This window comes from Loxodonta africana, chromosome Y, assembly GCF_030014295.1.
Source record: "Loxodonta africana isolate mLoxAfr1 chromosome Y, mLoxAfr1.hap2, whole genome shotgun sequence".
Lineage (NCBI taxonomy): Eukaryota > Metazoa > Chordata > Mammalia > Proboscidea > Elephantidae > Loxodonta > Loxodonta africana.
The window spans coordinates 16,610,748-16,754,926 of record NC_087370.1 but is presented as its reverse complement, the minus strand read 5'-3'; the positions used below and the strand labels follow the sequence as shown (position 1 = coordinate 16,754,926).

General features: G+C 38.7%; 1 protein-coding gene across 1 annotated transcript; it reads right to left on the bottom strand.

Moving 5' to 3' along the window:
- Positions 1-31,542: 31,542 nt before the first annotated feature.
- On the bottom strand, positions 31,543-123,703 carry LOC135229035 (glycine receptor subunit alpha-3-like). The gene is made up of 6 exons (XM_064278770.1): positions 123,647-123,703; positions 120,830-121,053; positions 108,780-108,862; positions 65,647-65,784; positions 47,587-47,801; positions 31,543-31,677 (listed from the first exon to the last, which is right to left on the bottom strand). Exons 1-6 carry the CDS (start codon positions 123,701-123,703, stop codon positions 31,543-31,545), a joined length of 852 nt encoding a protein of 283 aa, XP_064134840.1.
- Between the last annotated feature and the right edge of the window lie 20,476 nt (positions 123,704-144,179).

Sequence of the window (144,179 nt, the reverse complement as noted above, 5' to 3'; positions counted from 1 at the left end):
CCCATGTTTATTGCAGCACTGTTTACAATAGCAAAAAGCTGGAAGCAACCAAGGTGTCCATCAACGGATGAATGGTTAAATAAATTATGGTATATTCACACAATGGAAGACTACGCATCGATAAAGAACAGTGACGAATCTGTGAAACATTTCATAACATGGAGGAACCTGGAAGGCATTATGCTGAGTGAAATTAGTCAAATGCAAAAGGACAAATATTGTACATGACCATTATTATAAGATCTTGAGAAATAGTATAAACGGAGAAGAACACATTCTTTTGTGGTTACGAGAGGGGGGAGGGAGGGAGGGTGGGAGAGGGTTATTTACTGATGAGTTAGTAGATGAGAACTACTTTAGGTGAAGGGAAGGACAATACTGAATACATGGAAGGTCAGCTCAACTGGACTGGACCAAAAGCAAAGAAGCTTCTGGGATAAACTGAATGCTTCGGAGGTCAGCAGAGCAAGGGCGGGGGTTTGGGGACTATGGCTTAAGGGGACTTCTAAGTCAATTGGCAAAATAAATTACATTATGAAAATATTCTGCATCCAACTCTGAAGTGTGGTGTCTGGGGCCTTAAATGCTAACAAGCGGCCATCTAAGATGCATCAAATGGTCTCAAGCCACCTGGATCAAAGGAGAATGAAGAACACCAAGGACACAGGTGATTACAAGCCCAAGAGATAGAAAGTGCCACATGAACTAGAGACTTACATCATCTTGAGACCAGAAGAACTAGATGGTGACCGGCCACAACCGATGACTCCTCTGACAGGGAGCACAACAGAGAACTCCTGAGGGAGCAGGAAAACAGTGGGATGCAGACCCCAAGTTCTCGTAAAAAGACCATACTTAATGGTCTGACTGAGACTAGAAGAATACTGGCGGTCATGGTCCCCAAACCTTTTGTTGGCCCAAGACAGGAACCATTCCCGAAGACAACTCATCCAATATGGAAGGGACTGGACAATGGGCTGGAGAGAGATGCCGATGAAGAGTGAGCTACTTGTATCAGGTGGACACTTGAGACTGTGTTGGCATTACCTGTCTGGAGGGGAGATGGGAGGGTAGAGAGGGTTAGAAACTGGCAAAATGGTCATGAAAGGAAAGACTGGAGGGAGGGAGCAGGCTGACTCATTAGGGGGAGGGTAAATGGGAGTATGTAGTAAGGTGTATATAGGCTTATGTGTGACAGACTGACTTGATTTGTAAACTTTCACTTAAAGCACAATAAAAATTATTAAAAAAAAAAAGAAAAGCCAAAAAAAAAAAATTATTGATCTATCTATAAGGATCTACCTTTATAAGGATTTAGTTATATCAGGAATTTCTTAGGTATGCCAGTGTAAAATTTCTGATAACATACTCTTTCTCTCTCTCTCAATCTGATATGAAGCATTTAGCCGTGCCCCAGACTATAAGCCATAATCTGCCCCCTTGCTTTTGCAAATGCTCACGGGAACGCCTTTCTATTTTTAGTAAATTCAAGTCCCCTTTTCTGGGACCCTTCTTAACTATCACAGAAAGACTTAGTTCTGCAGCAGCGAAGGAAACAAACTCCCTTCCCTAGAGGGATCTGGCATCTGAAGGGCATTTCCCTGATGCCACAGTTCAGGCAAGAAGCCCTGGCGGCACGATGGTTAAGCGCTCGGTTGCTAACCAAACGGTTCGCGGTTTTCTCTGAGTGGGAGAAAGGACTTGACAATGTGCTTCCGTAAAGATCACAGCCAAGAAAGCCCTATGGGGGCAGTTCTACTCTGTCACACGGGGTTGCTATTAATCAAAAATCAACTTGACCTAACAACATGGCATAGGCAAGGGTCTCTATAATAGAACTCATCACAATATGTGGATTTTCTTTTTTTTTTTTAATGGCTGCTTTCCTCATTCGAGTAGGGGACTGTGAGGACAAGAACAAAGTTTTCATATTGACTCACCAGTGCCTTCTGAGCAAACTGGTTGATGAATGTTAGAGGAACGAAAGAATGCATTACTGAGACTGTCCCCATAAGCGGATTTTCTATGGACACGGAGTAAAATATCTTTTTTAGTAGTCCAATTTAGACTGCTGTCTAGACATCATTTGGGCTGAGAGGAAATAGCTGCTTTCATATAAATTTTGGTCAGTGAGCCAGAATGTTGGTGAAATGAGGCGGTTCCTGGCACACAGAGAGAACTTCCAACAAGGCTTCTGCGATCAAGGGATAAGACACTGTTCTCCAAGCCATGAAGGCCACATGATTCTGCGAGTGGCCTGTAATGGTAAAACATTCACCAGGAAGTAGGGAAAAGTACAGGCAAGTGCATACAGCAAGAAGGCAGTAACCATGCCACGAGCTGAAAAAAGATTCCGAGTCGGCAAGCTAAGGAAGGTCCCAGCTCAGGCACCTATAGCTATGTGAACATTGGCAAGGCATGTAATCTCTTTAGGTTTTTTTTTTTTTAGTATTTAAGTTTATTTTTGGTGAAAATGTGCACCACAAAATCTGCTGCTATTCCAGAGTTTCAAACATAATGATCAGTGACATTGACTACGTTCTTCATATTGTGTCAACATTCTTGTTATTTCTGTTTTAGTTTTTTTGCTTCCATTGACTTCCATCTTCCTGCCCCCCAACCTTCTTATCTATACATTAAAAATAGCTGTTGACCCTTTGGATATATATATTAAGTTTAATTCTCAAGGGTAACAATCTTTTCTCTTTGGGCTAAATTGTTACTTAGTTTAAAAGTGACTTCAGCGGATAGTTTCAATTCAAGATTTGAAGGGCAATTTAGGGCCATGGTCTCAGAGATTTCTATAGTCTCATTAGGTTCAGTAAGTTTGACTTCTTTAAGAAGTCAAAGTATATTCCACATGTACCCCCCTTTTTATCAGGATTCATTTATTGTGTTCTTGATCAGAACATTCAGTAGTGGTAGCTGGGGACCATCTAGTTCTTCTGGTCTCAAGATGGAGGAGGCAGTGGTTCATTGGAAACAGTGTGTAACCTTATGTTTTCTATAAAATGAGGAGAAAAGTGCCCAAGGTTGTTGGGAAGATGAAATAAGAAAGAAAGAGCTTTGTCTGTGGTTATCCTATACCTAAATTCTTAGTTTTGTTCCTGATGTCATCCCACAACTCATCTGGTCTTTGATCATTAGTGCTCAATGCATGAAATCTATTCTTGAAATAGTCTCTAAATTCAGGTGGGATATACTCAAGGTTGTACTTTAGCTCCCTGGGACTTGTTTCAATTTTCTTTAGCTTCAACTTGAACTTGCATATGAACAATTTCTGATCTGTTCTGCAGTTGGTCCGTAGCCTTGTTCTAACTGATGATGTTAAGCTTCTCCATCGTCTCTTTCCACAGATGTAGTCGACTTGATTCCTGTGTATTCCATCTCGTGAGGTCCATGTGTATAGTCACCATTCATGTCATTGAAAAAAGGTATTTGCAATGAAGAAGTCATTGGTCTTTCAAAATTCTATCACGAGATCGCCAGCATCATTTCTTTCACCAAGGCCGTATTTTCCAACTACCGATTTTTCTTTGTTTCCAACTTTTGCATTATAATCACCAGTAATTATCAATGCATCTTGATCACATGTTTGATCAATTTCAGGCTGCAGAAGTTTGGTAAAAAAAAATCTTCAATTTCTTCATCTTTGGCATTCATAGTTGGTGCATAAATGTAAATAACATTAACTGGTCTTCCTTGTATGTATATGGATATCATCCTATCACTGACAGCATTGAACTTTAGGATAGACCTGGAAACATTCTTTTTGATGATGGATAAGACTCACAGCAACCCTGTAAAATAGAGTAGAACTCTCCCATAGGGTTTCCCAGCCAAGTACTTCCTATATTATTTGTTCCTCTTTCACAAAATACCATACAATTTCTTAGGGCACATAGAAAACCTGAGTATTGATCTAAATATCAGCATTTACTCTGATAAATAAATGCTTCTTTCCAAATATCTATGGTTTACAATTTCAACAGCCAGCAAAGCAATTTTATTTTCCTGAAAACTGCATGGGACTTGTTTTGTATTCACAAAATGTGCTTGTAAGAGAAAAGGTGAAATTAAGATAATAGTATGTATTGAAAAGAAACACTCTACAAGGTCTCGGTTAACTGAATTCACCTTAGAAAGAAAATTAGCTCTTTGACTAAAAACATATAATTGTACTTATTTAAATTGTTATGTACTAATTTGGTTGAACGAAGGTATAAGGTCAAATTCAGTGGGAATACCAAAGAGGGTTATGAAAACTCATTGCTTCAAATGTTTTCTCAGGTCTTTCCCTTCCTTCTCAGAGGGCACACGGTGGAGAGCTGAGAAATCTTAACTGCATGAACGCACACCTTGTATACCAAAAGAACTGACGTAAGAGGAAACAAAACCGGTCTCATTTTCTTGAAAAGTTTTGGAAAATAAATGGGGTGAATGATTTTTTCAGTGACAAATGTTATCACTTTTCATGTATTTAAGATTCATACATTTTTCTTTATAGAGCGACTTGCTGTGAAACCCCTCATTGACAATGTGAGTATTCTCCAGGGTCTTTGTTTTCTAATTGTGCTATGTCAGAAATAACACAAGGGGATGGCTCTAGAGAACAGAACATTATTTTCACATGGTTCTGGAGGCTGAAAGTCCAATCCTTCCTTTTCCGTACCCCCCTAGGCTTTCCTTAGTTCCTTCACTTGTAGACAGTCCTCACATGGCTTCTGTCTTCTCCAGTATGTGCTTCTCTATGTGTCTAATTTCCTCTTTTTACAATTCAAAAGTGATTAGGTTTAGGACCCACCCTACACTGGTAGGATCTAATTAACAGAAAGAGAACTCCATCTCCAAACAGGTAGAAGATGAGGAGGAGAAGTTAGAGGGGGAAAGTGAAGAAGAAGAAGGGGACGGAGGAGAAGGAAAAAGAAAGAGTATGAAGATGAAGGAGGAGGATGGGGAGGGGGATGATGATGATAAAGAAGAACACACACAAAAAAGGCTTTGTGTTCACTGGTCTCCTTGATTTCTTCTTTGTTCTCTCCATAAGGGAAGCATTTTTCTGAATTCATTAAATTTATACCTCTTTGCTAAATCATTTGCTTATTTTTTCCTTTCCATATAATGAATTTCCTTTGAACCAGACTTACTGGGGACATCGAGACGGGAGGAAACTCCAGATCCATTGCCTGGAAAAACTTTGAAGCCTTGAACCGAAACTATCCCATGAAGTCATCTTTAATCCAAACAACTGTTTAGCTAATTTAATAAAGAATGTTCACCTTGAGCATGACGCTCTTTAGAAAAAATTATCCATATGCGATCAAGTGGATAACAGTAACTCTAAAACACAGAGGAGAACTTTAAGGGGCAGGGAGTTGAAGTGAATGGTGGTGGAGCAATATGGGCAGAGATATGGAGAACAGAGGCACAACATGAAGTGTGTAACGCTGGTCAATGGACTGTACGTGTGGAAATTGTTGAATGGGTATATTTTCTTGTGCATATTTTCATCATTTAAAAAAAAGAACTTCCTTCTGCCCAGCACCACATCTACAGAATGCTTTTGCCTTCTAGAGAACTGTCCCATCCTGGAGAAAGAGAAGGTACATTCTAGTATTCCTCCCCTCTCCTTTTCTCAGTTCAGAAGACATGTCTCCAGAAAAACTGAACCAGATACCTCCCCTGGTCCCCACCGCCCCCCAAAAGTGTTCCTTTTGAAGAGTTTTGGCTTTCGAGAGAATTACTTGATAATCACTGTCTGGGCGTGTTGCCAGCATTTCTCTTCTATCTCATTGGCCCCATTTCAACAAGGTCTTCTTTTCCCAAAATAAAATTACGCCTGAAACACAGAAGTCAGATATTTAACACTCCAGTAGCATTATCCTGAGACTCTTTCAGTGTGACTTTGGAAGTATTTTCTTACAACCAGTAAACATAGAAATTGTGGGAAAGAATGGTTTTGGGCGTTTCAACCACTCAGGCCATGCATTCAAACCTCTACCTGGCCAGACCTCCGGTTATTTCATAGTCCATTTCAAAACAAGTTTCAAAGAAATCTTATTTTGCATGCCTGACCAACAGGAGTATTTGAATCTTTGTTGAAATGTAGATCTGAATTTAAGATCTCCACCCAGAAGTTGGCTGTTTCACGTACAAAATTATTTTGAGGCTCTGGTTTCTGAATATCATGTTTTATGGTTTTTCTAAAACAGTTTTCACAGTTTTTATAATGCAATTAACTTGCACAAAAGATAGCTAGAGCTTCAAGAAAGCAACTGCCTACGAATGGTATCAGAACACAGAGAGTAAAAGTCTGTAGGTCACAGCTAAGAGCTTCAACCAAAACTAGTCTCCAGTCTCCTCTTTTCCAGGGGAGGTGAGTGAAGACAGCCTGTCTTACTCTGTGGTAGACTGAATAATACACCTCCAACGATGTCCATTGCTAACGGAAAGTTGGATGGTTCGAACCCACCCACCTACTCCATGGGAGAAAGACCTGGAAAACTGCTTCCGTAAAGATTACAGCCTAGGAAACCCTATGGGGCAGTTCTACTCTGTCACATGGGGTTGTTATGAGTTGGAATCCACTAAACAACACCCAGCAGCAACAACAATGATGTTCATGTACTAATCCCCCCAAGCTATGGAACATCCTAACTTGAGGGCAAAAAGGGCTCCATTTTTAATTACAATGTGGATAATACAGCTTGCTGAACGTAGGATAAGAATGGAGGGTGTTAAGTATTGAATTGTGCCCTCCCAATATATTAGCTGGAATCTTCATCCCTATACCTGTGGACATGATCCTCTTTGGGAATAGGGTTTTCTTTGTTATGTTAATGAGGCCATATCAGTGCAGAGTATCTCTTAAACCTACTCATTTTGGAGGTTCAAGGAGTAGTACAGACAGAAAAGTTAGCACAAATAAGGGAACTTAGGCGTCATGTGTTGGAAACCCTGGTGGCGTAGTGGTTAAGTGCTACACCTGCTAACCAGAAGATCGGGAGTTCAAATCCACCAGCTGCTCCTTGGAAACTCTAAGGGGCAGTTCTACTCTGTGCTATACGGTCACTGTGAGCCGGAATCAACTTGATGGCAACGGGTTTGCTTTTGGTTTTTTAGGTGCCATGTGGAGGTCTCCAGGGCTAAGGAACAGAAGCTGAAAGAGACAAGGACCTTCCCCCAGAACTGACAGAGAGAGAGCCTTCCCCTAGACCTGGTGCCTTGAATTCGGACTTCTAGCCTCCAGAACTGTAAGAAAATAAGTTTCTGTTCTTTAAAGCCACCCACTTGAGGTATTTCTGTTACAGCTCATTAGCCAGAAAATCGTTGCCATCAAGTCGATTCCTACTCATAGTGACCCTATAGGACAGAGTAGAGCTGCCCCATAGGGTTTCCAAGGCCGTCATCTTTATGGAAGCAGACTGCCACATCTTTCTCCCTTGGAACTGCTGGTGGATTCCAACCACAGAGCTTTCAGTTAGCAGCTGAGTGCTTAACCACTGCACCACCAGGGCTCATCTGGTACAGCGGCACCTGGAAACTCAGAAAGGGGATTTCAACTGACGTCTGAATTTCTAACACACCTCCATCAGCTGCCCACCGAACCCTATAGAAATGGAACCACCGGAATGATCTAAGGAAGCTACTGTGGGTAGAATAGTTGGGGAGAATGGAATGTATGTATTGGACTTTACAAAGTGAGGATTGATTAGGGAAAAGTTGGCAAGTCTGATAGAATGATAAAAGCAAACAGAAGGAAGATGCGGTTTAAATAAATTTCCAAAGAAAAGTGGTTCAAGATTAAAACAAAACAGCTGCTGTTGAGTCAACTCCAACTCATGGCGGCCCCATGTATGTCAGAGTACAACGTGCTCCACAGGGTTTTCAATGGCTGATTTTTCAGGAGGAGATTGCCAGGTCTTTCTTCTGAGGTGCCTCTGGGTGGATTTGAACCTCCAACCTTTCAGTTAGAGCTGAGTGTTTTGGCCATTTGTCCCACCCTGAGCCTCCTATATAGGATGACAGCAGATCTTTAAATGTCAGGATAAGGAGTTCTGTGTTCACCAAAATAGGCATAGCACATACAAGCCATTCGCTGCACTGTTAATACATTTTAAAATAACTGTTTTTTCATGCACAAAAGAGCAATGGCACTACTGATATAAGCCTGTCTCATAAAGTTTAGACATTAGACTATAGGACAAGATGGCTACTGGAGGAAGGCTAGCCAAAATCCAACTTTTGCAATGAGGGCTTCCTTTGGGGGCCTCATCTTGAGTACCTATCTCTCTCTTCTGTAATGACTTTTCTCCTTCGGGCACTCAGGGCGTCCTTATGCTTTTCTGTCTTGCGATTTCACAAACTGGCTGTGAAGATTTCCCTATGTGTCTCACTGGGAATCTCAGCCCCCTTGCATCCCCATACAAAGCTATTTTTACCCTCAGCCTGATTCTTAATCACTTCACTGGTGTTGCGTCATTAATGTGGATACCAGTTACCAGCTACCTTCCAGTCGGCTCTGACTCACTGCAATTTTTGGAAGTAGATCGCCAGGCCTTTATTTCGAGGCACCTCTGAGTGGACTCAAGCCGACAACCTTTCAGTTAGGTGCCAAGTGCTTGACCATTTGCACCCCCTAGTGACCCAGTGTGACAGGGTAGAACTGCCCCATAGGGTTTTCTAGGCTGTAATCTTCATGGGTCCCTATGAGTCAGAATCGACTTGATGGCAGCAGGGTTTTTTTTTTTTTAAATCTTCGGGAGAGTACGTCACCAGGCCCTTCTTCTGCAGAGCTGCGGGGTGGGTCTGAACTACTGACCATCTGGTTAGCAGCTGAGCACTTGAGCATTGTGCCCACAGGGCTCCATATCTGTCTCTGTCTGTATCTACACACGCACATCTATCTCTGTGTAGATGTGGACAGCGGAGCGCTAGTAAAGGCTCATCAACTGGCTCTCCAAAGGGACTATAGGGAAAAAGATGATTTGAATTGTTTGCCGATTTCCCTGGCATAAATACTCCCAGCATGGCTGCTTTCGAGCTACCTGCATGAGGTCACTGAACAGGGAGCTGGGGAGAGATGAGCCCACTCAAGCCTGTGGGAGGCAGATTCAGTGAAGTCCTGAATTTAAAGTGTAGTGAGGCATCATTAAGTCAAACAACATAGACTCAACCTCTTGCTAAGGCTAACTCTGAAAGAAACAAAACTGGGAAGAGTCCTTAATCTATATTGTTGGTGTTGTTTGCTGCGATGGAGTCGGCCCCCAATTCAAGAAGACCCTGTACACAATGGAACGAACACTGCCTGGTCCTGCCCCAGCCCCACGATCAGTTGTGGATCAGAAGGTTGTGATCCTGTCTTAGTCATCTAGTGCTGCTGTAACAGAAATACCACAGGTGGATGGCTTTAACAAAGAGAAGTTTATTCTCTCACAGTCTAGGAGGCTGGAAGTCCAGATTCAGGGCATCAGCTCCAGAGGAAGGCTTTCTTTGTCTTTCTGTTGGCTCTGGGGGAAGGTCTTTGTCATCAATCTTTCCCAGGTCCAAAGGATGCACTGTACTCCTGGCTCTTGTTTCTTGGTGGTATGAGGTTTCCCTGTCTCTCTGCTTGCTTCTCTCTTTTATCTCTCAAAAGAGATTGGCTCAAGACACAGCCCAATCTTGTAGATTGAGTCCTGACTCATTAACAACACTGCTGCTAATCCCATCTCATCAGCATCATAGAGGTAGGATTTACAACACAGGAAAAGCACATCAGATGATCAAATGGTGGACAATCACACAATACTGGGAATCATGGCCCAGGCAACTTGACAGATATTTTTGGTAGTCACAGTTCAGTCCATAACAGATCCATAGGGCTTTCATTGGTTGATTTGTGGAAGGAGACTGCCAGACCTTTCTTCCTAGTCTGTCTTAGTCTGGAAGCTCCACTGAAACCTGTTCAATGTCACAGCAACTCATAAACCTCCATGGCTGCGCATGAGGTGCACTGGCTGGGAATAGAACCCAGGTCTCCTACATGGAGGGCAAGAATTCTACCACTGAACCAACACTGCCCTCTATAATCTGTATTACAGCTCCAATAAGGTCATAACTGTGAGGTTCTACACTGGATGTCTCAATACAAAACTTGGACACCCTCAAAAACTTGAAGCCCATAGAGCCTAGAATCAAGCATACAGGAAAGCTAGTAAGTTTCAAATCTGGTGGTGTGTACCCACCAGCACTGATTATCATGAGAGTTACAGCTTTGTTCATGCCAAGAAGTTGGCAGTTGTGGTGATGCAGATGAGGAGAATGGAAGGATTTTGGAAATACTGAGAGCCTTATAGCAGCCTGCTCAAAATAGAGCTACAAAGAGGAAAGAGAGAATTTGTGTGTTAGTGTAAACCCGGTGAAGGTTTCACTAACAGAGCAGAGCTTCCACTGAAAACACAGTGTTGAAAAATTTCCAGCTTTTATCATTTAGGGAGAAAGTCTGCTTCAAGATAAGCGTTTGTGTGTGTTGTGAAACAGGAGAAAAATCATGCCGCTAGTGCAGAATGTTTTTGTAATGCCGGCCTCAGTTAGAAAGAGTTTGAGGAGTGATGTTCACAACCCCCAAAACACAGCCATGAAGCCAGAAAAACCACACTCTCCACAAGGGGCTTCTAAATGCAACACATTTGCAGGGTATGATTTTTAAAAAAAAAAATTGCGAGGGCTTGAGATGCTGTTCTGAGATGGTGTGCTTTTGTGCCAAGATGATATTTTGGAAAAATTAAGTAATCCACCCCTTCCTCTCCCCACTTTTTCAAATATATGCACTGGCTTTATGATAATTGCCTCAGGGAACAGATTCAATGGGGTCAGGATGGAGGAGGAGATTAGTCTTCCTGGGTTCAATTTCTGGGGTGTAGTGGTTGAGTGCTATGGCTGCTAACCAAAAAGTCAGCAGTTTGAATGCACCAGGTGCTCCTTGGAAGCTCTAGGCAGGTGTTCTACTCTTTCCTATAGGGTCGCCAAGAGTCAGAATTGACTTGATGGCAATAGGTTTGGTTTTTTTGGTTAATTGAAATGTTGGAACCCTGGTGGCACAGTGGTTAAGATCTCAGCTGCAACCAAAAAGTCAGCAGTTCACATCCCCCAACTGCTCCTTGGGAACCCTATGGGGCAGTTCTACTCCTATACTGTCACTATGAGTCAGAATCGACCTGGTGGCAAGGGATAACCGAAAAGTTGGTAGCTTTCACCCACTTATTGGCTCAAAGATCTGGCAATCTGCTCCTGTAAAGAGTAAACTCAAACCAAACCCACTGCCACTGAGTGGATTCTGACTCATAGCGACCCTATATAACAGAGTAGAACTGCCCCATATGGTTTCTAAGGCTGTAAATCTTTAAGGAAGCAGACTGTCACATCGTTCTCCAACGGAGAAGCTGGTGGGTTTGAACCACCAACTTTTCGGTTAGCATCCGAGTGCTTTAACCACTGTGCCACCATTACAGCCTAGAAAACCCTATGGAGCAGTTCTACTCTGTCACATAGGGTCGCTATGAGTCAAAATAGCCAAAACAGACCTAATAACCACCTACCTTCCATGCCTAGGATAAGCCCAAGTTCATCATTATTTATTATCTCCTTTATGTATTGTTGGCTTCTGTTCTCTAACATGCTTTAATTGTTTTTGCATCCAGGTTCCTGATAAATATTGTTCTCTGGGATTTTTTTTACGTTAGTGTTTTAGATGCGCGCGCGCGTGTGTGTAGTTTTGCTATATTGATAATACTCAATTAGTAAAATTATATGGGGCGTCTTAGCCCTTTTCCTATTTCCTGAAAGTGTCTTTTTAAGATTGGTATTATTTCTTCCTTAAATGTTTGACCGAACAGGCCATTGAGGCCGTTTGTCCTTGGTGACGTCTTTGCATAAAGCTTTTAATTATAACTTCAATGTCTTTGATAGAGATTAACCTTGCGTTATGGATAAAATTGTAACTCCCTAAAATATATGTTGTAAATCCTAACCCCCAAACCCGTGTAAAAAGCATCCTGGTGGCACCAATGGTTAAGTGCTTGGTTGCTAACCGAAAGGTCAGTGGTTTGAACCCACCCAGCAGCTGCATGGAAGAAAGACCTTACGATCTGGTCCTATAAAGATTACTGCCTAGAAAACTCTATGGGGCAGTTCTGCTCTGTCTTATAAGGTCACTATGACTTGGAATTGACTCGATGACACACAGCAACAACAATGACAAAACTAGTAAAGGAGTCCCTGGGTGGTGCAAATGGTTAAAACACTCAGCTGCTAACCAAAAGGTTGGAAGTTTGAGGCCACCCTGAGGTGTCTCAGAAGAAAGTCGTGACAGTCGACTACTAAAAAATCAGCCATTAAACCCTATGGGGGCACCATGAGTCAGAATCAACATGACAGCAACTTGTTATCGGCTAAACACACAAGGAATTTCCTTGTTGGGCTGGGAGTGTGAGCTGGAAATGGATGAGAAGCCAGAGAACATTTGATGCTGGGATAAAGCCATAGGCAAAATAACCCTATAAGCATTTGGATTTATGGCGCAGCTAGGCAGAAAGCATCGCAGATGGTGTCTTAGGCTGGGTTCTCTAAAGAAGCAAAACCAGTGAAGTATATGATATGAGTCGGAATCAACTCGACACTGAGAGAGAGAGAGATTTATCTCAAGGAAATGGCTCATGTGGTTGTAGAGGCTGGCAAGTCCCAAGTCTGTGGGTCAGGATTCAGGCCAGAGGCTTCTTCTGACTCATGTAGTTGCAGGGGCTGACAAACCCAAGATTGGCAGGTCAGATGGTAGGCCACTGGCTCAAGTCCCAAGAACTGGAGGTCAGATGATGACGAGTCAGATGCAGGATCCAGAACAAACAAGCAGGTTTTGCCAGAAGGTCCATAAATATTTGAATGCAGGCCACACCCCCAAGGAAACACCCTTCCAACTGATTGGCTGATCACATCAGGTCACATCATGAAGGATGACTACATCATTCCATAATTGCCAAACCACATCATTATGTAATCGTCAAACCACTGAGAACCACGGCCCAGCCAAGGTGACACACAACCTTAACCATCACAGATGGCTTCCTGGATCCCAATACTCAACACAGCTGAGGATAACTGGAGAGAGAGGACCAAAGAGTGGGCAGGAAGCAAATCTCAGCATCTTGTTATTGGTCAAAGTTGACAACCAGATTGAGTGAGACAGAACTTGAGGGCCAGAGAATATCCTGTTGCCCGATGTCTTGATACTATACAACACCCCAGAAGAAATCAGTGTCCTGGCTATATTAACTGAGATGACATTTCCCTCATTCTGCTTTAACTAGAAAATGAGAATTTAAAAAGTGCAGTTGCATTTGTTGAATTTGTAGACTAAGCGTCATGCCAACTACCTTCAGGAATGGTTCAGACTGTTAAGCTATCTTAATGTGTCATCAGGTGAGGCATACCTGTGACCTTAGGTGATCCAGATAACATTGCATGGAAGCTCACATATAATTTTGTTTTATGCTAATTTTCACGGAAACTTTAATTAACTCAACTGAAAATTTCATCCGTGTTCTAGGCTGAGTATTAATCTGATCTTTTGCAGGTGAGACGTGGTATTAAAGAGAAAGGTGTAGAATCAAAACTAAATTAAAAACAGAGAAACTGAGGGTAGTTGACTGCTCAATTCTTGTTGCCAGTAAGAAGTCAAGGTGTGCACAAAAGATCAAACTGAGGCAAAATTGTGCTACAGAGGAAGCATGTCTTTGGTTGTGGTTATTAGTTGTCATCTAGTCGGCTCTGACTCGTGGGAACCCTGTGTACAACAAATGAAACATGCCCTGGTCCTGCATCATCTTCACAATCATTGGTATGCTCAAGTCCATTATTGTATGCACTGCGTATTTTGAGTGCCTTCCAACCTAGGGGCTCATCTTGCAGCACTGTATCAGACAGATATAGACCACTGTGTGTCCATTCGTTGGTTTGTGGGAATAGGTCACCAGGCTTTTCTTACTAACCTATCTGAGTTTGGAAGTGCTGCTGAAGCCCAGGTACTTCCTTCTCCTTTTTCATTGTAAAAAAGGTACCCTACTTAAGGGTACCCCCGGCCCTGATGCTGTCTGTGGACCACACAGGATCCCTGTTATAGGCTGAATTGTGTCCCCCAAAATACGTGTTGGAATCTTAACCTCTATACCTATGAATGTAATGTAGTATAATGTACATTACACTAATGTAATGTAATTGCCCTCCCTAATGTAATGTAATACAATACAATGTAATTAATATCCCTCCATAATGTAATTTTCTTCCATAATGTAATGGAATGCAGTATAATGTAATATAATTACTTTGCATAATGTAATGTAGTGTGATGTAATGTAAGAACCTTCCATAATGTAATATAATGTAATCAACTTCCATAATGCAATCACTGTGGGTATGTGTCCTAAACCTGGTCACTTCTGAGTTATAAAAATAGCAGAATAGATACATAGACAAGCATCTACTGCGGAAGACACACACCATGTGAAGATTGTCTGTAATCCAGGAAAACCAAGGACAGCCCATGGCTGCTGACAAGGAAGGAATTGACATGGCCGAGGTCCTGATTTAGACTTCAAGCCTCTGGAACTGTGAGAAAATAAACGTTCTTTAAAGCCACACACATTTGGTATTTCTGTTACAGCAGCACTAGGAGACCAAGACAATGCCTCTCCAGGGCACCCAGGCTCAACCTGTCTTCCCAGGCTGGCCCACTGATATTCTCTCAGAGATCTTAACCTCCAGGGCCAGGATGCAGGTTTGTAGCCCTGATTGGCCATTTCCTGCAAGGCTGCAAATAGCTCGGAACGGATGTCCATGACTCCACTTACAGAAGATATTGGCTTGTAAGTGGACGCCTTCAATGCTTTACACCAGCACTTCTCAGTCCCATCACTAAATGCCACTAGCGACATCTGAAAAGAAGCCCTGGTGGTACAGTGGTTAAGCATTTGGCGCTAACTGGAAGGTCGGTGGTTCAAATCCACCAGCTGCTCCATGGGAGAAAGGTATGTCAGTCTGCTTCCGTAAAGATTACAGCCTTGGAAACCCTATGGGGCAGTTCTACTCTGTCCTATAGGGTCGTTACAAGTCTGAGCTGTGCTTAGTGACTTCCTTCCAAAAGTGGGGGAAATGAGTAACTTTAGTGTGGAGAATCCTGACAAATGCTGCCCCAGCCAGGCGATCAAGGTCAACATCAACAGTGATAAACCATGTCGATAGTATGTACTCTTGACAGGAGGGGATGAGAAGGGCAAGTTATCTCTGTGGTCTTCCTCCCAAAACCCATAGCCTCAATGGCACAAAGAGTTAAGTGCTGAGCTACTCACCAAAAGGTCGATGGTTCAAATCCACCAGAGGTGCCTTGAAAGAAAGGCCAGGAGATCTACTTCCAAAAGGTCACAGCCACTGAAAACCCTACAGAGTACAGTTCTACTGACACACATGAGTTGGAGTCGACTCAAAGGTTATGAGTTAACCATGAGAAAAACATCACGACAAATCCGTTGTGGGATATTCCACAAAATAGCTGCCCAGCAGTTCTCAAAATTACCAAGGTCATCCAAAACAAGGAACATCGAAGAAACTGCCACAGCCCAAAGAGCCACTTGACAACCAAATACAATATGGTGCCCTGGGCAAGATCCCGGGAACGGAAGACGACATATTGGAAAACTAACGGAATCTGAATAAAGTATGAAATTTAATTAAGCATTCTTACAAATGTACAGCACTAATTTAAGATGTTAATAAGAGAAAAACTGGGTATAGGGTATGCGAGAACTCTGTGTACTCTGATCACAATTTTTGAAAAATTCTAAAACGGTTTTAAAATAAAAGAAGATATTTAAAAACAAAGCACATGGTGTAGGGTAAGGTTTCTCAATCTCAGCAGTACTGCCATCCAGAGCTGGATAGTTCCTTATTGTGGTGAGCTGCCGCGGGCACTCTAGGAGGTTCCATTGCAGCACCCTGGCTTCTAAAAACTAGGTACCAATAGCAACCCCCTCGCAAGGTGTGACAATCAAAAACGTTTCCAGGCTTTGCCAAATGTCTCCTAGGGGGAAAAATTGTCCCCCTTGCTAGCCATAAGGTAAAGGAAAGTTCGGGGGAGCTGGTCGTTCAGTGAGGAACCCTGGTGGTACAGTGGTTAAAGCACTCGCCTGCTAACCGAAAGGTCGGCGATTCCAACCCACCAGCCGCTCCTTGGGAGAAAGATGTGGCAGTCTGCTTTCGGAAAGTTTTACAGTCTTGGAGACTCTGTGGGCCAGTTCTACTCTGTCCTATAGGCTCGCTATGAGTTGGAATTGACTAGACAGCAGTAGTTTGGGTTTGGTGGTTCAGTGGTAGAATGCTCACATTTGGGGTAGGAGACCAAGGTTCGATTCCTGGCCAACGCACCTCACGCACAGCCCCCACACATCTGTCAGTGGAGGCTTGTGTGTGGCTGTGATGCTGAACAGGTTTCAGCGGAGCTTTCAGACTAAGACAGAAGAGGAGGAAAGGCCTGGTGATCTACTTCTGAAAATCAGTTGGTGAAAACCCCGTGGATCACACAGGACTAAGCAGCTTTTCGTTCCATTGTGCTTGGGTCACCATGAGTCTGGGACCAGCTTGATGGCAGCTAACAGCAACAACGGCAAGCTCAAAACTATGGCTGGTAGGAAGGACTGAGATCAGGGTTAGGCACCAAGTCAGAGCAGAGAGCCTCTGTAAAAACAAGGCAAAACCCAAAAGTTCCAGCACAGATGCGCCCAGTGCTAGCTCTTGCGTGAATCTGGGCAAGGTCTGTTAACACCATCTCTTCAGTACCACCAGCCAACAGTGCTTGGAGGAAAATGCAGACGCAGAAAGGGACCCTTCCAGTATGCATAAATTATAACCCTTCTCCCCCACTGCCTTAAATGAGCCCTGTATGAGGGTCACACCTGTTTTCAGGTGACTTAATAACTGCTTAAGGAAGACGTCAGCATGAAACTATTCCTTGGTTTTTGCTAAAAGCATTTGTGAAAACAATAATAGCTTACATAAATCTATTTCTATTTGGAGGAAATAAAGAAAAGAAAGAAAGAAATTAAAATGGTAGCCTAATGGACAATCAGTTAAGAGAAGTGAAAATGGTTAGTTTAAAAAAAAATTATTTGAGGTTGGGAGCAAGGAATATTGATAATTAAATGTGACACTATTGAGTATAGTATTGAATACACATGGTTTTTATTTGCTATTTTTCTAATAGCGGAAATGTTCTACTGAAGATCAAGCACAAAACATCTTACTTTTATATCCCTCCCTTGGGTTAATTTTAAATGAAGTTGGTCTTGGGCTGTTATATTTATTTTAATCCTCCAAGTTAATTTTCTCCACCATAAAGCCTACAGTTTACCCAACTACCGACACGACGCTGAATACTCAGAGGACAGAGTCATTATCTTACTCAGTGAATGGATTTTCTCCCACCAAAGACTCGAGGTTAGGTTCATTAAGGATTTGTAGTGATTTGTTAGATGTTTAGGAAATCACTGGTTTTTTTTTCTTTCCCCTTCTCATTTTCAAATAATATGAAATGGCAAGTCTTAAAAAGTTGAGAGCATTTTTAGATTCAGTATCTCTAAATATTAGTTTTTTTAAAACCAAATTAAAGGATTTTGTACATATATAAAACCCCAAACCAAACCTGTTACCATTCAGTCAATTCAGACTCATAGTGACTCTATAGGACACAGTAGAACTGCTCCGTAGGTTTTCCGTGGAGCAGCTGGTAGATTCCAACTGCTAATCTTTTGGTCAGCAGCCTTGGTGGCACAGTGGTTGAGAGCTTGGCTGCTAACCAAAGCATTTGGTTATGTATATATAACCTATTGCTGCAGACTTGATTCAAACTCGTAGTGACCCTACAGGACAAAGTAGGAACTGCCACTTAAGGTTTCTAAGGAGTGGCTGGTGGATTCCAACTGCCAATCTTGGTTAGCAGCCCTGGTAGCACAGTGGTTAAGAGCTCAACTGCTAATCAAAAGGTTTTATTCACATGAATAGTCAATTCTGACTCATAGCGACCCTATAGGACAGAGTAGAACTGCCCCATAGGGCTTCCAAGGAGCAGCTGGTAGATTTGAACTGCTGATCTCTTGGTTTTTAGCCACAGCACTTAATCACCATGCCACCAGGGCTACACATACCCATCCATATATATATATATATATAAAATGCCGTAGGCAGTGCTTCTAGAAAACCTTAAAAAAAAAAAAAAAAAAACCTTGCCTGTGACTTATGTAAGGTTTTCCAGAAGGAGTGCCTATGACATTTTTGAGGGAGGATGTCTTAGTTCCCTAGCCCTGCCGTAACAGAAATACAACAAGTAAGTGGCTTTAAAGAAGAGAAAGGTTTAAAGTCCAAATCAGGGCTCACCCATGTGGATCCCTTCTGTGGCCTCTCTCCTAGTTTCTGGCGTCTCTAGCAAATCCTTGGCGTTCCTTGGCTGTTGACGGGTCCTCACATGGCATCTGTTTTCCACTGTTAAAATATGACATTGATTACATTCTTTATATTGTACAATCATTCTGGCTATCCTTTTCCAACGCATTCTACCACTAACACAAACTCACTGTCCCCCTAAGCAAAACATCCCACTTCCCACTTCCTCCCACCCCTGGTAACCAAATATCTTTGGTGTCTATATATTTGCTTATCTCATATACATGAGATCAGACAGTATTTGCCCTTTCATGACTGACTCACTTCAAGGAAGGTTCATCTGTATTGTGTCATGCATCTAGTGTTTTTATAACTCAAGAGTTAATAGGTTTAGGAGCCCCTGTGCCGTAGTGGTTAAAAGCTAGGTTGCTAACCAAAAAGTGCTGGCAGTTCAAATCTACCATCTGCTCCTTGGAAACCCTATGGGTCACTTCTACTAAGTCCTGTAGAGTTCCTAAACCAAAAAACCAAAGCAAGTGCCATCAAGTCAATTCCAACTCAAAGCAACCCTATAGGACAGAGCAGAACTGCCCCATAAAGTTTCCAGGGAGCACCTGGCAGATTTGAACTGCCAACCCTTTGGTTAGCAGCTGTAGCACTTAACCACTATGCCACCAGGGTTTCCCTAGGGTTCCCAGGAGTCAGAATTGACTACATGGCAGGAGGTGTTTTTCTTTTTTTTGGTTTTACTTTGGTACGGCCTCATTAACATAAAAAACTCTCTATTTCAAACAGAGTCACATTCATTGGTACAGGGGCCAAGACTTTGGTAAGTATTTTGGGGGGTCATAATTCAAATGATAACAGAAGGCTCCAGGAGAAAGTTAGAAAAGTGGCATATGGAAGGATTGGGGAAATGGGGGGAGGGAGAAGTCCTGCTGGATGTGGTCCCAACTGGAGGTGAGCTTCAGCCTGACCCCACGGCGGGAACAGGGCTCTAAGCTGGACCCACCCCTCCCTGTTAGTTCCCCTTGAGCCAAACACCATCCCTCTGTACCCAGGTTCAGCCGGCCATTACTGCAGGGGGTGGGCAAGGGTAGGCTGTACAAAACCGCCACACTGATATGGTGCTTAGGAAAGGTTTTAATGGTGAGCAAAAATGGTCATAATATATGTTGTTATGGATTGAACTGTGTTGCCCCCAAATATGTCTTGTAAATCCTAACCCCTATACCTTTGGTTATAAGCCCATTTGGGGGTTGGGTTTTCTTTGTTACATTCATGAGGCAGCATTAGTGGAGGGTGTATCTTAAATCAGTCTCTTTTGAGATATAAACAGAGCAGATTAATAGAAAAAGCAAGCAAGCACAGATAGGTGAAGACAGATGGTACGCCACATGAGATCTTCAAGGAACAAAAGAACAGAAGCTGAAAAGAGACAAGGACTTCCCTCAGGGCCAATACAGAGAGAAAGCCTTCCTCTAGAGCTGGCGCCCTGAATTCAGACTTCTAGCTTCCTAAACTTTGGGAAAATTAATTTCTGTTCATTAAAAGCATCCACCTGGGGTATTTCTGTTACAGCAGCACAAGATAATTGAGACACATGTTCAGTAAACTAGAGAGATTACAGGAATCTATAAACACTGTAAAGAACCCTGGTGGTGCATGGGTAAGTGCTCAGCTGCTAACCTAAAGGTTGGTGGTTCAAACCCATCAGTAGCTCCACAGGAGAAAGCTGTGGTAGCCTGTTTCTATAAAGATTACAGCCTTGGAAATTCTATGGGGCAGGTCTACTCTGACCTACAGGGTGGCTATGACTAGCAATCGACTCCACAGAAAGGTGTTTGGTTTGGTTCTGGGTTATAAACCTTGCAGTCTTAACCATGTACAAAAATGTGCTGATAGAAAAGACTGGAAAAAAGCACAGCCCAGGGATACCAGTAGCTTTCTCTGGAAGATGCCTGAGCATCGGAAGATGAACCGTTGGCCTATCCTGTAATTTTTGAAGTTTTCACAGTGCACATAGTGCAGCAAATAAGAACACATCGCTAGGAGTCTAAAAAAACGTGTGCTCAGAACTTAGTCCAGCAACCTCGTTAAAGTTATGACTTTGGAAAACTTAGTTACCATCCTTTAGACCAGGAGTCACCAACTACCTACAGTCTGCTGTGTTCATTTCCTATGACTCTTGTAACAAAATACCACATACTGGATGGCTTATAAGAAGAGAAATTTATTGTCTCAGAGTTCTGGAGGCTGGTAGTACAAACTCAGGGTGTCGGTGGAGCCATGTTTTCTCTAAAGTCTCTGGGGAAGATCCTTTTTTGTCTCTGTCACCTTCTGGTAACCTGAGGCATTCCTTGGCTTGTAGCTGCACTGTAGCTCCATTGTCACAGGGTTATCTTCTCCCTCTGTCTCTCTGCGTCTCTTTTATAATGCTCAAATTGGCTTAGCACCCATCCAAATCCAGCGTGGCCTCATATCAGCTCATGACATCTTCAAGTCTTCAAAGACCCTATTTCCTAACAAGCTCACATTCACAGGTACCAGCGGTTAGGACTTCAATCTATATTTTTGGGGGACACAATTCAGTCCATAATACTCGTGAACCAAATGTGGCCCACAACCTGTTTTTGTAAATAAAGTTTTATTGGAACACAGCCACACCCATTCATTTAGTATCAACCATGGCTGCTTTGAAGGAGCCCTGGCAACACAGTGGTTAAACACTTGGCTGCTAACTGAAACGTCAGCAGTTCAAACCCATTAGTGGCTCCTTGGAAACCCTTTGCAGCAGTTCCACTCTGTTCTATAGGGTTGCTATGAGTTGGAATAGACGCGAGGGCAATGTTTTTTGTTTGTTGTTTTTTTTTAATAGCTGCTTTGAAGGAGCTCTGCTGGCACCGTGGTTAAAGCCCTTGGCTACTAACTGAAAGGTTGGCAGTTGGGACCCGCCAGCCGCTGAAAAAAACCTACGAATCTGCTCCCATAAAGATTACAGCCTTGGAAACCCTATGGGGCAGTTCTACTCTGCTATAGCTCCACTGTGTGTTGAAATTGATTCTATGGCAATGGGTGTTTTTTTTGGAGGGGTAGTGTTTTGCACTGCAATGGCTGAGTCCATTAGTTTTAATAGAGATCATATTGTCTGCAAATATTTACAGAAAAAGTTTCCTGATCCCTGTTTTGGACCATCTACTGCACCTGTCAAACAGGGTAACAATTCTTACTTCATAGAGTTTCTGAAAGGACTAAATGGGAAAATGTACATAAAGTACTTCCTGAAACTCTATGCGGTGGTCACATCCACAACAATATCTAATTGGTGTCAATATTTAATTATTCTGTTGTACATAAGGTTGCTATGAGTCGGAACTGACTCAATGGCACCCAACAACAACATCAGAGACAAAACTAGTCCCAGCAGCCTCTCGTTACAAAAGAAGAAAGTGAATGCCAGAGAACTGAAGTAAATCCCTTGAGTCCCCAAAACTACCTCAAAGTACCTAGGACTAGATGCATTTCTGATTTTCAGTGTTGTGCTTTTTCAATCAATCCACTGCCTCAAAGCAGTAATGGATCTTCTTTTAGCAAGTATATCTAAAGTTGCCAGAGGGGACCCAGGTTGCCTATGAATGGGTCCCCATGACCTGGAATTGACTTGATGGCAAATGGTTTGCTTTTTTGTGTTTGTATATATGATTTATTTGAATCCACCTCCAGGTACTAGCAAGGCAAATATTTTGCATATGTGTCTTAAGGATAATTTCCAGACAGAGATAAATTTACCATCTAAAGTGTTTCTTACTTCCTTTCTCTGCTCTTGCCACTTGTCTTGGGCTGTTGCTAATTTTAGTCCATCCTGATACAGTGAAAAGCTTTACAAAGACGGAACAGATAAATGGACACCTTGGTTGGGTTTCTCCATCATTTATTTGTCTTCTCTTTCAATATGTCTAGTTACTTAGGCTATAGGCTGAATCTGACCGTGACATTTCGGCCTCTATCACGGTATTTTTTGCAGACAGGACAGGTGTATTTTACATAATAATCAGAATATTCTGGCTTGGTTTTATGCTGCCATTTTTTTTTTTTCCTACCTGAACAACTCAGAATATTTGAGATTATTTTCAAGTACATAAGTTCTTGAGAAGAAAAACTTGTCTGTCTTCTAGATCCTGGGTAGGAAAGCTTTGACTGGTAAAGGGCTAGAGAATAAAGATTTTTGGTTTTGCAGGACATGTGTTCTCTATCACAGCTACAACTTCTGTTGTAGTGTCAAAACAACTACATACAACACATCAACAAATGACTCTGATGTGTTCCAATAAAGCTTTATTTACAGAAACAGGCTGTGGGCCAAAGCTTGATGATCCTTGCTCTGTTGTTAGTTGTCCTTGAGTGGATTCCGACTCATGGCAGCCCCAGGTGCCATTAAAACAAGCACACACACATACCCAGGTGCGTCTATCTGCAAATATTCATGGTTAAGTCTTATTCTGAAGATAAAAAAAAAAAGAAAGAAAGAAATTAAACAGGAAGGGTAGCTTGTCCATTTTGGCTTTTGATAAAATCAAAACTGAGAAGAAGTTTGCCACGGCTTCCTGTTAAGGTTAAAATCCTAAGGGAATATTCTAAAATTGAGTTAATTACATCATAATCCAGATATGTTTATTCTTTATTTCAAACACTTCTATATTTTGAGAGGAGCCCTGGTGGCTCAGTGGTTAAGCTCTCAGTTGCTAACCAAAGGGTCATGGGTTCCAGCCCACCAGTTGCTCCACAGGAGAAAGATTTGGCAATCTGCCTTCTGTAAAGATTTACAGCCTTGGAAACCCCATGGGGCAGTTCTACTCTGTCCTCTAGGGTCGCTAAGCAGAATAAGCTTGATGGTAGTGGACTCAGTTTTTTCAGTCAGCAATAACATTGACTATACCACGGACTACCAGCAGAACAAACAAATCAGTCTTAAGAAGAAATACAAGGAGAATGCTCCTGAGAAAGGAGGATGGTGAGACTTTGGCTCACTTACTCGGGACGTGTCAATAGGAGGAACCATTCGCTAGAAACCAACATCATATTGTGCCCTGCATGGGGTCACTATGCATCATGCGCCAACTTGACAGCAGCTAACAACAGCATTACATACTTTACATGCTTGTAAATGGGCAGGTCAGTGAAAATGAGGGGAACTCTTCATGAGATGGATTGACACAACAGCCCCCAAAACGGGCTCAAACATACCAGTACTCCTGAAGATGGTGCAGGACCTGGCAACATTTTGTTCTATGATACCTAAGGTCTCTGTGAGTCAGAGTCGACTCCATGGCACCTAACAACAAAAACAAACACGATGCCCATTTTACAAACAAGGCTCAAAGAGATTAAATGATTAATTCAAAGACCCATTGTTATTCAGGGGGAAAACTGGAATTTTAACTTAGGCCCAATAGACAAAAAGGTGCCTACTATCAAAATACCACCTAATAAGGCTGCATTTGGTGGAACGGAAGCGTATTATTTTCTGAGCTAAACGATTTAAGATCCCCTCACCTAATTGTCCATAATTTAAAAGGATAGATGAAAACAGATTTAATTCTCATTACGAGTGTGACATTTCATCAGCCTCCCTTTCTTGAGTTTGAATTTGCACCTTCTACTTAATCACATTTCCTATCGTAGAAGGTGTCCTTACAGTGGACGGCTGGGCGCCAAATGCCAGGACAGATACAAAGGAAATGCATCACTCATTCAGCTTCCACTTTGGGGAAAATTAAGCCAATACCTGAACTCTGGAAGCGCAGACGTAATAGCCCATCGACGCCAACTCAATTACCTGTAGTTTCTGTAGAAGAGTTATTTGTTCAGGAAAGCCCTGAGGTTGAGCTGTGTTTCACCACTTAGCAAGATCCCATGCTTAATTCAATGAGCTGAAATTAAAGGCCTCTCTGGGCTGGTGGAAAAATAAGCCTCCCAGCCTGTTTTCTATACCCGTGAAGCGAATTAATTTATTTGCACACACTTGGGAGACTCTGACAGCTTTTCTAGAGGCCAGGGGGTTTCCTTGGCAGAGAAACCAGCTTTTCTCTCCTCACTTGAGGAGCTTTTACTTAAAGGAACAATGTTCCTTAAGGACAAATGGGGAGGGGAGGTAGCCAGGGAGGAGATGGGAATCAGAGTGATCTCAAGCAAGCTAAGAATGAATGAGCAATTCCAGGGCTGGTTACAGAAAAGGAGAAATGACACATTTTGGGCTTGAGATGATTGAAACCATTGTTAAAGAAAATGTCAAAAGTTGGTGTAACAACTCCCGAAACTGTTGGCCTGAGATCATGTTTAAATCGTAAACAAATATATTCCCTGAAATCTTCTTTAAACTGAGAATAGCTTAATTAGTAAAGAATGTCTGCCTTGAGCCTTGTGCTCTTTAAAAGAGCTCTCTATATGGGATCAAACTGACAACAGCAACTGTTGAGAGATGAGATAGGCAGCTTGGGGGACAGTGAGTTTATGTTAGTGGGGCAAGAATAACAACTCAGAAAAGGAGGGTAAGAATGGCTGCACCACTCAAAGAATGTCATCAATGTCACTGAATGGCATGTGCAGAAACTGTTGTATCGGTGGAAGTTCTGCTGTGTATATCCTCAACAACAGCAAAAGTAAAATAAACTATTAAAAAAAGAAAAGATGGTGTAAACTGTTTAATGCGTTCCACTATAAACCTGGGTCTCACAATCGACAACGGAGATGACAGACTGATATTTCATTTCACGCAATTTGAAAACTGATGAGGCATAATTTTAAAATCAGTGAGTGTAACAACAACATATAATTGAGCTCCTTCTATCTATATACCACCGTGCAAAACACAGGGAGGGTGAAGATTATCCCCTTAAAGAGGAAGAACTGGGATGGCCCATGCTTTGTGCACTGAGACTTCCCTTACATGTGGTATTTATTCAATAGCAACCATATTAGGAAGGTAATGTTGTTAAGAAGCTCTGGTGGCACAATGGTTAGGTGCTTGGCTGCTAAACCAAAAGGTCAGCGGTTCGGAGCCACCTGCTGCTCTGCAAGAGAAAGATACGGCAGTCTGCTTCCGTCATGAGTACAGCCTAGGAAACCTTACGAGGCAGCTCTGCTCCTCCCTATAGTTTCTCTATGAATCACGAGAGCTGTTGTTAGGTGCTGTGCAGTTAGCCTAGACTCATGGTGACCCCGTGCACAATGGAATGAAACACTACCTGATCCTGTGCCATCCCAATGCGTGGTTGGTGTCATGGATTGAATTATGCCCCCCCAAAAATGTGTGTATCAATTGGGCTGGGCCATGATTCCCAGTGTTGTGTGATTTTCCTATGTGTTGGAAATCCTGCCTCTGTGATGTTAATGAGGGAGGATGGGTGGTAGTTGTGTTAGTGAGGCAGGACTCAAACTACAACATCGGATTGTGTCTTGAGGCAATCTCTTGAGATTTAAAAGATAGAAGCGAGCAGACAGACAGGGGGACCACATACCACCAAGAAAGTAGTGCTGGGAGCAGAAGAAATCCTTTGGACTCAGGGTCCCTGTGCAGAGAAGCTCAAAGTCTGGGTGAAGGTTGATGAGAAGGCCGACAGAGAGAGAGAAAACCTTCCCCTGGAGCTGACACCATGAATTTGGACTTTAAGCCTATATTACTGTGAAGAAATAAATTTCTCTTTGTTAAAGCCACCCCCTTGCAGTATTTCTGTTACAGCAGCACTAGATGACTAAGACAGGTGGAGATCAGACTGTTGTCATCTACAAGGTTCTCAATGGCTGATTTTCAGAATAGATTGCCAGGCCTTTCTTCCTAGTCAGTCTTAATCTGGAAGCTCCCCTGAAACCTGTTCAGGATCACAGCAGTATACAAGCTTCCGCTGACAGACGGGTGGTGGCTGGACATGAGGTACACTGGCTGGGAGTGGATCCCCCATCTCCTGCATGAAAGGTAAGGAGTCTACCGCTGACCCACCACTGCCCCCTTAAGGTCAGTTATAGAGACCCACTGTTACAGAGAGGGGAAAGCAAAAGAGGTGAAGGCCATAGTTACCACATGGTAACAGAGTCATGATTTGGGTTAGGTTCCCCTAACTCCAGAATCCACATGCCTTGCACTATACCACATGCCTTCAAGGTAGACAGGAAAATACGTGTGTGTGTATTGTGTGTGAGTACACACGTATATGTTGGACAAGTACACTGCACACACACATACACACACACACACACAAATACCAAGCACAAGAGACGGGCTGTCAGCTGGGTGGTGTCTTAGTTATCCAGTGCTGCTGTAACAGAAACACCACAATTGGACAGCTTTAACAAAGAGAAACCTATTTTCTCACACTCTGGTAGGCTAGAAGTCCAAAATCACAGTGCCATCTCCACGGGAAGCCTTTTTCTTTTCGTCTCTGGAGGCAGGTCCTTGTCATCAATCTTCCCCTGGACTAGGAGCTTTTCCATGTAAGAACTCCAGGACCAAAGGATGCACTCTGTGCCTGGACATTGCCTTTCTTGGTGATATGAGGTCCCCATGTCTTTCTGCTCGCTTCTCTCTTTTATATCTCAAAAGAGATTGGCTCAAGACACAATCCAATCTTGTAGATTGAGCCCTGCCTTATTAACATATCTGCCACCTATTCCACCTCATTGAAATCATAGAGGTAGGATTTATAACACATGGGAAAGTCACATTAGATGACAAAAAGATGGACAATCACACAATACTGGAATCAGGGTGTAGCCAAGTTGACACACATTTTGGGGGGACAAAATTCAATCCATAACACAAAGGACTAGAAGGAGCTTCTTTGTGCAGGAATCTCATGTCCAAAGGATGCCCTCTGTTCCCAGTGCTGCTTTCTTGGTGGTATGAGGTTCTCCCATCTCTCTGCTTGCTTCTGTCTTTTATATCTTAAAATAGATTGGCTCAAGACATGATCCAATCTTGTAGATTGAGTCCTGCCTCGTTAACATAACTGCCGCCTATTCCACCTCATTAACATCATAGAGGTAGGATTTACAACACATAGGAAAATCACATCAGATGACAAAATGGTGGACAATGACATGATACCGGGAATCATGGCTCAGCCAAGTTGATAGACATTTTGCGGGGGACACAATTCGGTCCATAACAGGTCGGCTGTGGAGGTGTCACTATTTGAAGTGGCACTCAGTAAAAGATAGGGAGAGGTCAATACTGAGATGATTCCACGTAACAGATGAGGAGTAGGGTATTAGCAACCTGGGCACTAAATAGGGGGGCAGGAAAATCCAAAGCATGTGGAAGGTTCTGGAAAACGTGCAGAATGTCTGGATCCAAAACCTGTGTTGAGTGTAATCAGAGGTTAGGCTGGAAGTGTACAGGGATTTGAATGTTAAGAGATAGCAAATTGGGTTTTAGATAAAGATAATATTGAGAGTAATTATCAAAAACACATCTGAATGTTTCCTTAAGAACTTTAAGGAGTCCCTGGGTGGTGCAAATGGTGAACATTTTTGGCTGCTAATCAAAAGTTTGGAGGTTCGAGTCTGCACAGAGGTACATTCGAAGAAAGGCCTGGCAAACTCCTTCCCAAAACTCAGCCACTGAAAACTCTAAGCAACACAGTTCTACTTGGAGTTGACTCCATGGCAAAAAAAAAAGATCTCTAAAGGAAATCCTGGTTGCATAGTGGTTAAGAGCTACAGCTGCTACCTAAAGGTCGGTGGTTCGAATCCACCAGCCACTACTTGAGTCAGAAGCCACTCGACAGCTGGGGGTTTTAGTTTTAAAGTGTATATTTCAGTTAATAGGAAATTTTACTCTTTTGTAAAACCATTCACTACTAGTGGTGTAGGAATAAAAAGATCTACTCTGAAACATTGAAATCTTTGAATCAGCAAATGAAAATTTTAATTTCAGATAATGGAGGAATTTTTATCCTAATGATGAAAAATTCTTAAGTACCCAAACATGAATACTAAAATGATGAAAAATTCCAAATGAAATACACTGAAAACAAGTCCAAAGTGGAGACAAACTAATTGTGGGAAGAAAAAGGCTTATAGATAGTAAGAGAATGCATTTCCCCCACAGCCAAAGATGGGTTTTGGTCTCAGGAAAGATTCTCACCTGGACAAGTACAGCCATTAATAACCCGGTGTATGAGTCCAACTGGACTCAATGGCAACAGGTTTGGCTTTTGGGGTATATGTTGGAAACCCTGGTGGCATAATGGTTAAGTGCTACGGCTGCTAAACAAAGGGTCAGCAGTTTGAATCCGCCAGGCGCTGTATGGCGCAGTTCTACTCTGTCCTACAGGGTTGCTATGATTCAGAATTGACTCGATGGCACAGGGTTTGGTTTGGTTTGGGAGTCCCTGGGTGGTGCAACCGGTTAACATGCTTGGCTGCTAGCCTAAAGGTTGGAAGTTCGAGTCCACCCACAGGTACCTCAGAAGAAAGGCCTGGAGATCTATTTCTGAAAAAAATCAGCCATTGAAAACCCTATGGAGCACAGTTCTACTCTGACACACGTGGCTTAGAGTTGAAGCCACGGCAACTGTTTATTTTTTATAGTTGATATGAGATGAAGACCCATGGAATAAATATCAAAAGCTAATTCTGATCTTGGAACTTAACAAATAGTGTTCTTCATGAAAACGCAAGTACTAAGAACTTTTTTGGCTATATAATTTTAAAACGAAGGTGACCTCCAACAAAGAACGAAAAATCCCACTATCAGAATTCCACTGGAAAAATCAAGTAACATAGAAAAATCAAAGGGGTATACTATACCAAAAAAAAAAAAAAATTGCCCTTGAGTTGATCCCGACTCAGAGCAATGCTATAGGTTAGAGTAGAACTGCCCCATAGTGGTTACAAGGAGCAGCTGGTGGATTCAAACTATCAACTTTTTGGTTGGCAGCCAAATGCCTAAGCACTGCCCCTTCAGTGCTAAAACAAAATTCTAGCTCAGAAAAAAAGGACCAGATTTACTGGCCTGATAGAGACTGGAGAAACCCTGAGAGTACGGCCTCCGGACACCCTTTCAGGTCAGTAATGAAATCACTCCTGAGGTTCACCCTTCAGCCAAAGAATGGACAGGCCCATAAAACAAAACAAGACTAAAGGGGCACACCAGCCCCGGGGCAAGGACTAGAGGGCAGGAGGGGACAGGAAAGCTGGCAATAGGGAACCCAAGTTCGAAAATGGGAGAGTGTTAACATGTCATGGGGTCAGTAACCAATGTCACAAAACAATACACGTACTAATTGTTTAATGAGAAGCTAGTTTGTTCTATAAACACTCATCTAAAGTATAATAAAAAAGGGAAAAAAGAACAAGTGGTTTTATTGGAGCCAGTTTTTCCAGTATCCCTTTTGGTATGGTGAATATATACATGTTGTTATTGTTAGGCACGGTGTAGTCCATGTTGACTCACAGTGACCCCATGTGACAGAGAACAACTGCCCCGTAGGGTTTTCTAGGCTGAAGCCTTTACAGGAACAGATCCCCAGATCTTTCTCCAGCAGAGCCATAGGATAGGTTCGAACCACCAACCTGTCAGTTAGCAGTGGAGCACTTAACCATTGTGCCACCAGAGCTCTTTGGATATATACATACCTGTTGAGTCAGAATCCATTCTGCTGCAATGGGTTTGCTTTGGGTAGATTATAAAGAGAATGAATTAGCAAAGGCAGAACTTAACATTTCTGAAATGATGTGCCTAAAATCACCTACATAATGTCCTTTCCAAAAAGCTTAAATGGAATCCGCTCATGAGAAAGCCATGAAACAAATTCAGGGTGAAGGGCACTCTATGCAATAGCCAGCATGAACTCTTTACACTTGTCAAATCTGTGAAACAAACAAACCCAAAAGGCAGAGGGACAGCTCCAGGTTAAAAGAGAATAAAAAGACGTGACAACCAAAAGACAGGCACAGTCATTAATGGAGCCTGAGTTTATATAAAAAACAATTATAAAGGGCAATTTTGACACAACAGAAAATTTGTAATATGGGACAGTACATTAGAGGACATTATTGTGTCAATTTTTAAATATCTTAGACATGACAGTGATAATTTTACTATGGTTATGTAGGAGAATGTCTTTGTTTTGAAGAGACGCACCCTGAAGAATTTAGTGTTAAACATGTCTTGGTGCATTACTTTTAAATGATTCAGAAGTGTATATAAACCCACTGCTGTCAAGTCTATTCCGACTCCTAGTGACACTATAGGAAAGAGCAGAACTGCCCTGTAGAATTTCCAAGGAGTGCCTGGTGGATTTGAACTGCCAACCTTTTAGTTTGCAGCCATAGCTGTTAACCTGTACACTACCAGGGTTTCCTACACCACTGTATATATGTGTGTGTATACATATATATATATATATATACACATGTCTTGCAATAAGTATAGCCACAATGCTCCTTAGAAGAGAGGATGGTGAGACTTTATCCCAACTACTTTGGACATGTTATCAGGAAGGACCAGTCCCTGGAGAAGGACATCCTGCTTGGTAAAGTAGAGGGGCAGCGAAAAAGAGGAAGACTCTCAGCGAAATGGATTGACACGGTGGCTGCAACAATGGGCTCAAGCATAACAACGATTGTGAGCATGGTGCAGGACCAGGCAGTGTTTCATTCTGTTCTATATAGGGTCCCTTTGAGTTGGAATCAACTCTACAGCACCTAACAAGAAAAACAACGAAATATATATATATATGTATATATATATAACTCTGGTAGTGCAATAGTTAAGGCCTTGGCTGCTAAGTGAAAGGTTAGCAGTCAGAACCCACACAAGAGGCTCTGCGTGAGAAAGACCTGGCAATCTGCTGCTGTAAAGGCTACAGCCTAGGAAACCCTATGCGGCAGTTCTCCTAAGTCACATGGGATTGCTGTGAGTCAGAGGATCTGGACAGCACTCAAAACAACAATGTGTGTGTGTGTATTTATGCATGGGGAGAGAGAAAGAACACAAGCAAACCTCTGTGTTGTTACTGGCTGTCTAGTCAGCTCTGACTCACGACAACCCTATGCACACTGCCCGGCCCTGCACCATCTTCATGATTGTCGGTCGGCTTGAGTCCATTGCTGTGACCACCATGTGTTCTGGTCGGCTTCCAGCCCGAGGGGCTCGTCATCCAGTACTGTATAGGACAGTGTGCTGTTGGGATCCACAGGGTTTTCACTGGCTGCCTTTCAGAAATAAATCGCCAGGTCTTTCGTCCTAGTCTTAGTCCAGCAGCTGCACTGAAACCTCTCCACCATGGGCGACCCTGCTGGTATTTGAAAGGCCCATGGGATTGCTTCCAGCATCACAGCAGCATACAAGGAACTATGGTACAACAAACTAATAAAGGAGACAAAAAAAGGTAAAATATTAATAATTAGTGAATCTCCGTGAAGGGTATACAGGTGTTCATGGTATTATTCTATTTCTCTCTAGGTTTGAATTTTTTTTTTAATGGGCATTTGAGAAAGAAGTGAAATAGGCCTGACACTAAAGGAGGAAAATACAAGTAAAAGTGAGTTAGTACTTCCTGCAGCAACCTTTCCCCATCCAGCCGTCAACTCTCCTCTGTGTTTTGCTTATCCCGTTTGGTCTCTGCGTTTTAATATCATTGAAATTGCTTTGAGAGACAACAACTCATTTTTTTTTTCCTGTCTCAATGATGTGATATAGTTTTTAAACCTCTGACAGTGGCTTTCAGCCCAGGAAATAACTAAATTTACGCAGAGCCAACTCCTGTGAATGAGGCGGGCAATCCAAACGGCAGCATCACAGAGTAAGACAGAAGAGGAAGTGAGCTGGAAAAACTAAAGGGTAAAACGGTATGGGGTTTCTTTTGGGGGTGAGGAAAACGTGCTGAAATTCATTGTGGCGATGGCTGAACACCTCTGACTATACTAAAAACCACCAAAACGCGCACTTCAAATGGGTAAATTGTATGGCATGTGAATCATATCTCAACAAAGCGGGTGCCAAAAATAAAACAGTGTTGAAAGAAAACTTTGAGACAATACAGGTGGGACATGGGGAGCAGGAGTTGGTGACGTTCCTTGTCCCTGAGTTTTTTTGCAGCCAAGGACTTGGTGTGCTAACACGCCTGCCAGGCACACAGCTGCAAGGCTTATAAAAGGTGTCTATGACATAGCATAAATGGACCTGGGGTAATTCTGCGCTGACGACTGTCCCAAGCAGAGCCGAACACTGCATTTTATTGTCTTGGAGACCCCAGAAGAGCCAGCGGCATTGCCGCCAGGGAAAGTTGCCAGGCAACTCCCTCCAACCTCCACTTGCCCCCAAAATGAAACCACCTTCAGAAACTCAATGTTGTTATTAGGTGCTGAGTCCATTTTCAACTCACAGCGACCCCATGTGACACAGTAAAACTGCCCATAGGGTTTTCTCGGCTGTAATCTTTATGGGAGCAGATTGCCAGGTCTTTCTTCCACAGTGCTGCTGGCTGGGTTCAAACCAACAAGCTTTTGATTAGCAGCTAAGTGGTTAACCATTGCTCTGCCAGGGCTCCCAAACCCAATATATAAAATAGTAAATGCAGTATGTCATTTTTTAAAATTTAAATTTGTAGCTGTTTCTTATAACTTCATATAGCCTCTGAGTGGTGCAAACAGTTAAGCACTCAATTACTAACCAAAAGATTGGTGGTTCAAGCCCACCCAGAGTTGAGAAGGCCTGGCAATGTACTTCCAAAACGTCACAGCCATTGGAAACCCTAGGGAGCTGTGCTCTGCACATGTGGGGTCCTCGTGTGTTGGCTTTGACGCGGCAGCCACTGGTTTGGGGTTTTTGGCTCTTTTAATATCAATCCACGAAAAGCAATATGGCTGCTTTAATAAATGTGAGAATTGGAATTTGGAATACACGGGAGGCAGGTACAAACTTCTTTTAACCTCATTATCCACACATTTGAATCAAAGGCTTTCAGGGTATTTGCAATACCTTCCTAAAGCAAGGCTTTCCAGGAAATACGTGGGAAGAAACCTGTTCTAATTGATCTAATCATTGCTTACCCCTGAATAACTGGCTTTAAGTCTTGCTGTCTTTAAAATGAGTCTGTTTCTGGTGTGTTGACCTGGTTTTTGAAACTCCAGTCCTAAATCTGAGTATATGTATTTATGGATGGATGGATGGATGTATATAAGGAGCTCTGGTGACACAGTGGTTAAAGCACTCGACTGCTAACTGAAAAGTCAGTACAAAACCACCAGCAGCTCAGCTGAAGAAAGATTACAGCCTTGGAAACCCTATAGGGAAGTTCTACTCTGTCCTGTAGGGACATTATAAATTGGAATCAACTTGATAGCAGCGTGTTGTGTGTTTTTTTTTTTTTTTTTTGGATACATATATATATGTGTATATATATATACACACACTCAGACATGTATTTATTTATATACGTAAATATTATGTAGAAATAAATCTATGTGTATACATATAAACTTCTCTCTGTGTGTATACATATAAACAAATTAAAAAAAGCCAAACCCATTGCCTTCAAGTCTATTCTCACTCATACAACAGAGCAGAACTGCCCCATAGGGCTTCCAAGGAGTGGCCAGTGGATTTGAACTGCCGATCTTTTGGTCAGCAGCCAAGCATACGCATATATGTATATATGGAGCCCTCGTGGGGCAGTGGTTAAGCATTTGGCTGATAACCAAGAGGTCAGCAGTTCAAATCCACCTGGCGCTCCTTGGAAGCCCTATGGGGCAGTTCTAATCTCTCCTATAGGGTCACTATGAATTGGAACCAACTTGATGGCACCTAACAACAATGACAAACATATATATACATAAATAAGTTTTTATATATAATACATGCATATACAAAAAAGAAAAAAAACCCACTGCTGTTGAGTTGATTCTAACTCAGTGACCTCAGGGGATTTCTAAGGATGTAAATCTTTTATGGAAGCAGACTGTCACACCTTTCTCCCAAGGAGCTGCTGGTGGTTCCAAACTGCCGACCTTTCAGTTAGTAGTTGAGTGCTTTAGCCACCGTGCCACCAGGGCTCCTTATACATATATATATATATACATATACATATAATATACATACACACAAATGTATATCCTGTTGTATGCCCAGGAATTCCACCTATGTCACCTAAAAAAACAAAAACAGTTGCCAGTTGATTCTGACTCTTGGCAACCCCATGCGTTGCAGAGTAGAGCTGACCCACAGTGTTTTCTTGGCTGTAATCTTCTTGGAAGCAGAGTGCCAGGCCTTTCTTCCACAGCACTGCTGGGCGGGCTTGAACCACAAACTTTGAGGTTGTGCCAGCAGGAAGCTTTGAAACTTTAATCTAAACTTGTATATAAAAAAATTAACATAATTCTATTGTTATTTGATGAAAAAATGTCTTTAGAAACAAAGAATTGCATTGATAAAAGCGTCTTGAGAATGTAGGGTCTATTCTGATCATTGTTCTTCTGAGCAAGGTGGGAAGAGAAGGTGAGAGAATGTCCTGTCTACAACCACAGGAATACAGTGAACAAGCGGCCCTCTCTGGTGGCCAGGGAGGTGGGGGCCACGATTATATTTAAGTCTGTACGAGAACTGTCTCTCTCTCTCTCTGATTTTTTTACAGCCATTTACTTTCCTCTTTTCTCAGAAAGTCTCCTTGACATGCCATTCCTAAGGGCAACATTTTTATTTCACCTCTCAGGAACATGGCCTGTAACCATGAAGCTCGTGATAATGGAAAACCTCGCCAAACACGTCTGCAGCAGGTGATGCTTTTCTTTCTTTTAGCTGTAGAATTTTTCTACAGGAAATTGAAGTTGCTCACTTAGAATTAAAATGACCCTGCTGATCATGTTTAATTTTTCCATCATGAATAAATCCGAGCCTCTGTCTCTTTCCTCTGTCTCTCTCTCTCCCTCTCTACACGCACAGACACAGACACAGACACAGACACAGACACACACACAGACACAGACACAGACACAGACACACAGACACAGACACAGACACAGACACACAGACACAGACACAGACACAGACACACAGACACAGACACACAGACACAGACACAGACACACAGACACAGACACAGACACACAGACACAGACACAGACACAGACACAGACACACAGACACAGACACAGACACAGACACAGACACAGACACACAGACACAGACACAGACACACAGACACAGACACAGACACAGACACACAGACACAGACACAGACACAGACACAGACACACAGACACAGACACAGACACACAGACACAGACACAGACACAGATACACAGACACAGACACAGACACAGACACAGACACACAGACACAGACACAGACACAGACACAGACACAGACACAGACACAGACACAGACACAGACACACACCTACATATAACTTTCCTTATTGGCCAGACATTTTCAAAGTCTTTGAAGCTCGCTTTCCCCATGTAGATGACTCTAGCAGATTCTAAAGCAAACAGGCCTTCATCCATTGCTGCCGGGAGTGTAAAATGCTACAGCTGCTGTGCAGAACAGTTTTGGCCATGCCTCAAAAAGTTATACATACGATGACCCTGAGATCCAGCAAACCCAGTCCTAGGTATGCACCCAGAAGAAGCGAAAACATGAATGCAAACAGAACCCTGTACACCAATGTTCATTACAGCACTTTTCATAAGAGCCAAAAGACGGAAACCGCCTACATGTTCATCAACAGATGAATGGATAAACGAAATGTAGTCTTTCCTGCCCTTGCTGGCCCTCTACTTCACCAAACATGATGTCCTTCTCCAATAATTGACCCCTCCTGATGATGTGTCCATGGCAAGCAAATTGGACAATGTTCTGTGTTGATCTATACAGTTTTCACTGGCTCATTTTCGGAAGTAGGTGGCCAGGCCTTTCTTCCCAGTCTGTCTTAGTCTGGCAACTGCTGAAATCTGTCCACTATGGGTGGCCCTGCTGGTATTTGAAATACTAGTGGCATAGCTTCCAGCATCTCAGTAACACTCAAGCCACTGCAGTAGGACAGACTGACAGACAGGTAGTAGACTGTTCTCCATGCACATCAGTCCTCAAACTACACTACCTATTCACAAACCTTCCAGCAATTCCTTTGTTATTCTCTCTGAGTGGGCTTGTTCTTCCCCTTGGCGTGTTCTTGGGAGCCCCCTGCTCTCTCCTCTATACCCATTACATTCTCCCCCTGGATACCTATTCACAAACCTTCCAGCAATTCCTTTGTTATTCTTTCTGAGTGGGCTTGTTCTTCCCCTTGGCGTGTTCTTGGGAACCTCCTGCTCTCTCCTCTATACCCATTACATTCTCCCCCTGGATACCTATTCACAAACCTTCCAGCAATTCCTTTGTTATTCTCTCTGAGTGGGCTTGTTCTTCCCCTTGGCGTGTTCTTGGGAACCTCCTGCTCTCTCCTCTATACCCATTACATTCTCCCCGTGGATACCTATTCACAAACCTTCCAGCAATTCCTTTGTTATTCTTTCTGAGTGGGCTTGCTCTTCCCCTTGGCATGTTCTTGGGAGCCCCCTGCTCTCTCGTTGAGACTCATAACACATTCTGCTTTCCAGGACACCTTTCTGACGGTCCCCAAAAGGTTTAGTGGCATTGTGGGTGGCACACTTGTATTCCAGGTAGCATGCACTGCACCTTTGGAAAGCCTGGCTCACCTACTAGACGGTAACCGCTTCCTCTTCATTTCTATAGTCTTCTAGTGCATCCCAGAATATGGTAGGCCCTGAGTCAACATTTGTAGAATGAAGAATTATTAATACAAATTAAATAGCAGACTGGTGATAAATCATGCTGTTAAACACTGGTAGTGAAAAGCTTATATAATTATTATGCTTGGAAACCCTGGTGGCATAGTGGTTAAGAGCTGCAGCTGCTAACCAAAAGGTCGGCAGTTTGAATCCACCACGTGCTCCTTGGAAACTCTATGGGGCAGTTCCACTGTGTTCCTTAGGGTCACTAAGAGTCGGAATTGACTCAACAGCAACGGGTTTGGTTTCTTTTTGATTGGCAGTGAAGGACCTCTACTGGCATAATGGTTAAGTGCTTGGCTGCTAACAGAAAGGTTGACGGATTGAACTTACCCAGCGGCTCCAAGGGAGAAAGGTGTGGCAATCTGCTCCTGTGAAGACTGTTGTTGCTTGGTGCCGTCAAGGCACTTCCAACTCATAGCGACCCTATGTGCAACAGAACGAAACACTGCCTGGTCCTGCAGCATCCTCACAATCGTTGTTATGCTTGAGCCCCTTGTTGCAGCCACTGTGTCAGTCCATCTCATTGAGGGCCTTCCTCTCTTTCACTGACCCTCTGCCTTACCAAACATCATGTCCTTCTCCAGGCACTGGCCCCTCCTGCTAACATGTCCAAAGGAAAGATGACAGCCTAGGAAACCCTACGGGGCAGTTGTATTCTGTCACATGAGGTTCCCCTGAGTTGGAATCAACTCCAAAGCACCCAATAATAGCTTGGCAGTAAGCCAAAAATTGAGCACGTTTCCTTGGGCCTAAAGGATTCTGTTCACAACAAAAGCAGAAAAATACAATGAAATTGAAATATTGATGGGGTGTTAACTGGCTGAGCCTAAGCAGGCAGAAGAGGACTGGCTGAGAGAAGAGCAAGGCAACCCTGGGGGGAGTAAAAATCAACCCTCCAGTCTGTAGAGGTAGAGCTAATTTTCTGTAAGTGATACTGTGAGTTACAATAGCAATGGTAAACACAAACAACTTCCACTAGAGTCTTGGACCTTTGAGAATGGGGAGATTTACAACATGCTCTAAGATGAAGGCTCTGTGGGTAACTTAGGTCTGGAAATTGTCCTTGGATGTCAACGTGGCTGGTTTTGAGTTGGGTCTTTGACAAAAGCAGTATTTTACCCAGAATAGTTGCTTACAATGGCAATAAAAACCATTTGAAATAACTCCAGGTCAGTTCTCTAAATTAGTCTTTTGTAACCTTCCTACCTGCTTAAAGTTCCAGGAGGAAATGTTGACATTTCCAGCATTGAAAGAAAGGAATCTCAGCTCCCTCAATAGTTTACCAATTAATTTGTTACTTCAGGGGCTTCATAGGAATCCCTGGGTGGTACAAATGGTTAAATACTTGACTAGTGGCCAAAAGCTTGGTGGTTCGAACCAACCCAGAGGTGCCTTGGAGGATAGACCTGGCAATCTACTCTAAAAGGTCACAGCCATTGAAAACCCTGTGGAGGCCGGTTCTTTACCATGATTCGGATTGATCTGATGGCAACTACCAAAAAAAGGGCTTCATCAACTGTGCATATTGGGTATTACCATTATCGCTGTCATAACAAATGACCACCCACTTAGTGGCTCGAAGTGGAGTCCTTGAGTGGAGCAAACAGTTAAGCATTGAGCTGGTAACACAAAGGTGGGAAATTCAAGCCTACTCAGAGGTGCGTGAAATAGTGGCTTGGCGATCTACTTCTGAAAAACCAGCCATTGAAAACTCTATGGAGCACAGTTCTACTCTGACACACACGGGGGCGCCATGAGTCAGAATCCACTGGGAAGCAACAAGTTTTGATTTTTTTTTTTTTTGGTTCCCGATGGCTATGGAGTCCCTGGATGGTTTAAACAGCTAAGGAAGTTGGATGCTAAACCAAAGGTTGGTGATTTGAGTCCACCCAGAGGAACCTAGAAAAAGGACTGGTAATCTACTTCTGAAAAATCAGCCACTGAAAACCCTACAGAGCCCAGTCCTACTCTGACACACATGGGGTCACCATGAGTCAGGCTCAACTCCAGGGCAACTGGTTTGGTTTTTGTTTTTAGAGGTTATCTTAGTTATCTAGTGCTGCTATAACAGAAATACTAAAGGAAGGTGGCTTTAACAAAGAGAAGTTTACTGTCTCACAGTCTAGTACAGTGTAAGTTCAAATTCAAGGCATCAGCTCCAGGAGAAGTTTTTCTCTCTGTGTAGGCTCTGGGGGAAGGTCTTTCTCATCAATCTTCTCCTGGTCTAGGAGCTTCTCCTCACAGGAACCCCAGGTCCAAAGGACACACTCTGCTCCCAGCTCTGCTTTCTTGGTGGTGTGAAGTTCCCCTGTCTCTCTGCTCACTTTTCTGTTTTATATCTCAAAGGAGATCAACTCAAGACACAACCTCATCTTGTAGATTGAGTCCAGCCTCATTATCGTAACTGCCTCTAATCCTGCCTCATTAACATCGTAGAGGTAGGATTTACAACACATGGGAGAATCACATCAGATGACAAAATGGTGGACAATCACATAACACTGGGAACCATGGCTTAGCCAAGTTGACACATATTTTGGGGGAGCACCACAATCAACGCCCATGGAAGGAGCAGTCCAGAAATCAAATGATCAAATGACTCACTACATTGGGCAAATCTGCTGCAAAAGATCTCTTCAAAGTGTTAAAAAGCAAAGATGTCATTTTGAGGACTAAGGCGCACCTGACCCAAGCCATGGTATTTCAATATGTTATCCTACATAACCATCATAAATACATATTCTAGAGTTTGCATTTTGTTGACAATGTTTTCACCTTCTCTTTTGGTATCTCGTTTTTTGTGTCTGGTCTTCAGCAATACTTTCTAAGGCATCTAGAATCTTAGTGCATGATTTCAGAATTGCGCTTGTTGCTACAACATGCGCGTTCCAACATGTATTAGAAAGACGTCTTAATACTCAGTCGTTGCTTAAATATGTTTTAAAAACTGCCCATTGGAGAGTAGAGGTGGCAAAAAAATGTGTACAGTAACTGAACAGTAGAAAAAACTCAACTGTTTCTGGACAACAATCTACTGAGCTATGTCCTACAAGATTAAGTGAGTGAGTAGCATGTGGGTGGCATGAAAATGGCATATTCATTACATTCTGAAAACCTTCTGTTGCATGTCTTTATAACACCCTGACATATTGGCAGCTTTGTCATAGGCCTGGCCTCTGCACTTAGAAAAGCTGATTTTGTAAACTTCGCATACATAGTGAAGTACTTGATTTGCAACTCCTTCACCGGTATGAATTTTTAAGCTAGTAATTGTGACAAATCACTGAACAGGGTTTTCCATCTGTTGTAAATCTGTATCTTAACACAATACTTAGCTGCTCTGTATGAGAAAGATCATCAGTGGAATCTACAGATAAACTGAAGGATTGAGCTATACTTATTTTGCTGAAAATAGTTGATCAAACTTTGTCACTTTTTACTTTTATTAATTTCTCACACGTTTTTGTAGACATACGATGCGTTGCTTTCCTGTGTTATCATATTTTGAGATCTGACCTGCTAAAAGTGGATCAAACTGAGCAACAAGTTCCAGTAAACCCCCACAATTTCCATTTTGTGGGAACCCAAACACTTCATGTCTTCCTCAAAACGGTAGTCTGCATTCAGCGATTGTTAGAATGACAACAATAATGCATTGCAAAATGAGTTTCCAATATTGACAATCTTCATTAATTTGTGTTTCTAGTTCATGAGTTAAGCCAAAACCAGGTCTTCATTTTAAATATGACAACTTATAATCTCTGTGAATTGAACTGTTTTCATGTTTATCGATCATATTTGAGTTGTGCTAGTTCCTAAATCCACCCTTAGCAAACCAAGAATTAAATGATTTACGACTGAATAGTTGTCAATCAAAACAATATGCAGAGCCCACTGATGGAGAAGATGGTAGCCGCTCCCTCTCATAATTTCCACCACTAGCTTTGCACCCTAGAAATATCTTCTGGCTACAGAATTTTGTTGGTTTACCATCCAGAAAATTTTGACATGAATTTTCATACGGTTCACTGTGATGCTGACAATCGCTTGGCCTTCTTTCAATCTGATAATTTACATCATTAGAAGAAAAGTTATTCCCCAGAGTAGGATCTGCGTTTCTGTTATTTACGAGGTCTGCAGATGCAACAATTCCAGATGCAAAGGTCGTTTCACTTTCTACACCATTATTAATTTTTTACTACTTCAAGGAATGCATGCAGAATTTGTAACAAATTCTGTTATATTCGTATTGCTATTCATAATTTCAGAACTATTGGTGCTAGTACAATGATCTGCACCCACTAAACTCAAGTGTTCAAGGTAAGAAGTCTCTTCTCATTCATTACGTTTTAAAAAGGGAATTAATTCTGGAATTGTCTTCAGGGATTCACAAATACTTTTTACCTTCTGCAGGTTTTCATTGTTTGCACTCCAGTTAGTTGTTATCGTTTCATTTTACATGGTATATGCACGTTATGGCACTTTTTAAAAAATTTGGTTCTACCGCTGTTGTTGTTAGGTGCCGTCGAGTAGGTTCTGAGTCATAGGGACCCTAAGTACAACAGAACGAAACACTGCCCAATCCTGTGCCCTCCTCACAATCATTGTACACTTGAGCCCATTGTTGTAGCCACTGTGTCAATCCACATCATTGAGGGTCTTCCCCTTTTTTGCTGACCCTCTACTTTCCCAAGCAAGATATGCTTCTCCAGGGACTGAGACTTCCTGATAATGTGTCCATAGCCAATACATTTAAATAATTGAAAATAAATAAAACTTATGAAACAAGTAAAATTTATAAAATAAAATTTACATTCAAATTTGGACATTAACACAAAAATTTATGTTTGAAAATTAGTAAGTAAAAAAGGGATTTGATTTGGATCATGTAATTTGTTCTTCAGGTCTGAAATAGTCAAAAGGAATAGCACTTACAAAGTAATGAGAAATAATTTCATTAGTTTGTCCTACAACGTTTGTTGGCAGGCACTTTGTAGAGCACGGGTGTTTTTCATCTTGAAACACTTAAAAACTTGTGCACTCCTTCCATTCTTTGATGCCTCATCTTCAAAGTAAATTGGACTATTGCTGTATCTGTCAGTAGTGAGAGCAATCGCAAACAGCATCACACAAATACAACGGTATGCTCAATCTTAAGACAAGTTTTGGCTCACTTTGCACAGGACTGGACGAGATATGTCATGAGTCACGGTGAATGTGAGGTTATTTATACCTGACTGGTCCAAAATGAAAAGGAAAATATAATTATTATCATATGGAAAACTTATAAATGTATATTTTATTTCCTTGCAGAATTCTTCAACACCCATAATGGATATAGCAATAGCAGCATCTCTCAACTGGCAAGTTTGTTTTGCAAAGTCATAATGATATCAGTTTCTTAAAAGAAAGACAGTCTTGGACAGTCTTTTTAACAAATGGTGCTGGCATAACTGGATATCCATCTGCAAATAAATGAAACAAGACCCGTACCTCACTCCGTGCACAAAAGCTAACTCAAAATGGATCAAAGACCTAAATATAAAATCTAAAACAATAAAGATCAGGGAAGAAAAAATAGGGACAACGTTAGGAGCCCTAATACATGGCATAAACAGTATACAAAACATTATTAAGAATGCAGAAGAAAAACTAGATAACTGTGGGCTCCTAAAAATCAAACACCTATGCTCATCCAAAGCCTTCACCAAAAGAATAAAAAGATGACCTACAGACTGGGAAAACGTTTTTAGCTATGACATTTCTGATCAGAGCCTGATCTCTAAAATCTACATGATACTGCAAAAACTCAACTACAAAAAGACAATCCAATTTAAAAATGGGCAAAAGATATGAATAAACACTTCACTAAAGAAGACATTCAGGTAGCTAACAGATGTATGAGGAAACGTTCATGATCATTAGCCATTAGAGAAATGCAGATTAAAACTAAAATGAGATTTCGTGTCACTCCAACAAGGCTGGCATTAATCCAAAAAACACAAAATAATAAATGTCGGAGAGGTTGTGGAGAGATTGGAACACTTACGCACTGCTGGTGGGGGTGTAAAATGCTACAACCACTTTGGAAATCGATTTGGCGCTTCCTTAAAAAGATAGAAATAGAACTACCATATGATCCAACAAGCCCACTCCTTGGAATATATCCTAGAGAAATAAGAGCCTTTACACGAACAGATATATGCACACGCATGTTTATTGCAGCACTATTTACAATAGCAAAAAGATGGAAGAAACCAAGGTGCCCATCGACGGATGAATGGATAAATAAATTATGGTATATTCACACAATGGAATACTACACATCAATAAAGAACAGTGAGGAATCTGTGAAACATTGCATAATATGGAGGAACCTGGAAGGCATTATGCTGAGTGAAATTAGTCAGTTGCAAAAGGATACATATTGTATGCTGTTGTTAGGTGCCGTCGAGTCGGTTCCAACTCATAGCAACTCTATGCACAACAGAACAAAACACTGCCTGGTCCTGCACCATCCTTACATTCGTTGTTATGCTTGAGCTCATGGTTCCAGGCACTGTGTCAATCCACCTTGCTGAGGGTCTTCCTCTTTTCCGCTGACACGGTACTCTGCCAAGCATGATGTCCTTCTCCAAGGAATGATCCCTCCTGACAACATGTCCAAAGTATGTAAGACGCAGTCTCGCCATCCTTGCCTCTAAGGAGCATTCTGGCTGCACTTCTTCCAAGACAGATTTTTTCGTTCTTTTGGCAGTCCATGGCATATTCAATATTCTTCCCCAACACCACAATTCAAAGGCGTCAACTCTTCTTCAGTCTTCCTTATTCATTGTCCAGCTTTTACATCCATATGATGTGATTGAAAATACCATGGCTTGGGTCAGGCGCACCTTAGTCTTCAAGGTGACATCTTTGCTCAACATTTTGAAGCGGTCCTTTGCAGCAGATTTACCCAATGTAATGTGTCTTTTGATTTCTTGACTGCTGCTTCCATGGCTGTTGATTGTGGATCCAAGTAAAATGAAATCCTTGACAACTTCAATCTTTTTTCCATTTATCATGATGTTGCTCATTGGTCCAGTTATAAGGATTTTTGTTTTCTTTATGTTGAGGTGCAATCCATACTGAAGGCTGTGGTCTTTGATCTTCGTTAGTAAGTGCTTCAAGTCCTCTTCACTTCCAGCAAGCAAGGTTGTGTCATCTGCATAACACAGGTTGTTAATGAGTCTTCCTCCAATCCTCATGCACCATTCTTCTTCATATAGTCCAGCTTCTCAGATTATTTGTTCAGCATACAGATAAAATAGGTATGGTGAAAGAATACTACCCTGACGCACACCTTTCCTGACTTTAAATCAATAAGTATCCCCTTGTTCTGTCTGAACAACTGCCTCTTGATCTATGTAAAGGTTCCTCATGAGAACAATTAAGTGTTCTGGAATTCCCATTCTTCACAGTGTTATCCATAGGTTTGTTATGATCCACACAGTCGAATGCATTTGCACAGTCAATAAAACACACAGGTAAACATCCTTCTGGTATTCTCTGCTTTCAGCCAGGATCCATCTGACATCAGCAATGATATCCCTGGTTCCATGTCCTCTTCTGAATCCAGCCTGAATTTCTGGCAGTTCCCTGTCGATATACAGCTGCAGCCATTTTTGAATGATCTTCAGGAAAATTTTGCTTGTGTGTGATACTAATGATATTGTTCTATAATTTCCACATTCGGTTGGATCACCTTTCTTGGGAATAGGCATAAATATGGATCTCTTCCAGTTAGTTGGCCAGGAAGCTGTCCTCCATATTTCTTGGCATAGATGAGTGAGCACCTCCAATGCTGCATCTGTTTGTTGAAACATCTCAATTGATATTCCATCAATTCCTGGAGCCTAGTTTTCTGCCAATGCCTTCAGAGCAGCTTGGACTTCTTCCTTCAGTACCATCGGCTCCTGATCATATGCCACCTCTTGAAATGGTTGAATATAGACTAATTCTTTTTGGTATAATGACTCTGTGTATTCCTTCCATCTTCTTTTGATGCTTCCTGTGTCGTTTAATATTTTCCCCATGGAATTCTTCACTATTGCAACTCAAGGCTTGAAGTTTTTCTTCAGTTCTTCCAGCTTGAGAAACACCGAGCGTATTCTTCCCTTTTGGTTTTCCATCTCCAGCTCTTTGCACATGTCACTGTAATACTTTACTTTGTCTTCTCGAGAGGCCCTTTGAAATCTTCTGTTCAGTTCTTTTACTTCATCAATTCTTCCTTTTGCTTTACCTGCTCGACGCTCAAGAGCAAGTTTCAGAGTCCCCTCTGACATCCATCTTGGTCTTTTCTTTCTTTCATGTCTTTTCAGTGGTCTCTTGCTTTCTTCATGGATGATGTCCTCGATGTCATCCCACAACTCATCTGGTCTTCTGTCAATGCATCAAATCTATTCTTCTGATGGTCTCTAAATTCAGGTGGGATATACTCAAGGTCATATCTTGGCTCTCGTGGACTTGCTCTGATTTTCTTCGGTTTCAGCTTGAACTTGCATCTGAGCAATGGATGGTTTGTTCCACAGTCGGCCCCTGGCCTTGTTCTGACTGATGATATTGAGCTTTTCCATCGTCTCTTTCCACAGATGTAGTCAATTTAATTCCTGTGTGTTCCATCTGGAGAGGTCCATGTGTATAGTCGCCGTTTATATTGGTGAAAGAAGGTATTTGCAATGAAGAAGTTGTTGGTCTTGCAAAATTCTATCACTCCATCTCCAGCATTGTTTCTATCACCAAGACCATATTTTCCAACTACTGATCCTCCTTCTTTTTTTCCAATTTTTGCATTCCAATTGCCAGTAATTATCAATGTGCTTGGATCGTATGTTCGATCAATTTCAGACTGGAGCAGCTGATAAAAATCTTCTATTTCTTCATCTTTGGCCCTAGTGGTTGGTGCCTCATATTAACTGGTCCTCTTTGTAGGGCTATGGATGTTATCCTATTACTGACAGCGTTGTGCTTTAGGATAGACCTTGAAACGTTCTTTTTGATGATGAATGCAACACCATTCCTCTTCAAGTTGTCATTCCCAGCGTAGTATACTGTACAATTGTCTGATTCAAAATGGCCAATACCAGTCCATTTCAGCTCACTAATGCCTAGGATATTGATGTTTATGCATTCCATTTCATTTTTGACGATTTCTAATTTTCCTAGATTCGTACTTCGTACATTTCAGGTTCTGATTATTAATGTATGTTTGCAGCCATTTCTTCTCATTTTGAGTCATGCCACATCAGCAAATGAAGGTCCCGAAAGCTTTATTCCATCCATGTCACTAAGGTTGACTCTACTTTGAGGAGGCAGCTCTTTCCCAGTCATCTTTTGAGTGCCTTCCAACCTGGGGGGCTCATCTTCCAGCACTATATCAGACAATGTTCCGCTGATTTCATAAGGTTTCCACTGGCTAATGGTAGACTGCCGGGTCTTCTTCCTAGTCTGTATTTCTCTAGAAGCTCAGCTGAAACCTGTCCTCCATGGGTGACCCTGCTGGCATCTGAATACCAGTGGCATAGCTTCCAGCATCACAGCAACACACAAGCCCCCACAGTACGACAAACTGACAGACACATCGGGGAAATATAGTAGAAGGCTACTATTAAAACTATTTCTCAAGTTCTTAAAAATATTGTATAAGCTCACTATTATAAAAACTTGAGAAATAATTTAAACTGAGAAGAAAACATTCTTTTGTGGTTACAGAGTGGGGAGGGAGGGAGGATGGGGAGAGGGGCATTCACTAATTAGATCGTAGATAGGAACTACTTTAGGTGAAGGGAAAGACAGCACACAATACAGGGGAGGTCAGCACAGTTGGACTAAACCAAAAGCAAAGAAGTTTCCTGAATAAACTGAATGCTTCGAAGGCCAGCGTAGCAGGGGCAGGGGTCTGGGGACCATGGTTTCAGGGGACATCTAAGTCAATTGACATAACAAAATCTATTAAGAAATTACCTTGTATATTCAACTAACATACATGTTTGATGTATTTGCAAGTTTTTAAGTACCTATGGATACAAAAAATTCTATAGTGTATAAAATATTTCGGAAGTTAAAAGAATAAGTGGTCATAACACAGAATGTGAATAGCAAATATCACTGGTTTGTAGAATTTTTTTCATCTATTACTACATTTTACAAATTTTCTGCCTTGATTATATATTACTTAAAAAATAAGTAATAAATAATAAGCACTGTTAAAAAGGATCTGGCAAAAGCTGACAATGGTCTCCATATAAGGATATATGGAAATGTACGTGTACATCCATTTAGCTCACTTACCTTTGGTAGGGAGGCTTGGGATCCCGAACTGTATGTGGTCATAGTCAGCACAGTGGTTATTCCCAAAGCGACCCTGGCCGGATCCGCATCCATATTAATCCAGAATGAAACCCAGGAGAGAATAATAATCAGGAGATGGGGAACATACATCTGAATTAGATAGTATCCCATTTGTTGTTCAAGATGGAATCGTGCTTCGACACATGTGAACTTTCCTAAATTATAGGAAAATAAATGCAGAGATTGTTAAAAACAGGTGTTTATTATGACATCAAATATTCCAATTTTGTTTCCACAATAATTCTGTCCTAAATTTTTCCATTACAATGAAGAGAGTTTAAACCGCATATTTCAAGTGGTTCCTGGAAAACATTTAAAAAAAATTTTTATGTTAGTATCTAGAAGCAATGCATTATGAGTGTACTTTTTCAGGAATAGTATATAATCTTATTTATTTCACATTTGAATAGCACTTCCTACTTGTGAAAGTACTGAAAGAGTCCATTATTTCACTTGATTCTAACAAATGCTTCTGAGGTAGAAAGAAGAAATTTACATATATGTCTTCTTTACTCATTGCCCATTCCTGGTACTTTTACGTGTTTATTTAGATCCACATGCAACTTGTTACAGAGGATTAACTTTACATTTATTTTAAAGTAAGTGGTAGTAGATAAATCAAATTGAAGCTGAATAGTTCTTTAAATTATAATTGAAACCAATAGGAACATGTGTGTTACTTCCCATTAATGATTTTGAGCATAAATTAAAAACACTTTAAAAAAAGTGAGATACTTTTGTTCTAGATATGTATGTCTCTGTGAATGTATTACGGTAAGTAATTAATAGAGAAGTAAAATATGTTCCAAATAAACACTATGTTTCTATTTCTGCTTTCATTCCCTGTTACCATGTTATTTCTCCTTAGACTTAATGTTCTTCTGAACCACCTGATTCGAGGTTTTATCCTTTCCTTACTCCAAATATTTTGAAAAGGATGAGGACAGTGTGTTAGCATCCTTTAAGTGACATTCTCTGACCCAACAATGAATGAAAAATGACAGAGAATTCTTTCAGAAAAATTGCTAGCATGTTTTACTAGATGGGGTCAGTGCAAAGCTTCTATTAACGTGACTTGGGCCGCATGTTACTGTGATGCAATGGCACAACCATTGCATGAAGGGATGAATGCAAGATTGCAGGGCTTAAAGGTCTCAACAGTTTTGTGAGCTCTGAGAAAGTCAAATTCCAATCTTAAATGTCTGGTAATCAGAAACAAATGTTCAAGCTATACATGACTCCTGTATCTATTTGTCAAATACACACAGAATGCCTAAGGATTCCTAAAGTATATGAAAATACTTTAGATTATTAATGCCGTCTTAAAATATAATGTTTCCTAACTTTTTATTAAAAAACAAAATAAATTGGAGCAAGAATAACCAAAATATTTTATGTCATTATTCAGTAGCCCACTAAAATAGCAAACAGATATTATCTGTAACAATTATTGATCACATGAAAACTTTGTATAAATCCTCTAAGGCTTATATGATTCTCAAGGGAAAAAAAAAAAAAAAACTCTCATTGTGCTTTAATCCTTTAAAAACTGTTTTATAGGTATCACTGGAATGGGGAAAATTATAGATACATACATAAATACAAACATATATATGTATAATGGATACACACATTATTTCTATATAAATATCATTAACATAATTTTATACTGTCCCCACTTTCATACAGCAAATCAAACCAAGGAATACAGATAAAATCAACAGCAGGAGGAAAATAACTGCATGAATAATAAGGTGAAATAAAAAAGACAGAGAGAGAGAAAATCCAGTACCACCACATGCCAGTACATTATACTTGGAGACAAAACGTAGTAATTTTAAGGAAATAAAATGATTTCTTATAGTGAAGTAAATGTGACATCATGAAAGTGCATGACAAATATTCTTACATGGTAACTTAGGCTGGGTTACCTAGAGAACCAAAACCAGTGAAGAATATAGGGAGAGAGAGAGAGAGGAAGGATCAGTAGTTGGAAAATATGGTCTTGGTGATAGAAAGGACCCTGCAGATTGCATGATAGAATTTTCCAAGGTCAGTGACTTATTCATTGAAAATATCTTGTTTCAAAAATATAAATGGCATCTATACACATGGAAGTCACCAGAGGGAATACACAAGAATCAAATTGACTACACCTGTGGAAAAAGAAGATGGAGAAGCTCAATATCATCAGTCAGAAAAAGGCTGGGGGCCGACTGCTGAACAGACATCTATTGCTCACATGAAGTTCAAGTTGAAGCTGAGGAAAACTAAATGAGTCCATGAAAGCCAAAGTTTGACCTTGAATTTAGACACACTCTCAAGAATAGATAAGATGCATTGAACACTGATGACCAAGGATCAGACAGAGTTTTGGGATGACATCAAGCATATCATACATTAGGAAAGCTAAAAAAAAAAAAAAAAAAAAACCAAAACCAAGCCCAGTGCTGTCAAGTCGATTCCAACTCATAGTGACCCTATAGGACAGAGTAGAACTGCCCCATAGAGTTTCCAAGGAGCGCCTGGTGGATTCGAACTGCCGATTCTTTGGTTAGCAGCCATAGCACTTAACCACTATACCACCAAGGTTTCCAGGAAAGCAAAAAAGGTCATTAAAAAAGGCAGGAAAGAAAGAAAAGACAAAATGGATGTCAGAAGAGACTCTGAAACTTGCTCTTGAATGTAGTGTAGCTAAAGCAAATGCAAGAAGTGACAAAGTAAAAGAGATGAACAGAAGATTTCCAATGGTTGCTCAAGAAGACAAAGTAATATAAATAAATGTACAAATACCTAGAGATAGGAAACCAAAAAGGGAGAACATCCTTGACATTTCTCAAGCTGAAAGAAGTGAAGAAAAAATTCAAGCCTTGAGTTGCAATATCGAAGGATTCTATGGGCAAAATATGGAACGACACAGGAAACATTAAAAGAAGATGGAAGGAATACACAGAGTCACTGTACCAAAAAGAATTTGTTGAAGTTCAACCATTTCAGAAGGTAGCATATGATCAGGAACTGATGGTACTGAAAGAAGAAGATCAAGCTGCACTGCAGGCATTGTTAAAAAACAAGACTCTGGGAATTGATGGAATATCAATTGAGATGTTTCAACAAATGGATGCAATGCTAGAGATGCTTGCTCATCTATGCCAAGAAATTTGGAATAGAGCTTTCTGGCCAACTGCCTGGAAGAGATCTGTATTTATACCCATTCCAAAGAAAAGTGATCCAACACAGTGTGGAAATTACTGAACAATATCATTAATATGACACACAAGTAAAATTTTGATGAAGATAATTTAAAAATGGTTGGAACAATACATCAACAGGAAACTACCAGGAATTCAAACCTGATTCATAAGAGGACATGGAATGAGGGATATCGCTGGTGATATCAGATGGATCTTGACTGAAAGCAGAGAATACCATAAAGATATTCCATGTATTTTATTAACTATGTAAAGGCATTTGACTGTGTGGATCATAACAAATTACAGATAACTATGTAAAGAATAATAATTCCAGAACTCTTAATTGTGCTCATGAGGAACCTGTACATAGCCCAAGAGGCAGTCATTTGAACAGAGCAAGGGGATACTGTGTAAACTCAGAAAAGGCTTGCATCAGGGTTGTATCCTTTCACCATACTTATGCCATCTGTATGCTGAACAAATTATCTGGACTATACAAAGAAGAATATACCATCAGGACTGGAGGCAGGCTCATTAACAACCTGCGATACGCAGATGACACAACCCTGTTTGCTGAAATCGAAGATGACTTGAAGCACTTATGATGATCAAAGACCACTGCCTTCAGTATGGATTCCACCTCAACATAAAGAAAACAAAAATCCTCACAACTAAACCAATAAGCAACATCATGATAAACAGAGAAAAGATTGAAGTTGTCAAGTATCCATTTTATCTGGATCCACAATCAATGCCTAAGGAAGCAGCAATCAAGAAATCAAATGAAGTACTGCAATGGGCAAATCTGCTCAAAAGACCTCTTTGAAGTGTTAAAAAGCAAAGATGTCACCTTGAGGATCAGGTGCACCTGATCCAAGCCATGGTATTTTCAATCACCTCATATGCATGCTGGACAATAAATAGGAAGACAGAAAAATTGGTGCCTTTGAATTATGGTGTTGCAAAGAATACTGAAAATACCATGAACTTCCAAGACAAGCAAACCTGTCTTGGAAGAAGTACAGTCAGAACATTCCTTAAAAGTGAAGATGGTGAGTCTTCATCTCACGTACTTTGAACGTGTTATCAGGAGGTACCAGTCCCTGGAAAAAGATATCATGCTTGGTAAAGTAGAAGGTTAGCGAAAGGGAAGAAAATACTCACCGAGAGGTGGATTGATACAGTGGCTGCAACAATGGGCTCAGGCAAAGCAACGATAATGAGAATGGAGCAGGACTGGGCAGGGTTTCATTCTACTGTACATATGGTCACTAGGAATTGAAACTGGCTTAATGGCACCTAACAAGAACAACAGAGAGAGAACGAGGGAGAGAGAGAGAGAGAGAGAGATTCATCTCAAGGAAATGGCTCATTCAGTTATAGGGGATGGTGAGTGCCAAGACCACAGGTCAGGTGTCAGGCTTGAGGCTTCTCCTGACTCGTGTAGCTGCAGGGGCTCATAAACCCAAGATTAGCTGGTCAGATGATGGGCTGCTGGGTAACAGAGTTTGGAGGCTGAGGAATCAAAGAATGATAAGTAATAGAGAGGGCTTCTGGTTTACATGCTGCCAAAGCTAGGCAGGCAATATGGTATGTCACTGGCTCAAGTCCCAAGAACAAAAGGTCAAATGACGATTTTCCATATGTAAGATCTAGAGTAAGAAAAACCCATCAAGCTTTGCCAGAAAATTCATATATATTGGTTGAAGGCCACACCCCTGAGGAAACTCCACTTACTACTGATTGGCTGATCACATCAGGTCACATCATGGAGGTGATTACATTATATCACAAAATGGAGGGTAACTACATCATTATACAACTGTCAAGCCACTAAGAATCATGGCCCAGGCAAGTTGATACACAATCTTAACCATCGCAGTCCACCCCTTCTCAACTTGTTGCAATCTCTAAATAAAATTACAAAGTCATACATCTACCTAACATGATACAACTAAAATGCATAAAACCTAAAACACACTAGCCCCATTTACATCTTATATTTCACAAGTGAAGATAACAAAAATATATGATGCACACATACTAGGAAGAAATACTCATACCAATTACAGTCCTCACTCACTTCTGCAACAGATCATGCGGTCATAACTGAAATTTAGAATTACCTTCTTCCACCATTCACTCTGTATTTCAGCAGGTCATAGTTCTTTTCCTGGTGGGGTCACTCCAACTTTTTTTCCTGACGGGACTGCATCATTAGTAGTCTTGTTGGAATTGGGTTGCTATGGTTTTCCATTGAATTTAATCATAAGACGTAGTAGTACTAACAGATTTCCTACGGGATCTCCTGTATTCCGGACATAATCTTCTTTACCTCCATTATGTAATATCAACGTGATTTCTCCTTAGTAATCAGGATCAGTCACATCAGGCAGTATGGAACTTCCTTATTTGCCTCTTGATCCAGAGACATAAAATGCTCAGAGTGACCAGGTGGCATTCTTAACTACCAGTTCAATGCAATCAGTGTTGTGTCTCCAGGCAGGAGCAATTCTGCCTTTGGACCTAAGACCTCTAGACTCACATAGCATAGGATCATGGGGACAGAAAGAAAAATTTCATGAGTGGGTCTCTAGGAGTGGTGCCACTCCTATTTCCACCCCTTGATTCCTGGACCCATGAATCCTGGCTATAGGAGAAACAGCACCATATATTGGATGCTGGTTCAGATCATATATAGCCTCTCGGTGAATATTCCCTCCACCCTGCAAGTTAATGCCACCTAGCTAGTGCTGTAATTGTGTCTTTAGAAGGCTATTCCATCATTCTATCAAGCCAGCTGCTTCAGAATGATGGGGAACATGATAAGACCTGTAAATTCCTTGAACTTGGGCCCATCGCTGCACTTCATTTGCTGTGAAGTGAGTTCCTTGATCTGAAGTGATGCTGTGTGGGATACCATGACGCGGGATAAGGCATTCTGTAAGTCCATGGATGGTAGTTTTCTCAGAAACATTGCATGCAGGGAAGGCAAAGCCATATCCAGAGCAAGTGTCTATCCCAGGAAGAACAAAATGCTGCGCTTTCCATGGTGGAAGAGGTCCAGTATAATTAATCAGTCACTAGGTTGCTGGCTGATTACCTAGAGGAATGATGCCATATTGGGCACTCAATGTTGGTCTCTGCTGCTGGTAGATTGGGGATTCCGCAGTGTCTGTAGCTAAGTCAGCCTTGGTGATTGGAACTCCGTTTTGCTGAACCCAAGCATAACCTCCATCCCTGCCACCACAGCCACTTTGTTCATGAGCCCATTGGGCAATAACAGAAGTGGCTGGGGATAGAGGATGACTGGTTTGCACAGAACACATTGTCTCATCCACTTGATTGCTAAAATCCTCCTCTGCTGAGGTTATCCTTTGATGAGCATTCACATGAGACACAAATATCTTCACTTCTTTGACCCATTCCAAGAGGTTTATCTACATATCTCTTCCTCATATCTCCTTGTCTCCAATTTTTCAGTCATGTTCCTCTGAAACCAAAATCAAGAAAAAGGCATTGGCCAAATCAATAGCTGCATGCCAGGTATCAGGAAATGTATTAATTTTCTCAAGCAATGAAACAGAAGACTCCAGCTGCTGCATCTGGAGTCTCCACCTGGTTAAGTTTGTGATAATCCACTGTCGTTCTTTAAGATCCATCTCTTGTTTGCACAGGCTAAATAGGCAGTTGAATGGGGGTGTTGTAAAAATAACCTCCCTTGCATCCTTCAAGTCCTTGATGGTGGCAGTAATCTGTGAAATTCCTCCAGGAATGCAGTATTGCTTTTGGTTTACTATTTTCCTAGGTTGGAACAGTTCTGATGGCTTCCACTTGTCTCTTCCTACAAAAATACCCCTTAGTCAACTGCTCATGGATCCAATGCAGCACCTGCCAGTTCATTTATGCATTCTGGAACTGTGAAAATGACTGCAGGATGGTTTTGGGGACCCACTGGTCCTACTCTGAAGTAAATCAGAGCTAAGCCTCTATTAATAACCTGACCTCCGTATGCCCCCACTCTGACTGGTGGGCCACAGTGATGTTTTGAGTCCTCTGGAATTAGTGTCAGTTCAGAGCCAGTATCCAGTAATTCCCTAAAAGTCTGATTATTTCCTTTTCCCCAATAAGCCATCCTTCTTATAAAAGACCATAGATCTACAAAACTTTTTGCAGTGCAGTGGGGTCCACCCTCAATGAACCCAGCTTCCCCTTCATTCAGTGGGTTGTGGGTCTGAAAACTGGCTCAATCTTGGAATTGATTGAGAGGCTGTGACTCTTTGTTCAGGCAATTCCAGTTAAACTGCAGTTCACATGGCCTAGAATTCTTCCACTTGTACAGATCAAGTAAATATGTACTGGATTCCCTATCTATTTCACTTGTAGGGACACCATGACTAAGTAGCCAACACTATAAATCCATATCAGACAGACTACTCTGATTACTGCTTTCACTCTGCTGTCCATTAGGGTAATCACACGCATCTTTTCTTTGTAAACTGAGTGTTACCACTTGACCCCTACCACCACGGGGTCCAATCAGCCCATTGCAGTTAGGTGTTTTAGTTCAGTTAAGAGGGTTCCCATTGTCAAATCTTATTTACATAAAATAGCAATCACAGCAGTCTTCAAGGATGTTGGGGCTCCCTTCACAAATTTGTTCCTCACCATTGTGGTAAAAGGTGTGCCCTCTGTGTACTCCATGTGTGGGTCTGTGGGTATAACGTAATAAACCCATTCTATCTTGACAGTTTGCCTAAGCCTTTGAATGCCTTCTTCCAGAATATACCAAGACAGGTCTGGTACTTCAGCTTCGCTTAGTATATAGGCCACCGAATAACCCAAGCCTTAGAAAACAATGAAATAAACTATTAGATCCTTTTCTAACACCTTGAGCTGAAATACTGAATGAAGGATTTGTGCTTAGTGGGTATATATCAATAAACTCAGACTAATCCAACTTTATGTTCTTTGCACTATTACCCCACGCCTTTAACAGCCGTTCCTACACATATTTCCCAGGTTTCTATTTGTACATATTAGATAAGTCAAGCAGTTCTTTTATAGTGTAGTGTACCTTCTCCTGGGTCACAGTTCGTACTTTTGGGGCTCACTGGGACTTAAATCTAGCTGTATGTTTAAAAGCAAAATGAGTGTTTGAAGATGTGTTCTGACATCATTTAGCAATGCCTTGTAAGACACCTGCTTCAGGGGATGCTCCAGGCAATGACTCAGACTCCTCCCCGGGTGATGACTGAGACTCTGCCTCAGGTACTATCTCAGAAAAAGGTTTTTCAGACACAGCTGGGTTAATCTCATCAGATGCAGGTGGAAGAGACAATGATTTTACTGGGAAAGGTGGCTTAACAGACAAAGATATAGTAATCTCTTCAGACGGTAGTGAGAAGGCTGGTTCCGTTGCCAGGAGTGATTAGACGGAATTTAGGGGCTTAGTGTCCCAAGCTTCCTGATTATCTGCCCATATGTCTCCAACCCAAATTCAGGATCCCATTTCTTCTCAATCAATACCCTCACTTTAACTTCAGAATTCAACTGGCATTGTAATTCAGCCATTCTCATGATAAGATTCTGGGTTTCATTTTCAGCAATATCAGCTCTGTTACTACAAGAAATAAGGCTTTCTTTCAGTGTACAAGTGGCAACTTTGAGGTCATTTATGCGGTGCTTAAGCTGTGACTCTTAAGGCCTGAGCTCACCTCTTTCTTTCACCACTCTGTCTAGTGAAAGTAAGACCAACCAAGCAGGTTTCTTATACTTCTCATCGTGATGAAATTGTCGAAAAGTATCAGAGATGTGATCATCCAGAGCATCAATACCTGATCTATTGGTGGCAATAGCTTGCGTATTTCTATTGTCACCTCATGCCATGGATTAGTAGTGTCTTCTTTTCTATTGGAAGCAGAGTTATCAACATCTTTAAGACCAATCGGACTTGAGAACCAATTTAGAAATCAATCCTTACAATTTTGTTTCTTTAGAAACACTCTTGGTACCAAATGTCTTAGGCTGGGTTCTCTAGAGAAGCAAAACCAGTGAAGTGTGTGTGTGTGTGTGTGTGTGTGTGTGTGTGTGTGTAGAGAAAAAGACAGAGAGATTTATCCCAAGGAAATGGCTTACATGGTTGTAGATGCTGGCAAGTCCCAAGGCTGTGTCAGGCATCAGTCTGGAGGATTCTCCTGACTCACTCATTTGTAGAGGCTGATGAATATAAAATCAGTAGGTAAGACAGCAGGCTGCTGGGTCAAGTCCCAAGACCTGCAGGTCTGATGATGATAAGCCAGATGCAGAATCCAGAGTGAGCGAAAGCCAGCCAGCTTTGCCAGAACATCCATATATATTGGATGCAGGTCACATGAAAACTCCCCTTATGACTGATTGGCTGATCACATCAGATCACATCATGAAGGTGATATAACATCCTTACCTAACTGCCAAACTACTTCATTACATAACTACCAAATTACTTCATTACTTAAGTGCCAAACCACATTATTACATAACTGCCAAACCACTGAGAATCAAGCTCCAGCCAAATCTACACACAACCTTAACCATCACACACAACAATGCTAGTAAAACAACAGTGAGAAGCTTCTTTTTACCTTTTTATCATCTATTTTACAATGTTTGAGCTTATTTATCTTGGGTTGTCTGTGATTTGTAATTAAAAGTATTCAGCTGAGACTGTATCAAGCAAAAAAGACAGAAGAATCTGATTACTAAAATCAGGAAAGAAAGAGTGGACATCACTAATGACCCTATAGAAAAAAAAAAAAGGGTTATAAAGGAATACCAGGAATAACTAAGTTAAATAATTTAGATGAAGTAGACAAATATGGAGAATGACACATATTACTGAAAATGATTAAAGAAGAGATAGAAAATTTGAATAGACCTATAGCAAGTAAGGAAACCCTGGTAGCATAGTAGTTAAGAGTTACGGCTGCTAACGAAAAGGTCAGCAGTTCAAATCCACCAGGTGCTCCTTGGAAACTCTATGGGGCAGTTCTACTCTGTGGTATATGGTCGCCATGATTTGGAATCAACTCAATGACAATGGGTTTGGTTTATTTTTAATAACAAGTAAAGCAAAGTAATTAGTAATTTAAAAACGTCCCATAAAGAAAAGCATAGGACCACACAACTTCACTGGAGAATTCTACCAAAAACTTGAGGAAGAACACTTTCAGAAAATAGAAGAAACACTTCAACTCGTTGTATGAGACCAGTATTACCCTGATACCAAAAACGGTATGACCCTGTTACCAAAAAAAGAAACATGCCAATATCTCTTACGAATATAGATGCAAAAACCCTCAGCAAAATACTAGCAAGTTGAATCTAGCTACTATGAAAATAATTATATACCATAACCAATTTGAATTTTTTTCAGAAATGCAAGACTGATTTAACAACCAAAATTAATTATATGACCATCTCAATAGACACAAAGCATTTGTTAATATTCAACACCCTTTCATGATGAAAACACTCGACAAAATATAAATAGAAGGGAATATCCTCACCCCTTTAAATGGCATCTACAAAAAACCTATAGCTAATGTCATAATGTCATGGGAAAAGAATGTTTTCCCAGTAAGATCTGGAATAAGACAAAAATGTCTGTTCTTGTCATTTCTATTCAACAAGTACTGGAGGCATCTAGCCAGTGCAATTAGGCAACAAAAGGAAATGAAATATATTCAGATTAGACAGGAAGAAGTAAGACTTTCTATAGACAGATGACATGATCTCATACACAGAAAATCCAAAAAAGTCCAGTATAAAACTGCTTGAACTAATAAACAAGTTCAGGAAGGTTCAGTAAGCTACAGGATTCGATATCATGTATCAATTGTGTTTCTATACACTAGCTACCAACAATCTGAAAAATGAAATTGAGTAAAGTATTCCATTTATAATAGAAATGATTAGAAAAAAATACTTAGGAATAAATTTAACAGAAGTGCACAGCTTCTATACTAACAACTACAAAATACAGTTGACCAAAATTTTTAAAAGATCTAAACTAATAGAAAGTTATCCCATATTCATTGGTCTGAAGACTTCGTATTGTTAAGATTCCAATACAGCCTAAATTGATATACAGGTTCAATGCAAACTCTATTAAAATTCCAACTGCCTTTTTGGCCGAAATTGACAAGCCGATCCTAAAATTCACAGGGAAATGCAAGGGACCTAAAATAGCCAAAATAATCTTCCAAAAAAAAAAAAAAAGATTTGGTAGACTCACATTTCTGATTTCAAAACTTCCTACAAAGCTACAGTAATCTCGAAATTGTGGAAATGTCATAAAGCTAGACACAGATCAACAGAACTTAACTGAGAGTCCAAAAATGATCATCCATCGTCAGCTGATTTTTGACAAAGGACTAAGACAATTCTATAGGAAATGAATGGTCTTTACAACAAATGACACAGGGAAAACTAGATATTCACATGCAAAATAAAATATGGACACCTACCTCACAGCACACATAGAATTTAACTCAAAATAAATCCTAGATATAAGTGTAAAAGCTAAAATCATAAACTCCTAGAAGAAAACATAACCACGAAACTTGAATAACCTAGGATTAAGTGGTGATTTCTTCAATACATCAAAAGCACGAGTATTAAAAAAATGATAAATTTGACTTCATCAAAATTAAAAGCTCTTGTGCTTTAAGTGATACCATCGGAAAAATAAGAAGTTAACCCACAGACTAGGAGAAAGTATTTGCCAATCAATAAGAAGACAAATAGTCTGATTAGAAAATGAGGAAAGGATTTAACACACATTTTGCCAAAGAAGATACACAAAGGGCCGATACTCCTTTATGCTGATTGCCGTCAAATAGATTCTCATCCCTAGCAACGCTGTAGGACAGAGTAGAGGTGTCTCATATGGTTTCCAAGGCTGTAAATCTTTATGGTAGCAGATTGCCACATCTTTCTTCTGTGGAGCAGCTGGTGAGACCGAAATGCCGACCTTTTAGTTAGCAGCCAAGCACTTTAACAACTGTGCCACCAGGGCTCCCCTTACAAATGGCCAATAACATATGAAAAGATGCTCATCATTAACCATTAGAGAAATGCAAATTAAAACCACAATGAAGTATCACTTCACACACACTAAAACCCATTGCCATTGGGTTGATTCAGACTCACAGTGACCTCATGTGTGTACAGAGTAGAGCTGCTCTGTAAGGTTTTCTCGGCTGTAATCTTGATGGGAATAGATTGCCAGGCCTTTCTTTCATGATGCCACTGGGTGGGTTCAAACTAATAATCTTTAGGTTAATAGTGGAGCACAAACAATTTATGCCACCCAGTGACCACACTAGAATGGTCACCATTAAAAAAGACAGAAAATAGTGTTGGCAAAATTGTGGAGAAATTGGAAACCCTGTACATTGCTTATGGAGCCCTGGTGATGCAGTGGTTAAGAATTTAGCTGCTAACCAAAAGGTTGGGAGTTTGAATCCACCAGCTGCTTACTGGAAACCCTGTGGGGCAATTCTGTCTTATAGGGTCATTATGAGTTGGAATCGACTCCATGGCAATGGGTTTGTTTTGTTTTGTTTTGCACCTTGCTTATGGGAATGTGAAATAGTACGGCCTCCTTGGAAAACAGTTTAGCAATTCTTCAAGATATTAAACATAGAGTTTCCATATGCCCTGGAGCACCATTTCTAGATATATGCACAAGAGATATGAAATATATGTCCACACAAAAACCTTTATGTGAATGTTCATAGCAGCATTATTCATAATGGCCAAAAGTTGGAAGCACCACCCAAACATCATCAATTAATGAATGAATAAACAAAATGTGGTATATCTATACAATAGAATACTATGTTGAAATAAAAAGAAATGCAGTGTTGATATATGCAACAACAGAGGCGGAAATGGAACACATAAAGATTGATATCCTAGGCATTAGTGAGCTGAAATGGACTTGGATTGGTTATTTTGGCTCCAACAATCATACGGTATACTATGCTGGAAACGACAACTTGAAGAGGAATGGCATTGCATACATTGTCAAAAAGAACATTTCAAGATCTATTGTGAAGTACAATGCTGTCAGTGATAGAATAATACCTATACAGCTACAAGGAAGACCAGTTAATACACCTATTATTCAAATTTACTCACCAACCACTGAGACCAAAAATGAAGAAACTGAAGATTTTTACGAACTTCTGCAGTCTGAAATCGATTGAACATGCAGTCAGGATGCACTGATAATTACTGGGGATTGGAATGTGAAAGTTGTAATCAAAGAAGAAGGATCAATAGTTGGAAAAAAATGGCCTTTGTGATAGAAATGATGCCGGAGATCGCATGGCTGAATTTTGCAAGACCAAGACTTCATGACAAATACTTTTTTCACCAACATAAATAGTGACTATACACATGGACCTGGGCAGACGGAATACACAGGAATCAAATGGACTACATTTGTGAAAAGAGACAATGGAAAAGCTCAAGGCCCGGGGCTAACTGCAGATCGGACAATCAATTACTTACATGCAAGTTCAAGCTGAAGCTGAAGCTGAAGAAAATTAGAACAAGTCCATGAGAGCCAAAGTACAACCTTGAGTATATCCCACCCAAATTTAGAGACCATCTCAAGAAAAGATTTGACACATTGAACACTAATGATCAAAAACCAGACCAGTTGTGGAGTGACATCAAGGACATCATAGATGAAGAAAGCAAGAGGTTATTAAAAAGACAGGAAAGAAAAGACAAAATGCATATCGGAGAGACTCTGAAACTTGCTTTTGAATGTCAAGTAGCTAAAGCAAAAGGAAGAAATGATGAAGTAAAAGAACTGCACAGAAAATTTCAAAGGGTTGCTCAAGAAGAAAAACTGAAGTATTATGATAATATGCACAAAGACCTGCAGATAGAAAACCAAAAGGGAAGAACACACTCAGCATTTCTCAAGCTGAAAGAACTGAAGAAAAAATTCAAGCATTGAGTTGCAATAGTGAAGGATTCTATGGGGAAAAAATTAAATGATGCAGAAAGCATCAAAAGAAGATGGAAGGAATACACAGAGACACTATACCAAAAAAGCATCGGTGGATGTTCAACCATTTGAGGAGGTAACATATGATCAGGAACCGCTGGTACTGAAGGTACCGAAGGAAGAAGTCTAAACTGTAACGAAGGCGCTGGTGAAAAACAAGGCTCCAGGAATTGACGGAATACCAATTGAGCTGTTTCAACGAACGGATGCAGCCCTGGAAGTGCTTACAGGTCTATGCCAAGAAATTTTGAAGGCAGCTACCTGGGCAACTGACTGGAAGAGATCCATATTTATGCGTATTCCTAAGAAAGGTGATCCAACTGAATCTGGAAATTATTGAACAATATTATTACTAGTATCACTTGCAAGCAAAATTTTGCTGAAGATCATTCAAAATCAGCTGCAGCAGTATATGGACTGGGAACTGGCAGAAATTCAAGCTGGATTTAGAAGAGGACGTGGAACCAAGGGTATCATTGCTGATGTCAGATGGATCCCGTGTTTTATTGACTATGTTAAGGCATGTGACTGTGTGGATCATAACAAATTATGGACAACATTATGGAGAATGGGAATTCCAGGGCACTTAACTGTGCTGATAAGGAATCTGTACATGGATCAAGAGGTAGTTCTTTGAACAGACAGGGGGATAATGCATGGTTTAAAGTCAGGAAAGGTGTGTGTCATGGTTGTATCCTTTCACCATACTTATTCAGTCTGTATGCTGAGACAATAATCCCAGAAGCTAGACTATGTGAAGAAGAATGTGGCATCAAGATTGGAGGAAGACTCATTAACGACATGTGTTATGCAGGTGAAACGACTTTGCTTGCTGAAAGTCAGGAGGACTTGAAGCACTTACTGATAAAGATCAAAGACCACACTCTTCAGTATGGATTACACCTTAATGAAAAGAAAACAAAAATCCTCACAATTGGACAAATAAGAAACATCATGATAAAGGGAAAAAAGATTGTTGTTATCAAAAACTTCATTTTACTTGAATCCACAATCAACACCCATAGAAGCACCAGTCAAAAAATCAAAAGACACATTGTATTGAGCAAAAGATCTCTTTAAAGTGTTGAAAAGCAAAGATGTCACCTTGAGGACTAGTGTACCTGACCCAAGTCATGGTGTTTTCAATCATCTCATATGCATTTGAAAGCTGGGCAATGAATAATGGAGACCGAAGAAGAATTGACACTTTTAAATTGTGGTGTCAGAATACTGAATATACCATGGACTGCCAAAAGAACAAACAAATTTGTCCTGGAAGAAGTACAACCAGAATGCTTCTTGGAAGCAAGGATGGCAAGATTGTGTCTTATATACTTTGAACACGTTGTCAGGAGGGATCAGTCCCTGGAGAAGGACATCATACTTGGTGAAGTAGAGGGTCAGCAATAAAGAGGAAGACCCTCAATGAGATGGACTGACACAGTGGATGCAACGATGCGCTCAAGCGTAGCAACAATCATGAGTGTGATGCAGGACTGGGCGGTGTTTCGTTCCGTTGTGTGTAGGTCCTCTGAGTCAGAACCGACTTGGCGGCACCTAACAACAACAACAATACAGATGAACTTTGAAAGCATACTAAGTGAAAGAGAACAGTCAGAAAAGACCATATATGAATCTATTTATATGAAATACCAAGAAACTATAAGTCTGTAGAGACACAAAATGGTTTAGTGGTTGCCTAGGGCTGAAGGGTTATGATGGGTGGGAAACACTTGTTAAGGACAGTCCTTTGGGTAAGTGGCATTGAAGTGGAGACCTGGAGGATGTGAGAGTATTAGGCTTGGGACAATTTGGGGAAAGAGCTTCCTGAAGTGCAGAAGGAAGAGCAAATGCAAAAGCCCTGAGGCTGGAATGATTTTGGTGTGTGAGAAAGTCATCGTGGCAGGAGGTGCCAGAGCAAGGGGGAGGGAAGAAGATTTGGAGAGACAGAAAAGGGGCAGATCATAGGTCCTTGTAATTCTTGTAGTGCTTAATTAAGGTATACTTGGGAGTAACGAAAACAAAACTAAGTAAAGCTTTCATGTCTAGGAAATTCATTTGTGTGTGAATGCATTTTTAACCTAAGTGTATTGTATCATATAGTAGGAAAGGGTTATTTGCAAGTGTTGTACTTATGTAGCCTTGTGTTTTTATTCATTCAACTTGCAGACATTATATGGCCTTGGAAACCCTGGTGGTGTAGTGGTTAAGTGCTAAGTCTGCTAACCAAAGGGTTGGCAGTTCAAATCCGCCAGGCGCTCCTTGGAAACTATGGGGCAGTTCTACTCTGTCCTTTAGGGTCGCTATGAGTTGGAATCGACTCAACGGCACTACGTTTTATATATATATATATATATAACCTTACTATGTGATTCCTAAACCTGTTATTGGGAAATAATTAGCAGAAGAATCTCTCTGAGTTACAGGAGTAAGTATAAAATGGAGTTTGAGGTCTGGGCAAGTTAACTGCATACCTGATTGAGAACACATTAGATGCCTTTACTCTGTATATACTTTGGGGCAGGTTATTGTGCTATAATTTCTTAGACTGCAAATTGTTACACTTTTGTGGTATCACCCAAGAAAACATCTATCCAATTCTTAGAAATGTAAGTTTTCCTCTAACCTGTAACAACTTGGTAGATAACTCTTAGTTATATGCAAGCTTGCTTTTGAGGGATGACCTTGAAACCTCCCTATCTTAAAAATTCACCCCTGGATGGTGCTTACAACTTCAACTCTTTAAACTAACCCTGGAGGCTTTTTAGCCTATCTCCTCTTTCTATTCCAGTTGCCTCTAGGTAGCTGAGCAAAACACTACTATTGACCTGCCTGCCCTTTATCTTTGTATTGAGATGTTAACCTTGAATTCCCTACTAAATTAGATATCAGCCTCACTTCTGAGTTAAGGAAAAGGCAATGACTTTGTACAGAGCTATTGTGAATTGATTTGATTAAGGAGATAAGAGAGGCTAGGGACCTTGTATGGTGACAGGTCAGATCAGCGTTCTGGAAAATGCTGAGCCCAAGAAGAAACATAGTTACCGTACTGAAATGATACGAGCAGCAGCTGATGCTATGGGAAGTCATGCACTCACCACATTGGTGGGCCGTTTAACGAAATTCATAGGAACAGCTCATGCAGTTAGAATAGGTGTTAGGGAAATAATAACCTATGTCGGTTAAGAGCAGTAACAGATCTCATGAATGTACAAATATCACACACTGCTCAGTCCTTGCTGTTGATAATGCTATCTGATATCTGTCCTCATAGGCAGAAGTTTCTTGTGCTGATATGTGAGTAGCAGGCCCTTAAAGATAACTCAAAATTCATGAAAATGTAGCCAAAAGGAAAGTTTAGGCAAGTGAAGCTTTAAAAAAAAGTGCATTTTTTCTTTCATTTTCGTAACAAACACAATGTTTATTCCCCTAGGAGTGTTTAAAAATTACATTTTATTGCTCATGTAGTTATTTTTAAATATCGTTACTATGTAACTATGGGCTTTTTACCAAAAAAATGATTCATACATTTCTTTGGTCCCTTGCAAGCCAACTATATAACAACATTCAATGAGCCAAAGCATTCCCAAGTTTCAAATACGTCATTTTCTTCTCTACAATTATGGAAAATGCTGAACTACAGTCAGTTAAAAGAATTCACCCATCCCGTCATGAAGAAACACCTGAAGATTTTAAAACCATGATTCATAATTGTAACGAGGAATACTTGATTCTTACCTGTATTGTAATGTTTAGTGCAGTATCGTAAATCTTTCTCTTCTTTCAACAGAAATTGGGGCAAAGTAAGTCCTTCTGCCACTTGTACGGGTGCTTCATCTTGCCATTCAAGAATGAGATCATTCATTGTGTACCCAACTAGGCAAAACATAATAAAATATTAAGAACTTAAAAAGGACATTTAAAGAAGCAAAATTTAAAAAGACAGCTATACAGTTCACACAGGAAGAACGGTCTTAACTCGATCAACTTATCTGAGTGTCATCCATTTCCATTTTACAAATGTCTATTGAAGTGTACCCATGTGGAATGCTCACCATGTAGTGTAAGGAAATGAAATAGGCAACTAAAAAGCATGGCATGGCATGTAGAAACTTTAAAGGATATTCACAGACATTCTTTTCTGGGGATGGGCAGATGCTGGCTTAATTCAGCACTTTCAGTTTTGGTTCCACTCCATTAGCTTTTCCCTCACCTTTTCTCAAAAATTTCAAGGCTTTTAAAATCAAAATTGCCACTGATTACAAAATGGCCTAAACTCTACCACCTGGAAAGTACCTGAGCTGATATTTTCTTGATTTGACCATTAACCCTTTCAGTTTATGGAATCTAATTTTTTGGGGGTCTGTGTGAATTTTTTTTTTTTAATTGTATTTTAGATGAAGAAAACCCTAGTGGTGTAGTGGTTAAGAGCTACAGCTGTTAACCAAAAGGTTGGCGTTCAAATCCACCAGGCACTCCTTGGAAACCCTATGGGGCAGTTCTGCTCTGTCCTATAGGGTTGCTATGAGTCAGAATCAACTCGACTTGCCATGGGTTTTCTTTTTTGTTTGTTTGTTTGTTTTAGACGAAGATTTATAGAACAAACTAGCTTCTCATTAAACTGTTAGTACCCATATTGTTCTATGACATTGGTTAAAATACCATGACACGTCAACACTCTCCCTTCTCTTGGGTTCCCTATTATCAGGCTGTCTAACCTTTGGCTGAAGGGTGAACCTCAGGATACACTTCATTACCCAGCGGAAAGGGTGTCTGGGGGCCATACTCTGAGGGTTTCTCTAGTCTCTGTCAGGTTAGTATGTCTGGTCTTTTTTTGTGAGTTAGAATTTTGTTCTACATTTTTGTCCAGCTCTGTCTGAGACCCTCTATTGTGATCCTGTCAGAGCAGTCAGGGGTGGTAGCTGGGCACCAATTAGTTGTACTGGATTCAGTCTGGTGGAGGCCAAGGTAGTTACAGTCCATTAGGCCTTTGGACTAATCTTTCCCTTGTGCCTTTAGTTTTCTTCGTTCTCCCTTGCTTACGGAATCCATTTTTATGTTCCAAGATCCAAAGCAGACAGAACGATATTTAAAAATGACATGTTTGGAACTCAGGGAAAATCAGAGTACAAAGAAAATCCACCCAGAATAATTACAGAGGATGACACATTTGCACATGCTTTTAGTGAATTTAGGAGAGGATAACTAAAGCATCTTTTAATAAAGTCAGCAGCTTTTCATAGAGTAAAAGTTCTTATTTCCATAGAGGAGGAATCTAAGAAAAGCAAAATTTTATCCTTTTCTTTCCTTTGAGTCAGAAACTCTTGAAATGTAAGCTTGAAGGCTGCAGAGAGGGTGAAATATGAATGGCACCTGATCAACGGGTAATTTGCTGCAAAACGTTTGGAGGTAGAAAGAGAGAGGAAGCATGGTCTGTCCTCTGAATTAAGTCAAGCAGTCAGATAAAGGGCACAGAAGCTCTAAGTCCGTGAGGAAGCAAACAATGGGTTTTGACCTAAGCAGATTCTTCTGGAAACAAGCTTTGGGGTGGCAGGAGCTGGGACATGATTTGAAGCGTGGGGTGGAACAGGTTTGGCTGAACAGGTATTGGCAAGGAAGGGGTTACCATTAGCCTCTCCCCCCATCGCCTGGGAAGAACCTTGCAGAGAGAGAAGAACCTGATTTAGTTGAGGTAGCACCTGGAGCCAGAGGCCCAAACACACCCCCCTTGGCCACACCTAGCAGCATAGACTCCAGTGGCAATGGCCACAGTAGTATCAAGAGAAACAGTGATTACAGGATCTCTTGGGACTGCCCGGGATTCTCCTGCCAAGTTGTTATCAAAAGTACCATTAGAGTGATGGCTCATTACGGAGGGACCACTATTTTGTAGAGTTTGTAAAGTCATCCAAATGGAAGGGGGCACGTCTGATTTCTGGTTTCAGAACAGATATGGGAAACTGCAGGACTGTCCTCAAGATTTCTGGACTTATCACAAGAAGAACTGTGCTTCAGTTGCCTATATAGGAATGCATTTCACTGAACTCTGCAGTTAATAATAATTTTATTACTATTAATAGAAAGGAAACCCTGGTGGCACAGCGGTTAAGAGCTATGGCTGCTGACCAAGAGGTCTGCAGTTTGAATCCACCAGGCACTCCTTGGAAATGACAGGGGGAAGTTCTACTCTGTCATATAGGGTGGCTATGAGTTGGAATCAACTCAACGGCCACAGGTTTTTAATGATAGAAAGTTTCATTTTTAATCATAAATTCTTTAATATTTTCATTATAAATACTATTTTACCTAGAGAGAAAAAAAGATGAACATTTCTCAAGAATGTTTAAAGACAGTAAAATATGCACCAGTTCTTATTGCTGCTATCTGTGTAAGACATGGACCCTTTTCTTCCATATCTGAAATCACTGAAGACAAAATATGTGAGATTTTTGTCCCAATATAGACAGATAAATGGAGAAGTGAATTGAAACTTCATTTTGTTTTTACATTCTAATTTTTCCTCAGGATCTTCTATTAAAAGAAACTACAAATCAAAACCCATTGCTGTTGAGTTGATCCTGACTCACAACGACCCCTAGGACAGAGTAAATCTTCCCTATAGAGTTTCCAAGGCTGTAATCTTTAAGGAAGCTGACTGCCACATCTTTTACCCACTGAGTGGCTGGTGGATTTGAACCACTGACCTTTCACTTAGCAGTCAAATGCTTAACCACTGTACCACCAGGGCTGCTTCTGAAATTCCTTCAAGGATGAGTTTTACTTTCAGTCTAATGCAGTTTATAGTCCACATATTTAGCTTATTCTTGCGTTAAATAATTATCCACACTAAGTTATTTCAATATGGACATTTCATAATCACACTCTGCTTCTGCATTATGGCCTGTAAAATACTTAAGTCGAAAGCCAGCAGGAAAATAGTGACGTGTCTACGTCTACACAGCAATTCCTTTATTCTGAGTAATTCACTGAGTGCTCAGGAAAATAACTAAATGGTAATAGTGCCTCTATAACCACCTTTAAGCATAACTTAAAATAAAAATCAGTATCCTTCCACACAGTTCAAAGTGTTTTAACCTTCTTATACTTTTGATTGGCAGACTTTATGTAAGTCTGAACATGTTAAGGATAATAGACTGGCTAATGACATCAAGGCTAATGAGATCAAGATGAATTGCCTTCTACAATAATAAGCTTTACAGCGGAAAATACTTTTTTCAGGGGTCAAAGACATTAACCTTAATTCTGCCAACCATCTCGTTTGTAGCTGCAGTGACGTGTAGAAGTGAATGGGTTACTTGCTTATTCAACAACTGTATGTCAGGCACCCTGCTTGGCTTCCTGGAATGTGAGGTGATAGCACCAGACAGAAAGTCAGTGCCAGGGGACGTGTACAAAGTGCATTTGAAGGAGGAATCTATCATATCCTGTTAAGCCTCATTTGTGTTAGATCTTGGAAACAGTTCAGGGCCTTGTACATAGAGAAAGTGAGAGAAGGAGAGGCACTTCAGGCAAAAGAAATAGCACGATTATTGGAAATCAATTGCAAAGTCCCAAGGTTTATAAAGTTGTTGTTGTTAAGGTGTTGTCACATTGGTTCTAAGTCATAGTGACCTCATGCACAGCAGAACCAGGTCTTCGAACTGGTAGTGGTTCAGTACTTGCAGCTTAAATGAGGGCAGCATATGTGTTGCTTAACAATCAAATCTGTTGCCCCTCAGATTTTGACTCAAGGTGAAAAGGAACAGTGCTGCCCTACTCAAAGATGGTGGCTGGCCTTGCCACATTGAATGTGTGTTCCTCTCCACACTCCTGCCAATAATCCAACCTCCCTCATGTATCCTGGCAGTTTCAGGAGCCTGATGTGGGATGTTGGATTATTGGCAGGGCTGTGGAGAGGAACACACATTCAAAGCAGCATAGTTGGCTGCCATCTTAGAGTGGTGCACCATTATTTCCTACTCAGCTCAAAATCCAACAGGTTACAGATTTGGTTGCTATGGAGTGCATACACTGCCATAGTTTACTTCTGCAATTACTGAACCTTTATGAACTGATTCAAATCTTTGAACAGGACAAAACATTGTCCAGTTCTGCACCAACCTCACAATCATTGCCATGTTTGAGCCCATTGTTTTTAGTCAATGTGTCAATCCATCTGTTGAGAGTCTTTCTCTTTTTTGCTGACCCTCTACTTTACCAAACATGATGTCCTTCTCTAGGGACTGATTCCTCCTGATAACATGTTCGAAGTACATGAGACAAGTCTCACCATTTTTGCTTCTAAGGAGCATTCTGGCTGTACTCTTTCTAAGACAGATTTGTTCATTATTCTGGCAGTCCATGGTAAATTCAATATTCTTTGCTAACACCATAATTCAAATGCATCAATTCTTCTTCTGTCCTCGTTATTCATTGTCCAGCTCACATGCATACGAGGTGATTGAAAATATTATGGCCTGGGTCAGGGGCACCTTAGTCCTCAAGGTGTCATCTTTGCTTTTTAATATTTGAAAGAGGTCCTTTACAGCAAATTTACCGAATGCAATATGACATTTGATTTCTTGACTGTGGCTCTCTTGGGTGACATTGTGGATACAAGTAAAATGGATCCTTGACAACTTCAATCTTTTCTCCATTTATCATGATGTTGCTTATTGATCCAGTTGTGAGGATTTTTGTTTTCTTTATGTTAAGGTGCAATACATACTGAAGGCTGTTGTCTTTGATCTTTATTGGTAAGAGATTCAAGCCCTGTTTGCTTTCAGCTAGAGAGGTTGAACCGTTTGCATATCAGGGGTTGTTAATGAGTCTTCCTCTAAATCGGATGCCAAATTGTCTTAGGCTGAGTTCTCTAGAGGAGCAAAACCATTGAACGGTGTATATATAAATACAAAAAGAAAGATTTATTTCAAGGAAATGGCTCACACAGTTGTGGATGCTGGCAAGTGCCAGATCCATGGGTCAGGCATCAGGCTGGAGGCTTCTCCTGACTCATGTGGTTGCAAGGGATGACGAACCCAAATCGCTTGGTTAGAGAGCAGTCTGCTGGCTCACAGGCTTGTGAGAATTGGTAAATTCCAAGATCTGCAGTTCAGGCAGAAGGCTGCTGGCTTAAATCCCATGAACCAGAGGTCTGGGGGTGATGAGTCGGATGCAGGATCCCAAAAGAGCTTTCCCAGAATATCCACATTTATTGGATACAGCCCACACCCCAAGGAAACTAATTGGCTTTCAACAGATTGGCTACCCACATTAAATCACAAAATGGAGGATGATTATATAATATCTACCAAATCACTGAGACTCATGGCCTAGCCAAATTGACATAACCATAACCATTACATGCATTCTTCTTCATATGGTCCAGCTCTCAGTTTATTTGGTTTGTCATAAAATAAACAAACAAACAAAAAACCAAAACTAAACCTATTGTCGTTGAGTCACTTCCAACTCATAGCGACCCTATAGGACAAAGTAGAACTGCCTCACAGAGCTTCCAAGGAGCGGTTGGTGAATTAGAACTGCTGACTTTTGGTTAGCAGCTGTAGCTTGCTGTAGGTCTTAACCACTATGCAACCAGTAACACGAACAGCAAATAGCTTCATTTGACTACAGCTTGTTTGAGTAAAGGAGAATAGGGAATTAAAAGATAAATTAATGTAAAATTGTGTAAAGTGTAAATTCCAGGTTGAAAGCTTTAATTTTCTCCTCCCTGTGGGCAATGAAGAAAAATTGAAATTTTTTAGGCAGGACAGTGATGTGATGGAAATTGTGTTTCAGAAATATTACTCTAGCAAGACCCTGAAAGGGGTACACAAAGTCAAAAGTGTTTTTCAAAATAATAATGACTGTTGTTTGTAGCTGTCTACAAGTAGGCCCCATCTAATGGTGACCCCTTGTGTTGCAGAGTAGAATTGCTCCATGGGTTTTCATGGCTATGCTCTTTACAAAAGAAGATCTACACGACTTTTCTTCCATGGAGCAGCTGGGTGGGTTCAAACCACCAACTTTCGGGTTAGAAGCAGACTGCAAATGGCTTAGGGAACCAAGGAGCCTTAATAGTGACACCAGTTGCCTTTTTTCACTGTGTTGACATTTGCTCTGAAGGTGAAAAGACAATGGTGGGTACAGTAAAACTTCCGGTGCTCTGGCAGGAATCAAGGTGGGGCCAACAAACTGCCGGCAGTTATTGTGTTCTTCACTGCCCAGTTTGGCAGTGAAAACACTGCCACCTTCATTTAAGAAAATAAACAATGAAGCAGTAACAATTATAACTGTTAAATTATTTGATGAAGCAGTAACAATTAATACTTATATTTAATAAACCTATATTTTTATGTCAAAACGGGAATTGCATACAAGACTTCTGCTGCGTAGTGTAACATGTTGGTTCTTTCAAGGAAAAGCTCTGGGGTGGTTGAGTTGTGGGCTGAAATAAATGTTCTTTTTGTGAAAAACCATTTTTACTTGGAAAAAATGATGGAAAGACCCTGGTTATTATGTTTGCGTATTTGGCAGATCATTTTCTCAAAAATAAAGGAAGTGAACCTATCATGTCAGGGGTAACAACTGACAGTATTTGTTATCAATTATAGGTTTTGAGATTTCCAGTATTAGAAATTTGGAAAAATTATTTTCACCACCATGAGTTTAACAGTTTCCAAACACTTGATAATTTTTTTTTTTTTGATGAGCTCAATGGTTATAGTAACAAAAGTGATGTTTTGATATTGTAAAATGAAATGTGTCAACATTTGGAAGATTTAAATAACCCATGGAATTAATTTTCCAAATTACCAAAGCATAGTGTTAAAAAAAATCCTTCATAGATAAAAGATTCCTCCAAAGTGTAAGACAGACAAATGGACTTTAACATAAAATCCTATGAACAGTTCCTCGATATGGTTTCAAATTTCACTCTTTCATGAATGAATTAGTTTTGCCTTTAAATTTTGGTTGTTATCATGTTTTGTCATTAATGAAATGCATGCTTAATCATTAACTGTGTCTGAATTTTTGGTAGGTAATAGGGATTTTGGTACATATTATGTGGGGCAAATATGTCCCTCTGGACTCTGGGGGTAAGATTGATGGTATGCATATGTTCCTCTGAGGGTAGAGTTAGGGTTATGTCAGATATGTTGCAACTTGTACTGGTGCCTGAAAATGAGGTTCTCAGGAACATGGAATCATCAGGACAAATGCAACTTCCAAGTAATAGACCAAAAAAAAGAAAGTCTATTCTGACTCACATCAACCCTATAGGACAGAGTAGACTTGTCCTATGGGGTTTCCAAGGAGCAGGTGGTGGATTCAAACTGCTGACCTTTTGGTTAGTAGCCAAGCTCTTAAACTCTGCATCACCAGGGCTCTGCAAATAACACACAGGAACCTGGAAATATACTTACAAGGCCTATCTAGCTATACAAAAGCCAAAAGAGACAGAAGTTTTATACAATCACACCTCCAGGTTGCACCACATCATACAATACCCTGTAAAAACAGTAATTTGAGACAACCCATTTCTTCTGTTTCAAACAGTTATGCAAGTCCCCACCTGTGACAGCACACATTATCAGTGGGACAGTAGGTTTCCCAATAAACCCAAGAGGTGGAAAATGTAGGTGGATGTTGTATGTCTCACTGGCCATGAAAGGATTTTATAAGAAACTAACCATTTATTTGCCTTCTTGAGAAGGCAAAAATAATAAAACAGAACAAAAACTATCTCTCATTTGCAAAAGTCCACAAGGCTTATAAGTCAGAAGTAATATTTCAATAAGTCATTTTTACCAAAACTGACAACTAATTAGATATGTATCCTAGGCAAAACAAGAAATTAAAGAAATTTCAAACTTCCAGTTTAACCCCCTGAGAGATAGTTATGTCCCTGTCTCTGCTTATATCTCATTTCAAAGCAGTCTTTGCTGACTATCTTACATGTCCCTTTTTTTCTACGGTACTTATCTTTACCTTACATTGTATATATTTATTAGGTTTTTTTTTTTTTAATTTTCTACAGTGCCCCCCACCCTGAATTTAAACTTCAGAACAACAGGTTTTTTTCTATTTTATTCACTGGTATATTTTCCAGTACCTATAATAGTGTGTGGCATACAGCAGGTTCTCGATAATTCGTTAAGTGAATGAATGAACAGAAATATAGAAGGTGGAAGGTGGAGGGCATGTGTGTGCGAGTGGTGAGTTTATTTTGGGGCACACAGGGTAAGATAGTAGTAGGAGATGCAGGTGTTGATGCTGACAAGCCTCAGCCATGCTGAGAATAGTTAAAATCATTGACATATATGTTGAAAGTAAGGCCACAATTGGAGATATAGGTTTGAGAGTGACTTCTCTATCAATTATTACTAAAATTATGGAGCACCTGAATGTATCAAAGAACTAGTATATAAAGGGAGAATGATGCTAAAGGAAGAATCTTACAGACTGCCTTGGAAAGAGCATGGCCGAAGTGAAGACAGAAGGGTAATAAATCAAATAAGAAACCTAAGGAGGCCATTTCAGCTAAGTACAAGGAAGAATAGTCTAATAATTAGAACTGTCTGGCAGTGTAATGGATAAGGTAGTAAGTTTCCCTCAAGCTGAGGCTGGGAAATCATGTGTCAGGAATGTCTTAAGGAACATCCCATGACTAGCTTAGTTAAAATAGATGAACTCCAAGGCCCTTTCCACCACTTTGGTTTTATGATACCATCAATACATCCTTAAAAATTTTTCTAAAGTATTAAAGTGCATCATAAAATAAAGCGTTAGAAACAGCTGGTACTCTTCCAGCAATGGGAGGACACCCTCATAGCCAAGGATAAAGCTGAGCATGAGATCCAAGGGCATGTGCACATTTAATATTGCACTAATAGCTGGTAGCCCTGTAAGGGCAGGTAAATCAAATGGGCTGTAGCAGTGGGAATATGTGAGCGGATGGGAAATAAAATGTAGCCATAATCTGGAGGGGCACAGAAAAGGCCTCTGGAGCCTGAACTTCTTCCTCTTCGATGTTCTTTTTTGTTGATGTAGAGGAATCCAAGTGATTTTGTATGTTTATCTTATAACCTGAGACTCTGCCAAACTCTTCTATTAGTTTCAGTACTTTTCTGGAGGATTCCTTAGGGTTTTCTGTGTTTAAGATCATGTCATCTGCAAATAGAGATAATTTTACTTCTTCCTTGCCAATCCAGATGCCTTTTATTTCTTCGTCTAGCCTAATTGCTCTGGCTAGGACGTCTAGCACAATGTTGAATAAGAGCGGTGATAAAGGGCATCCTTGTCTGGTTCCCGTTCTCAAGGGAAATGCTTTCAGGCTCTCTCCATTTAGAGTGATGTTGGCTGTTGGCTTTGCGTAGATGCCCTTTATTATGTTGAGGAATTTTCCTTCAATTTCTATTTTGGTGAGAGTTTTTATCATAAATGGGTGTTGGACTTTGTCAAATGCCTTTTCTGCATCGATTGATAAGATCATGTGGTTTTTGTCTTTTGTTTTATTAATATGGTGGATTACATTAATGGTTTTTCTAATATTAAACCAGCCTTGCATAAAAAAAGAAAGATTCTTGCATACCTGGTATAAATCCCACTTGGTCGTGGTGAATTATTTTTTTGATATGTTGTTGAATTCTATTGGCTAGAATTTTGTTGAGGATTTTTGCATCTATGTTCATGAGGGATATAGGTCTGTAATTTTCTATTTTTGTGGTGTCTTTACCTGGTTTTGGTATCAGGGAGATGGTAGCTTCATAGAATGAGTTGAGTAGTATTCCGTCTTTTTCTATGCTTTGAAATACCTTTAGTAGTAGTGGTGTTAACTCTTCTCTGAAAGTTTGGTAGAACTCTGCAGTGAAGCCGTCCGGGCCAGGGCTTTTTTTTGTTGGGAGTTTTTTGATTACTGTTTCAATCTCTTTTTTTTGTTATGTGTCTATTTAGTTGTTCTACTTCTGATTGTGTTAGTTTAGGTAGGTAGTATTTTTCTAGGAATTCATCCATTTTTTTCTAGGTTTGCAAATTTGTTAGAGTACAATTTTTCATAATAATCTGATATGATTCTTTTCATTTCAGTTGGGTCTGTTGTGATGTGGCCCATCTCATTTCTTATTTGGGTTATTTGTTTCCTTTTCTGTATTTCTTTAGTCAGTCTGGCCAATGGTTTATCAATTTTGTTAATTTTTTCAAAGAACCAGTTTTTGGCTTTGTTAATTCTTTCAATTGTTTTTCTGTCCTCTAATTCATTTAGTTCAGCTCTAATTTTTATTATTTGTTTTCTTCTCGTGCCTGATGGATTCCTTTGTTGCTCACTTTCTATTTGTTCAAGTTGTAGGGACAGTTCTCTGATTTTGGCTCTTTCTTCTTTTTGTATGTATGCATTTATTGATATAAATTGGCCTCTGAGCACTGCTTTTGCTGTTTTGATAGGAAGTATTTTCATTCTTGTTGCATTCTATGAATTTCCTTATTCCCTCCTTAATGTCTTCTATAACCCAGTCTTTTTTCTGGAGGGTATTGTTCAGTTTCCAAGTATTCGATTTCTTTTCCCCAATTTTTCTGTTATTGATTTCCACTTTTATGGCCTTGTGGTCTGAGAAAATGCTTTGTAATATTTCAATGTTTTGGATTCTGCAAAGGTTTGTTTTATGACCTAATATGTGGTCTATTCCAGAGAATGTTCCATGTGCACTGGAAAAAAAAGTATACTTTGGAGCAGTTGGATGGAGAGTTCTGTATAAGTCAATGAGGTCAAGTTGGTTGATTGTTGTAATTCGGTCTTCCGTGTCTCTATTGAGCTTCTTACTGGATGTCCTGTCCTTCTCTGAAAGTGGTGTGTTGAAGTCTCCTACTATAATTGTGGAGGTGTCTATCTCAATTTTCAGTTCCGTTCAAGTTTGTTTTATGTATCTTGCAGCTCTGTCATTGGGTGCATAAATATTTAATATGGTTATATCTTCCTGGTCAATTGTCCCTTTTATCATTATGTAGTGTTCTTCTTTATCCTTTGTGGTGGATTTAAGTTTAAAGTCTATTTTGTCAGAAATTAATATTGCTAATCCTGCTCTTTTTTGCTTATTGTTTGCTTGACATATTTTTTTCCATCCTTTGAGTTTTAGTTTGTTTGTGTTTCTAAGTCTAAAGTGTGTCCTTGTACGCAGCATATAGACGGATCGTGTTTCTTTATCCCGCCTGAGACTCTCTGTCTCTTTATTGGTGCATTTAGTCCATTTACATTCAGCGTAATTATAGATAAGTATGTGTTTAGTGTTGTCATTTTGATGCCTTTTTATGTGTGTTGTTGACGGTTTCATTTTTCCACTTACTTTTTTGTGCTGAGATGTTTTTCTTTGTAAATTGTATGTTCCTCATTTTCATAGTATTTGACTTTATGTTTGCTGAGTCGTTACGTTTTTCTTGGTTTTCATTTTGAGTTATGGAGTTGTTATACCTCTTTGTGGTTACCTTAATATTTACCCCTATTTTTCTAAGTAAAAACCTAACTTGTATTGTCCTATATTACCTTGTATCCCTCTCCATATGGCAGTTCTATGCCACCTGTATTTAGTCCCTGTTTTTGATTATTGTGACCTTTTACATATTGACTTCAATGATTCCCTGTATTGAGCATTTTTTTTTTTAATTAATCTTCATTTGCTTTTGTGATTTCCCTATTTGAGTTGATATCAGGATGTTCTGTGACCTTGTGTTGTGCTGGTATCTGATATTTTTGGTTTTCTGACCAATTTCCTTTAGTATTGCTTGTAGCTTTGGTTTGGTTTTTGCAAATTCTCTAAGCTTGTGTTTATCTGTAAATATCTTAATTTCACCTTCATATTTCAGAGAGAGTTTTACTGGATATATGATCCTTGGCTGGCACTTTTTCTCTGGCAGTGCTCTGTATATGTCATCCCATTGCCTTCTTGCCTGCATGGTTTCTGCTGAGTAGTCTGAACTTATTCTTATTGATTCTCCCTTGTAGGAGACCTTTCTTTTATCCCTGGCTGCCTTTAAGATTTTCTCTTTATCTTTGCTTTTGGCAAGTTTGATGATAATATGTCTTGGTGTTTTTCTTTTTGGATCAATCTTAAATGGGGTTCGATGAGCATCTTGGATAGATATCCTTTTGTCTTTCATGATGTCAGGGAAGTTTTCTGTCAGCAGATCTTCAACTATTCTCTCTGTGTTTTCTGTTATCCCTCCCTGTTCTGGGACTCCTGGAGCCTGAACTTCTTGAGGAACACCTCTAGGCTAACCTACAGTGGACAATGCCCAAAAGACAGTCGACAGCCTTTACCTGGTAAAGGCACTGGTTCCCCTAAGAAGAAACAGCTACAGCCTGAGAGCCTTTTGTTCAAGACCCTCCAGTGCCTCAGATTGTTGCATAACTCCATGAGGGAGAGAGTCCTGGAGAGTTTATCGTATTGGGCTTTTCACTGGGCTTGGTGAGTGGGGGCTGAAGATAGATTTATTTAGAATTTTAAAAAATATGTACAATGTATTGAGTGCAAAGACCTGAGAAAAATGCACTACTGCTACATGCTTAAACAATAAATCATAATTTGAAGCAGAAAAAATTTAAAAAACGTGTTAAATAAACGCACAATGACTACGTTGAGGAGTTTGTAACATTCGAAGAAACGAATTGCAATTTTTCCTCAGGTTCTTTGGAAGCTCACTGGAAGAAAGCATGCAAATGTCCAGTATTTCATATCCCATTTCTCCTTCATGTTACTAGATTTAAAAAAAAAAAAAGCTTATCTTGAGAAACTCAAGTTTGTTTAATTTTTCCTTTAAGTAAACACAAGAAATTGAGAAGGTAAGAGTTATCGGGGGGAGTCCCTGGGTCGTACACATGATCAGTGCACTCAACTGTTAACAGAAACATTAGGAGCTCAGAAGAAAGGCCTGGTTATCTACTTCTGAAGAATCAGACATTGAAAACCCTATGTAGCACAGTTCTACTCTGACACACATGCAGTTGTTAGGAGTCAGAATCAACTCGACAGCACCTGGTTTTATAGATACTAGAAGACCTAAACAAAACCAAACTAAACCCGTTGCCGTAGAGTCGATTCTGACTCATAGCAACCTTATAGGACAGAGTAGAACTACTCCATAGGGTTTCCAAGGAGCGGCTGGTGGATTCAAACGGCCAACTTTTCAGTTAGCAGCTGTAGCTCTTAACCACTATATAACCAGGGGGGAAAGAACTTATTACTAAAATTTTGACCTGGAAATAATTTAATAAATCATTACTTAATGTCTATATTATGTGAAGAACCATGTGAGGTGCTGGAACTGCAAAATAAGCTGGCTCCAGTCCTCAAGGTGATGACAGTACAATGGAAGGAGACAATTAAACAGACAAACTACCAGATTGTGAGGAGCCTTAGAGAGGAGTAAGCAGAGCACGCTTTGGGATTTTAGGGGAGGGGGCCTAGACTAGGCTGGAGGATGGGGCAGAAGGATAAATCAGAGAAGTCTTCCAGAGGAGATGACTATAAGAATGAGTAACAGGTACCCAGGTGCAGCAGGGTTAAAACAAATACATACTACTTTCAGATCTGAAAAACAAAGTAGCATTTGTTTTCAACTATTTATAACTGTTCTTATCTTAATATGAACCTCCATTCTGACTGATTGGATTGTATTTGAGGGTGAATAACTTATATTTATTACTTAAAGATAACTCAGTGTCTTTCAGGGAGCTTAGCTTCTTATGGGAAAATGTCCAGTCTTGAAATTTATCTTCTTCCCTTCTGATAACCAAGAAATCTCTTTGTCATGGTAAGGGTTAACCATATGTCTTCATTAGTCAAGACAGTCCTGGATTACTCCTTTTTCCATCATGTCTTCTCTGGCTAGCATTTGGTCTACATTTTTAAATTAGATACTATTACAATTTTTGCATTAAAATATGCTGTTGGTTTGGTAGACCTCCAATTTTACTTCTGATTTTCCCATGATCTTGAAAAATAGTGTATGAGACTATTTTAACATCAGGCTAAACCTGTAAACCAGCCAACATCAACAACTACCAGATCCTTTCAATCACTGCAAACCAACATCCCCCTGTCAAGGATAGCTCCCTCCTGACCTAGGCAGCAGCAGGAGAGATATTCAGTTTTACTCTCCCTGCTGTCTACTTGGCGTAAAACCTGTGAGCTCCGTGATACGTCAGCCAAATTGTCCAAGTGTCATGGAGAATTATAAGCTGAGAAATGCTTCTATGGCCATACAGAAATTAATCTGAATGCTTTTATTTTTAAAAATATTTATTGTACTTTAAGTGAAAGTTTACAAATCAAGTCAGTCTCTCACACAAAAACCCATATACACCTGCTACACACTCCCAATTGCTCACTCCCTAATGAGACAGCCCGGTCTCTCCCTCCACTCTCTCTTTTCGTGTCCATTTCACCAGCTTCTAACCCCTTCTACCCTCTCATCTCCCCTCCAGGGAGGAGATGCCAACATAGTCTCGAGTGTCCACCTGATCCAAGAAGCTCACTCCTCACCAGCAACCCTCTCCAACACATCGTCCAGTCCAATCCCTGTCTGAAGAGTTGGCTTTGGGAATGGTTCCTGTCCTGGGCCAACAGAAGGCCTGGGGGCCATGACCACTGCGGTCTTGCTAGTCTCAGATCATAGAGTCTAGTCTTTTTATGAGAATTTGGGGTCTGCATCCCACTGCTCTCCAGTTCCCTCAGGGGTTCTCTGTTGCGTTCTCTGTGAGGGCAGTCATTGGTTGTAGCCGGGCACCATCTAGCTCTTCTGGTCTCAGGCGGATGTAGTTTCTGGTTTATGTGGCCCTTTCTGTCTCTTGGGCTCGTAATTACCTTGTGTACTTGGCGTTCTTCATTCTCCTTTGATCCAGGTGGGTTGAGACCAACTGATGCATCTTAGATGGCTGCTTGCTAGCCTTTAAGACCCCAGATGCCACTCTTCAAAGTGGGATGCAGAATGTTTTCTTAATAGATTTTATTATGCCAATTGACTTAGATGTCCCCTCAAACCATGGTCCCCAGACCCCTGCCCCTGCTACGCTGGCCTTCAAAGCATTCAGTTTATTCAGGAAACTTCTTTGCTTTTGGTTTAGTCCAATTGTGCTGAACTCTCCTGTATTGTGTGGTGTCTTTCCCTTCACCTAAAGTAGTTCTTATCTACTATCTAATTAGTGAGTACCCCCTCCCACCCTCCCTCCCTCCCCCCTCTCGTAACCACAAAAGAATGTTTTCTTCTCAGTTTAAGCTATTTCTTAGGTTCTTATACTAGTGGTCTTATACAATATTTGTCCTCTTGCAACTGACTAATTTCACTCAGCAAAATCCCTCCCAGATTCCTCCATGTTATGAAATGTTTCACAGATTCATCTTTGTTCTTTATTGATGAGTAGTATTCCATTGTGTGAATATACCATAATTTATTTAACCATTCGTCAGTTGATGGGCACCTTGGTTGCTTCCATCTTTTTGCTATTGTAAACTGTGCTGCAATGAACATGGGTGTGCATATATCCTTTCGTGTTAAGGTTCTTATTTCTCTAGGATATATTCCAAGGAGTGGGCTTGCTGGATTGTATGGTAGTTCTACTTTTAGCTTTTTAAGGAAGCGCCAAATCGATTTCCAAAGTGGTTGTACCATTTGACGTTCCCACCAGCAGTGTGTAAGTGTTCCAATTTCTCCACAGCCTCCCTGACATTTATTATTTTGTGTTTTTTGGTTTAATGCCAGCCTTGTTGGAGTGAGACGAAATCTCATTGTAGTTTCGATTTGCACTTCTCTAACAGCTAATGACCGTGAGCATTTCCTCATGTATCTGTTAGCTACCTGAATGTCTTCTTTAGTGAAGTGTTTATTCATATCTTTTGCCCATTTTTTAATCGGCTTATTTGTCTTTTTGTAGTTGAGTTTTTGAAGTATCACGTATCACGTAGATTTCAGAGATCAATTTATATCAATAAATGCACACGTCCTTTTTCCCTTCCATATGAAACTGGTGATTTGTTTCTCTATCTCATTAAAGAATGTCCTTGGGATTTGGACCAGAATTGCGTTAAATGTATAGATCGTTTTTGGTAGAATAGACATTTTTATAATGTTAAGTCTTCCTATCCATGAGCGAGGTATGTTCTTCCCTTATGTAAGTCTCTTTTGGTTTCTCGCAGAAGTGTACTGTAGTTTTCTTGGTATAAGTCTTTTACATCTCTGGTAAAATTTATTCCTAAGTATTCTATCTTCTTGATGGCTACTGTAAATGGCATTGATTTGGTGATTTCCTCTTCGATGTTCTTTTTGTTGGTGTAGAGGAATCCAACTGATTTTTGTATGTTTGTCTTATATCCCGATACCCTGCTGAACTCTTCTATTAGCTTCAGTAGTTTCCCTGAGGATTCCTTAGGGTTTTCTGTGTGTAATATCATGTCATCTGGAAATAGAGATAATTTTACTTCTTCTTTGCCAATCTGGATGCCCTTTATTTCTTTATCTGGCCTAATTTCTCTGGCTAGGACCTCCAACACAATGTTGAATAGGAGTGGTGATAAAGGGCGTCCTTGTCTGGTTCCCAATCTCAAGAGGAATGCTTTTAGGCTCTCTCCATTTAGGATGATGTTGGCTGTTTGCTTTGTATAAATACCCTTTATTATGTTGGGGAATTTTCCTATTTTGCTGAGATTTTTTATCATGAATTGGTGTTGAACTTTCTCAAATGCCTTTTCTGCATCAATAGATAAAATTATGTGACTCTTGTGTTTTGTTTTATTTATGTGATGGATTACATTAATTGTTTTTCTAATGTTGAACCATCCCTGCATACCTGGTATGAATCCCACGTGGTCATGATGAATTATTTTTTTGATATGTTGTTGAATTCTTTTGGCTAGAATTTTGTTGAGGATTTTTGCATCTAAGTTCATGAGGGATAAACCAAAAAAAAAAAAAAAAAAAACCAAACCCAGGGCCGTTGAGTCCTTTCCGACTCATAGTAACACTGTATCATGAAGGATATAGGTCTGTAATTTTCTTTTTTTGTGGTGGCTTTACCTGGTTTTGGTATCAGGGATATGCTGGCTTCATAGAATGAGTTTGGTAGTATTCCATCATTTTCTATGCTCTGAAATACCTTTAGTAGTAGTGGCATTAACTCTTCTCTGAAAGTTTGATAGAACTCTGCAGTGAAGCCATCCGGGTTGGGGCATTTTTTGTTGTTGCTGGGAGTTTTTTGATTACCTTTCCAATCTCTTCTTTTGTTATGGGTCTATTTAGTTTTTCTACCTCTGTTTGTGTTAGTTTAGGTAGGTAGTGTGTTTCTAGGAATTCTAGGTTTTCAAATTTGTTTGAGTATAGTTTTTCATAGTAATCTGATGTGATTCTTTTCATTTCAGTTGGGTCTGTTGTAATATTGCTCCTCTCATTTCTTATTCAGGTTATTTGCTTCCTCTCCTGTTTTTCTTTTGTCAGTTTGGCCAGTGGTTTATCAATCTTGTTGATTTTTTCAAAGAATCAGCTTTTGGTCCTGTTAATTCTTTCAATTGTTTTTCTGTTTTCTATTTCCTTTAGTTCTGTTCTGATTTTTATTATTTGTTTTCTTCTGGTACCTGAGTGTTTCTTTTGTTGCTCTCTTTCTATTTGTTCAAGTTGTAGGGATACTTCTTTGATTTTGGCCCTTTCTTCTTTTTGGATGTGTGCATTTATTGATATAAATTGATCTCTGACCACTGCTTTCGCTGTGTCTCGAAGGTTCTGATAGGAAGTGTTTTCATTCTATGGATTCTATGAATTTTTTTATTCCATCCTTAATGTCTTCTATAATCCAGTCTTTTTTGAGCAGGGTATTGTTCAGTTCCCAAGTGTTTGATTTCTTTTCCTGTTATTGATTTCCACTTTTATGGCCTTATGGTCAGAGAAGATGCTTTGTAATATTTCAATGTTTTGGATTCTGCTAAGGCTTGCTTTATGACCTAATACGTGGTCTATTCTAGACAATGTACCATGTGCACTAGAAAAGAAAGTCTACTTGGTTGCTGTTGGGTGGAGTGTTCTGTATTTGTCTATGAGGTCAATTTGGTTGATTGTGGCATTTAGATCTTCCACGTCTTTATTGAGCTCCTTTCTGGATGACCTGTCCTTCACCGAAAGTGGTGTGTTGAAGTCGCCTGCTATTATTGTGGAGCCGTCTATCTCACTTTTCAATGCTGATAGAGTTTGTTTTATGTATCTTCCAGCCCTGTCATTGGGTGCATAAATATTTAATATGGTTATATCTTCTTGGTATATTGTCCCTTTAATCATTATATAGTGTCCTTCCTTATCCTTTATAATGGATTTAACTTTAAAGTCTATTTTGTCACAAATTAATATTGCCACTGCTGCCCTTTTTTGATTATTGTTTTCATGATATATTTTTCTCCATCCTTTGAGTTTTAGTTTGTGTCTCTAACTCTAAGGTGTGTCTCTCGTAGGCAGCATATAGACAGATCGTGTTTTTTAATCCATTCTGCGACTCTCTGTATTGGTGCATTTAGTATATTTATATTCAGCATAATCATGGATAGGTATGAATTTACTGTTATCATTTTGATGTCTTTGTGTGTGTGTGTTGTTGACAGTTTCTTTTTCCCACTTAATTTTATGTGTTGAGTAGATTATCTTTATATATTGTCCTTTCCTCACATTCGATGTTGTTGATCGTGTTTCTGCTGAGTCTGTATTTTTCCCCTTGTATTTTATTTTGATGAGTAGGTTAGTTTGTCTCCTTTGTTATTACCTTATTATTTACCCCTATTTTTCTAAATTTAAACCTATCTTTTATTTCTTTGTATCACCATACTTTCCTCCCATGTGGAAGACCTATGACTACATTTCTTAGCCCCTCTTTACTGTTTTAATGTTGTCTTCTTTTACATAATAACATTGTTCTTACCCTGTTTTGAGCATTTTTTTAAAATCTTGCTTTTTTTTTTATTTTTTTATTTCTCTGTCTGGATTGACTTCCGATTGCTCTGCCCAGTCTTCTAGTCTTGGGTTGATACCTGATATTATTGATTTTCTAACCAAGGAACTCCCTTTAGTATTTCCTGTAGTTTTGGTTTGGTTTTTACATATTCCCTTAAGTTCTGTTTATCTGGAAATGTCCTAATTTCACCTTCATATTTAAGAGACCGTTTTGCTGGATATATGATTCTTGGCTGGCAATTTTTTTTCCTTCAATTTTTTAAATAGGTCATCCCATTGCCTTCTTGCCTGCATGGTTTCTGCCATATAGTCCGAGCTTATGCTTATTGGTTCTCTTTTGTAGGTGACTTTTTGTTTATCCCTAGCTGCTCTTAAAATTCTCTCTTTATCTTCGGTTTTGGCAAGTTTGATTATAATATGTCTTGGTGGCTTTCTTTTAACGTCTGCCTTTCTGGAGTTCAATGAGCATCTTGGATAGATAACTTTTCACCTTTCACGATATCAGAGAAGTTTTCTGCCAACAAATCTTCAATAATTCTCTCTATTTTCTGTTATCCCTCCCTGTTCTGGTACTCCAATCACTCGTAGGTTATTTCTCTTGATAGAATCCCACATGATACTTAAGGTTCCTTCATTTTTTTTTAATTATTTTATTTTATTTTTCTTCAAATGTATTACTGCCAAGTGATTTATCTTCAAGTTCAGAAATTCTGGCTTCTACTTGCTCAGTTCTGCTCCTCTGACTTTCTATTGAGTTGTCTACTTTTGTAATTTTATTGTTAATCTTCTGAATTTCTGATTGCTGTCCGTCTGTGGATTTTTGCAGCTTTTTCAATTTTTCATTATGTTCCTGAAAAATCTTTCTAATTTTTTCAATTGCTTTGTCTGTGTGTTCCTTGGCTTTTTCAGCATATTGCCTCATTTCCTTCCTGATGTCTTGAAGGTTTCTGTGTATTAAACTTTTGTATTCTGCCTCTGGTAATTCCAGGAAACACTTTTATATACAAGATACCTGGATTCTTTGGTTTGAGAGCTTGTTGAGGTGATCATGGTCTGTTTCTTTATATGACTTGATATTGACTATTGTCTCCGAGCCATCTACAAGTTATTGTATTAGTTTATGTTTGCTTACTATGTCGTAGTGTCTTGCTTTGTTTTGTTTTGATATACCCCTATGGGTTTCTTGAGTGAACTAGCTTGATTATTTTCACCTTTGGAGCTCTGACGTCCTGTCCCCAGATGGCTAGAGCTGTTATCAGGTATATCAGTCTAGGAGTCCATTCACTTTTCTTGTATGAATTCAGCTCAGGTGTCTAAGTAGCTGATCATAAAGTATGTGGTACAGGCTCTATCCTACAGTCTTAGAGGGGCAGGGGTGATTGGTGTAGGTACTGGTATCTGGTTGTAGCAGGGGTTTACACTCTGAACAAGGCAGGGGGTTGAGAACTGACCCCTGAGTGTCTCTGAGGCAGGTATGTCCCTGTTCCCTAGAACGTGCAGGTGGGTGGGTTCTGCAGACGGGGCCATGGGCACCCAATGTTCTTGGTTGTAAGGTCTGGGAGGTACCACTTATCTTTGGACCCCTGTAATGGGTGGCTGGGTGGCCTGAGTGGATCTACCAGTCCTTAGGCCCCTGATGTGGGTAGGTGAGGCCTCTATTTAACAGGCAAAGCAATGTCAAACATCAAACACCCACCTCTCCACTGCACAGGTGAAACGTTTGAGTCTGCCAACAAGGGTCTGTTCTCCTGAAATAGGCCCACACAGGTCCATGCAAAGGGGAAAGGTGTGCAAAGTCCACAGGCCGTTTATGCCCGGACAGGAGCTGCTTCTGTCCTGAGCTCCCCTGGTTAGTGCAGCTGGCAAATTATATTTCCCCCCATCTGCAAATTTTTTCCTTCTTCAAGGCTGGGAGGATGGCTGTAGGCAGTCAGCAGTGCCTATCTCAGGCCCAGGGAATGCAGCCACTGAAGCTGGCTTGGGGGTGGGGGGGGGCACGTTAAAATATACGCAAGTAATTAGCTTTTGCCCAGAGGACCGCTCTTCTCTGGTTCCAGAGGTGCAAGTAGGCAGTGTGGCTGGCTGCTTCTCCCTGAGGAAACTGCGGCCGAATCGCCACTCTGGGAATGGTGCCTGAGGGCTCCCCGTGATTCAGGTCCGGTAACTACTCTCTGCTTCTGAACCGTCTCTTCCTCCTCCTGCCCCTCCGTTCATTTTCTAAGGTTGTCTTTGATGCTCAGGGCTCCTAGCTTGTCGTAAATATTTGACTTGTTTTTTCGGGTCTTTGTTGTGAAGAGGGCTCATCGAACATCTGTCTATTCCGCCATCTTGGCTCCACCTCTTACAACCAATCTGAATGTTTTTAAATCTGCAACTGTTTATTAATTTTATTTAATGACAATGCCTTCATATTTTGCAATAAACCCTTCTAGTAGCGATGGACTAAAAGAAAGGTCAATATTTAACAAAAAATGAAGCATCGTATTTCCATTCCACAACAAGGTTGATGATGCATGTGAAACTTGCACAAAACGTTTGTCGATGTTTACTGTACAACAAGAGGGCCACGGGGATATTGCTGTCCACATAAAACCCACAAGACAAAAATCAACTGAAATGAATTAGCATGTATTTCAAAACTAAAGTCCTTTTAAGAAGTCTATCAAAAATGATCACTTAACATATGCAGTTGCAGGGAAAACATGTGCATATCACTCTATGAGAAAAAGAGTTTTCATTTAGATCAGATGGGGTTTTTTTGGATATAAACCTTATTGCCCTCAAGTTGATTCAGACTCATAGTGACCCTACAGGCCAGAGCAGAACTGCTCCCTAGGTTTTCCAAGGAGCAACTGGTGGATTCAAACTACCCACCTTTTGGTTAGCAGTTGAGATCATAACCACTGCACCACCAGGGCTCCATTTGGATATATCTTTTTTTTCTTTTAATTCCAAGGTTTCTTAGAAGAGTGTGTAACCGGAAATCAGGAAACACTAATTTCCTGATATCAAGCTTTTTTCACCGTCATGTTCCACTTCAAGGAGAAAACTGGTTAAATTAATCCTAAAATAGTTTAATGTTCAAATCTAATTCTGTAAATATGGTAAAGCTTTTGGAATAACATTTTAGTGAAGGTGTACTATCTGATATAATTTAAAATTTTGTCTTAAATTTGTTTAAAAAGTTCAACATTGAAAATAAACCACACTTGTTTATGACACATCTGAATATAAATTTTGGTGTAACTCATTATTGTGATAAAAAACAATGTCTTTACTAAATTTAAAAAAGTTGTGGAGCTTCAATTTTTTAGAATTAGTTGTGGTGCATATATAATTTATTTTACATGCATAAAATCTGTTAAACTCTATGAACTGAAGGGAAGCTGTAGTTGCCAGATTTTGTGACTTTTTAAGTATGTATACAGTTAAAGTAACTAAACAACAATTTTGTGTGTGTGTGTGTGTGTGAGTGTGACAAAGCTGATGGTGAATTAAAAGTAGTAATTTCATCACAGCAAAATATGCTTTATTTTCTGCTTGTAATCAGTTAAGTTTTTAATACGTTTGAAACTTTCTTCAAAGTTTTTTGTAAATCAACTTACATGTTCTTCAATGGGTTCACTAAATCTTAGTTCTTTTGTTCAAAATCATTTGGGACTATTTAATCATCTTATTTTATGAAGGAAGTGCTAAAATTTTAGTTTTTGAGGTTTTTTAGCAAATAGTAATTATGAAAACAGTTCTAAACAGGTATTCACCCATTGCTGTCGAGTCAATTCCAGCTCATAGCAAACCTATAAACAGGAACACATTGAAATTAGCACCTCTAATAGAATGGAGAAACAATGACAGTTCAAAGGATCACAATATTTATTTGCTTATTTATTTTGAAATTTGATAAGTGTGCTTGGGAATATCTCAGTTTAAGGGAAAATTATATTGATGGAGCGCTTGTTTTTAATTGGATAAAATATTTGTATTAAAATCAGATGGAATTTATAAGGCATATTTTGCAGCAGTTAAATTGGGCAAAGATTTCAAAGGATTCATAAATAGGGGCAGCTGGAGCCCTTGTTGTACAGTAGCTAAGAGATTGGCTGTTAACCAAAGGGTCGGCAGTTCGAATCTACCAGCTACTCCTTGGAAACTTTATGGGCAGCTGGAGCTCTGCTAGTGCAGTGGCTAAGAGATTGGCTGTTAACCAAAAGGTTAGCACTTCGAAGCCACCAGCCAGTCCTTGCAACTCTACGCAAGCAGTTCTATTCTGTCCTATAGTGTCTCTATGAGTCGAAATCAACTCAGCACCAACCAGTTAATTTGACCGAGTTTTGCTTGATAAACGTATTTGTTGGTAAAATTCACTCTAAATCAAGACAAAAAGACAATAGCTGTAAAGACATGGGGGCTGAAATAGCTACCTGTTGACATACAAGAAAGTAAAATCATCCTCTGAAATCACCAAGAATCTTAGCAACTACATAGAATAATATAGTCTACAGAATAAAGAGTATGGAATAATAACATAGAAAATATTCTAATCATTAAAATAGTGTGGTCTACAGAGCAAGGACATTGAAGGTGCCAACAATTTCAAATTTAGAAGCAAAAATTACAACTTAAAAGATGCTTTCAGGGAGTTTTATATTTATGAAAAAATATAAGACTGTTGGTATAAAACCCTTTTTTCTGTAAAGTTTCCCTTGATATAGTATTAGAGTATGTGGTTATGAATTAAAAATGATTATTTTATTTTACATAATCAATTTAAAAAGCTTTATTTTGTTTTGCATTTATGCACTTGAATATTTCTTTCGAAAGGATTGTTTTAAAAATACAGTTTAGTACTATTTTTATACATCTACTAAAAAAACTCTGTTAATAAATAAATATTTCAAATATATATTAATTTAAGTGTCTGCAGTACCTTCCTTTTTCTTTCAAAAAATGTCATCGTTTTGACAATAAATTATATGGTCACCCTGATTATAAAAAGCCGCTTAAGTGCCCTCATAAAAATGAGGAGATATGAGTGAAAGCCACTCAGATGCATGGTGTTTGGCTCCTTTGTGCTGTGGGATATTTGCCTTGGGTCTAAGGGCAGTAGTGAAGTCTGAGGCTGGTAAAATTCTCTATCGGTTGCCTCAGCCTCTTCGGGCTTTGATGTTTTCTTTTGTGCCACTGAAGGCATATCAGTAATAAAGCAGACCCTCCTCTGAATTCCAGCCATACTCCCTAACTAGCCCACTTAAGTAGCCTTCAATTCAGCCTTTGCTCTGAGATCTTTTTGTCCTCCTCAACTGGTAGGATATGGAAGCTCTTTTATTGTCAGCCCCATGGTGAGTCAGCTGGAAATTGGGATTGATGCTCATGCCAGTATATGGGAACCTCTAGGCCTCTTGCGAGTCATATAACAGCCATGAAAACAGTGTTGATTTAGCCTATTATCTGTCTCTACATCTTTCTATCTTCCTTCCCTCTCTTCCTCCCTTCCTCTTTCTCTTTCTCTCTCATCTATCTAATCTATTACATATCATCTATCTACCTATCTATCTAAATGTACTACTTTAATATTATTTTGTTTTTTTTGTGATTGCCTTGCTGGCTGGGAGAAGCCCTGGTGTCCAAGTCCTGAACATGCTCAAGTGCTAACTAACAGGTCAGCGGACTGAACCTACCAGCTGCTCTGTGGGAGAAAGACGTGTCAGTCTGCTTCCATAACATTACGGTTTTGGAAACCCTATGGCGCAGTTCTACTCTGTCCTATAGAGTTGATATGAGTCAGAACTGACATGGTGGCAATGAGTTTATGTTGGCTGGGGCCATACTGCAAGGTGGCTCCCTCTCAGAACTCCTGAAGGGAAATGAGGCCCAAGTCACCTCCATTTTCCAAAACTTTCTAACTTCTCTGAAGTCCTCCCACTTCATTAAATCTCAAAGAGGTGGGTATAATGGGTCGCAAGGCCCTCGGACTCTTTTTCCTCCTCTGCCTCCTCTAAATATCTTGCATTAGAAGAACATTTATTTCCTAATATTGTCACTGGGAATTCTCTCATATAATCTATTTGCTGTCTTTGCTGCCCTGTAACTTTCTCTGCTTTAGGCTGTTCCAGCTTTTCGCATCTCTGAGGCACAAGGTAAAATCTTTTTCAATATAATGTCTATTAGAAAACATATTTTAAATATTATTGTACCATTGAAGATTAATATAAATAAAATTAAATTCTCAGTAGCAGTAAAAATTATAATATGTATAGGAATGACTTATAGAAAACATAAAAATTAAGTAACTAATCAGTATTTTAAGACAGAAAAGAAGACTGGGTAAACAGAGCCACGTTATGATCTTGGATTAAAAAAACCAAACCAATTGCCACTGAATCGATTCTGACTCATGGTGACTCCATGCGTCAAAGTAGAACCGTGCTCCATAGGGTTTTCAATGGCTGTGATCTTTCTGAAGTAGATTGCCAGGCCCTTCTTCCAAGGTGCCTCTGAGTGAATTAGAACCTCCAACCTTACAGTTAGCAGCTGAACACTTAACTGTTATAGCTATCCAGGGACTTCTGACCTTAGATATTGTTGTTAGTTGCAGTCGAGTTGATTCCGACTCACAGTGACCCCATGTGTGCGGAATAGAACTGTTCCATAGGGTTTTCAAGGCTGTGGCCTTTCGGAAGCAGATCTATATTCCAAGGCACTTCTGAGTGAGTTCAAACTGACAACCTTTCGGCTAGTAGTCGAGCACTTAACTGTTTGTGGCATCCAGGGGCTCCTGATCTTGGATGGGAGGACTCGTTACTGTGAAGTGTCAATCTTTCAGAATGGATTTATAATTTCAATGCATTTGAAATGATAATTTTTATGAGATTTCCAAATAGAAATTAATCTGAATTTTAAATGTGTGTATCTAGCAAAGACAGCTTTGAAAAATTAAAAACAACAAAAAAAGAAATGGTCCTGCCTAACAGAGGACAAAGTATACAAATAAAAACAAACAAATTTAATTATATATATATACATATAAAATTTCTGTACTATGAAAGCAAGCCAAAATGTCAAGTAACATATATGAACAACAATATAAATAAAAATATAATCCAATATAGTAACGCACAAAGGTAAACAGGCAATTTACAGAAGAAACAGTACTGATTAGTACGTATGATGATTAATTCTGTGTGTTAACTTAGCTAGGCTATGGTGACAAGTTGTTTGGTCCAACATTAGTCTAACAGTTGCTGTGAAGGTATTTTATATATGTGATTAATATCTACTGTCAGTTGACTGTAAGTAAAGGAGGTTACTCTCATTAATGTCAGTAGGCTTCACCCAGTCGGCTGAAGGATTTAAGGGCAAACAGTGAGGTTTCACAGAGAGAAGGAATTCTGCCTGTACCGCAGAAATAAGAAGCCCTGGTGGTACACTGATTAAGCGTTTCACTGCTAACCAAAAGGTCGGCAGTTCAAATCCACCAGCCTCTCCTTAGAAACTCTATGAGGCAGTTTGGGGGTTGTTATGAGTTAGAATTCATTTGACAGCAATGGGTTTGGTTTTTTCTGGTCGCACAATGGAAGCCCTGGTGGTTCAGTGGTTAAGAGCTCAACTCCTAGCCAAAGGTTCTCAGTTTGAATCCAGCCTCTCCAAGGAAACCCTATGGTACAGCTCTACTCTGTCCTGTAGGGTCACTTTGAGTCAGAATCCACTTGATGGCAATGGCTTTGGTTTGGATTTTTGTTGGTGGTGCAGTGGTTAAGTGGTGTTCAGTTGCAAACTGAAAGGTCGAAGGTTCAAACCCACCAGCAGCTCTGAAGGAGAAAGATGTGGCAGTCTGCTTCCATGAAGATTACAGACTCAGAAACCCCTTGGAACAGTTCTTCTATGACCTATATTGTTGCTCTGAGTTGTAATTGACTTGACGGCAAAGGGTTTTATTTATTTATTTATTTTAGTTTAACTATGGAATTCGGACTTGTCAGCCCCCACAATGACATGAGCCAACCAGTTCCTTAAAATCTCTCTCTCTGTGTGGAAAGCCATGATTAAAACAGTAAGTATGTATGAAAAAAGTCTTCAGTCAAGGAGAAGAAAATACAATGATATATATTTCCACAACCATCAGAATAGAAGAAAAGCTTGATGTAAAGGAAAACGGCAATGTTAACATAAGTTCGATACAAAATTATTTTTATTTCCTGTATTTTTATGTTGGCTATCTTATGACTTTATAATATGTACATAAACATATATATAAAAAAAACCATGGCCATTGAGTCGATTCCTGCTCATAGTGACTGTACAGGAAGGAGGAGAACTGGCCCATTGAGTTTCCAAGGAGTGCCTGGTGGATAAACATATATGTATACACACACACGCACACACATACACACACATATATATATATGTATGTATATCTGTGAGAGATTGGGACTTCTTGGTTTGACCCATTTTGTACATGCTTGTGTTCTTAACTGGCGGTTGGAGTGTAAAAACAAAAGACAGAAAAACACTCACCCCTGGAGCATACAGGCTATTGCCAAGAGAAACATTACTCAAGCAAATTTCATCGACCTGACAAGGAACAACTGCTTTGTCAAATGTATTTAACTAAAACATTTTTATTTGTATCTTGTGCATTTAATTTGAATATATAAAACTCTTACCATGTGTTGTTACATGTGGTTTTGTTTAAATTATAAGCCTTATATATTTTTAGTAATTAAATCAAATCTTTTTCATGATGACTCTTTCTCTGAAATTCTCTGGTATAACTAAACTATAACAATTATCCCACGCTTACTGTGGTTAAATTTCTTTTTGGGGACCTGAGCACCTTCGTATTCACCACAAGTTTAATCCTTTTCCCTTCCTTCTTTTAAGGTAAAGTTGGAGATAGCATTTGGGGCTCCTAAATGGTGTTCTCAAGTAACGATCACACCAATAACTGTTCACATTTTTCAAAAATTCACAAAATGACCACATGATGAACATATAACATTATAAAGTTTTTGTGAGAAATCTGAACTAAAATAAGAAAAGGTCTTAACCCTAAACCCATCTTAAATGAGGAAAAGGGATTCTCATTGGATGGATTTCTGCCCCAGGAAATGTTATAAGAGGCTCAACCTGCCTGCCTGCCTCTTTGCACGGATGTGGGAGAACATTCTGTACCTGCCTACTAAAAGGCTGAAGGTTCAGATCTGCCCAAATCTATGAAATAATCTATTCATTCCACAGGCCCAGAACTAAAAAAAACAGACACTGGGAGCTAAAATCAACTTGGCATTGTCTAAAACTCGTGTGGAGCCCTGGTGGCACAGTAGTTAAGAGCTCAGCTTGCTAACCAAAAGGTCAGCAGTTTGAATCCACCAGCCACTCATTGGAAACCTTATGGGGCAGCTCTACTCTTTTCTATAGGGCTGCTACGGGTCGGAATAAACTGGGTGTCAGTGGGTTTGGGTTTTTTTTTTGAAAAGTTCTGTAACAAAGCTTTGAGTGGAGCAGAGGAAGGCACTATAATACTCTTTTGACTGGTTTTTGGTGCCTAATATTTTAGTCACATTACATATTTACAAGGACAAAAAACTAGGTTAATCCAGAGAGAGGAGCCTTACATGGTATTATCAAGAACCTAAGCCCCACTTCAGATTCATATTTCTAGACACATTTGGAGAATGTCATTGTAGAATAGCAAAAATATTAATGTAATCTAACAGCTTAAGTAAAGAAAATATAGTGGCACTATTTGTGACATGCGATAAAAATCACTATCCTAGAAATCTTACTGATGGTGTATTTGTATCATATTAATACATAAAGGGCATATTATTAAAAAAAACCCTCATATTTGCTGAGTCATAATTTATGATTATCAAGTTTAATCAACAGTTCTTTAGCAGGGCCAGAGATGGGAAATGGCCTGAATCCTCATTCCTGCAACATACTATCTGGCAGGATATTTTAAAGATTTGCACCTGAATTTTCTTTTCCTTTCTTTTCTCAGAACTCAGAAAAGTCAGTACATTGTTAGAAACTAGCGACTACAAGTGGGGTGGGCTGTGAAGGTTCAGGTCATTTGGAACTTCTGAGACCCAGGATACTTGTCTAGATCTTCTCTAAATATCTCCCATACCCAAACCCATTGCCGTCGAGTCTATTCCGACTCACAGCGGCCCTTTAGAGCAGAGTAGAATTACCCCACACAGTTTCCAAGGAGGGCCTCAGAGACTTCAAAGTCTGGAATCTGGAAAAGATATATATTACATAAGCAATAGAGTCCATAGGTAGGAATCTGTGAACATGCCTGGCCCAGTGGAAAACGTATAAACTTGGTAGCTGTTGCCATTGCCATCACTCACGGTTCTCAGGTTTTGATCTCAGTACTGTATTAAAACTCTTCTAAACCCTCCACACCAATTCATTAATGTAAACTTCTTGATGACATTCTCGTGTGCCTTTTAAAAAATAGATATAGTCTACTAGCTTTCATTATGTATTTTTTCTTTTTTATAAATGTTCATTTTCTTGTTTTCTAGTTTGGCTAGTTTTCCTCTTGATCCTCGCTGCTTTTGTTTACTTGTCAGGTTTTTGTTTTCCTCTTGATCATTCTTACTGATACCCTTTGGTTTCTGGATGCTATGTTTTTCATTTTTCATGTCAGATTTATGATTTTGTATTTTTAAAGAGTTTATAGAATTCTAGAGTTGAGGGAACTTTTGCTGTCATCTAATGTAGCCCAGTTAGTTATCTTACAGAAGAGAAAAGTGAGCCTGTAAAAAGTTGATGGATTTATATAGCTTCTTAATGAAAGATTAAAAGTAAGCACCCATTTTCCTGAATTCCTTCTCTTATATATGGAGCTGTTAATGAATTGCATAGCTTAAAGAATTATTGAGAATGGACACTGGGACTATCTCTCGGAAAGGTGCTATCCTACTTACGAAAGTGTATGGAAAGGCCATTTGGTTTAGGTAGAAAATACGAGGGTTTAGGGTTAATTTGGGGCCTTAATTAAAGAAGAAAGAAAATGGGGCTGCTCTGAGCAGTAAAGAATAGCAAATGGCAGCATTACAGAGAAAGGATTGTAATGCTTTAAATGACGGGTGATTTGGGGTGTTCAGTAAATGGACTACTGAAAGTCAGGAGGAGGGACTGAATAAAGGAAGCTCTTGGTGGTATCATGGCAGGAGATGAAACTAGAGCCTGGGGAAATACGATGCCCATAAGCCTCAAGGAGTCCTCCCATGTACTGGTAGTAAAGATGGAAGCTGTTTCCAGCAGGAGATTTGATGTTCTTTTTAATGAGTCCTTGGGATAAGCATGATTATTTAACCCATATTTAAGCCGTGTTAGCTTTGCTACAAATAACGCGCATGCAATGGGGAGGACGCAATAGAAAGTAAACAAAGAAATTAAAAAAAAAAAAAACTATTTCATGGAAATGTTATAATGTAATAGGGCAGGAAACAATTGGGGAGTAGAGAGCTACTTGAGAAGGAGTGGTCAGGAATATCTTCCTGGAATGATGCAAAGGGTCAATCTATGTGTAGATCTGCAGGAAACACATTTTAGGTAGAAGGAACTAGGCTTTGTGGTTACAATGTCATTGTAAGAGACATATCATTTGATAGCAAACATCTTTCTTAAGCTTCCTTGAAAAAATGCAGTAAAATGCAATGAAGTAAAGGAGATAAATTACAAATCAAATATAAATATCAAAAACAATGCTCGATGCATTGAGAACATACCTACAATTTTATCCATATTAGGGCACAGAAAGACTTGTCAGATTATATTGCTGAGGCTGTATAAAATCTCAGATAGATGAGAAAGTTCTTGAAAAGCTGTTAAGAGACTGAAGCTGGGAATATATTCAAGTTTACTCTAAGGGATACTAAAAAACCTGTTGCCATTGAGTTGATTTCAACTCATAGAGACCGTAAAGGACAGAGTAGAACTGCCCTATAGGGTTCCTAAGAAGTGGCTGATGGATTTGAACTGCCAATCTTTTTGGTTAGCAGCCATAACTCTTAACCACTGAGCCACCAGAGCTCTGAGAGTTGCTAGAAGTAGTTTTGTTTTCAGCAAGATATTCAACAAATTCTAATGCCCTTGCAGAACAATGGTTGATTAACTTGGCTGCTAACTGAAAGAATAGCAATTTTAACTCACCAACCACTCCACGAGAGATTTTATCCCATAAAGATTACAGCCTAGAAAACCCTATGGGGTAATTCCACTTTGTCCTATAAGGGTGCTATGAGTTGGAATGGATTTGATGGCACACAAGAACAACAACATTATCCTTGTGAACAAGACCATTTCAAAATGAGTATTGATGATAATACGTTTGAGTGATTTATAACTTATTGAAAGAGCAATTGTTGATTTTCTTCAGTAATACTTTATCAGGAAGAATAACTTTAGTGCATTGTTGAAGAATTTTCTTGGGCCTGCCTTTTGGGGAGAACCTAATAGCATAACTCAATTTTCTGGATGATGAACTAGGAGGGAGAAGGATTACAATGGTAGAATTATGGATTAAACCTAACAAGATGACATTTAACTGAGACAAAGGTAAAATATTAAGTATTAATTAATGGGAATTTGTTCAGTTTACTTCTTAGCTGCGTGACCTTGGGAAAGTTACTTAATTTTTCTAAAGCCAAATTAGAAAATTTAAAATGTTGCATGTTTGATCCCCCACGTACCTGAGATTGTCATACTGTGTTGGTTTGTGAGTTGCTGTGATGTTGAAATCTATGCCATTGGTATTTCAAATACCAGCAGGGTTACCCATGGTGGACAGGTTTCAGCTGAGCTTCCAGACTAAGACAGACTAGGAAGAAGGGCCTGGCAGTCTACTCCTGAAAAAATTGGGCAGTGAAAATCTTATGAATGGCAGTGAAACATTGTTTGATATAGTGCTGGAAGATGAGGCCCTCAGCTCAGAAGGCACTCAAAATACAAGAGGGGAAGAGCTGCCTCCTCAAAGTAGAGTTGATCTTAATGAGGCAGAAGGAATAAAGCTTTAGGGACCATCATTTGCTGATGTGGAACAACTCAAAATGAAAACTGTTGCAAACATCCATTAATAATCAGAGAACCTGGAATGTACGAATTATGAATCTAGGAAAATTCGAAGTCATCAAAAATGAAATGGATCACATAAAGATCAATATTCTAGGAATTATTGAGATGAAATCAGCTGGTGTCAGTCATTTTGAATCAGGCAATCATGTGGTCTACCATGCTGGGAATGACAAATTGAAGAGGAATGGTGACACATTTATCATCAAAAAGGACATTTCAAGACCTATGTTGAAGTACAATTCTGACAGTGACAAGATAATATTCATACACCTACAAGGAAGACCAGTTAATACAACTCTTATAGAAGTTTATGTACCAACCACTAATGCCAAAGATGAGAAAACTGATGATTTTTCTAACTTCTGCAGTCTAAAGTTGATCAAACATGCAATCAAGACACATGGATAATTTCTGGTGATTGGAATGTGAAAGTTGGAAACAAAGAAGAAGGATTGCTAGTTGGAAAATATGGTCTTGGTGATAAGAATGATTCCAGAGATCACATGATAGAGTTTTGCAAGATCAATTACTTCTTCATTGCAAATACCTTTTTCAACAACATAAACAGTGACCATACACATGGACCTCACTAGCTGGAAAACAGGAATCAAACTGACAACATTTGTGGAAAGAGATGATGGAGAAGCTCGATATCATCAGTCAGAACAAAGGCCAGGGGCCAACCGTGAGACAGACAGTAATTGCTCATATGTAAGTACAAGTTGAGCCAAGAGAAAATTAGAGCAAGTCCATGCAAGCCAAAATACAACCTTGAGTATATTCCACCTGAATTTAGAGACTATCTAAAGAATAGATTTGACACATTGAACACTAATGACCACAGACCAGACAAAGTTGTGGGAAGACATCAAAGACATCATAGATGAAGAAAGCACAAAGAAGAGACTCCGAAACTTGCTCTTGAAAGTACAGTAGCTAAAGCAAATATAAGAAATGATGAAGTAAAACAGCCAAACATAAGATTTCAAAGGGCTACTCAAGAAGATAAAGTAAAGTATTATAATGAAGTGTACAAAGACCTGAGTTAGAAAACCAAAAGGGAAGAAGAGAATTGGCATTTCTCAAGCTGAAAGGACTAAAGAAAAAATTCAAGCCTCGAGTCACACTATTGAAGGGTTTAATGGCAAAAATATTGAACAACACAGGAAGCATCAGAAGTGAAGAAAGGAACACACAGAGTTACTGTACCAAAAAGAATTGATTGATGTTCATTCATTTCAGGAGGCAGCATATGATCAAGGACTGATGGTACTGAAGGAATAAGTCCAAGCTACACTGAAAGGAATGATAAAAACACTAGGTTTCAGGAATTGACAAAATACAATTGAGACGTTTCTACAAACGGATGCAGCTCTGGAGGTGCTCACTTTTTTATGTCAAGAAAATTGGAAGACAGTTTACTAGCCAACTGACTGGAAGAGATCCATAGTTGTCCTCATTCCAAAGAAAGATGATCCAACCAAATGCAGGAATTATCAAACAATATCATTAATATCACACTCAAGTAAAATTTGGTGAAGATTATTCAAAAGCAGTTGCAGCAGTACATCAACAGGAAACTACCAAAAATTCAAGGTGAATTCAGATGAGGACAAGAGATACCACTACTGATGTCAGATGTATCTTGGATGAAAGCAGAGAATACTAGAAAGAAGCTTACCTGTGTTTTGTTGACTATGCAAATTAATTCAACTGTGTGAATCATAGCAAATTATGAATAAGATTGAGAAGAATGGAAACTCCTGAAGACTTAATTGTGCTCATGCAGAACCTGTACATAGACCTTTGAACAGGACAAGGGGGTACTGTGTGGTTTAAACTGAGGGAAGGAGCATAGTAGGGTTGTATCCTCTCACTATATCTATTAAATCTGTATGCTTGGAAAATAATCCGAGAAGCTGGACTATATGAAGAAGAATGGGGCATAAGGATTGGAGGAAGACTCGTTAACAACCTGTGTTATGCAGATGACACAACCTTGCTTGCTGAAAGCGAAGAGGCCTTGAAACACTTACTAATGAAGATCAAAGACCACAGCCTTCAGTATGGATTACACCTCAACATAAAGAAAACAAAAATCCTCACAACTGGACCAGTAAGAAACATCACAATAAATGGGCAAAATATTGAACTTGTCAATGATTTCATTTTACTTGGATCCACAATCAATGCCCATGGAATCAGCAGTCAAGAAATCAAATGACATATGGCAATGTGCAAATCTGCTGCAAAAGACCTCTTTAAAGTGTTCAAAAGCAAAGATGTCACTTTGAGGACTAAAAGAAGACCAAAGAAGAATGAATTATGGTGTTGGGGAAGAATATTGAATATACCACAGACTGCCAGAAGAATGAACAAGTCTGTATTAGAAGAAGGGCAGCCAGAATGTTCCTTAGAAGCAATGATGGCAAGACTTCATCTTATGCACTTTTGACATGTTTTCGGGAGGGACAACTCCCTGGAGAAGGATATCATGCTTGGTAAAGTAGAAGCTCATTGAAAAGGAGGAATACCCTCAACCAGATGGATTGGCACAATGGCTGCAACAATGGGTTCAGACATAGCAATGATTGAGAGAATGCTGCAGGATGGGGCAGTGTTCCATTTTGTTGTACATAGTGTTGCTATCAGTTGGAACTGACCCAACCACAACTTATAGCAACAGCAAGATGAAATCAGATATAAATCTATTGTGACACCATCTTTTTGTTAGATTTTTGGCTACATATTTATGTTACATTTTCAAGTGTTTAAAAAACCCTGAAAATCAGCAAAATCACAATCTACAAAGATTTGGATGGATCGAGAGAAGAGATATACTTAGGATAGACTATTTAATGGTTAAGTGGGAGATAACTTTAAAACTAATTCATTAATGAACGTTTTTGTCTTGGGAGGACTTGTGCTTTCTAATCTACAAAGGCTTAAATAGCAGATACTCAGAAAACAGGAAATAATTGTATTTATGACTGGTCAGGCAAAAGGCATTGTTTTAAATGACATCCACAGTACTAAATTATAAAAGAATTTGAATAACAGTAGAGATTTTTAGGAAATAATTGTGAAAAGTCATCGCCTGAGCCTATTTTCTGCCTGAGCTAGTCTTAGCATATATCCTAGAATAACCAGTTTAAGTAATATCAGAAGTGGCTTTGAAATGAATCCGAAAAATTAAATACTGAAAATACCTCATCTATGTTTAGAAATTTCTGTCCAAAATCTCCATTAAAACCTATTTTAAAAGTTTGTTACATTTTCATCAGTACATTTTTTTTTTTTCAGGTTGACTCTTACGAATTAGTTTTTCTTCAATTTTAAGAATGAAGGCTGTTTTTTGTGGAAAACAGCCTTTTCTTTACTGAATAATTTTTTTATCATCTCTTTTTGAACTTAAATAATCAAAATGTCTTTAACTTTTACACACTGGTAATGTTTCACCTTTTGTTATCCACATTTCAGATATAAAAAATAAAAAAATCAGATCTTTGTGTATATGGTGATACCTTATATATCTGACATCTATGTATCTGATGTTTTAATTAATAACAAAGCTTTATTATTATGACTCTAAATATTAACCAGTATTATTCCATGATTAAGGGGGGGAAAAAACCTATTTTTTTCACTGATGGAAAAATTGCCCATTTAGAAATTTTTGTTTAAAAGGCTGAAAATTAAACCTTTCATTTTTCCATTTATTCTATTCCTTTTTGGAGTGTAAAGTTCTTAAGGGCATAATCTAAATTATAATGCAACTGTATTTCTTTTCCTCATAGATGAGCTATTTACAAGGTAAACAAAATGCATCTATAAGTAAAACTGTGATATCAATGTAAATTTGACTTTCCAAAAGAGAGCTTTACGTTTTAATTTATACAGTTAAAAAAAACAAGCAAACAAAACAAAACAAAAAAGGAACATGCAGTGGATCCTGGAGTTGACTAAGGGAATACAGCCTAATCCTGAGAAGGCAAGCTAGCGACTACTGAGTATACAGGTAGTCCCTGAATTAGCACGGGGCTCCGTTTCAATCATTCCATCATAGGTCAGTTCTGACACAAGTCAAATACCTCATTTTTTAATTTTTAGTTTTCATTGTGATTGCCTTTTATTATCAGTATCTTTGTAAATCTAATCTTTTTGCCTTTGGCGGTTGGATACACTACATATAAACTTGCAGTAATATTTTGACACACACATAAAAATACTCAAGTCATAAACAAAAAGGGTAGTTCTAAGTGCAGTTCATGGTAACTCAAATCGTAAGTCGGGGACTACCTGTTTAGCTCATCTTTGTTAGGAACTCTACTCAGTTTGATATATTAGTGCAATAACTGCACAAGAAAATCGGAAATCAAATTATTTAATACTACATAAATTAAATAAAGCATTTATGGAAAGAAGAGCTTCACTGTAGAATCATCTCTGTGCACACACAATTTATTTTTTATTACTACTTCATTAAGAATCTACTTGAAGGCAGTGGGCTTGGTGTTTTGGTCCATGGATAAAAATTTTGGAGAGGCAAGTTGTCATGGTAACTGGCCTGTGTTTTCTGGCTGAACTTGAGAGTAAAAAATAAGTATTTAAGAGAAAGAGAAACAAACGAAACCTACACTTTTTATTCACACTCAAAGGCATGCATCACCGTATTTATCCCAGAATTCTCTTGTGAGATTTCTTGAAGGATATTCTATACCAAAGGAATACATGGGATGTCGAACTTCTGGCTTATATAAAAGTAGCAGGTGATACTCTGTGGAGAGTTGAGGAATAAGTTTGTTATGGGGTAAGCCTTTACATTTGATAAGGGAAACGTGAACTTGGGACATATAAATGGAGTTAACATTCCTTTGGCTTCAGTGGAATTCTCAGTGACGGGATATGGCTTTCGAAGTCAATGTAAGGGTAAAGTTTGAATTTTACTGCGATTATTTCATTTGACTTGAAGTATCAGCAGAGTAGACCACTATGGTGAACACCATTTTTGTTACAGCTAACACATTTTGATTTATCCTTAATGTCAATTTTCGATTTTGTGAAGTTCAAGTGTTCTAGGAATTTGCTACTGTTAGATGCCGTCATGTCAGCACCAACTCAGGGCAACCTTATGTACAATGGAATGAATCTACACCCCTGTGATTAATAAAACTATGTTAATGACATTTATTTAAGAACAACAACAACAACAAAAAAAAACCCTAGGAAACATTTTTAGAATGTCACAAAGAGTTTTTCATTGTCTCTCTGTTTTACTTCTTCCTCTGTCCTCAATTTTTCCTAAATTATGTGATGCTCTCTTTCCCTTGCTCTTTCTTTTTCCTCATATTCCATATTCATGTTCTTTAGAGAGCTCATTTATATTCATGACTGTATACAAGATTTCTAAACGTATTTCTCCGTATCTCCATACCAAATACCCACTACCATTGAGTCGATTTTGACTCATAGCAACCCTATAGGACAGAATAGAACTGCTCCATAGAGTTTCCAAGGAGCCACTGGTGGATTCAAACTACCAACCTCTTGGTTAGCAGCTGTAGCACTTAACCACTATGCCACCAGGGTTTCCCTGTATCTCCATAACCACTCCTAATTCAAGCTCTACTCCAAAACTTCAAATAATCCAAAATAAATTCCTAATTGAACTTTTTTTTCACATGAAATGCAACATGTTCAAGCAGAAATCTATCTCTACTTTTTCTGTTAATCTCCTACTTTTTTTTCTAATTCATAATGTAGAACATTCAATTCTTCCGATTGAGAGAAACTTTGGTAGAACCGTCTTTATGCTTAATTCTTCCCATTAGTTAGCAAATCTCTTGAAGACTTCAAAAAGTTTCTTTTGTTTTTCTCATTATTGCCTCAGCTCTTCGAACTTCTCATAAATTTAGGATTAAATTAGGTATCTACATGGATTTCTTTTCCACAGACTTCTTCCTCTTCAGATAAAACTTAGGCTTTTATTCCACAGTTACCTGAGCAGATTCTGCAGTCCTTTCTAGTGGCAAGCCACTAGATATGACTTAAGAAGGTAGAGTTTCATTGAAAATTCTTTTACTGTTTCTAATATGGTGTATTTACTATTTCCTTCCCTTCATTCTGTACTTTTTATATGTAATCTAATTTTATTTTTCTTAAAGAGTTTCATCAGAGTGTGAATAGGTTATAAAATTTGTCAAAATACAGGCAGCCATCTATTTTTTTCTACAATTTATTTAATTGAAATCATTATCATGGATTTTTCTAAGACATATTTGTCTGATACAAATTTTCCATTTTTCTTCCAAATTTTCTTGCATGCTATTTTTAAGAAGTGTTTATTTGAGAATATATTGTTAATCTTGACATTTGTGGACCTCAATTTTGGGAATTTCTTTATCTTGCTATGTGAATTTAATCTATTTGCATTTGTTTTAATAGTTTTGATATTGAGAGCTATTTTTTGCTCTCTTGTTATGCTTTATATATGTTGTTGTTAGGTACCATTGAGTCAGTTCTAACTCGTAGCGACACTATGTACAACAAAATAAAACACTGCCCAGCCCTGCGCCATTCTCACAATCGTCGTGCTTGAGCCCATTGTTAGAGCCACTGGTGTCAATGCATCTGGTTTAGGGTCTTTCTCTTTTTCACTGACCCTCTGCTTTACAGAGCATGATGTCCTTCTTCAGAGACTGGTGGGGAAAAAAAAAAAAAACAAGCAGAAAAAAATAAAAGGAATAGAAATAAAGTATTGTACATATATATGCTTTATGTGTATATACAAGTATATATATATAATACGTTATTTTTATTTCTTTTGTTTTTCCTCTTTCCCATATTTCATTAGGTGAATCGAAATTTTTAGTTCTGGCTTTTAAGTTATTCACTCTATTTTTATGTTTTGGTTGTTATCCTTAACTAATGAAGACTCATACTTGTCTTTGTTTTTCTCATCAATTTCTAAGGAAAAATTTCCTTCCCTTTGGATTCTCCCTGCATATCTCCTCTCTAGGACTTTTTTTCTCCTCACTAATAATTTATATAATAATTTATATCACCCAAGATTTTAAATCCAAGTCATGTGTATATACTTTTGGGTTTGTGTGGGGCACTTGCTTACTTAAATAAAATGCATTATTCCAATTTGTTTATTTACCCTCTATATAGCTCTTCCCTTATTCACTTTCTTCTTCGTGCTAACTTAGTTTGCTGTTTATATATGCTTATCATCTTTAATTGAATTATTACATTCAACAAATAACTCCTCCACTAGTCCTTGAAATCCTTGAAACAGAGACTTTTGTGCAGTATTTATTGCTACATCACCCGGTATAGTACAAGGCATATATCAGATATTTGATAAAACCCAGTGCCATCAAGTCAATTACGACTCATAGGGACCCTATAGGACAGAGTAGAACTGCCCCACAGAATTCCCAAGGAGCGCCTGATGTATTTGAACTGCCGCCTTCTTGGTTAGCGCTTGGTTAGCACTTAACCACTATGCCACCAGGGTTTCCAGATATTTGATAGATTTTTTAAATTGATGAATAAAGGAATTTATATTTCCCAGGCTACTTAGAAGAGTCCTCACCACTGACATACATATATTGAATGTTTATTAACTTTCAGTAAGTTCATCTGATCATCACAGGCCATTGAGACTTTTGCTTTTAAATCATGTTTCTCTCCCTCTTGTTTTCCATATCTCTCACCTCCATTTGCCTTGTTTTCTCCCTCTGCAGTCACGATTCATTCAGCAGTAGGCAATGGACCCTTTACAGCTCCTGAGTGTTTTTAGAAACTACTCTCTTGTTCATTTTTACTCAAACTCATTAATTTGTCCTTTTAAGGCCATTATGTAAAAAATTATCCAAAATAATTCGATTAACAAGAATTTTACTTTAGTAACTTCTACTTTGACAGGATTTTCTTAATGTCTGCTGATGGTGTTTAGTAAACATTGTCTGTATTGTGGGCTAAAATAATCTCTAATAAGAGGTTAGGGGATGTTTAATGTTTCTGAAATAATAAACGGCCAGTTGAGTTAATCCCATTATTCCTGAAAGAGGAATTAGGGGTAGAGGCAAGAAGCTCCATTTTTCCACTTTGAGTTTTATATTGATTTGGAAACGTTCTTGGTAAGGCAGAAATATGCAAAATCTTGTTATGTCAGCCCTGTGTCTTGCAAAATAACCCCAGTGATCTTCCCTTATTCCATAAAAGAAGTCCAGTGACTCAGCTATCCCTCAGGCATGTAATTCTTCTCATCTTTCTTTAATAACTAACATTCACATAATAACAGATTTCTTTCACTACTCCCACTTTCTCGTCACCCACTTTATGTATTTATTTTTTTTAACTCTTTTGGAATCTAACTTTGACCCTCATCATTTTAATCAAATTTTTCTTTGATTGTCATAATAGCAATGACTGTTTTTTTAATGATTGTTTTTAAAACTTTTTTTTCAGCATTTGCTCCTATTAAACACTCTCCTTGAATTCCTCTTCTCTTTTGAGAATGAATAATACTGCCTTTAATTTGCCCTCTATGACAACCCCTGATCTGGAATTTCTTTGAAAAACCCCAAATACAGGCATTTCTTAAGGGTGTGTCCTTGTTTTTCTTCTCCGTATTTTGACTTTAAATTAATGCCTTTGATTCTTTGAAGCCTTCAGTATGTGTCTCTTAAAGTGTTTCTCTATTTCAAACATCTTCCTTTGGCTTTAGACATTAGTGTCCAAAAAGTCTGAAACACATAAAATTGGATTTACCAATATGCGTTTCATCAGGTACTTCTCGTCCTATGTTCTCTTTTTCTGATAAAGCTCCCATTTATCTAAGCTCTTCAGCCCTGATTCGTTGGTGCCTGCAGCTTTCACATCCAATTTGTATCAACCTCTATTGTTTGCATATTTCACATCACTCCTTTTTGTCCCTACTTTCTATTCTTTTTGCTGGAATATTACGAAATCTTCTCAAATAATCTTGGTTCATTTGGCAGAAATACTCTTTTGAGGCAAGTCATTATTAGTTGCCGTTGAACTTGCTCCAACTCATGGCCATCGCACCTAGCACAGAATGAAACATTGCCCTTCCTGCACAAGTTTCATGGTCGTTGGTATGTCTGAGTCCATTGTGTAGTCCCTTCCAGTCCAGGGGGTTCATCTTCCAGCATTGTATCAGACAATACTCTGCTGTGACCCATAAGGCCTTCGCGGACTAACCTTCATAAGTAGATCACCAGTCCCTTCTTCCTAGTCTGTCTTAGTGTGGAAACTCTGCTGAAATACCGGTGGCATAGCTTCCAGCATCATAGCTACACACCAGCCACCACGGTACAGAAACTGATTGGTGGTGGTCTGTAATATTAACGAAGTCATTTTCTTGCTCCTAAATCTTGAACAGCTCCTTACTATTGAATAATGTCCAACATCCAGTGCTTATTAACTAGTGTACCAGTCTTGTCTTAGACTGTTTTGCACATAATTTTTTTCTCTATTTCCTACCATTTACCTAGTTGCAACAAAGATAAAGAATACGGCTGTTCTCAAAATGCCTTTCTTTATGTACAGTTCAGAAATCTGCGCTGCTATGAATCTTCCGTTGCCCCTCCTATTTAATATTGCTAAGTACCCCCCTAACTAAAACGATATTATTTTCCCCTCACTTATTTTAGTTATTTATATGTATGCTTGACATTTAAGAACTACTTACAAAACTAACGCATTAAATTTAACAAGAAATGGTTATTATCAAACAAATTGATGTTTCTACTTATTTTAAAGAGAAACCAAATATAGGGAATGGTGGCACTTCCCACGAGGCAGGCACGCCATCTAGTGGCAGCATCATACTGCATATCTTGCCTCAGACCCGGAAGTGACCAACCAAAAAGCAAATCCCTCCCCTTTGCTGTCAAGTGGATTCGGACTCAGAGCCACTCTATACCCTCAAATTTTCCCCAAGGAACACTTCAAAACAGGCTTTTTTTCCCCTGGTACAATAGATACAGGGCTACAAGGAAAAAAATAGTGCATAATTCTGACTTTTTAAATGGGATTAAACACTACAAAGCAATTAATTTATGGTTGATGACACAAATTCAGAGAAACTGAAGGTTCTAAAGGTTTCATTTGTGTTAACATTAACAATAATGTATCTGGATACACTTTGGAAGAATAAGTGTAAAGGATGCCTGCAAGCTTGCATAAGTTTCTGATAAAATGTGAGAAATTCTTTTCTCTCTTGAGTTAACATACATAACATACCCAGCAGAGTACACGCTGAACAAACAGTAGTTAAGGGGCTGTAGGAAGGTATGGCAGATCACACCTTTGGAGCCAGAGAGTTGGTTTGTTAAAATCACCTCTATAAATTGGAACACAGTGGTCAAATCACCTAAAATGACCATTTTTATATGTGAAAACATGGAAATAACTATATCTTTGTGGTGAGAATAAGACGAAAATTTTTTAGTCTATAGCAGCTACTCAATAAATAAAGTTTGTTTTTAATGATTATTATCTTTTTACTTTTGATGGTTTGTATGGAGACATATACCTGTTTTCAGACTTAAAAATTGTTGTTTCTATACCTTTTATTTGTTTCTTTATGATAGTATAGAGTACATGTTTTGATAGATATCATTCCTTTCAATACCTGGTGAAATACATGCCTATTTGGTGAAAATCTAACCAAAACAATTAGAAAATAAATTATCCATACAAGGCATTAAAAGTTCATATAAACTATATTTTTCAAAGTATTCAGAGAAAGTTAAGTTGTTCATACTTACAGCTTTCCAATTGCATTATACATGTTTGAACATCCATTGGAAAATTTTGGGGATCCATTGGACAGGACAGTGTTAATGTCAATCTGAAAGAATTCAAAATAACTCTTTTTAAAGGAAATTCATGGCAAATATTAATAATCTATTGTTAAGGTAGGAGTCCCTGAATGGTGCCAACAGTTAACCTGCTTGACTGTTAGCCAAAAGCTTGGAGATTCGAATTCATTCAGAGGCACCACAGAAGAAAGTTCTAGCAATATACTTTTGAAACATCAGCCATTGAAAACCCTGTGGAGCAGAGTTCTACTTTGACACATAGGGGTTCATCATGAGTCAGAACGGACTTAAGAGCAACTGGTGATGGTGGTGAATGGTTCAAAGCACAATTGAAAAACAATATTGCTTGGTAACTACTAACATCTATTCATATAAAAATCTCCAGTCTGGGTACATTATTTATCATAAAACAGGCCATCCCTTTATACATAAATCTTTTTTTTTTTTTTTTTTTGAAGAGGGGATACATACAGCTGTATGTATCAACAACCAAGTAGACACATTTATTGATTTATTGAAGGCTGTACGCATCTAAAAGAATCTACACTTTGAGAAGACACACCCAAAAGAGAAATTTGGATTGGATTCTACAAAATTGATACCAAATGCAAAAACGCACATTTTCTCCCAAAATCACATGGATGGTGGCTAAAAGGGATGACGGTTTCAGCAGAATTTGAGTTCTGAGCTTGGAAAAGCAGAATGCAGAAAAGCAACCTTGAGTAACAAATTTCAGCCATCGTCGTAACTATACTGAACAAATTGTTAGTGAATAATACATAAATAATATCCTAAATCCAGAAGACTTGTGTATTCTAATTATTACAGTGAGGATTCATGTTTTGGACTTCAGTATTTCATCAGATCTCAGGACAGTCAAGAACTATCTAGACCATCACCAAGCAAACTTTTGATTTGGTCTTACACAAAGTAGGATAACCTGGATGGTAGATACTAACATTTACCCATTGGAAAAGCTTTGTAAAAATTCCTTCCAGAAAGTATTAATACAATGGCGTTCCAGTTTATGCATCACTTGTGTATTTGTTGTTGATGTTGGAAAAGTATATTATCCTGAATCTCTTCAGGGATTATCAAAAACATGAAATTCTTGAGACCTGAGAAGGAGAGACTCGGACTCAAACAAACCCAAGCTTATTCAAACAAACTCTTCTGTGAGAACTCTCCAGCCAGCCTCTTTTATTGGAGGAATTCCCGTTGAAATTAAGAATAGGAGTCGGTAACTAGATCCCTGATAACAAGCTCCCTAGATGGATAAATCAACCTAAGCTTTGTGATCACAGACAAGTTACTTTACCTCACTGCAGTCTTCTCATTTCTAAAATGAAGGAAATAATAGTACCTAACCCCAGAGAGTGATTGACAGCAATACATGACTTAAAGACCTTACACAAGTGTTTGGCATACAATAAACACTAAAATATTAGTTATTAATCATTATTAATATATTCTATACCCCCACTCATAATGAAATTTCCTATTACTGTCCCCCTCCTCCTTCCCAGTTTTACAAAGTTGGCACAAAAATGACTGACTGTATCACATGTAGAAAACATTTCAACTTTAAAAAGTAACCAGCAGCTCTACAAAATGTAACCAGACTCTTCAAAATGGCATTTATATGTAGACAATAGTCATAAAGTTATAATGGTATGTGCCATAATACTCCTTGTGAGTTAGGTAAAATGAACATAATTTGGGAGGCGTAGACACATGAAGCTGTTGAATTTTTAAAGAAGGCTTTCAGGAGGATCGTTTGGAAGCTTTTTCAAGTCAGAGTTCATAATACCCTAAAATAGTTCATAGAGTTCACTCTTTAAAAGTCTTTTTTTTCTTTTTCTTTTTTATGGCTCAGACAGGTTAAAACCTGTCTTAAGTAGGTGTCTGTAAAAGTAGGTGGACACGATGTTCTCGGCTTCATCAGAGGGTTTAGTAGCAGTGAATGCTCCAGTACATTTTGAACTTACACACATTCATTTTCCAAACATCCAATGCTCTCTGGCCAGCCAGTTTCAAATGTTGGCTTGGAGCATCAATGCTGTGACCTTTTGGGTAGAAGTAAATAGCGTCCTGAGAATCTTCCAGCCACTCACCATGTTTGTAATGTCCAATTCACATCCTGGCTATTTTTCTGACATAAAATGAGAGACATTACATAATTAAAAAAAAAAAAGTGCTTGAAAGGAATTATTTGGCAAAGAAAAGCACTGTTTGTAGAACTTCTGTCATAAATCATATCCTGGAAAATCTACTTACTGACTTTTCTTTCTTTTTTGATTTAGGTACAAAACAAAGACTTCTTTAATCTCGTAGTGATGAAAAATATGTGCCAACTTGGGGGATGTTATGCTGAATTTCCTTATCAAAACATTACATAAAAATTAAAGATATGTCTAGAGAACATCAAAAGAAACCTAAATCAAGTGACAACTAATCACCATCTACTGTTTTAGAAATGAATGTCTACTTGTGTAAGAAAGGACGCTAAGTCCTCTTTCTGAGACAAGACACACAAACAGGCTACGGCATTTTTTATTTGTCCCATAAGAAGTCTTGGTTTGATGAAGTAGTAATGTTTGAAAAGCTGCCTATCATATCTGACCTCCTTAAACTTAGTATATTATCTATTTTTTGAGCAAATGTTGCCTAGAGCCTGGTGTCTATCCCAATCACTAATTGAAGAACTTAAAAAAAAGTTGTCTGACTTTATTTTAGTGTCTTTATGAAAATCAGAAGTATTTATATTATTTCCTAATATTTCTAAACTTAGTATCATAAAGACAATTGCCTCTTGGTTTACTGTGCTAGATACTATTCTAAATTATACATATATATATTTAAATACGTATTATATATGTTTAAATACACAGTTAAATATTTATACTTATTTAATTTATTTCTAAAAATATTGTAAGATAGGTAACTCTGGGGGGGTTGGTCTAAATTCAGTGCATCAGTAGAAGTTCTGTAATAGTTGGAGTCTACTCAAAGGCAATAACAACTACTATTTTCAGAATTGAGTTAACTTTGCTGCCCTGGACAAAGAGAACATTTGCTTATAGCTTGCTATAAAAGCACTGGAATTCCCAAGCTCAGTGTTCCACAACTGTGACATAAACAGGCTTTGTGTGTTATATTCACCTGGGACCAACGTAGTATGCCGAGGGGCCTTGAGAGCAAGGAAGAGCTTTGTCAAATATGCTGACACTCCTGCTGCTTGCTTTTCGTGAACAATCAGATAGATCCTTTGTTTCTGACCCAGGAGTCTTGTGCCTTCTTTCAGCACCCATAAAACAGTAACAAGCCATTTATTAGCTTAAAAGTAGAGCAAAATCAAATCCCAAACCTGGTGATCTCAAGTCATGTGTATTGCTCTGAAGCCCTCATTTGAAAAATCCTTTATTTAAAAATTATCAGTATAATGCACCCATAGGATTTAAAGGTTCAAAGAGTTCTATAAAGCATATAAAAAACAGTTGTACCTTTGCCCTCCCCATCCCTAAGTCCAGAGGCAGCCTTTCTATAGCTATTTTTCTGTCATTTACATTCATGTATCTAAATTGATGTTATTTTTTTTTTTCCTTCAATTTTGACGGCTTATTAATTTCCTGCAAGGGATTTACTTCCCTTTATACCACTCCTCTGTGTACATTTAACTCTCCACCAATCTACCAAGTTTAGTTATATAGAAATCTATGCCTAAACAATCTTCAGTATTAACACGTTATGAATACGTAAGTATTGGTCATGGTTAAACGTAGCAGCTTGCTATCATTACAGCTCTTGTATAATATTTTCTTTTTCCTGGGGTTAATAATTGTCTCATTTTAACAACGACTTCAGTATCTGTATCCCTATTATTACTTCACAGTTAACAAATTCTCCATCACACATGTATTCTGTTTCTTGCTTGGTGGGAGCAGTTTAGGTCTGGCTTCCAGCATTTTAGGGAGGTTAAGGGTATCATTATTCACTATGCAAACCTCTTGGAGTCCTCATTTTCTTGGTATGATGTCTAATGACAGACCCAGTTGCACAAGGAACCCTGACTTCTGAAGCCCTTGGCACAACCTCTGTGAGAGTTTCTGCCCTCCTCCTGCTTTCTGCCCAAGTCTGAACGGGAGGTGAGGAAATCAGTATCTGGGGGTTCACTGTGGCTCCTACAAGCATTAAATCAATTCTTTTTCTTTTAGCTCTTTTCTAGGCTGCCATTTCTGAAGTCTAAGCTACCTCAAATTTCTAAATGTTAAGGAAATTAATCATTTACTTTCTTGTTGGGTTCCTTCAGTAAGGCTTAGGTTCCATCTATCTCAGCCTACTAAGTCAGTTTTCACCCATGCATTCATTTTCAAGCTTCCTAAGATATGTCATCATTACTCATGCGGTAGTTTTAGCTTCCTATATTAATGCCATTTTTAACCCTATAATCACTTTATTTCTTATTTTATGGGGTTTGAGGAGAAAGTACAGGTAAATACATAAGTTCAGTGGGTCACATTTGCCGGGACAGTCTGCTTTTAACAGGCCTAAAAACCAGATCTTTCCAGAACCATCACAGTTGCTCTGTTTGTAAATTGAAAGAGATTTTCTTCTAACACAAATTTTGTTCACAAAGAAACCATTTGATTCAAAGATTTCAAAGTCCTGTGAAATGTCCAAAAACAACTCACAGAAAATAAATCTCTTCTTTGATCATGTCAGCCAGGATACAGCAAACAAAAATTAGGAGCAGAGTACACTGAGAAACAGCACCTGTTTCATCAGACTTTGTACTGAAAGAAAACAGATGCATTTCTGAATTATTCCATATTTTTAATCAAAGTAATATAAGAATTGGGAGCATTTCTTAATTGATGATGCCATTTATAAGAGATGTAACTTCGGTTTTATTCCTCCCTTCAAGACAGAAAACCTCTGAGCATTTCCAAAGGCCATAGTAATAAGGTCTCATGAATCTTATGTAAATTATTTAGCTTTTACATGTACTAATTAACTTTTAGGATTCTCTGTTATGATGCATTAGGACTGAAACTAGTCAGTGTTTCAGTATAGTTGTCATCTCCAACTTATGCAATCTTTTAATTAAGTAGTGTACCTTGCGGTAGTAGGGAGGGGGGTGGAGAGTTTATTGCTTATTAAGAAACAGCTTCTGTTTATGCTGATTGAAAATTTGTATAGATTCAGGGTAATGGTTGCACAGTCGATTAATGTCATTGATGTCAATAAGTTGGACGCCTGTAAAAAGATGAACTGGTAAATGTGTGATAGATATTAAAAAAAAAAAAAAAAAAAGCTGCCAAGGCTGCTTAAGTACAACTAAATACCTCACTGAATTTGGTTTCTCAGTTTGGAAGTTTAAAGTCATGGTTTCATGGGATATCCCAGTTAATTGACCTGCTGCTACTCAAAACCTGTCTGAAGTGACATGGTAATTTATAGTACGATTAAAATAACAAAACATCGTTCTTAAAGGAAATTTTCAAATTAGCAGGAAAGAAATAGAAAAAAAAATTTTTTGCACCCTGTCATTGATTCCAATACCTAATATGAATCCACAACACAGATGTGTCAAGTATCATGACCTCAGGTTAAAGGCCTCTGCTACCTAAGTATGTGTTTTTAACTCATATGTAAGACCTCATACTGATTCTGAAATATTCAAACAGTACGAATATATATGATAAAAGTTAGTTTCCATTTATTTCTGTCCAAATTCTACTCCTCATTCCGTAGTTAATTACTCTGAAAGTATTGTGCACCCTTTTAAACTTATTGTATAGATTTACGTATATGTGTATTTTTACAAACCCAATTATGTTTACGAATATAGTCATACATACATTCTGTGAAATAGGATGTTATGTGATTTGGACATTGTACACACACCTTATTATATATTTAGCCAAACTGTATGGGATATCTTATGTTTCACTTCTAAATCAATACTTCTTTGCTCTTGTTGCTGCTGTCACTAACACTGGCTTTGTTGAATTTGGGAGCCATGATATACTTTATGGATGTATTTTTGAAAGAAAATTAAACAGAGATAGAACTCTAGAAAATTCAAGTGATTCGAGATACATGTGATTGGATGCTGCTACCTATAAGTGGAAGCTGTTATTCAGTAAACTTTTTATTTGCAAATAAGGAAGGTTTCACTTCCGTAGAGACAATCCCAACTCATAGTGATACCATAGGGTTTCCAAGACTGTAAATCTCTGTGGAAGCAGACTGCCACATCTTTCTCTCACAGGGTCGCTGGTGGTTTTGAACTGCCAACCTTGCAGTTTGCAGCCACTTGCTTTATTCACTGCATCACGAGGGCTCCTTAACCAAACCTGTTGCCATCCAGTCATTGTGTGATTGACTTATTTCACTCAGCATAGTGTCTTCTAGTCCCATCCATATCATAGCATGTATCAAGACTTCATTTCTCCTACAGGCTGAGTAGTATTCTATTGTATGTATGTAGGACATTTAGTTTATCCATTCGTCTGTTGATGGGCATTTTGGTTGTTTTCACCTTTTGGCGAACATGAATAGTGCTGCAATGAACATTGGTGTATAAGTCGCTGTTTACGTGTCTGCTTTCAAGTCTTTTTGGTATATACCTAGGAGTAGAATTGCTGGGTCATATGCTAGTTTTATTTTTACTTTTTTGAGGAGTTTAATTTGTATACGATGTGAAGTTACTAACTTAAGAAAAAGAATAGCTGATTTTTCTAACACAGTTAATTGAACGTTGAATACATTCTCTTAGTTTCTATTATCTCATTTATTGCATACTATATTGATGTAAATGCATGGGTATATATCTGAAATCTCAGTCTTAAACAAATAATGCACCATGACCATAAAAATACCCAATTAAGCTATATTAAAATTACTTAGAGAAAGTATACGTTTATGCTTTTTTAAACATTTTACTTTAAAATATTTGTATATTCACATGTAGTTGTAACAGACAATACAGAGAGATCTTGCATACCATTTGCTCAGTTTCACTCAATTGCGGCATCTTTCAAAACTATAGTACAATATTACAAGAATACTGATATTGCTATAATCAAGATACAGAATATTTCCATGACCAAAAAGAAACTTGTGGCCCTGTGATAGCCATACCCACTTGACTTGCAATTGCTTTCCCTATTTAACCTTAGGAAACCACTAATCTGTTCTGCACTTCTATAATTTTGTCGTTTCAAGAAGATTATATAAATGGAATCACGTAGTATGCAGCCACTGGCTTTTTCAGTCAATATAATTTTCTAGAGATTCATCTAGGTTAATTCCTTTTTATTGTTGAGGAGTGTACCATAGTATGGATGCATTACAGGTTATTTTACCTTTCACCTACTGAAAGACATCTGAGAATTTTCATTTTTTGGCTGTTACAAATGAAGCCTCTATAAAGAGTCACGTACAGTTTTTTTGTGTGAACACAAGTCTTCATTTCTCTAGTATAAATTTCCAGCTATGCAATTACTGCACTTTCCTAATGGCTAATGCTGTTGAATGTTTTTCACGTGCTTATCAGTCATCTGCCCTATAGGGTTTCCAAGGGGCAGGTGGTGAATTTGAACTGCCAGCCTTTTGGTTAGCAGTCGTAACTCACTGTAGCTGTTAACCGCTGAGCCACCAGGGCTCCGTTGAGTCGGAATCCACTCTACAGCAATGGGTTTGGTTTGGTTTTGGTTTTTATCAGTCGTCTGTATATCTTCTTCAGGGAAATGTCTCATGTCTTTTGCCCATTTTCTACTTGGAATTTCTGTTATTTTACTACTGAGTTTTGAGAGTTCTTTATAATCTAGACACTTGTCCTTTGTTGAGTATGTGGTTTGAAAATATTTTCTCCCACTCTGTAGCTTGTATTTTCATCTTCTTAACAGGGTCTTTTGTTAAGTAAAGTTTTTAATTTTGATGAAGTCCCGTTTATCAATTTCCTCTTCTATAGATGATTCTTTAGTTGTCAACTTCAAGAACTAACTCATTGCATAGCCACAGATTTCAGAGGTTTTCTGCATTTTTTTCTAAAAGTTTTATATTTTTACATGTTTTACATTAATGTAATGTCTTTGATTAGTTCTGAGTTGATTTTTGGAAAGGTGTAAGATTTAGGTTAAAAAAAAAAAAAAAGTAACCAGCAGCTGTCCAATTTCTCCAGAACCATTTGTTAAAAGACCGCTTTCCCTTCATTGAACTACTTTTGCACATTTATCAAATATCAGTTGGGCATATTTGTGTATGTTTCTGCATATTTGATCTAAGAGTCTATGCCTCCCCAATACCATACATGCTTGATTACTGTAGCTATACAACAAGTCTTGAAATAGGTAAGTGTGTTTCTCAGCATTTTATTATTGTTTTTCAAATTTGTTTATACTATTTAAGTTTCTGGGCTTTCCATTTCCATTTTACAATAATCTTGTCTTTAGCTACAAAATATCTTGCTGGAATTTTGATAGAAATTGTGTTAAATGTGTATATCAATTTGTGGAGATTGAGTCTTCAGTCTATGGATATGCTGTGTTTCTTCATTTATTTGCAGTTTTTTCATTTGTTTCATTAGTGTTACGTAGTTTTAGTATGAAAGTCCTGTACGGGTTTAGTTAGATTTGCATCTTTGTTTTTTGGGCAACTGTAAATGTCTACATGCTCATTGCTAATATATATACTATTTGATGTTTATCTTGGACCCTGCAACATTGATGAACTCACTTATTGGTGTTAAGACTATTTTCTTTTCTTGTAGATTTTTTGGATTCTCTATATATACATTGCTGTCGTCTGGATAGGGACAGTTTTCTTTCTTTCTGATTTTTATATCTTTTGTTTCCATTTTGCCTTGTTGCACTAGACAGAACAGTCAGCACTGTGATGACTACAAAAGGAGAGAACAGACATCCTCACCTTGCTCCCGATCTTAGAAGGAAAGTTTTCATTTTAATGTTAGCTGTATAGGTATGGAGCCCTGGTGGAACAGTGGTCAGAACTCAGCTGCTAACCAAAAAGTCAGCAGTTTGAATCCACCAGCTGCTCCTTTTTCTTCTGAAAAATCAGCCATTAAAAACCTTACGGAACACAGTTTAGTCTGACATACACGAGGTCTCCAGAACGCAACTGGTTAGTTAAAAAAAAAAAACAAAAACTGCTGTTTAGTCAATTCTGACTCATAGTGGACATATAGGATAGGGTAGAACTGTCCCCATAGGATTTATGCAAGCTGTCACATCTTTCTCCCTCAGAGCGGCTAGTCCACCAGGGCTCCTCAAGTAGTTATAAGGCTATTCAAATTATCTATTCTATATTAGGTGGTTATTTACGTTTTTTTTTTTTTTAAGAATTGGTCCATTTTGTCTAAATTGTCAAATTTATGTACATAAAACGGTTCATTGTATTCCCTCATATTCCTTTTGATGTCTTTAAGGCATATAGTGATTATGAAGCTGCTTGTTTCATTTCTGATGTTGGTGATTTTTGTCTTCTCTATTTTTTTCTTTGGAAGTCTTGCTAGGATTGCATCCATTTTATTACCATTTTCTTTGCTTCATTGATTTTCTCTAATTTTGTGAATACGGTTTTGTTGACTCCTGTTTGTATCATTATTATTTTCTTTTTTTCTGCCTTTTTTTGGTTCATTTTGATTTTTTTTTCCTAGGTTCTTAGAGGGATCTTAGATTTTGATTTGTGACTTTTTCTCTATTCCAGTGTGTGCATCTAGTGCTATAAATTCCCACCCTGCCCCCACTACAGGTCCTTTAGCTATACCCTACAAATTTATATTTTTTAATTTCATTTTTATTCAGTTTACTGTATCCCCTCCCCGACCTCAGACTTCCTCTTTGACCCATGGATTATTTAGAACAGTGTGGTTTAGTTTGCAAGTGACCGGAGATTTTTCTGTTACCTTTCATTATTAAATTCTGGTTTGATTCCCTTGTGGCTGGAGAATACATTCTGTACGACTTAAACTCATTTCAGTATTTCGAAGTTCATTTATGGCTCACGTTATGGTCTATCTTGGTACATATTCTGTGGTCACTTAAGCAGAGTGTACATTCTGCTGTGGTTGGGTGGAATGTTCCGGAAATGTCCATTAGATCCTGTTGGTTGATGGTGTTACTGGGTTCTTCTGTACCTTGATGACTTTTCTGTTTGGTTAGTCCATCAATTGTTGAGAGAGCTGTGTTGAAGTCTTAAGCTGTAGTTTTAGGTTTGTCTATTTCTCCTTTCGATTCTATCGGTTTTTGCTTTACATACTTTGCAGTTCTTTTGTTTGGTGGACATATATTGGGGCCATGCTATATGTTCTTAGTAACTTAATCACTCAAGATTAACAAATGTGTTAGTTTTTTTCAGAAATCTGATGAAAATGAAACATCACTGTAGAGTAATACCATCTTGTTACTCTTAGGAAGTAATAAATTTATTGAAAGAAAATTTGTTCATGTGAAATAGAAAAAATGTGAAAGCAGACACAATATTTTGAGATGAAGGGATTACTATTATTTATAAAATCACTTTGTAAAAAAAAGTTTTCAATATCATCAGTAAGCGAGTAAGAGTAAACATTTTTATCTCATTCCTTCTACCTTAGTCTATTACCTGACAAAACTAGAAACTATCCTTGATTTTTGGCAGGCAAACTCAATATCAAATATTTCCTTTCCTTATGAGAAATGAAATGAACAAAAAAGTAAGAAGGGAGATAAAGTATAAGGAATTCACTTTAAGCCTGAAGACTTAATATTAAGCCCATCATGATATGTTTTAAAACACTTGACTGATGATATAAATATTTTAAAACACTGGCCTGTTTCTAAGCAGAGCATGGAGCCCTGGTCATGTAAGCGTTCAGAGCTTGGCTGCTAACAAAAGACAGAGAGTTCAAATCCACCAGCTGCTCCTTGGAAACTCTATGAGGCAGGTCTACTCTGTCTTATAGGGTTGCAATGAGTTGGAATTGACTTGACGGCAATTTTTTTTTCTTTTTTTAAGCAAAGCGTATTCTCCTTGCCTTAAGAAAAATGAGATGAATTCTGTACCTGATGTCCTGTTTTTCACAACTTATCATAAGCATTTTAAGGTAATCATTCCATGTTAGAAGGTTTTTCAGATGTAACACAAACCATTGAAGTATGTAACTATAAGGACCTACTTACTGAATTTGTACTTGTTTAATATTTAATGAACAGCCCAGGCTGAATTAGTTCCTGAGCTCAAAGGGCCAGAAATTAATGATTATGTTTTGGTATTAATTATCGTTACGTACTGGTATTCATTTTTAAATGCTACACTGTCTTCTGAGAAATGTGAAGTGAATAACTGAAATATAAATAAGGTCTTTGCCAGGAATCAGGATAAAGGTTTTGATTGTTATCTTTTTTTTTTTTTTTAACATATTACAGTGATTTATTTCTTCTGCTCTCTTTTTTTCAAAGTTTATTGATAAATTACTAGCTGTACCATGTTACAAAGGATGGAAATTGGACAGATAAGGTGAAAAATGGCTGGAGACCCAAAAGAAATCTAAGACATAAACACACCTGAAAAATAATTTATGTAAAATGGATATCAGATAGGTAAATATAAGCATTACTTCATTTATAAATATTTAAGTGAGGTATGCATACATAAAAACATAATCACAATGTATGATTCAGCTGCCTTTCAATTTTCCTTTAAGCCTCCTAACAACCTGGTTAATGACCTGGGTCTCTTGTTCAAAGAGTGGATATCCAGGAATTACTATACAGTTCCTGAATCTAGGGCTTTGGTCTGTGTTATTAACAAGATTACACAATTATTCCTTGATGAGACATATTTGGGGAATGGTATATTAAAGAACTCAAGTGGAACAATGATAGTGCTTGCTCACAAATTTCAAAACTTTCACCAAAAAATAAATAAATAAAGTAACCCTAAACACACCACTGTTTCACTGAAATCAGGAATTTAAGTCTATGACTCACCTTATTGAATAAAGAACATTTCCATTTTTGAAAATTCTTAGCAATTTGTTGTCTGTTGTAACTTCATGAAAGTTGGCGCCCTTTTCATTGGCAAAGAATAGATCAGGTTTCCAAATGGAATCCAACATGGAAGGGTCTAGGTCTAAAGAATCATCAGGGTATTCACTATATGCAAGGCGAGGTTCGTTCCATTTCTGACGAAGGAAGATATTTACTCTGTAATCCTATGATAAAAGAAAGAAAGAAACACCTGCTTTATTTATATTTAGGATCTCATAAGCTATCCTTCGGGCTTTTCTGAATTATGACGATATTCGCTGACATTGTGGTGAATTCTTCGTATTCCACAATCATCACTCATTTCCACCTACAAGAGCCATTCTAGTGCTAAGACACTGCCCATGTCTTCAGTAATCTATACAGTTCAAAAAAAAAAAAGTGTCTATATTTTACTGTTCCATTCATATTTTACTCTCTTGGTTTCCCAGAATAAAATATTAGATTGCTGTTAGGCACATATAATAAAATGTTTTCACCTTTGCATTTATTTTCTAGTATCATTTCTTTTAGTAGATAGGCAATAGTACCTAGGGATGCATTTAGTGAAATTTTCTTGTGATCCTTCTGTGCTATAAAAATGACATATATATTTCTTCACAATGAAAATACATTTTCTTATAGCTAATATAGCATGTAAGTTCTGTGAAACAGATGATTCGGGAAAAAATAAAGGGTGATTTTAGAATAACAAAGAGCATTATTGCCAACCATCCATAAAGAAAGTTTGGCTAGTGGTATTTCCCAATTAAGCCTTTCTTATTCAATTTTAAAAACAGCGGAGCCAATGATTTCTACCAAACTTTTGTTCACAATTTTTGGATTAATGATACAATGACAAAGATTGATAACCAGGTATGTGTATGTTTGTGTGTACAGAGTATATGAATATAAGCACTATATATGATTTTACACATATACTTTTCCCCTTAGATTTTTGAAATGAACAAATAAAATACTTAGAGTTCATCATAAGCAGGATTAAAGTTAAAAAAAAAAATTAAGAAAGAATTATTTGCATGAAAAATAGCCAAGGCTGGAGATATTTGGAGAAGCTGAACACCGATATTTATTGACTTTTTTATTCTTTCACTACCAACTTGCAAGTTGTCAGAATACGGTAAACAAGCAATCACAAAGAATGATTTTCTAATAGCAGGCCAGGTGAACTGCTTATATTGCAGGTAGGTCAAATTTATAGTTTGTAATGCATGTTACAAATCTATATAGGCCCTTTGGTCAATATTTCTGCAGTAAGACCACTGTCTTCTATCTGTAACTGAAGTTATATACCAGATAATATATTTTTTTCTGCTTGCTAGGTGCCCCACGGAAACCCTGGTGGCACAGTGGTTAAGTGCCACAGCTACGAACCAGTAAAAGGTTGGCAGTTCAAATCCACCAGGCGCTCCTTGTAAACGCTGTGAGGCAGTTCTACTCTGTCCTATAGGGCTGCTATGAGTCGGAATCGACTCGACAGCAAGAGATTTGTTTTTTTGTTTTTTCTTTTTTGGTTTTTAGGTGCCCCATGTATCTTCCAGAGTGACAATGCAGTTGCAGAGTTCACCTCAGCTTTTTTATCATAAAGCTAAGGATAGCATGGAAATCTCACCAGCCACAAATATCTGCAGAAATTGTAAGCAGGAATCTGGAACAAGCTTCTACCAGCCATGGTCAGGTCATCCTCTCTTAACCTAGAGTTCAGAGCACCATGAACCACACCATGAACTCATGGTGGCTGGGTCCAATTTCCTTTGCCATTCTGCTGTGCATGCCTCACCCCTAACTACCACCAAAGGAATTGCACTAGACAAATATCAACCTCCCTTGGCCTCATCTACAGGCGTAGGCTGAAGCAAGACAAGTTACAATGATATCAGCCAGGGAAGTTAACCGACCGATAATTTCCATTCAAAGTAATTACATATATATGTATATATTACATATGTATATATATGTATGTGTACATATATATACACACACACGTATACATACATAAGTGCTGCTCAGTCCTGTGGCATCCTCACGATCTGTGGCAGATCAGGTAGGATTTTCACCGGCTGATTTTGTGAAGTAGCTCTCCAGGCTTTCTTCCTAGTCCGTCTTAACCTGGAAGTGCCACTGGAACCCGTTCAGTATCATATCAACACACAAGCCTGCACTAACAGATGTATGGTGAGTGCACATGAAGTGCATTGGCTGGGAACTGAACCTGGGTCTCCTGCATGGCAGGAGAGAATTTTACCACCGAACGACCACTGAACTCTCAAGCTTATTATTTCATTAATTAGAGATAATTCATTATATCATGAATTTTATGTATTAGCTTTTCTAGTTTCAGCATTGGCATACTTTTACATTTTTTATCTTTATCATATATATAAATATAAATATACACACACACGTTTGTGTGTGTGTGTGTGTGTGCATGTGTAAAACCCTCATCTATCATAGTAAATATTTGCTCATACTGACATGGCACTTTTCTTCACATGCTGTAAGGCACATTATGGATTATTCCCACTACTCTTATAGCAAATTTATAAGGTAGGTGCTGTGATTTGCCTAGTTTTACAGATGTGGCACCTGGGGCAAAGTTAAGTTCTGTAGCTTCAACAAGACTACAGCTTTCAAGTAGCAGAGCTCTAATTCAGAACCCGAGGTTCGGGCTTCAGAGCTTTAGCCTCCAGGATATACTGCCAAATCAGAGGCACAAATTAAACTCTCCGCGTCATCATACCACCACCACTATCCATTTACCAGTGATTGGTCCCTCCAGATGATAAGTCCAAAGTAAACAAGACAAAGTCCTGCCATTCTCGCTTTTAAGGAATGTTATGGCTATACTTTCTCCAAGATAAATTTGTTCATTCTTGTGGCAACCCACAGTATCTTCAATATTCTTCGCCAATACCACAATTCGAATGTGTCATTTCTTCTTCAGTCTTCCTTTTTCATTGTCTAGCTTTAATATGCATATGAGATGTTTTAAAAGGCCATGGCTTGAACCAGGTGCATGTTAGTGCGACTTATTAATTAGAGAGGTATCTTTGTTTTTAACACTTTAAAGAGGTCATTTGCAGCAGATTTTCCCAATGCAATATGTCCCTCAATTTTCTGATTTCTGCTTCCATGGGCATTGATTATCTATCCAAGAAAAATGAAATCCTTGACAACTTCAGTTTCTTGGCCCTTTATCATGATGTTGTTTATTGGTCCAGCGGTAAGGATTTTTCTTTTATGTTCAGGTGTATAAGCCATATTGAAGGCTGTAGTCTTTTAGCTTCATCAGTAAGTGTTTCAAATGATCCCACTTTTGGCAAACAGGTTGTGTCATCTGCCTATCTCAGGTTGTTAATGAGTCTTCCTCCAGTCTCAATGCCTCATTCTTCTACATATTGTTCAGCTTCTCAAATTATTTCTTCAGCATATAGATTGAATAAGGTAGGTGAAAAAATATAACCTAGCTGCACAAATTTTCTTATTTTAAAGCACACTGTATGTATTCCCTTGTTCTGTTTAAGAACTACCTTTTGATCCATGTATAAGTTCTGCACGAGCACAATAAAGTGTTCTGGAATTATCATTCTTTGCAATGTTATCCATAATTTGTTATAATCCACACAGCCCAATGTCCTTGCACGGTTGATAAAACACAGGTAAACGTCTTTCTGGTATTCTCTGCTTTCAGCCAAAATCTGTCTGACATCAGCAATGATATCCCTCATTTCACATCCTCTTCTGAATCTGCTTGAACCTCAGGCAGTTCCCTGCTGATGTAATACTGCAGCCATTTTTTAATTTTCATTAGCAAAATTTTGATAACATGTGATGTTAATGATATTTTGATAATTTATGTATTCTGTTTGATCACCCTTTCTTTAAAATGGAAAAAAATTATTATATATATTTTACAGAAATAGAATTACGAAAAATGAATTAATGTTTATACTTTCAAGTTTTCTTAAATTCATTCAGAACATGTTTACTGAGCACATATTGTCAGCCTGAATTTAGTTTAGTGCTGGTGACACCAAACCAAAAGACAATTCCTTCAGTAAAATTGCTCATTATATTGGGGAGGATAAATTACAGACAGATGGCCATAGTTCTACGTTATAGGAATTACGTTGGAAGTGTACGCCTCATGCTCTGGAAACACAGGCAAGGAGTAGCTAAGAGAGATCAAAGGTGAAGGGTCAGTAAGACTTCCTGAGGAAAGCATAACGGATCTTGGTCTTCAAAATGAAAATATATTAGCTGGACAAACATTGGGGACTTATCATAATTTATGCTGTAATATTTTGACACAAAATCTGCTAATCATTGTATCTTTGTATGATTAGTACCTAAATTTTTCTATATTTTAGTGATTAGCTCATTATGTATTTCATTTTTATTTATTGAATACCTTCTGTGTAACAGGAAAGGTGCCGAGGGTTATAAAGTCCAGTTTATAGCAAAGGACAATGTATTGTGCCTGCCTCCTGGGTGCTAATACTTTAGGTGAGAAAAGAGGTATATAAGTAGAATGCTCATGAATAAAAGCAGAAAGCATGGAAAGACTATACATAAAAACATGAATTTTACTGATTTTTAACCAAGCATTACCCATTTTTAAAAAATAAAGGCTATGAAAAAAGAGGTCTTCCAAAACAAAATAAGGATGATATGATATAAAAAATGATTTTACGAACAAACTATAAAGAAGCTCATACCAATGAATAAGAATAACACAAGCAACCAAGTAGAGAAATGATCAAAGGGATGAAGAGGTATTTCTTAGGACAGGGGTCACAAATGGCTAATAAATATCTGGAAAAAAAATTCAACTTCATTACTGAATAAAGAAATGCAAATTAAGACATTAATAAGATACTAATTTATGAGCATTGAGTTGTTAAAAATAAAAAGTTTGGTGATGTCCGAATTTGGCTTGAATAAAGAGCAAAGCAATCTCTTACATTCTGCTGTTGAAAGTGGAAACAGATACAATTTTTAAAAAATTGAGACTACATTGTAAATTTGTGTAAGTGCTCAAGATACAAAATATTTATTTCTGAACATAAACCTTAGAGAAATTCTTACACATATGCACCACAAGAAATATGCAAGGATGTTTTAGCAGAACCGTTACCTGTAGCAATAACAACACTAACAACAAAACTGGAACCAATTGAAATATCCATCAGAAAGAAAATAGATAATAAATTATAATATGTTAACAAAACTGAATGCTACTATTTGCACCAATATGAATTAATCTTAGAATTGCAAAATTAAGTGAAAAATGCAAGTCCAGAAGTTATGTTATGACATCAGTTTTGTAAAATTCAAAAACGATATGTATCTATGTCTAAGTATATACATTATCTGTTATCTATATATAAATATATGTATAGTGAGTATATAAAATGGTAAGAGCAAACAAGGGGATTATAAACACAAGATTCATGATAGTTTTTACCTAGGGAAATGGTAGATTTTAAGAGAATGGGAGAAATTGGAGTGGATTATAAAGACTTTAATATTGTCATTTTCTAATTCTGAAGTGTTTATGTTATCTTCTTATTTGATGTTAATTTATACTTCATCTCTGACAAATATTCTTTATGTAAGTATTTACCAAAATACTGGCTCCAGGAATTGACAGAATGTCAATTGACATGTTTCAACAAACAGATGCTGTGCTGGAGGTGCTCACTCGTCTATGCCAAGAAATATGGAAGACAGCTTCCTGCCCAACTGACTGGAACAGATCCATATTTACGCCTATTCCCAAGAAAGGTGATCCAACCAAATGTGGAAATTATAGAACAATATCATTAATATCACATGTGAGCAAAATTTTGCTGAACATCATTCAAAAGCAGCTGCAGCAGTATATTGACAGGGAACTGCCAGAAATTCAGACCGACTTCAGAAGAGGACGTAGAACCAGGGATATCATTGCTGATGTCAGATGGATCCTGGCTGAAAGCAGAGAATACCAGAAGGATGTTTACCTATGTTTTATTGACTATGCAAAGGCATTCGACTGTGTGGATCATAACAAATGATGGATAACATTGCAAAGAATGGAAATTCTGGAACACTTAATTGTGCTCATGAGAAATGTGTACATAGACCAAGAGGCAGTTGTTTGGACAGAACAAGGGGATACTGAGTGGTTTAAAGTCAGGAAAGGTGTGTGTCAGGGTTCTATCCCTTCACCATACCTGTATGCTGAGCAAATAATCAAAGAAGCTGGACTATATGAAGAAGAACAGGGTATCAGAATTGGAGGAAGACTCATTAACAACCTGCGTTATGCAGATGACACAACCTTGCTTGCTGAAAGTGAAGAGGACTTGAAGCACTTACTAATGACGAACAAAGACCACAGCCTTCAGTATAGATTACACCTCAACATAAAGAAAACAAAAATCCTCACAACTGGACCAATAAGCAATGTCATGATAAATGGAGAAAAGATTGAAGTTGTCAAGGATTTTGTTTTACTTGGATCCATAATCAACACCCATGGAAGCCACAGTCAAGAAATCAAAAGACATATTGCATTAGGCAAACCAGCTGCAAAGGACCGGTTCAAAGTGTTGAAGAGCAAATATGACACTTTGAACACTAAGGTGTGCCTGACCCAAGCCATGGTATTTTCAGTTGCATCATATGCATGTGAGAACTGAACAGTAAATACAGAAGACAGAAGAAGAATTGACACCTTTGAACTGTAATGTTGGCAAAGAATATTGAACATACCATCGACTGCCAAAAGAATGAGCAAATCTGTCTTGGAAGAAGTACAATCAGAATGCTCCTTAGAAGTAAGGATGGCGAGAGGACGTCTTACATATTTTGGACACGTTGTCTGGAGGGATCAGTCCCTGGAGAAGGACATCATGCTTGGCAAAGTACAGGGTCAGTAGAAAAGAGGAAGACCCTCCATGAGGTGGATTGACACAGTGCCTGCAACAGTGGACTCAAGCATAACAACCACTGTAAGAGTGGCACAGGACTAGGCAGTGTTTCATCCCGTAGTGCATAAGGTCACTATGAGTCAGAACCAACTTGATGGCACATAACAACAACAACATGCCAAAATATTAATACCAAATATGAAATGAATAATGGTTACTGAAAATACCCTATACACTGTAGTGTTTCATCATGCATATACCTTTTGTAATATATTTTGTAATTTTCAACACGTTATCATTAGCAGATCCTATATGATGCTGTGGTAGGTTAAATAACAGCCCCCAAAGATATCACATTCTAATCCCCAGAACTGTGAATATATTATCTTCCATGGCAAAGAGGCTTTATAGATGTGAGTAAGTTGAGTATCTTGAGCTGAAATTACCCAGGTGGTCAAATGTAATCACAAAGGTCCTTTTAAATGCAGGTAGGGAGTAGAAGAGTCAGTGTGAGGGTTTTGTGATGTGAGGAAGACTTGGTCAGCCACTGCTGGCTGTGAAGATGGAGGATGAGCCAAGGGATGTGGGCAGACCCTGGAGTCTGGAAAAGGCAGTGGAATGGGTTCTCCCCTAAAAGCCTCCAGCTCTGCTGAAACCTTTATTTTAGCAGATGAGACCTATTTTGAGCTCCTTACCTCCAGAATGATAATAAATTTGTGATGTATTAAGTCACTAAATCTGTTGTTATAGCAGTAGTGCCAACTAATACATATTTTCTAAATTTAGGTTTTTGAAGAAGTTTCTAGAACAATAGATTTTTTGCCAGTCACTGGAGAAGGCAGAACATTTAAGGCAAAATCGCTGGATTCATACCAAATGTGAACGACTCCAAATCCTTCCACTTTGTTGTTGTGGTTAGTTGCAGTAGAGTTAATTCTGACTTGAGACAGCCCCATATATGTCCGAATAGAGTTTTCAAAGTGTGTACTGTGACCTATTAAAAGTAGATTTCCAGGTCTGTGTTCCAAGGTGCCTCTAGGTGCGTTTGAACCTCCAACTTTTCAGCCAGAGTCCAAAGCTTAACTATTTGTGCCACTCTGGGAATCCCTTTCTGCTTAGGGAGTCATAATCAGAGATGCTGGTACATTTCAAAATGGCCAGAAAGTAGTTTATTTTTCTCAAAGAAAGGACAAAGTCTAAACTCCCTTACAGCTGTCTCACTGGTTTAATTTTATAACATTTTCTAATCCTGAAGTTCTGCACAACAGAGGTGTCCATGTATCACCAAGCACAGAACACTAATGCTCAGTGGTGGAATAACTGCCCCTAATGTCATCTCCATAACATCCCATGCTGCCTGCACCATCTGCTCTATGAACCAGCCCTGCCATAAGGTGGGTGGCCATCTGGGGCCACTGTTTTAGTAATAATGGCCCTTTGGGAAAGTGTCTTACAATTTTCAGTTACTAAACCAACAGGAAAGAAAGCCATTTTGTAAGAACTGTTGAGAGACTCAGAAAGATTATTTCTAATCTCTTCCTGAAGTCTGCATTATCCACATCTTTAATTATTGTCCCAGAAAGGTACAGAATTATTTTAAAATTTAAAAAAGGTTAAAAAAATTGTGTATTCCAATTCTCAAAACACAAAATTAAACATTCCCAAGGATTAAAGTAGACTTTTAAAAATAAGTAGAAAATGATCTCATAAACAAAATCCATCCTGTTTTTCAGGAATTGAATTATTATTATTAATATTTTGCTATAACAGTATTATTTGAAGGACATATTAGTTATTATAATTCATGTGAATTATAACAATTCATGAGATTTATCACTATTGATTAGAACATAACGTGTGTTAAATCAATAAAACAACATTGTTCAGGTCTCATTCAGTAATTCCTATTTAAACATAAGCTTGAAAGTTAAAATACTGGGAAAAAAAAAAAGCAGTATATTCTAACCAAACACTACCCAACGGTTACGCTCCGATGTAAGAATTCCTGGAGACATAAAATTAGTCCTTGGGAACCTTCTCCCTTAAACTGAAAAATTTATTTCCACTAATCAGCTCATTCAGTTCGCGTATGCATGACTTTAAGGGTAAGCACCTGTACAGAGGTAATATTTCCAGTAGCTGCATAAATAGTGATTTATGTTGTTCTTTGGTTGTAAGGTAACAAGCTATTATCTGCCTCAATGTACTTCATAGCAGTGCTCCACAGGACCCCATTTATGTAGCCATTCTCTTCTGTCTTCTCCGCTCACTTCTAGCAAAATCCAAAACCAAACCCCTTGCCGTCCAGTAGATTTCAACTCATAGCAACCCTATAGGACAGAATAGAACTGTCTCATAGGGTTTCCGAGCAGTGGCTAGTGGAGTCGACCTGCCTCCCTCCCACTATTTTTTTCTGTAAACAGTATATACTTAATTGTGACCCTTCTCACAATTTGGGATAGACAGCCGGGTAGATGCTATCTCTCCTTCACTGCAAGTTGAGCCAACAAACATGTAAACTAGTTACCAGTTCCTGTTGAATGACTCTGACTCACAGCTTCCCTATGTCTGAATGAGTAAAATTGTGCTCCATATGGTTTTCAATCACAGAATTTTTGGAAGTAGGTCACCAGGCATTTCTTCTGAGGCATCTTTGGGTGGACTTGAACTTCCAACCTTTTGATGAGCATTCAAACTTGTTAACCATTTGCACGGCCCAGGAACTCCCCAGCCAACAGGCAGATAGGGAAAAAAGAAAAAAAGGCACACTCTCCCCTTCCTCATTTTTCTGCCCACTTGTTAGTTCTAAACCTTTATTCATTCCCTTTTGTACTACACTGAGTAGAAGAGGAAGTTTACATGTTCCTCCTGGCTTATGCAACGTAGACATGGAAATCCTATCACTACTACTTCATTCATGACCAAAAATGTACATCAAAAACCCAGTTACTCCAACATTGAATATGCTTAGAAGTTTGCTTTTATTTCTATTTAAATGCTAGTCACATAATTTGTATCTCGAAATTAAATAGTCATGACCAGTTACTCACAGGCATTAAGTTACAATTTATATATTTAACGATATGTGGCCTGCAGCATAATTTTTTTTTATTATTATCATTTAGGTGAAACTTTGCTTAGCAAATAGTTCCAAATTAAGCAGTTAATACACAAATTGTTTAGCGACATTGGTAGCCAACACTGCAATGTGTCGACACTCTTCCCTTCTCCACCCCAGGTTCCCTGTTTCCATTCATCCAGTTTTTGTGTCCCTTCCTGGTTCTCATCTTTGCTTTTGGGTTGGCATGCCCATTAGTCTCACATACATGATTTAACTGTGAAGCAGGTCTCTCATGTCATGAAATGGAAAAACTAGAATTAACTTTACACGGAAAGTAAAGAGCCCCAGGAGAAGTAAAGCATTACTAAAGAAAAGGAACAAAGTGGAAGGCCTCCTACTACCTGATCTCAGAACCTATTACATGATTATTGTAATCAAATCAGCCTTGTACTGGTACTGGTACAATGATTTTTTTTTCTTTTTTTTTTGTCTTTCATTAAACAATTGTTGTATCACTACTGGAATATACGACTTGGATCACAAGAAACTGAATCTTGAAGGAAATTAGGTATGAAATAGACTTTAGAACACCCTGTTGTCAATCAACACTACAGATGCTCTTCAATCAAGCAAGCATTTCATGCTTAGAGAATGAGTAATAGCTTCATAAAATAATAGTTTTTGAAGATTCTCCAGCTAGTGTGTTTCCTTGAATGTCTGGTGTAAACGGTATTATATTTTATTAGGTGTCTGTGTATGTGTGTATTTTAATTCCTTAAAAGTGGAACAACACATATAACATAAAATTTACCATTAGTGACACTTTGTACATGCACAATATTGTGCAAAAATTTTCACTATTTCCAGATCACCCAAAAAGAAAGTCCCATTCTCCCCTTCTCCAGCCCCTTGCTGTTGTTAGGTGCCATTGAGTAGATCCTGACTCATAGCAACCCTACGTACCTCACAACAGAACACTGCCTGGTCCTGTGCCATCCTCACACCTTTGCTGTGTTTGAACCCGTTGTTGTAGCCACTGTATCAATCCATCTCATTGAGGGTCTTCCCCTTTTTCACTGATCCTTTACTTTACCAAGCATAATGTCCAGAGACTGGTCCCACCTGATAATATGTCCTTAGTACACAAGACAAAGTCTCTCCATCCTCGCTTCTAAGGTGCATTCGGGCTGTACTTCCTCCAAGACATATATGTTTTTGTGGCAGTCCATGGTACATTCAGTATTCTTTGCCAACACAGTAAGTCAAAAGAATCAGTTCTTTGATCTTCCTTATTCATTGTCCAGCTTTCGCATGCATGTGAGGATATCGAAAATAACGTGGCTTTGGTCAGACCCATGTTAGTCATCAAAGTGACATCTTTGATTTTTAATCATTTAAAGAGGTTTTTTTTTTTTTTTTTGCAGCAGATTTGCCCACTGCAATATGTCATTTGATTTTCTGAATACTGCTTTGGAAACTCTGGTGGCATAGTGGTTAAGAGCTATGGCTTCTAACCAAAACGTTGGTAGTTGGAAACCGTCAGGTGCTCCTTAGAAACTCTATGGGGCAGTTCTACTCTGTCCTATATGGTTGCTATGACTCGGAATCCACTTGATGGCAACGGGTTTGGTTTTTTGGTTTTGCTTCCATACTCGTTGATCGTGGATCCAAGTAAAACAAAATCCTTGACAGCTTCAATCTTCATTTATCATGATGTTGCTTATTGGGCCAGTTGTGAGAATTCGTGTTTTCTTTATGTTGTTATCCATACTGAACGCTGTAGTCTCTGATCTTCATCAGTAAGTACCTTAAGTCCTCTTCACCTTCTGCAAGCAAGGTTGTGTCACCCACATAACGCAGGTTGTTAATGAGTCTTCCTCCAATTCTGATGCCCTGTTCTTCTTCATACAGTCCAGCTTTTTGGATTATTTGCTCAGCATACAGATTAAGTGTGGTCAAGGGATACAACCCTGACGCACGCCTTTCCTGACTTTAAACCATTCAGTATTCCCCTGTTCTGTTGGAACAACTGCCTCTTGATCTATGTATAGGTTCCTCATGAGCACAATTAAGTGTCCTGGAATTCCCATTCCTCCCAATACTATCCATAATTTGTTATAATCCACACAGTGTATTGCCTTTGGCTAGCTGATAAAATACAGGTAAACACCTTTTCAACTGAGATATTTCAACAAGTTTCAGAGCCTCTGCTGACACCCATTTTGGTCCTTTCTTTCTTTCCTATCTTTTTAATGACCTTTAGCTTTCTTCATTTATGATATCCTTGATTTCGTCTCATAATACATCTGATATTCAGTCTTTAGTGTTCAATGAGTCAGATCTATTCCTGAGATGGTCTCTAATTGAGTTGGTGTATCCTAAAGCTCATGTTTTATTCTCCTGGACTAGTTTTAATTTTCTGCAGCTTCAGCTTAAACTTACACATCAGCAGTTGGTGGTCTTTTCTGCAGTTAGCCCTTGGCCTTGTTCTGACAGATGATATTGAGCTTCTCCATTGCCTCTTTCTTCAGATACAGTTAGTTTGATTCCTGTGTATTCCATCTGGTGAGGTTCACATGTATAGTTGCCATTTTAGTTGTTGAAAAAATCTATTTCCAATGAATAGGTAATAGTTTCTCTTGTAAAATTCTATCATGCAATCTCCGGTGTCCTTTTTATCACCAAGACCATATTTTCCAACTACAGATTGTTTATCTTTATTTTCCGTTTTCACATTCTAGTCACTGGTGATTATCAATGCATATAAAATTACACGTTTGATCAATTTTAGACTGCAGAAGTTGATAGAAATCTTCAGTTTCCTCATCTTTGGCATTACTGGCTGGTGCGTGAATTTGGATAACAGTCGTATTAACTGATCTTCCTTTTAGGTGTATGGATATTGTTCTATCGTTGGCAGCGTTGTTCTTCAGGGTAGATCTTGACATGTTCTTTTCAATAATGAATGCAACACTGTTCCTCTTCAATATTATGTCATTGCCGTCATCGTAGACCATATGATTGTCTGATTCAAAACGGTCAATACCAGTCCATTTTAGCTAACACCCGGGATATTTATCTTAAAGTGTTCCATTCCATTTTTGACAACTTCTAATTTTCCTAGATTCATACTTCTTACATTCCATGTTCTGATTACAAATGGATGTTTGTAGCTATTTCTTCTTATTTTGAGTCACAGCACATTAGAAAATGAAGGTCCCAAAAGCTTTACTCCATCCACATGATTAAGGTCCACTCTTTGAGAAGGCAGCACTTCCCCAGTTGTATTTTGAGTGCCTCATCTTCCAGCACTATATCAGACAATGTTGTACTGCTATTCAAAAGTTTCACTGGCCAATTTTTTTAGAAGTAGATCACCAGGTCCTTCTTCCTAGTCTGTCTTAGTTTGGAAGCTTCATTGAAACCTGTCCTCTATGAATAACACTGCTGGTATTTGAAATACCAACTGCATAGCTCCCAGCATCAAAACAACATGCAAGCAATCACAGTAGGAGAAACTGACAGATAAATGCTGCTTTCTGTCTCTGGACTTACTTACTCTGGAAATTTCATATAAGTAGAATCTTACGATACACGACCTTTTGTGCATGGCTTCTTTCACTTAGCATTTATTTACACACTCAATTTTCCTAGTTCGGAAGGATTTTCAAGGTTCATTATATGTGTGTTTTGAAATGTATTTAAAACATAGAAACCATCTGTTTAATTTATAGAAACTTGAAGGTTCCCATGGAGCAAATTATATAGGCAAGGTGATGTTTTTGGTGGTTAAGCTAATAGGCTCTGGAAACAGACAGCCTGGATTCAAGCCTCATCTTCAGTTCGCTCTCCTCTTTTGGCTCTGGATATTTTTGGAGCCCTGATGGCACAGCGTTTAAGAGTTTGGCTGTTAACCACAAAGGCTGGCAGTTTGAACCCACCACACACTCCTTGGAAACACCATGAATCAGTTCTACTCTGTCCTACAGGGTCATTTTGAGTCAGAATCGATTGAATGGCAATGGGTTTATATATATATATATATATATAAAATATCAAAGGGAATTATATATATAGGAAGAGACAGACAGAGTGGGAGAGCCATGGTGGCATAACGATTAAATGATTGCCTGCTAACTGAAAGGTTGCTGTTCAAATCCATCCAGCCACTCTGTGTGTGGAAGACCTGGTGGTCTGTTTCCATAAAGATTACTAGATTACAGCCAAGAAAACCCTACTGGGCAGCTCTACTCTGTCACATGGGGGCCACTATGAGTTGGAATTGAATTGATAGCACCTGACAATAACATATTTGAAATAAAACCAATCCTTCACCTTTGAGTTGATTTCCACTCATAGTGACCTTATAGGACACAATAGAACTGTCCCATAGAGTTACAAAGGAGCAGTTGGCAGATTCAAACTGCCAACCTTTTTTTAGCAGCCAAACACTTAACCACCGTGCCCCCAGGGCCCTACGCGCACACACACACACACACACACACACACACACATATAACTGACACTACCCTCGTGGCGTCGTGGTTTAGTGCTACAGCTGCTAAACAAACTGTCGGCAGTTCAGATCTGCCAGGCGCTCCTTGGAAACTCTATGGGGCAGTTCTACTCTATCCTATACGGTCACTATGAGTCAGTATCGACTCAATGGCAGTAGGTTTAGTTTGGTTTTGGTTTTATATATAATATATACATATAATATACTCCCATCACAATTCACAGTCATCATTAGTAACAAAAAGTTATACTCTTTGTTAGTATAATTTTATCTATTATTTTGTTGTTGGGAATATACGTAGCAAAACACACCAATTTAATAGTTTCTACATTAGCTGCTTAGTGACATTAATTACATTCTTCAAGTTGTGTAATCATTCTTATCTTTCTTTTCTGAATTGTTCCTCCCCATTAACATAAATTCACTGCCCCACAAGGTTCCTATCTAATCTTTAGAGCTGCTGTTGTCAGTTTGATTCCATATATTTGCTAAAAGAGCATAATGCTCAAGGCAGACGTTTTTAACTAGTTAGCCAAAATTATTGTTTGATTTTAAGAAGAATTCAGGGAATATTTATGGTTTAAGGTTTAAGTACTATCTCAGGACAATAGCTTCAGGGGTTCATCCTACCTTCAAGGGTTTAGGATGTCTGGAGTCCATGGGAATTTGAAATTTTGTCCTACATTTTCCCCCTTTTGATCAGAATTCTTCTGTGGAATCTTTGATCAAAATGTTCAGTAATGGTAGCTGGGCACCATCCAGTTCTGGTCTCATGGTAAAGGAGGCAGTTGTTTGTGGAGGCTATTAGCTCCATATCCTCCTTTGTTCCTGACTGTCCTTCTTCCTGTGTTGTTCCAGATGAATAAAGACCAATTGTTTTGAATTGGACTGTTAATTGCAATTGTTTAAGATCCCAGACAACTATGCATCGAATTAGGAGGTAGAACAGAGGCACTAAACATGTTGTTAGCCCACTTAACTGGAAAGTCCCATGAAACCATGACCCTAAACCTACAAACAAAAAAATCATATTCTATGAGGTGTTTGGTTGTACATAAGCACACTCAACAGTTATCGTTTTTGTTGTTGTTGTCGTTGTCATAAACATATCACACAACTTTTGCCAGTTCAAGTTGTACAGGTGTACAACTTACTGACAGAAATTACAATAATCAGTTGTGCAACCCCACCCCTAATCAAAGTGATATTTCCCTCTCTGCTAACCTCCCACCCCCATTTCTCCTCCCTCCCACCACTAGTAACCACTAATAAAGTTTTTCTGTATACATTTGCCTTTTTATATACTTGAGGTCATACAATATTTGTCCTTTTGTGATTGACTTATTTCATTCAGCGTAATGTCTTCCAGCGTCATCCACATTGTACCATGTATCAAGACTTCATTTCTCCTATTAGCTGTGTAGTATTCTATTGTACATATGTGTCTTAGTCATCTAGCACTGCTATAACAGAAATGCCAGAAAAAGACTACTTTAACAAAGAGAAATTTATTTCCTCACAGTCTGGTAGCCTAGAAGTACAAATTCAGGGCATCGGCTCCAGGGGAAGACTTTCCTATCTCTGTGGGCTATAGGAAGGTCCTTTTCATCAATCTTCCCCTGAACTAGGAGCTTCTCTGTGCAGGAATCCCAGGTCCAAAGGACGTGCTCTGCTCCCAGAAGTGCTTTCTTAGTGGTATGAGGTCCCCCATGCTCTGCTTGCTTCCCTTTCATCTCTTGTAAGATGAAATGAAGTGCAGGCCACACCCCAGGGAAACTCCCTTTACATTGGATTGGGGATGTGACCCGAGCAAGGGTGTTCCATCCTACCCTAATCCTCTTTAACCACAGGCAGAGATTATGATTTATAACACATAAGAAAATCACAAAATGGAGGACAACTGAGCCAATACTGGGAATCATGGCCTAACCAAGTTGACATATATGTTTGGGGGACACAATTCAATCTGTGACAGTATGTATCACATTTTGTTTATCCATTCATCTGTTGATAGGAATTCTGGGTGTTTCCACATTTTGGCTATTGTGAATAGTATTACAACAAACATAGGTATACAAGTCTCTGAGTCTCTGCTTTCTAGCCTTTTGGGTATATACCTAGGAGTGGAATTGTTGAAAATGCTACTCTTAATTGAAGAGTGATTATTCTTTTCTTTCAAGCATAAAAGTAGATACTTTGAATTTGCAGTGTAAAAAAAAATTAAAATTTATTAATTAAAATTTATCTTGCATGTTACTTTTCAAGAACATATTCTTTTGTAGGTCTAACAGCTTTACTTAACATTAAACATACTTTTCACGATTTTGATTTCTGACACTGTCAGAGTATATCTATTGACTTCCTTGTAATCAGGTCTTATTTTAATATTGTATGTAATTTAGGAGTAATGTTATAGGATTAACAAAGGAAAGAGGAATTATTTGGAGCCTACATAATTCAAACATCACCGAAGTAAACAAAAGATCTGGCAGTAATCTCTGCCTCGAGTGTTTTAATTAAAGATATCTAGATTTTTAATTATATACCTACTTTTTTTAAAATATAACTTATTACTTTGGTATATTCACAGTTTTCTTCACAATTTTAATAACTAATACTTAGCAGCTTGGTGTTTGGGGAAAAGATATTGTTTAGTAAAGAAGAACAAAGGAATATATATCACTTGCAAAGGATCTTTGTTTTGTTTGTTGTTATATTTGTCCTCATATAAATTACTCCAATAGTTCTTTTTAGTATTTTCAAAATTTTCTCTACACTGAGGCACGCTATTACATTTTAAAACTTAATTTATATTTTAATATAGAAATCCACCAGGCACTTCTTCAAAACCCTATTGAGGCAGTTCTACTATGTCCTACAGTGTCGCTATGAATCGGAATTGACTTGAAGGCAAGGTCTTTCTTTTTTCTTTTTGATATGTCTCTTGGGAATAATCTTTAATTCATTGGGGCTTATATCGTGTATCATCAACTATCAAATTCTAGAGGCAGAAAATTTAAAAAGAAAAGTCCCACTATGGAAAAGTCTTAGTGAGTAAAGTAGTCCCTGTCCAAGACAAAATTAAATTATACTTGGAAAGCTGTTTTCTTCTGAGCAATCTAGATAATTCTTGATTTAGCTGTTTATTGATTTGGAAACTGGTCAAGAAGCTGTGTGAAACCAATTAGTTGCACTGAAAACCATAGAGGAATTAACTTTTTGGGGGAACTCTTATTAAATATTGCAGCCTTATTTGGGATAATTATTGAGAGCAACAGATGAAACTTTTGCTTCTTCAGCATCAAAACAAATAACCACTTTAAAAATTTATAATTTACTCATAGCATAATTACCTAAATAATACATATGCCACCCCTCGAATCAGAATTAAAATCAAATGCAATCAATTATTATATATTTTAATTCTTGAGTAGACAATACATTTTAACATTTCTTTATTTACAGATTCTGGGTGGTTATATTTACAGATATTTGTAATTATGCATACATATTTAAAAGTATTCAGGTGTATAGTATCTTCTAGACCAAAGATAAATAGCCATACCTAGGTGTATTTTTCACTTTTCATTCAAACATTTAGTAACCTCTGGGTGTGATCTTTTGAGTATATAAACTTGGGGACATGCATATTTTATCAAATGCAAATCTTACAGAAAGTTTAACACAATGTGTGAGCTGAAATTTTAGAAATACTTAAATATGGTTATTTCATTTCCACATTGTACTTTGTCCTGGCCCATTTCTGAATCTATTGAGATATTCTTCTTCTCATGAAATTAGTTTGCTATTTATATTTGAATATTTTCAGGACAGGAAAACACATTAACTGATAAGAACAGTGGGAGTAAATGAAATGTCTTTGCTAATGCCATATTATAGGACAAGGTCAGAAACAGATCTCTCTAATTTTCATTTGGGCCTTGAGGGCATTAAGTAATTCAGGATGATATACAATATACTGCTTACTACAAGTTATCTTATCTCAAAGGCAAAGTCTCTTTTAGGCTAGTATATCATTTTCTCCCATCCGCCAGTAGAATACCATTGAGTGACCAGTGCTGATGCCGTGCAAAAAGGAAAAATTGCCTAGCAGAGCATTGCCCAAATCTATCATCCACAAAATCATGAAATATAATAAAATGGTAGTTTTTATAAGCCACTAAGTTTTGGGGCAGTTGGCTACTCAGAAATAATAACTGGAATGAAATTATGTAACTGAAAGCGGGTGCCATTTTAAGAAAAACAAACAAAAAACCCTTAAAGCATATGGCATTGAGTTTGGAACCAGACAGTGGGTACAAGCTTGAAGGAATTTGAAGAGACTGTTGTGAAGGCTAAAAGGATCAGTAGGAAGTTGTTATTAGAGGATGGGAAAAAATGCACCTTTGTTTTATGGTGGCAGAACGTGTGACAACTCAGTAACGTGGAAAATAAAAAATATAGCTAATGATCTGGTAGAGGTTGAAAATTTAAAAGAGAAGTCCCACTTTGTAAAAACTGTTGCATTTGGCTAAAGAGATTTCCAGGAAAAATATTGAAAATACCATTTTATTTATGTATTTTTTATGGGCTTAAGGTAAATATCTTCTCAAGGGTGTTACTTGAAACCCTTGTTAATATTTCAGAAAGATTGAAGATCTGCTTCACGAATTTTTTCAACTTGGTTAAAAGGCATCTAAGAATCTTAAGGTCATTGTCCACAGAAACTTTACGTTCAGCCAGTGTGGAGAAGGCCAGTCTTGAAGAGCTCTGTGTGTGCAGAGTGAACCTCTAAAAAGTTCATAGGAAGTACATAAAAATGTTAAGAGAATTAGACCAGTAGAAACACCATTAATTTCTATTAAAAATGAAAATGGGCCGATAATTCAAAGGACTCACAAATTTCCCAATATTTTGCGGGCAGAAAGTGGTATGAAAAAGCTACTTAGCAGCAAAGCAGCATATTTTTTACACAAAAGCTTTTGTAATAAGCACATAGTAAAAACTCTTTGTGGTTTTGTGTTTTGCTAACGGGTAACTAGGTTGAGCAGTTTTTTGAGCACTCATTGACCTGAATCTTTTGCCCAAAATAAAGTTTTATTTATTTACTTGTTCATGTATTTTAAGTTTTGAGATTTCTTTATATACATTTAAAAATTTTGTTATTTTAGTTCTTCCCTTTAATCTAAAATTATCACTATCTGGAGGATTGATTATGTGGTTAAAATAAACTGGGATATAGTAGCAAGGCCATCATATCATATAGGGTCACTATGAGATGGAATCTACTTGACAGCAATGAGTTATATACCCAAACGCCCATAGACCCAAGTGGAATTCATAGGTACATCTGGCCTCTACCCTACATATAAAATTAGTGAAGATAATTGTATTCAGAGGTCAAATATTAAAACAATTATCTGTTACTGCACAGCAAGCCACCCAAAACTTAGAGGCATAAAACAACAACAATTTTATTTTCTTACAATTCTGTGGATCAGCAAAACGGGCTAGGATCAGCTGGGAGATTCTTCTGTTGGCCTTGCCTGGAGTCACTGATGCAACTGTAGCCATTGGGCCGCTTGATTGTTGCCGAATGGCCCTAGATCCTTCACTTGCATCTCTGGTAGTTAGTTGTTGGCTGTTTGCTTGGGCACCTTGCTTGGGCTCAGTGGTTTTTCATTGTCTGACAGGCTTGGAAAGGCTTTCATGGCAGTCTAAGCTTTCTAATGCTGTCAAAACAGAAGCTGCAAAGCCACTTGCAGCTTAGACTCTGCAAATTGTACAGCATTACTTTTGCCATTTTCTGCTGGGAAAAACAACTAACAAAACCAATCCAAGCTCAAAGGGAAGGGAAATAAAATAGATTTCATCTTCTGATGAGAACAGGAAAATCACATTTCAAAGATGGGAGAAGCCATGGCAGCCATCTTTGCAAATTATCTACCACAGAGTGTTAGAGCATTGGATGGAAAATAATCATGTCCAAAAGACCACAAGAGGCCCGGAGTTGATATCTGAGTAAAGCTGGCTTCTCTTTTTCTTCAATACACCTAGAATATCACGGCTTAAGTCACAGCTTTTGTTAGTGGTAAAACATTTTTTTTTAGATATTATTAACAGAAAATTCATGAATTTGTAAGATAACTTTAAAAAATAGCAGTTTGACCACTTTTCTTTCTTTTGACAAGCTTAGACTAATTTTTTATGAGGAGGAGGATTAGGTAAAATATTTTAGAAATGAAGAGACTCTTCCTTTTCCCATTCATGCCCTAAAAAGCACAAATAGCTTATTCTTAAGAGCTATATAGGAAAAACTCTGGAGAGCGCTGTATATCAAGGGCATTCTCTATTTTTAATTCAGGAAAGTATTGCTTTAAAATAGCTAGAGTGGTATCTTCTTATAGAGCTATAAACCTGCACTGGGTCAGAGAGTATTCTTTCATTTCTGAGTTTGGTTCAGCTTTAAATCCAAATAAATGAAATTTTCCTTTTTTCAGACATACAGCATGACTGGCATTGCTAGATATTCTTGAGTATGTTTTTCGAATACTATTTTCTTCCTACTTCTCTCTTTTATATATACAAGATTGAGTTATATTAGATTTTTTTTTCTTTTTTCTGATGAAAAACACAGAACTCAGAGACCATATTCACAGTTATGGGGTTTATTAGCGAAGTAAAATGTTACAGGTTCTGGTTCAGGAATACCCAAGATACTGTTCTTTGAACAGGACAGCATATTCTCAGCTGTGCCTGCAGGTAGTTCTCTCTCTGGCCATCAGCCCCTTGGCCTGGCCTCTGCCCTGCTTGGGCAAATGTTACAAAGCTCTTTTACCTCTGCTGATAAGTGCCCAAAGGCAGCCCACTCTGCCAGCAAGCCTCTACCCAAAGGCACTTAACTTTCTCACTCCATAAGCTGGGAAGCCTACAGCGCTGTCTCCTGTCAGTCTCCTGCCACCGTTTCTCTGCCACCTCTTCTCTTTGTTTTCAGTGTTAGAGCACTCTCTCTCTCCCTGTCTCTCTCTCAGTCTCCTGGTTCCAGGAGTTTTTAAGTGCATGAATCTGGGTCCAAAGGACACACTACGCTTCTGGCTCTTCTTTCTTGGTGGTGGTGAAATCCTCCCCTCTGCCTCTGGGATGGTTCATTTAAAGACTAGCTGGAGGTCAGAACTGACCAATCCCTTGTTAGAGTTCCATATATTTCCTTATCTGCATGACCCCATCTTCACACAGGTGCCATGCATTTTATTTACCTGCTATTCAATCCCCTTGATGGGCCACAATTACCTTATCTGCATATTCCAAGCCAATCACTTGGATGAGAGTTACAAGACCATGATGAGAATGGCCATATAAAAGTGATTCATTGTACCACAGACATAAACTACTACAAGAGAATCACCATGAATAGGTCTTTCCTTTCCTTTAAATACTCTGATCCTTATGAGACTAAATCTACTGCTGAATGAGCAGAGCTAATGGGAGAGGTGGTTACTACAGATGAGAGACGCCTGATTATTCAAAGCCCATTCTGTTGGCTCTTTTGTTGTACTTTACCCTTCCCATTTTTATAACAGAAAAAACAAAGAAGAAAAAAAAACCTAATAAATTATATGAAACTATATATAGATACATATCTATTGCCATTGAATTGATTGTGACTTACAGCAACCCTGTAGGACAGAGTAGAACTGCCCCATAAGGTTTCCAAGGAATGCCTGGTGGATTCAAACTGTTAACCTTTTGGTTAGCAGCCATAGCTCTTAACCACTATGCCACCAGGGTTTCCATATATATGTATGTAATGAAAGTATTTCTTAGGGAAATTCAGAAATAAGGTATTTTCTCCATTCTAATCAAAGATTTCATCTTGCTTGGATCCACATTCAACATTCACATTGCATTGCATTGACACATTGCATTGAGCAAATCTGATGCAAAAGACCTCTTTAAAGTGTTAAAAAGCAAAATGTCACTTTGAGGGCTAAGATACACCCGACCCTGTCCATGGTATTTTCATTCACTTTATATGCATGCAGGAAACCCTGGTGGCGTAGTGGTTAAGTGCTATGGCTGCAAACCAAGAGGTTGGCAGTTCAAATCCGCGAGGCACTCCTTGGAAACTCTGTGTGGCAGTTCTACTCTGTCCTATAGGGTCACTATGAGTCGGAATCGACTTGACGTCAGTGGGTTTGATTTTTTGGTATATGCGTGCACAAGCTAGACAATGAATAAGGAAGACTGAAGGAGAATTGATACCTTTGAATTATGGTGTTGGTGAAGAATATTGAATATACAATGGACTGCCAGAACGAATGAATCTGTCTTGGAAGAAGTACAGCCAGAATGCTCTTTAGAAGGGAGGATGGAGAGACTTTGTCTCAGGTGCTTTGCACATGTTATCACGATGAACCAGTCCCCAGAGAAGGACATCACGCTTGGTAAAGTAGACCCAAAACCAAAGCTGATGCTTTCAAGTTGATTTCAACTCATAATGACCATATAGGACAGAGTAGAACTACCACATAGTGTTTCCAAGGAGTGGCTATAGATTCAAACTGCCAACCTTTTGGTTAGCAGCCAAGCTCTTAACCACTATAAGGAAGACCCTTAAGGATATGGATTGAGCCAGTGGTCAACAATGGACTCAAACATAGCAAGGGTTGTGAGGATGGTGCAGGACTGGGCAGTGTTTTGTTCTGCTATATAAGGGGTCACTATGAGTCAGAACTGACTTGATGGCATCTAATAACAATTTTATAGAAAACTTTCAAAAACAATACACAGAGTTCCTGT

What these genes read in the sequence shown, in the direction of transcription:
- LOC135229035 (XM_064278770.1), bottom strand. Translation starts at nt 123,703, where the DNA reads ATGGCAGGACTTTGTCTTGTTTACTTTGGACTTATCATCTGGAGGGAC. An exon ending in TCTGGAGGGACCAATCACTG is followed by an intron (nt 121,054 to 123,646) that starts GTAAATGGATAG and finishes CTTTTATCATAG; the next exon opens with GATTACAGAGTAAATATCTT. An exon ending in AATGTTCTTTATTCAATAAG is followed by an intron (nt 108,863 to 120,829) that starts GTGAGTCATAGA and finishes GAATTCTTTCAG; the next exon opens with ATTGACATTAACACTGTCCT.